The 138734-nt window shown below is 47.0% G+C and overlaps 15 protein-coding genes, 2 long non-coding RNA genes and 1 pseudogene across 22 annotated transcripts; 12 read left to right on the plus strand and 6 right to left on the minus strand.

Moving 5' to 3' along the window:
- Window positions 1–3611: 3611 nt before the first annotated feature.
- On the minus strand, window positions 3612–5932 carry LOC117848659 (uncharacterized). The gene is made up of 3 exons (XM_034730148.2): window positions 5482–5932; window positions 5325–5382; window positions 3612–3966 (listed from the first exon to the last, which is right to left on the minus strand). Exons 1-3 carry the CDS (start codon window positions 5766–5768, stop codon window positions 3916–3918), a joined length of 396 nt encoding a protein of 131 aa, XP_034586039.1. The 5' UTR covers window positions 5769–5932; the 3' UTR covers window positions 3612–3915.
- A 41-nt stretch (window positions 5933–5973) lies between these two features.
- LOC117848658 (phragmoplastin interacting protein 1) lies at window positions 5974–10285 on the plus strand. 2 transcript variants are annotated; one of them, XM_072292557.1, is made up of 6 exons: window positions 5974–6490; window positions 7122–7196; window positions 7273–7401; window positions 8215–8377; window positions 8761–8807; window positions 8886–10285. In XM_072292557.1, the coding sequence occupies exons 1-6, from the start codon at window positions 6078–6080 to the stop codon at window positions 10003–10005; spliced, it is 1947 nt and encodes a 648-aa protein (XP_072148658.1). In that variant the 5' UTR covers window positions 5974–6077; the 3' UTR covers window positions 10006–10285. The 2 variants fall into 2 exon arrangements, with proteins under 2 accessions (XP_072148658.1, XP_034586038.1); XM_034730147.2 differs by having other exon boundaries at window positions 5978–6490; window positions 7330–7401.
- A 4894-nt stretch (window positions 10286–15179) lies between these two features.
- On the plus strand, window positions 15180–16311 carry LOC117847949 (uncharacterized). Its single transcript, XM_034729255.2, has one exon. It carries the CDS (start codon window positions 15387–15389, stop codon window positions 15951–15953), a length of 567 nt encoding a protein of 188 aa, XP_034585146.1. The 5' UTR covers window positions 15180–15386; the 3' UTR covers window positions 15954–16311.
- A 10956-nt stretch (window positions 16312–27267) lies between these two features.
- On the plus strand, window positions 27268–33284 carry LOC117847798 (type I inositol polyphosphate 5-phosphatase 8). 2 transcript variants are annotated; one of them, XM_034729084.2, is made up of 10 exons: window positions 27268–27571; window positions 28210–28265; window positions 28418–28499; window positions 28638–28727; window positions 29034–29133; window positions 29680–29793; window positions 30434–30908; window positions 31034–31215; window positions 31308–31571; window positions 32390–33284. In XM_034729084.2, exons 2-10 carry the CDS (start codon window positions 28236–28238, stop codon window positions 32760–32762), a joined length of 1710 nt encoding a protein of 569 aa, XP_034584975.1. In that variant the 5' UTR covers window positions 27268–27571; window positions 28210–28235; the 3' UTR covers window positions 32763–33284. The 2 variants fall into 2 exon arrangements, with proteins under 2 accessions (XP_034584975.1, XP_034584974.1); XM_034729083.2 differs by having other exon boundaries at window positions 27270–27571; window positions 28205–28265.
- A 2819-nt stretch (window positions 33285–36103) lies between these two features.
- Window positions 36104–40088, plus strand: LOC117849751 (soluble inorganic pyrophosphatase 4). 2 transcript variants are annotated; one of them, XM_034731418.2, is made up of 8 exons: window positions 36104–36333; window positions 38168–38306; window positions 38384–38412; window positions 38632–38697; window positions 38787–38894; window positions 39074–39260; window positions 39553–39634; window positions 39737–40088. In XM_034731418.2, exons 2-8 carry the CDS (start codon window positions 38177–38179, stop codon window positions 39777–39779), a joined length of 645 nt encoding a protein of 214 aa, XP_034587309.1. In that variant the 5' UTR covers window positions 36104–36333; window positions 38168–38176; the 3' UTR covers window positions 39780–40088. The 2 variants fall into 2 exon arrangements, with proteins under 2 accessions (XP_034587309.1, XP_034587308.1); XM_034731417.2 differs by having other exon boundaries at window positions 36106–36323.
- A 1604-nt stretch (window positions 40089–41692) lies between these two features.
- LOC117847099 (probable histone H2A.5) lies at window positions 41693–42476 on the minus strand. The gene has a single exon (XM_034728257.2). It carries the CDS (start codon window positions 42385–42387, stop codon window positions 41923–41925), a length of 465 nt encoding a protein of 154 aa, XP_034584148.1. The 5' UTR covers window positions 42388–42476; the 3' UTR covers window positions 41693–41922.
- A 12661-nt stretch (window positions 42477–55137) lies between these two features.
- Window positions 55138–58139, plus strand: LOC117848096 (uncharacterized). The gene is made up of 4 exons (XM_034729409.2): window positions 55138–55728; window positions 55966–56377; window positions 57381–57655; window positions 57741–58139. Exons 2-4 carry the CDS (start codon window positions 56036–56038, stop codon window positions 57898–57900), a joined length of 777 nt encoding a protein of 258 aa, XP_034585300.1. The 5' UTR covers window positions 55138–55728; window positions 55966–56035; the 3' UTR covers window positions 57901–58139.
- A 468-nt stretch (window positions 58140–58607) lies between these two features.
- LOC117848097 (actin-depolymerizing factor 7) lies at window positions 58608–60639 on the minus strand. The gene is made up of 3 exons (XM_034729410.2): window positions 60479–60639; window positions 59104–59369; window positions 58608–59006 (listed from the first exon to the last, which is right to left on the minus strand). Exons 1-3 carry the CDS (start codon window positions 60479–60481, stop codon window positions 58856–58858), a joined length of 420 nt encoding a protein of 139 aa, XP_034585301.1. The 5' UTR covers window positions 60482–60639; the 3' UTR covers window positions 58608–58855.
- Window positions 60640–61373: 734 nt separating this feature from the next.
- Window positions 61374–67209, minus strand: LOC117846872 (cation/H(+) antiporter 20). The gene is made up of 3 exons (XM_034727982.2): window positions 65779–67209; window positions 62096–63067; window positions 61374–61988 (listed from the first exon to the last, which is right to left on the minus strand). The coding sequence occupies exons 1-3, from the start codon at window positions 66994–66996 to the stop codon at window positions 61614–61616; spliced, it is 2565 nt and encodes an 854-aa protein (XP_034583873.1). The 5' UTR covers window positions 66997–67209; the 3' UTR covers window positions 61374–61613.
- A 6696-nt stretch (window positions 67210–73905) lies between these two features.
- LOC117849718 (ACT domain-containing protein ACR9) lies at window positions 73906–77171 on the minus strand. The gene is made up of 6 exons (XM_034731365.2): window positions 76758–77171; window positions 75971–76186; window positions 75781–75886; window positions 75332–75671; window positions 74945–75244; window positions 73906–74863 (listed from the first exon to the last, which is right to left on the minus strand). The coding sequence occupies exons 1-6, from the start codon at window positions 76984–76986 to the stop codon at window positions 74708–74710; spliced, it is 1347 nt and encodes a 448-aa protein (XP_034587256.1). The 5' UTR covers window positions 76987–77171; the 3' UTR covers window positions 73906–74707.
- A 4743-nt stretch (window positions 77172–81914) lies between these two features.
- Window positions 81915–85871, plus strand: LOC117848841 (uncharacterized). The gene is made up of 5 exons (XR_004638940.2): window positions 81915–82471; window positions 82569–82678; window positions 82773–82828; window positions 83858–83931; window positions 85594–85871. It is a non-coding gene; the product is annotated as an uncharacterized lncRNA (long non-coding RNA).
- Window positions 85872–89091: 3220 nt separating this feature from the next.
- LOC140222329 (ATP synthase small subunit 6-A, mitochondrial-like) lies at window positions 89092–91525 on the plus strand. Of its 2 annotated transcripts, none has more exons than XM_072292560.1 (2): window positions 89092–89381; window positions 91305–91525. In XM_072292560.1, the coding sequence occupies exon 1, from the start codon at window positions 89202–89204 to the stop codon at window positions 89370–89372; it is 171 nt and encodes a 56-aa protein (XP_072148661.1). In that variant the 5' UTR covers window positions 89092–89201; the 3' UTR covers window positions 89373–89381; window positions 91305–91525. The 2 variants fall into 2 exon arrangements, with proteins under 2 accessions (XP_072148661.1, XP_072148660.1); XM_072292559.1 differs by having other exon boundaries at window positions 89094–89381; window positions 91314–91525.
- A 4243-nt stretch (window positions 91526–95768) lies between these two features.
- LOC117850807 (phospholipase A1-II 7-like) lies at window positions 95769–97753 on the plus strand (annotated as a pseudogene).
- A 7080-nt stretch (window positions 97754–104833) lies between these two features.
- On the minus strand, window positions 104834–107066 carry LOC117850539 (phospholipase A1-II 7). Its single transcript, XM_034732389.2, has 2 exons — window positions 106107–107066; window positions 104834–105566 (listed from the first exon to the last, which is right to left on the minus strand). The coding sequence occupies exons 1-2, from the start codon at window positions 106773–106775 to the stop codon at window positions 104973–104975; spliced, it is 1263 nt and encodes a 420-aa protein (XP_034588280.1). The 5' UTR covers window positions 106776–107066; the 3' UTR covers window positions 104834–104972.
- A 5101-nt stretch (window positions 107067–112167) lies between these two features.
- On the plus strand, window positions 112168–113384 carry LOC117847439 (cysteine-rich repeat secretory protein 55). The gene has a single exon (XM_034728656.2). It carries the CDS (start codon window positions 112405–112407, stop codon window positions 113269–113271), a length of 867 nt encoding a protein of 288 aa, XP_034584547.1. The 5' UTR covers window positions 112168–112404; the 3' UTR covers window positions 113272–113384.
- Window positions 113385–116915: 3531 nt separating this feature from the next.
- Window positions 116916–119013, plus strand: LOC117850564 (uncharacterized). Its single transcript, XR_004639312.2, has 2 exons — window positions 116916–118271; window positions 118413–119013. It is a non-coding gene; the product is annotated as an uncharacterized lncRNA (long non-coding RNA).
- Window positions 119014–124960: 5947 nt separating this feature from the next.
- LOC117850243 (uncharacterized) lies at window positions 124961–126987 on the plus strand. Of its 2 annotated transcripts, none has more exons than XM_034732053.2 (2): window positions 124961–125270; window positions 125621–126987. In XM_034732053.2, the coding sequence occupies exons 1-2, from the start codon at window positions 125220–125222 to the stop codon at window positions 126599–126601; spliced, it is 1032 nt and encodes a 343-aa protein (XP_034587944.1). In that variant the 5' UTR covers window positions 124961–125219; the 3' UTR covers window positions 126602–126987. The 2 variants fall into 2 exon arrangements, with proteins under 2 accessions (XP_034587944.1, XP_034587943.1); XM_034732052.2 differs by having other exon boundaries at window positions 124965–125270; window positions 125618–126987.
- A 5692-nt stretch (window positions 126988–132679) lies between these two features.
- Window positions 132680–134827, plus strand: LOC117850242 (probable clathrin assembly protein At4g32285). Its single transcript, XM_034732051.2, has one exon. The coding sequence runs from the start codon at window positions 132836–132838 to the stop codon at window positions 134678–134680; it is 1845 nt and encodes a 614-aa protein (XP_034587942.1). The 5' UTR covers window positions 132680–132835; the 3' UTR covers window positions 134681–134827.
- Window positions 134828–138734: the final 3907 nt, after the last annotated feature.

Consider the following 138734-nt stretch of genomic DNA (forward strand, 5'->3'; position numbering starts at 1 on the left):
CCCTCCTGATTCCTACTACCATACCCAAAACCTCCATGAACCGCCTCGTGTCTAAATCTTTCCAGAAAAACCTCTTATCACTCTCATCATGGCCTACTCGGGGGGCATATCACCAACGACAAGCCTAACTAGGATAATCCTATCCCCTTGCCTTCTCACGTCCACCACTCCATCCTTGAGACTCTTGTCAATCAAAACTCCCACTTCATTTCTATTTGCAGCTGTCCGTGTGTACCAAAGCTTGAAACCGGTATTGTCCACCTCCTTTGTCTTCTGGCCCTTCCATTTAGTCTCTTGAATGCATAAGATATTTACACGCCTCCTAGTCGCTACATCAACTAACTCTCTTAACTTACATGTAAGAGACCCTACATTCCAACTACCTACACGAATCCTAGTTGGTTCGACTAGCCTCCTTGCCCTTCGCACCCGCGAGAGAGATGTGAAGACCTTTGCTCTTTTTTCACTACACCCGGGCACCGATGTAGCTCACCACTAAGGAAATGACGACCCGATCCTTGCTCACTTGACACCATGCCCAGATTGCCACATGGCGTGTCACCAAGGGGGAGACGACCCGGCCCTTGCCCATTTAACACCATACCCGGGTTCCGATATGGCGCGTCGCTAAGAGGGTTACGCCCCAACGGATTTCTCTTGAGTTTCATCTCTATTAGAATGGCTAGGTTTAACGTTAGCTCGCCAAGCCTATCACAACCCTCCTCCTTTACCGGGCTTGGGACCTACTATGTTGAGACAACGTAGGCGGAGTTACACATCAAATTCCTACATGGAACAAAATTGATTTATAATCATGCATGTATCATCGGTGATAAAGACCTCTGAATGGTTCACCAAAGTAACCTCTCCATACATCATATATGGTGTTGGATTGTCTCTACACTACATGCAGGAATATTACATGCTGTTTGATGACATGATCAGGCAATTGGCAACCTGACTCACTTAGCTATTGAAGAAATTTTAGCTCAACCGCAAAATAATCTTTTGCTGTTAGTTAGCGATGAGCTTCTTCACTAAATTAAAAGGCGTCATCATTGTCCGATCTGATTCTCTTCAAGCCTTTCTAGACGATCGATGCAGTTTTTTTCTAGACTTATATTAAGCGCCATGTTGCAGTTCTTAAGCATATCCTTTGCCTTTTCTTCTAGCGAAAACAATGAGAGAATTTGTTCTCAAATGACAAGCATAAGTGATCAGTGCAATTATGCAAGCACCTAGCAGCATGCATGCTCGCATCATATTCAAGATGCCCGGATTTGACTAGATTAACAAATAATGAAACGAATTATTCAATCTACCACAGTACTCCTCGTGTCCTTTTTCTTCCGGTCATCTCTATATAGGCTGTGTAGTAAAACATGACTTTGCTGAAGATGCAATTCCTGCTATCTCACAAAATTTGTCACCTATATCGTTCATGTAGTGATCAATTACTGGACAGACTGAGTCTTGCAAGATGTGATCAATTACCGAGAGATCGACTCTTTCAAGATGTACCGCTAGAACTAATCGATGCATTAAGGTTGATACCTACACGACTCTTCTGAAAATCTTGTAAAATCAGATAAAAGGGATTTCAGGTTGAGCAGGAGTCAGATTTTTTTTTATGACAGATGTGCAGAATGAGGTCATGCATGCTATTTGCGGAAGTGGCCCACTATTAAACATTGCTACTAGTGGTATCCACCCGATTATCCACAAAAAGGTATACCCACTATCAAGTCTACAAATTCAGTACTCCAGGCCTTTCTCACACATACAAGAAATTATTTTTGTCCTTTTGTTGCTAGAACAAGCTGTATAGAAATGTTCCATTTCTGTATGGATTCAGATTTCCATTGATGTTTCTCTGTTTTTTTTTTTTGAAGAAAGATGTTTCTCTGTTACAAAGAGTTAACATGACTGACAAGAAAAGGAGCAGGATTTTAAGAGAACACTGATGTGGTGATCCTCATCTATGTTCATCTCTGCTCTCTGGGTATTGTAGTAATTCTGAAAACTGCACAACTCTTTAAAGAAGATAAGGTTGCTGTGCTAAACAACTGCTAGAATTCCACGTCAATTTCTTCTTTGTTAGAAAAAAAGCCTCAGCTCTTGGGGGTCGCTGTTAGTGTTGTGGCTTTCCCATCATTCCCAGGAAAGAAAGGTAAGCTGATAAGTGATAAGATAGGTGATGCGGCAGTGCACCAAACGTCGTGCATCCTACGCCTCAGATTGCACAACAGTGCACATCACGATGACACATATATATTTATAAAAAGAAAGAGTTAGCAAGAATTCAACTTGTCCATCTTACCCAGCAGTTGGTGACCATTAACTTTTACAATTCCATTAGTAAGCTTGCCGTCACTGAACATTGCTGCTTTATCTTTGCATCAGATTGATCTCCAAAGGATGAAACCAAGAAATCTGATGAAGAATGACCAGTTCGGCAGCTGAGAGTCGGAGCTCAGCGCAACAATCTTGTTAATATGAAAAATGATCTGAAGAAACTAGGCAGGTGGATTTTACTTAGAGAGGAAGCTAAACCAGCAAGCATCTGAAGATAGAATTTCTGCTGACATGAAAAAGAGGAAAAGGTGACACGGACAGCACCATGTTGGATTGGAGGATAACCCCACTTGGAGTATAGTCATCTACCTCCAGCCGCTTTATCCTCCTGCCTGCTCATCACCAGGCTCTCTTTTTATCAAAATCCATATCTTCTTCTCCTCCTTATCCCGTACAAAGTCCTTCAAATCCGCGTTATTCACCATTCCTGGTGCTTGAGCCTCGGATTGGTCTTCGCCCGAGTGCGAATCCCTTACCGCTTTTCTTGCTAAGATTTGCAACGCTTGGTAAATGGTGGACAGGCACGCGTAATCCCAGACAGAAAAAGGAGTTGGTAAATGGTGGACAAGCAGCCGTCGTCCCACAAAGTTGTCTTCAACGACACACTGATCATAGGGGACGGAACAAATTTTACATGGAACAGAACAGCTGGTCAATTTTTTCACCGTGAATTTCAGCACGATTCGCCACGAATTCTGCAGGGAACAGAAGACCTTTTGTAAAATGGAAGTTCTAGAGAGGTCACGAGCACCAAGCGTGAGCTCTTGGGGAGTGGACGAGCTGCTGAGATAGTGAGATGGCCGTCCTTCTGGTCCCTGGAAAGCCAGGCCGGCCCTGTTTGGTAGCCGAGAGCAAACCCTGCCAAAAACGTGTTGTGCTTACAAGTAGCACAAGCATTAGCATAGCATATCAACTGGAAAGATAGGGCAAGTTGGCAATAAACAGTGAGCTCCAGTGGGCCAAATTTTGTGCAGGAAAGAACACGGCAACAACTAGGGGCGGTACTAACCATTCTCTACATACTTTCCCTTATATCTTGAAAAAAGGAGCTTATTACACTTTTCCGTCGGTGATCGCTTAATAAACAAAAGCACGACCATGAGTGATGATCTTACACGACGAACAAACTTAAGTGACAACCATTCTTCTGTCAGCACATAAGCTGACCCAAAGAAGACTAGCAGCAAAGATCTTACATATGAACAAAATTTCTTCCGTCAGTAACCGTTCTTTGTAATAAGTAAATAAAACACGACTAGCAGCAATCGCCTTACATGGTGAACAAATTTATTTGACAAAAAGGTAATATTTATAACTGATTTGTCTCAACAAAATACTAGTTCTGCAGAAGTTGGGGCTGGCTAAAATCATGATCCAGTGGCACAAGTGTTGGAAAGTATTACACTCAGAGGATCCCAAAGTTGCATCAGAATACAGGAGAGCAGGAATCCATCAAGCGAAAAGAAACTGACGCATCCAAATCTAGCCATCCTATAAATCTCCTGAACAAAGTTTCAACCTTATTTAGGAAGAGCAGCAACATGCAGGAGCAGGTTGATATCAGCTCTTTCCGCCCTCCTCCTCTTTCATCTTTTTCTCCCACCTACGTTTCTGGATGGGAACGAAAGAGGATTGAAGCACAAACAGACAAAGATGAGCCAGTTAGATCTTTTTTGAAGGATGCCTTCGTTCAATCACTATCACAGTCATCATTACATCTGGTCTAAAGCACAAACAAGGCATCTTTGTACACCAAGGTCAATGCAGGCTAAAAAAAGCTGGATCACCGACAGCAGATATTTGAGTGGCAGCTAGACAAAAACTAGCAGCACAGTTTTAGGAGGTAATTCCCAATTTAGGTTGTAATTAGCCTAACAAGATATGAGCAACCATCTGGAAATTCTGTTGCCAGTACAGAACTGAAGATCCTTATAACACTACCCCATCACATTTCATAGATCAGCTTGGTGTAGTTTATGTTTACTTTATCAGAGGGTTTATTCGCCTTATGGAAGTCTTAGACCATGTTTCATGTAAACATCATTAGCTATTCTCAAATTAAGAGATCACTGAACCAGCCCACAAGCACAAACTTCTTTCTTTAAAAAAGGTTAGGTTTAAATCTAGGCCCCCAAAACTAAAATATGCTTAGCATACAATGCTGGGATTTATGTCTTATGCTGGTGGTAAGCCAAAGACAAGGGCTTCTGTTGCCTGGTTACACATTACCTGCAGTTTATCACTGGATAGGTTGCATCTCACCTAACAGGTAGCACCCACATGAAATTTTCTGGGGATATGCATAGACAAGCTCCTGGCTTGCTACTATGAAGTTAAAACAGACAATACCAAGGTCTCATGTCTTCTCTATGCTAGTGGTCTGGTTCCAAACATGGTTATGTTGTACCAATGGTCAAGCGCAAGAACAACTAGTTTACATTTACACAGAAGATCAACCACTTAGGTTAAACAAAATCTCAACATAAGTTGGTTATTGAACAAGAATACGACCAAAAATACCCACCCTTGCTCTGATAGACTGTGATATAAGACAAAAGGAGGACCTAACAAGCTCTCAAATACAGTGTTATATATCAGAAGAAATGGCTAATCTCTACCTTTTTTTGGTCAACTAATAATATCTACCATGATAGAAGGAAACCAAAGGGATTGGATTACATAATTTGAAGTTTGAACAAATGTTACAAAGAGTATAATGTGCTATACTATGTAGTCTTAAGCACACCAAAAAATCATGTTAAGTAGACGAATTTCACTACATGCTGATTGCTGAGCAGTTGAAAGCTACCAGTTAAAACAATACATCTGAACTACCGGTATGGGCTTGAAATTGGCATGACTCTACACAAGGATTGCTAACATCAGTGCAGTATCTATGCGCACACTGGATTGCAATTTAAACGAACAAACCGGTAGTAGAAGGTAGCTAAGATAAGGTAGACGCAAACCTTGTAATCGAGCAGCATCTGGGGCATCTTCTTCATCAGCTCAACGGTATTCGCGCGCCTGAGAAACGGAATGAAACATCAATCACGCAAACAACTGACTGAAAAAGCCAATCGAACACATAAATGAAGGGAAGAGGGGCAGGAAATGCGCGCTTACTTCTCGGCGGAGATGCGGTCGCACTTGTGGCCCTTGCGCTTGGTGCGCATCTCGCCGCGGGGCGGGTCGTAGGTCCAGTCCTCGCCGGCGAGGAGCACCTCCTTGCGGAGGCGGGCGCGCTTGCGGGCGCTGATGCCCAGCGGCTTCCACGCGCCGAGCTCCCAGTACCCCCACATCCCCTTCCCGAGCTCCCCCTTGTACTTGGCAAGCTTCTCCCTCCACGGGTACCCCTCCGCCCACCTCGCCGCCGTCGCGGCCGCCGACGCCGCAGCCGCCTTACCGGCCATCGTCTCCACTTGCGATCGCTCTGGCTCAGTTAGGGTTCCTTCTGTTTTTCCTCGCCCGGCTTGGCTAGTGAGTGGTGGCTGGCCTCCTATTGGGCCTAGATCACCGTGTGCTCATGTTGTGGGCTTCAGTGGCCCAAGTTGGTGGGTAGGATCGGGCCTGTTGTGGCCCATATAAGCCCAACGGGCCCATTAAAACCCTTCACTTCGGCCGCCTCCCCCTCGTCCCTCCTCTTCTGTCCCCTCCCACGAAAACCTCGCCGCCGCAGCCGCCGCCGCAGCCAGCCAGCCACCGAACTCGAAGCTGCAGCCATGGTGCTCGCGCGCAAGAAGCTGAAGCAGAAGCTGCACACGCTTCTCCCGGCCGGTGAAGCCGAGGTGGAGGCTCATGGCGAGGAGGCGCAGGCCGTGAAGGAGCGGCTTGCCTCCTCCAAGCGGCCGCGCCCCAAGAGGCCGCCCAGGAAGAAATCGCTCCCCGAAGTGGTGTGTCAGACGGAGGAGGAGGGGAAGGAGGAAGTGGAGAGGAGGAGGGAGGAGAGGAGGAAGGAGAAGAAGGAGAAAAGGAGGATCAGGAGGTTGATGGAGGCTGAGGCCGCGGCGTCCGCGGCGGAGACGCAGCAGGTGGGAGGGGAGACGGGGGCGGAAGCGGAGGGGGAGGAAGAGACTTCGGAAGAGGCCGATCCTGCTGTCGGGTCTCACCAGCCAGTCGTGGCAGAGGATAGTAGGTGAGTTAGGGCTTGAAAATTTGGTTCTTTTGAAAAAGCAAGTGAAATCTGAATAGAAATAACATGTTGTTATAGTGTGAACTCAGAACAATATAGCGGTAACAGTAAGAGAAATAAGCAAATACGTGGGTTTATAACTCGGCCTTTTGGTATCTTAGATTAGATTTGCCATTGATTAAAGCAGTATTACTTATAATGCAGGAAAAGCTTGTGCCATCTTACTGTATTGTACTCTATTTGTATGTGATTATTATATGAAAGGTCACCGTTTTTGTCAGCCATACTGTAACTGTAATTTGTATTAGGATTAGGATGCTTTGTGTTAGTATCTCCATTGAAGTTTTGAGTGTGCTGAAACTATTTTCAGTAGTTGTATAATTGTTTTTGGTCTTTTACATCTTTTGGAGAGCAAAATATGTAGAAGTGACCAAACCTGCAGTTGGGGCCAACAATCCCGTTGTTGCAGGTAATAGGTAACTTAGGTACAATATATTAGTGCTTGTAAAGAGTGTTGTTAGTGGAGCAATCGCAAAAATAAAGGAGTGTTGGAAATGAAACTATTTTGCAGTTGTAGCTTGTGGTTGTGGTCTTTTAGTTATTAGTTGTGTAATGTTGTGCATTCTTGTTTCAGTGAGCAAAATATGAACAAGATGGAAGTGACCAAACTTGGAGTTGGGTCCAACAGTCCTGTTGTTGCAGAGAACAGGTGAGTTAGGGCATGATAGATTGGCTCTTTTGCATTTGTCAAAAGTGTAGGTGATGGAGCAATTTTTAAGTTGCAGGTTGCAGGCCATGGTCTTTGTTGGCTCTACTTGTGTAATGTTCTACATTTGTTTCAGGCAGCAAGATCACAAAGTGGAATTGGCTGAAACTGGTGTTGGGTCCAACAATCCTGTCGTCGCAGAGCATAGGTGAGTTAAATCCTGATAGATTGGTGCTTTTGTACTCACCCAGAACTTGTTTGGATGTCGTAGATGTCAACCTTTGTTACATCCAAACACCTCTTAGTTTCTCAAAACCAAAGTATTTGTAAAGCTGTAGTGTTTTTCCTAAACTCCAAAAGAACTTTGTAACCAAACAGGTCCATTGTCAGGAGTCAGGACATGGAAATAGTACAAAAATTAGGGTCCACGCACGTTGTGGCCCCGCCATCGTCCTTTCGTCTATTTTGTAATCCTTATAGCCCGGTCTTTAGCTTGAGGCTCGTTCTTTACCTTTTTGCCTTAAGACCCCCTCCTTGGACCGGCTCTGCTATGTATAAGGTTGGCCTTAAGCTGCTTAAGACCGCCTATTTTTCAACACTCTGGATGCCCTAAGATGATGTCGTTTTGAAAATATGAGACACAGATGTAGGACATGTTAGTGCAATGAGTTTGTTGAGACAACGCAGGTCATGGACCAATCCATGGGTTAAACATGTACTGGGTTTGTGTTGTTTTGCTTTTATATTAATTGAGGTTGTGCGATAATATGATAAAAAGAGGAGGCCCAGTTCTGACTGATAAATACAAAATAAATTAAGTCACCAACTTATTTGGCTGTAAACTCGTGATCAAATTGGAAAGCCTGTCGGAAAGCACGTGTTCTGTTTGGCATGGTGGAATATAACTAAGTTCTGGTGATGTATTCGGAATTGATAAGGAAAGTGACTTGGTTATTTCCCTCCTAGCAGGATGCTGGCCTTTCTTGGATATTTTACCTAACATTTTGCATCTTTATTTCAGGGAGCAAAGTATAAAGAAGGTGTATGTTGGTGGCATCCCATATTATTCATCAGAGGATGACATAAGAAGTTTCTTTGAAGGATGTGGCAGTATCACTGCAATTGACTGCATGACCTTTCCTGAGAGCGGAAAATTCAGGGGTATTGCAATTCTCACATTTAAGGTCAGATTATAAGTCAATTTTGCTTCTTTTAGTTTAGCATTCCTGTTCTCTAGGGGAAATCAACATATTCCATAGACAAAGTTTGTTACTGTATTACATGTGCCTATCAATTGTAGCCATATGTCAAATCCTAGACTTATTAACAGAACTGGAGTATACAGGTTCAGCAGACTCTGAATCCTCATTCAGTCTATATGTATGGTCTTCCGTATGATCTTAGATTCTGCATCCTTGTATTTGTATGGTCTTGGCTTCCATTTAATTTCACATAATCATAGAAATCAACTGAAATAATAGAATATGGATGGCCCTGCTCATTTGTTTTCACAATTGTTTTGTTTGGAAATGGGAATCTGAGTATCTGACTGACTGTTCTTGTTCAGACTGATGCTGCTGCACAGAGGGCATTAGCTATGGATGGTGCAGATATGTAAGTGTACATCCTTCTCTGTGTTATCCCTCTCATTGGCTTATTCATGGGTAATGACATGCCTGATAACCATTTCAGGGGAGGATTTTATCTGAAAATCCAGCCTTACAAACATAACCGTGAGAAGGAAGATTTTGCACCAAAGTTGATAGAGGGATATAATAGGACATATGTTGGGAACCTACCATGGGATATAACAGAAGATGATCTAAAGAAGTTCTTTTCAGACTGCAAAATCTCGTCCATCCGATTCGGAACAGACAAGGAGACGGGTGATTTCAAAGGCTATGCACACATTGACTTTGCTGATGGTACCTCTCTTGCTGTTGCATTGAAGCTTGACCAGAAGGTGATTAAGGGACGGCCAGTCAGAATCAGATGCGCAGTTCCCAAAAAGGAGAACCAAAAAATCAGTGATAATGGGAACTCAGATCCTTCAAAGAGTAAGATTCGGACATGCTATCAATGTGGCACCCCTGGGCACCTCTCTTCTGCTTGCCCAAATAAGAAGGATTCTGATGTAAGGAAATGCTATGAATGTGGCACCCCTGGGCACCTCTCTTCTGCTTGCCCAAATAAGAAGAACTCTGAAGTAATTTCTGGTGAAAACAAGGGTACAGTTGACTCAGCTATAGCATCGTCAAACAAGAGGCGAACATGTTATGAATGTGGCATCCCAGGACACCTCTCTTCTTCTTGCCCAAATAAGAAGGGTGTCGAATTTATTTCTGATGAAAAGAATGCTAATGTTGACTCAGCCACGGCGTCATCAAAGAAGAGACGAACATGCTATGAATGTGGGACTCCTGGCCATCTCTCATCAGCTTGCCCAAACAGAAGGACTGAAGACTCTGTTCAGAATAACAGGGAGCCTGTTGATGATGCAAAGTCTGCACCTACCATCGTGCCTGAGGAAACGAAACCAGGTGATGAATCAAATTCAGTACCTTCGAAGAAGAGGCGGAAGTGCTATGAGTGTGGAATTTCTGGCCATCTCTCATCAGCTTGCCCCAACAAAAAGGTCGCTGAGGTTGTTGATAATGCAGTGGAACGTGATACTGGCTCAACCATTGCCGAGGAGAAAGCCAATGGTGACACAAAATCTGCACCTGCAAAGAAAAAGAAAAGGCGGACATGTTATGAGTGCGGCATCGCTGGCCATCTCTCATCAGAGTGCCCGAACAAGGCAGCTGCATAAGTCAAGTGATTGTTGGCATCATCGGCAATCTCTCCTCAGAGTGCCTTGAACAACTGAACAAGGCAGCTGCTGGTGTCAAATGATTGTAGCATTGTTTTTTTATTCTTCAGGATTTAGTCACTGTACTGTATGTTCTGTTCCTTGTTTTAAGCGGCAAAGTTATCTCTGAGGGAGAATGAAGTTTTGTAGCAGGTAGGCGGCACAATAGACAAGTGATATTATTTTTCCATATCAAATTTTTATTGCATGATGAGAAAGTATGCATGGGATTATCTCTCAATTGTTGGAAAAGAGTTTGCTGGAATCACGGCAATGTTTGTCAACTCCTTTCGTCGGAAAAGGTATCATGAACCGGTGAAATGGACTGTGGGCCGCTTAGGCATGGGCCAGCATTCTCCACGTAAACTGTTTCCAGAGTACATGCCAAATGTTTCCATCGTTCCCATTACCTCGAGGGAATCTAGAGTGTTTTTATTGTAATGTTTCGTCACTATTCCTAATTAAATGTTTTGAAATAAAGAATTGGCAGGGTATGGATGGTCATTTGACATTGTGTTCTCTTTGAACTCGAAATGTTAATACACTTCATAGGCATATATTGAAGGGAAGATAGTTCTTGGTAGAATGATATGCAGTTCAGCGTGTTCGAGAGTAACGGAGATAGCACAAGACAGTTAGTTTCTTGTTTGAAAGCTTCCCCACGGAGAGGTGTAAAGGCGTGGGGGACGAAAGCTTTTGGAGATCTGAATGGAAATTTGGATCCAAGTGTCCCTCCACCAAATATAGGCTCCCATATTGTGACCCACATCATAATCTATTATGATTAGCATTGTCCAAACTATAGTAGCAACAACCAAATGCCTTCTCTCTGAAGCCCTGCCCTGCCCTGTCCCGTCACTATCTGATTCAGTCAGCAAAGTTGGTTTTGTGTGATGATGTCACTGCACATTTACACAGGCAGGGACTGCACTTGATCAGACACTGCAAAAGATTCATCAAGAAAAAAAAAACACAGAGCAGTCTGCATCATCACAGTGGAGATCTACGTGGAGACGCCGACTAAAACCATTGAAAAACTGGGACGTGCACATAGACGCAAGCAAAATCAAGCAGTAGCGTAGCATCCCAACTGAAGCTTGGTTACGAATGATCTCCAGCGTCAACCGCAGAAACTCGTTCGTGTTACTTCTCTCAGCTGATAGCGACTCAACTCCTTGTGAAAAAGCAAAAACCAGCTTTTCTTAGGTCACCTGCCTTGTGATACAGGTAAACAAAATTGGCAATTCGTCACACCACAATTTTTCCTTCTTTTTTTTTTGAGAGAGAGGATCATACCACAGTTTGTTCATCATTTTTGCATGCCTTATTACGACGGTATTGTTAGGTTGTGCATCATCATAGTGTAAGTTGTTATTCCTCTTCATTGTTTGGTATTTGCCCAGTCTGTGCTGAAAATCTTTGGTCAGTTCATCACTTGATCTTCATTACACTTCTCACTGAACAGATAGTCCTCAATGGATAAAGATATTACGCTGATGGGTAGCAGCATCACAGCACTACCACCTCCTAGCATAAATTTATACAAGTCAGCAGCTAAATTTAAAATCCACGCTTCTTTTGAATTTGGATCCTCCTGGGACCGCACCAGCGCCACAAGAAGAGAGAAGTGGATAGAACATGGCAAACAAACTGAATTGGAACCGGCATCTTCGGGGCCTAAACGAAGCACTGCAGCCGCATGGTCATTGTTTTCTCATCCTTTTTTAGTACTTTTAACTGCTGAGAATCAAAGGTCAGTACTGAAAACTTCAGAGTGGCTGCCCTGATTCTTCCTCATTTTCCCAGAAAAATTCAACATGCTGGCTCTTAAGCAGCATGTATGGGGCGCTTAAGTAGTGACGCTTGCTAATCTGGCCCCTGAATCCCCAAGGAATATTCTGGCCTTTCGCCGCGCGAAATCGCACTTTCTCAACACCGTGACGAAACGCGCATAATATCATATATATTACGCAATGAACCTTTTGAATCAGCAGTAGCAAGTAGTGCTGCTTATTGAAAGATTCTTCTGCACCCAGTGGTCGGCACACTGCATCTGATAAAAAAATATTCAGAGAAGGAAGATGCAGAAAACAGAAACAGCTCAAGCTTCTGTTACTATCTTTTCTCCTCCGTTTCTGTCAGAAACGACACTGGTTGACATAATGGATGCAGTATGCGTTGATATTTCTATTGACCATTATTTATAGGTGTTATGTTCAGCAGTTTCCACGAACTGATTAAAACAATTGCACAAGAAAGTAAGGAACCATATTTGTTCTTTGATACTGCAGCACCAAGAACTCGGGCTCAATCAACTATAGCAAGTAAGTCAACACAAGCAAAATTTGATCATTGGGCCCCGAAGTCCGAGCAGGTGTAAATAATTTCTGCATGACTTTGACAGATACATGGATATTGGGTATCTGATGCAGCGGTTGCGGAATCATGAAGCAAATCAGGAAGCAAACTTCTACTTTTGATCTCTTATGCGGAGAACGGCAGACGCAATTCAAGATGCAAGCTCAGACTGAGAGGGACAGAAAAGTTACTTATATGCAGTGTCCACGGCCTGTCTCCTGTTGCGAGTTCATTGTGATTAGGGCTAGACCAATAAGGTGGAGTTGCAGGGGCAACTAGAACTCCAATCACCAATCATCGGCAACTGCTAAAAGAATACGTCTGCAGCAAACTGCAAATTGACCATTTGTGTCTCTCGTCTGATGAACATCATGCTGCGCTCAATGTGTGCACATCGTGGTCTTCTGAATCTATTACAGCAACTTGTGGGAAGAGAACATTATTCCTTTTTATATTGAATTGGGCCAAAAAATCGTCGTGAACCGGTGAGGGATTATGTTGCTTCAGGCTGCAGAAGGGACCATCTTGCCAACTGTCCTTTGCAATTTTTTTTGATCCTTGGATGTGTTGCTACCTGTGGAGAACTGTGAGATGCGGCAAATAGGTGTGCATGCTCATCCAGTCATCCTCTCTACTAACTGACTTATCTGATAGAATCTTGATCCGATGATAACATTTTCTGGTTCCTCAAAAAAAAAAACATTTTCTGTATTGAACTATTGATACAATCTTCAGTAGTCTCTGTATGAAGGAGCGTAATAGAAGAATTTTTCAAAACCTTTCAAAAGAAGTGGTGGAGGTGGCTTCGATGATAAAGAGGAGGTGCAACACTACCAAGCGGCCACAACGGTTGACAGGACGCCTACTACGACTACACCAAACGCCCCGACCTAATTGCGTCTGCTGTTGTTTTCCAGTTGATTCCGTGGATTGTCCCTCACCCAAGTTTTTTTGAGTAGCTTTTGAGTAGCTTTTGTGCGGCTTTAGTGGTGTTGAGTTGTGACGGGTGAGAGCGAGGCCGAGTCGTGTGTTTTCTTTTTGCCTTTTTTTTTAGCTTTGTGTTTTGTTTCCTTCTTCTAATAAAAATTACGGTCGTTCCGTTCAAAAAAAAGTAGTCCCTGTATTGGTTTGACCCAGAGTTTGATTCAAATGATAAACGTTGTTCCAATATCTTCTTTCTGAAATGTGAATAGGAGCATGATTCCATTTGATCCCCATCAAACACTGCCACTGCGTGGCGCAGCAGTCGGAGACGCCATAAACTCTTAGATCCTGATCCATTCAACATGACTAACGCCTATGCTTTAGCACCATTCGATACCTTTTTATGTGTTTCGCGTTTGCAAGTTGCAACAAGCAGAAGTGAACTATATATATATAAACTAAGCCAAGTTCCTTTCTGCTTACATCAACCAGCAATTATTGATCAGCTCAGTCCAATCAAGCAATGCAACGTCGGCACACAAGCGATGCAAGAACCAATCATCGGCGGGAACCAGTTTCGCTTGATTCTAGCCTCAGATAGTCAGATGCCACTACTTAGATGATTGTTTATACTGGCTGTTCGGTTGGATGAAGTATCAAGTAGGCACAAATCGGAAGAGGCATTTCTTTCTGATACTTGTAACGCAGTAGTAGTAGTAGCATTATGAGTCAATGCAAAAGGGATCAAGGGAGTAGGTGCAAGTCACTATTTGTTAATGCGCCATTTGGAGCAGCGATGAGACGTTTATGATCTTATCACATATCAAGCTGCATATATAGTTGTCTTCGTAAGCACGACGATTTAATAGTTGTTTCGTATGGCCATATTGGTCCAGTTGTCTTAAGAAAACCGAATTGACAGAAGGATGTCTACAGGATTATTTCAAGTAATAATTCAGTGGGACGAAGTATATTCCACAGCAGAATAATGCTTCCTAGTTGCCTTAAAGATTCATGCCATTTTTCTATGATTCGAACTGAGATCAAGCAAGGGCTTTAAGTTCAGTGCTCTAGGCTTCTAGAAGCCTTGAATATCTCAACTCTCCACAGAGGCGTAAGAACACGACCTTCAGAAATCAGAAGAAAAGAACCATCTCTTCATTGTTTCTATTCTCTGAAATCTGAACTGAAGTTTTCTTGTTGATAACAAAGATCATAACGCAGTCTATCAGAATTCAAATGGGTGATAAGGCTCGCTATTTGTCATTTGCCTTGTATAGTACAAACCGACTTTTCTGAGTACTAGCTTGTTATATTTTTGGTTGCTGTTTTATGGGATGTTGATTCAGATTAGAAATGCAACTTATTTAAGAAATAGAGATCCTTGAACTGAAAAAAAGTCAAGAGGACCTTGCCCAAAAGATTTAAAAGGAAAAAATATTTAAGTTTCTAGAGAACAAAGACAGGTTTCCAGAGAAGGAACCGTTGACCGGAATCTGCAAAGCCCTCTTGAACTGCAAAAGTCAGCACGCTGATGAGTGAGTGAATCAGTCCAGTTCTGAATTCTGATTCCACGGCCGAAACTTCCGTCCCTTCAACTCAGCCCAAGGACGTACACATCACACATGCATTGTCTTTACACTACGCATCAATCATGCCGCTGCATCCAAACTGCTGCCAAGGAACGGCGTCGACTCGGCGAAACTCGACGCCGTTTGCACTTGCCCCTGTGCCCAATCATCGCCACTGCTGCAGCTCATCTGCTGTCAGAACTGCGAATCAGCAAAAAAATAAAAAAAAAAGAACTCTGTCAGTAGTAAGCAAAAGCCAAATGTTTCTTCGTCTACTCTGAAGGCCAACTTGAGATTTATTTTAGCCCTTGAGCCTTATAGAACTAACTGCTACCCATTGTTCAATTTGTTTATGGATCGCATTTCTAACCCAGCCTATAAATACACCTGCTCCTTGATGACCTTCTTCTTCATTCAGATACCTTAGTTTCCGATCGAGATCGAGCAGCTAATCCATCGGCAAGAACTAGCTGACAAGTGTAACCGTTGATGAAGAGGTTTGCAGTCCAGGAGAGCGAGATGGCTCGCGTGCTGATGCTCATGTCGCACGGCCAGGAGCCGGCGCTGCCGCTGCTGCCGGTCGCCGCCGGCCGCGGCGACCGCGCGCCGGAGCGGGTGTTCGTCTGCAAGACGTGCAACCGCGCGTTCCCCTCGTTCCAGGCGCTGGGCGGCCACCGCGCCAGCCACAAGAAGCCGCGGCTGGACGGCGACGGCGACCCCTCGCTCGCCAAGCCGAAGCTGCACGGCTGCTCCATCTGCGGCCTCGAGTTCGCCATCGGCCAGGCCCTCGGCGGCCACATGAGGCGCCACCGCGCCATGACGGGCGGCATGCCGCCGGCGGCGACGACGACGATCGTCGTCGACAAGAAGCCCGACGTCGCCATCATCCACGACGACGACGGCGTCAAGCGCGGGCTGTGGCTCGACCTCAACCACCCGCCCTGCGACGACGGCTGCGACGCGGAGGCGGAGTGCGGCCACAATGCCGCCGCCGGGATCACGTTCCATCAGTTCCTGGACACTGGCACCATGGCCGTGGACTGCCTTGGCTACTAGCTAGATGCCCCAAAGCTCCATGATTCTTCTGCCACTTCTGGTGCAGCTTTTTTTCTTTTTCTTTTTTTTGGGAATCTTCCTTTGTTTCTTTTTCTTTTCTGTGGAGAGATCCACATTTTGTAGCAGTAGTACAGGTGCCTAATGCATGCAAGGATCATGCATGGAAGGTTTTGGGGTGTCTTTAAGATGCTATGCAGCTTTTGGTGGTTAATTTGGAGGCCTAATTGCTACCAAAGCTAGCTGATTTACCTTGGGTTTCATGTTATTATGGATAAAAAACCCTCTGGTCAAATGGCTTTGATGTAATTATTTAATCTGAGTAAGATATATAGAGCTTGTGGCTTTCTTCAGTTGGTAATCCTGACTCCATGTCAAGTTGCCCCTTTTAGTATCTTTGGTGACATAACACATGAGTTGAATCTGTGATACTTGACGTCGAAATCAAATGTCTTCTATTTACTTTTGTGTGGCTAGTATTTTCTCTGCGTATATATACTGCGATTATAAGAAAGTTGACCTATGTTTCTCTAGAAAGAAACTAACCTGTGTAAGCGCATATGAGGGATACACTAACCTGCCCCACTTCCCCAGTAACTCAAAATTCTGCATACATGGTTCCTTTTATCTATAGCTAAAATATTCGAGTGCATTTATTTCCACCTGAATGCTTGTCAGTTGTCACCGTAGCAAACTTCAGGGTGAACTCTTGAAGAAATTGAGATGCTCTCCATGCGCTACATTTGAGCAACCGGCCGGACTAAGAAAATACATAAGACACAGCTAAAACTTCTGATGCAAGTCAATATCCTGAAAGCTCAAGCATTCTCTTTCTGTCTTTCACTGATGCAACCAAATAAAAATCAAGATATGGATGCATAATAAGAACCATCATCACCACCTGCACATATTTTGGCAAAAGCACTGCAAGCAATATAAGATTGAATGAAGGTTGTGCTTGTGGTGACAATGTACTCAACCGACTGCGATGCGGGCAATTTTTCTAATAACCATTTGGCTCCTCAGGTGATCTCACTATTACCTACACTTAGGTCACTTTGCGGCGGTATACTGTGACGGATCTGTAGCTTCTCTACATTGATTTACGTCATTGATGATCGTGGTGTCAATAATAGAACACCTGATGTAGTGATTAGGACAGTAACAAAAAAAAATTCATGGTACCCAACTTGTCTTTGATCCTTGATGCGTTGAGATTCATGGTTCACCCATGCATCTGCCGACGCTATTCTCAGCTATCCAATGTCGACATTGCGCTATTGGCATTTCTAAAGTAAAGCGTGCTCTCCCCTTTTTTTTCTTTTTGAAACATGAGTGTGCTCTTCTTTTCAGATTTTAAATATATTGTTTTTTCTACTGGAAGGGCAAATTAAAAAATGCTATATATATCAGCATGAAGTATGTACTGATGAAATTATACATGCTATGCTATTCAATCATAGTGCACTTGTACATGATGAAATAATAATCCTATTCTCCACTTAGATAATCATATATACACGATGCATGAAGTATGTACTGATGAACAAGGGAAAGTTGACAGTGCTATTGCTTGCAAAAAAAAACTGTAGCATTAGTTGAACATTTGATTTGTCATAATGCCATTTTTATATTAACTATGAAATGGTTGAAATATCAATATATGTTATGCCTGGTGAGGTAAGATGAGCACATCTGTTTACAAATGCTAAGCACCCGGCCCTAATTTTCTAATGCAAGAACACAGTACTCTGAGCTCAGAGCTCAGCTTTTGTCAAACAAAATTACACTAGTTGAAAAAGAGATTCCTCATGTAGCTCTCTGTGTCATCTCCTATTAGGAGAGCTACCACAGTACCACGTACCGTGAATTTTTAGGCCTGGAATATAATTTAGATGGTGGTCATCATGTGTGCAATCACCTCCTGCTAATTAAAAAACAAGTGGTTATAGGAAGCAAAATTCCAGTGCAACTCTTGCAAGTTTGTAGAATATGCATGCACAGTAGTGTATGTATGTGGAGAACTGCAGCTGTTTTCTTTGCTTTCCAAGTCAGCAAGCAGTGACAACAAACGTATCTAATCCATGTGTGTGATGCGTTCTTGGTTGTGGTTGCTGAAGCAATGATACTACACGTACAGAAACAGCGAGTTGCAGTTTATGAAAACTTGTTTGCTCACCTCAGGGATCAATTATGCAATTACAAAAACTACATAGCACTTCAGAGTAGAGATGCAATCATCGGCGGAAACCGGTGTGTTCTTCGCACGTAGATAGGTTTGAGATGAACTACTTGTCTACGAATTAAGTAGCTAGCTTTAATTCCAATTTACATTGGTCGTGTGAGCCTTGTCTTTTTGGTTCCTTGACACAACTGAACAGCGTATATAAATTGTTTGGACTTTGTGAGAAGTTGAATGCTGCCGAGAAATCTCAAGAATCTGAAAGTCTCTCCAATGCAATCATAAGGCAAAGCAGAAGAAGCAGACGACATGCATGCATATATGGTGGTTTCCGGCGCCGTTCTTTGCTGACGTGATTGCGGATTAATTGATTATGAAATGGAGCATATATAATCTGGAGAAAGAAACACCATCCATCATGTGTGTGCGGGATGACCCAACCTTCCATCAGACTGACCCTAACCCTAATGTCAAGTTGCCATTATGTGTATTAGCATCTGCCTAAGGGTAGTATAGTGTTTCAGGAGTTAATCACCGTGAAGCAGTTCGACCTCTGGTCCTGTCAGTTTGTGACCCATCAGCACCTGCGGCTCGATCTGTCCATGACCCCTTCCAGGATTATTCTACCCGTTCACGGATCCAAGAACCTTTTAATTACTCATTAGCTAGCACTACTGCACACATATATGTGCAGCAAAGTATAATCTACTATAGTATATATGTGTTATCTTAATAGACAGAGATTTATTGTTGGGTAGAGTAATTGTTTTCGTTCACTGAGTCAGGGTTAGACTGCGAGGAAGACGTAAGTTAAACTACATGTATATTAAATTATAGCTCGTACTAAGTTAAACTTGTCTATTATTGATCTGTAATTTAAAACTCGAATCTATCATAAAATATCTCTTGGTACTAGTATATTTATTTTGTTCTGTAGATATTATTTACATATTTTTGTTACATATTAGACAAATTCGACGTATAGGATAAAAAAATAAATGAATGAACTATAATTTAAAACGGGCTAATGTGTACGTATATAGATGCTATCGTGCTGTCTTTGCTCTTGTCAAAACCGTGTGCCAAAATTGAAGCGTGAAATTAGTTTCTTCGAGAAATCACGCTATTACTTGGATCATTCGAAGGAGCGAGTGCGGACTTTCAAGCAATAGTTTTTCTTTTCATCCATTACAATTTATAAATATAGGTGTGAGTGTGTGTGGGCTCTTCTTCATCTGTACTGTTTTCTCATAACTAGATCGGGCCGTAAAGTGGCCCAGAGCCCAACGGAAACGGAGGATAGGAGGGCCCAGCATGGACGAATGCGAGGCCCAAGGAAGAAGAGAAGCTCAATCGGCCCACTATTGCTTGTTGTGGGCTGAGCCTGTGTTTGTTCGGGCCTGTTAGCCGGTTACTCCATGAGGCCCATCTGCTGTCCTCCGTTTTCGTTGCAACACCATTTCTTTTCTTTTTTTTGAAGGCGTTGCAACACCATTTCTAGCATTTGAATTTGTTGTTCTAAAAGTAAATCTGATAGGGTTCACGATTATACCATTTCCGTCTGACAGTCTTTAGCTACCCATATAATACAGTGTATATATGGAGATATCAAATCCGGCTTGTTTAGTGGAGAGCCAGCATTTGCAGGGCAAAAGCTGAGCAATGGCAGCTTTACCCATGCTCACTTCCCCCGACACACACCTGTGCGAAATGCCTGAGACCACGCACACACGTAAGGCTGCTCTCATTCTTCTTGCGATGGCGCTGGCATCGACACGACGGCATCAACTGTTGCAGGTGGATGGACGCAGGGAGATGTTGGAGATGGGCACAGCAAGGGGATCGGGCTCCCCTAACCAACCCCGATCTCCTCCCCGTTCTTTTCCGATCCTCCAGAAAAGAGCCTGGGACCATGCATTCTGTAATCCGTATAGCCTGTGCTGTACGTGGTGGCTCTGAATCGAGAATTAAAATCAGAACTGAACCTGCAGCAAGCAAGAAACAAGAGACGAGACGAGGGGCTCGACGACGGCGACGGCGAATTGTTTAGCGCCGCCCGCGTGCGCCATGCCAAAATCAAACGACCTGGCGACTATGCGATCCATTTTAGCGAGCTAACTACTAGTAATAATCACCCAGCGTCATGCACGCCCGTACGTCTTCCGCAGAGACCAAGTCGCCATCGCAAAAGTTGATCAGCATGTGATGAGAGAGGCTGAGCCCACCAGTGATTAGCGTATCACAATCATTGGGTGGCTGCTGCCTTATAGCTAGGCTTATGTATGGCTTAGCTCACCAGATTGTTACTATTATAGTTAATTTGATTAGCGAACCACTCTGCTTGCTTTGATTTTGTTTAGTTCCGCTGCTGGTTTCTTGGAAGCCAACCACTCGTCACCTCCCAAAAGATCGGACCGCCGGACTGCTCTATTTTGTGTGCTCCCATTCTATTATATATATGCACGCACTTGTTACGTAGGAGTATTTGTCAAAGAGCCTCTACTGGTCTCCATTTCGCTCTATTTTTCAAACTTGTCCTAATGCTCTACCCATTATCTAAATAGAACAAAGTATTCGAGAAAACCACATTATTTCATGTATTTCTTCTTAATACAATGATGCGCAGCTCTCATGCGTATTTCAGGATAAATAAATTAAGTAAAGTAGGGTATAAATTACCATATTAATTGGGAAAATAAAACAATCGACAACAATGCTTGCTCTGATCATCTATCTATCTTGGTTAAACCATAGTGTCCATGCCAAATATGATTGATAAAATAGCTAATTTTAAAATTATAAATTATGAAAAATAATAGAGCGTGCCTTTTCATATGATGGGATCGTAGCGAGGTCAGAGGTAAATTTCTTTTTGTCGCACACAAAGCAGAGATGGTGGAGGCCCAACGTACATCAATGACAAAGAATAGTTATCAGGCCATAGATTAGCATATGTTATATCAAGTTTGCTGGGATAAAATTAACCTCGTCAATCCAAAGTTATATCAACTCTAAACCCCCCCCCCTAATTGCATGATTCACTATGTTAGTTACCAAAACTTTAGGGAATATTCAAAAGAATATTTTTGCAACACATCTCCATTAGTATTAGTGGAGCCTTTAGTTTTGAGTGGTGGCAGCTAAATGTTTTCCACTTAATTTGCACTCCATGCACTGATGCACATATGAGTGCTCTGATAAGGGCGATGAACAGAGCAGTTCTAATTATGCTCCACAGATTCATGTTTCACTTAACTACTCTGGGACCTTTCTGTGAGCTTTTCTCTGAAAAGTTGCCGCCACTTAAGCTACCTGTCATTTCAATGATGATTAGGGGAAGCCATCAACACCACTCGGAAAGGCTTGATGTATGCACAACATGGTGGACTTTGATCGATGATACTGCCTTTAGTTGCCCCGTTGTGCCATCAGTTGACAACTAATCGCCCATCTGAAAGCAGTTGTTGTGCCCTAGCACTAGCAGATTAAGGCTGTCCTGGCCTCACAAAACATCCCTTTCTCTTATCTTTTTGCATTCTTGTGGGGGCAAATGAACTTGCATGCTGCATTTCAGACAGGTGGTGCCTGCTTCCCCACCACATTGATCCCCTTGATGCTACATGTCATTAGCTGCTAGGACACATGAGTTAGTGATGCTAGACAAGTCAAAACAGGAGATTAATAAAGCAGCAAACTAACATGGAGCTACACTAGCTAGTAGTACTGATTTGAAATGCACGCAGTATGGATGCTTATACTCCAGTGACCCTTCACCGGCAAATAGCAAGTGATTTGGTGCATGATAGCTAGGGTTCATTAGGGCGGTATGCTTGTTAATTGTCCACCTAATCTGCTCGTTAAGCACGGTGCTGGCGCGTGTCCCAGCCGAATCATTTTCTTAATCCCTAGAGGATCCCCGGCGGCATGGTGGGATCAGGAGATCAGGGCAAAGGGGATTAAAATTATGTCTCTGACGATGCCTCCAGCTGCAGTTAACATCATGCAGCTTTTAATTTGCTTCTTTGTGTTGTTCTTTCATGTGCGATTTGATCGCTTAATTTAGTTTATGTTGGCGATGATGCGAGTTGCGTACGTTTGATCAACAAAGCTAAGTAAAGGCGGTGGACCGATGCGTGGTCGGCCCACTGACAGCAACACGCCAAGGAGCAACGACCATGGCGCACACGGACCGGAGGTTACTGTAGTGTTGATCTGCACGTTGCTCACATTTTTCTTGGGCTGAATCGTGGCAAGCTTCCGTGTTTTGTGCTTGCATCTATTCACTTCAATTCCACTCCAAGATAGCCCGATAGGTAGTGCTCACTTGACACACTGATTTTTTTTTCTTTTATTTTTTTATATTTTAACTTGCAAAGCATTTAATCACTGATGAATGACATTTGAAATATCAGTAGAGTACAACTGTCTCTCAATAACTTTGTATATGCTACTCTTTTAGTCTTTTTGTTGGCAAATGTATGGCATCTGAGAAAGCTTACGGTCAAAAACTCTTGAACTAAGCATTGATTCAGTGAAAAACTTTCTGTATTGGTCATGTATAGCATCATTGGAGTTGTTTATTATGCATCATTCGTATAAAAAATCATGATAAATTGCCCATCCTCTGGTAATTTCTGTTATGCGTAGAAAAGTATAATGCACCATGAAATTATTGTGACAAAAATCTACTCATAGGATGGGTAGCCGATCAACTCATCTCTGCTCTGATGTGTGCATACGTGGCATGCCAGTCAAGAATGCATGTAAGGTTCTTGGCATGCTACGGAGTCGAGCATCCATACCAATTCAAATGTAAGATCAACCCAGAATTCACAATAGCACAGCGAAAATGAGTGATTGTTGATCTTGTGTCCATGAATAAAAGCTTTATGCTTTTGTTTATTTGTGCATTCCCGTTGACCATTAAACCTTTTTTTTTTATGGTACACTGAACACAAGGAAGAATGTTCAATTTCCGTCATATAGGATCAGGGGCGGAATTGAACCCAAATGAAAAGATCTTTTCATTTGGGGACGATTCGTAAGTTTCAGAGTTGCAAGGCATATAGCATATTTGAGGCTGAGGCAAAAGTTAAAGGATCAAATGGACTATCCTGTCTACCGGCCCCTTCATAGTTCATATGCTCAACTAACCTCAGTATGTAAAGATGTATTGATGACCCTAAAGGGATTAGATATCAGTGCTTGCCGTCGTCTTTTATTTGTCCAAGTATATGAATCTATTGCTCATTTTCTTTCTTTTGTTTCCTCATTAGCTAGCTTAAGTTTTTTATAAATGATTAATTAGTTGGCGCTTGCAACGAACTCATTACTAGCTAGATGATCTGTCTGTGCAGAGAGGCACCTACTGACCTACATGTGCGCAGCGCATGCCTTACATGTGAAGAAGGAAGACAGACAGACGACGACGAGGACTATAAGAAGAATAATATAAGCAGGCGCGCTTCTCTGCACGAACGTAACTGATGATCACGATTCAGGAACGAAGTGCGCACTAAAACACGAAAAGATGAGAATATATTCCACGATGATCCTAATAGATTGGTCTCGATGAACACGCTATCTTGCATCGACATTTCTACGTATGACCCTCCGTTCCAAAATGTAGGTCGTTTTAGTTTTTATTGATGCATAGATTTTGCTACGTACCTAAATATAAGGTTATGTCTAGATACATAGTAAAATATGTAGTAAAATATGTGTTAAAAAAATTAAAACGACCTACATTTTTACGGAGGGAGGGAGTATTACACTATTCCTATACCTGTTATCAGTAACCGCCGAGCATATATGTTATCTTGGGTGTTAACTAATGTAGTAAAAGGCTAACAGCGCCGCAAAGTGACAGGAAAGCGACCTGTTATCAGTAACCGCCGAGCATATATGTTATCTTTGGTGTTAACTACTGTAGTAAAAGGCTAACAGCGCCGCAAAGTGACAGGAAAGAGTTAGTTGACGAGAGCAAAAGACATACTCTTGATGACACTATCGTTGACACTTCTACATGCTTGGTATACTACTCCAATGTCAACTAACGCAGCGGTAGATAAGCTAGAAAGAAGATTGATGAGAGGTGGGAGAGAAGGGTGGATCACTCTTAGTTAAAATTATTACGAGTTACCACCGAGCATGCCATCTTGGGCGTTAACTAATGCCAGAGGCTAACAGCGCATCAAAATGACTCTAAAAGGGTCACTGGGCGGGCAAAAGATATCGATTATTAGTATGGTTGCTTACCTGCTTAATTGGGGGTAAATATCTACAGATGTTATCGAATATTCGAATGTGATCCATGCTGATGGCTGCGCCGTTTTTTGTACCGAAAGAAATTAGAGCCAATTAAATCTCGATCGACCGATCGGGCCACGTCATCGCCCGTGTATTATACGTCGGGGGCGGTCGTCGTGATGCTTAGTAAAATACGAGGATCAGTTTCATTATTGCGTGGAGCCGAGATCTTCTCCCTTAAGAAAGCATTGCGGTGATAATTTTTTTGTGCTCTCTTGCTAACGACCACTACTACCGCACTAATGTTAGCCGTCGTACGATATCAAGGAATTATTTCGTTATCACCCAGTGGCGGAAAAGCTATCCGTTGCCCGAGTCTTTCAGGCGGAGCCATCACTCGATTTTCGCACCGTCCGTTTAGTTGATTTGGCCATTATCGTCCGTCTGATCTGCTCTCTCCTCCACCCGGTTTGTTTGTTTTTTTTCTTGCTGACTTTATGGTCCCACAAGTCAGCAGCTCCTATTTCATTTTGGGAACCGCGCCATTTTTGTTTTCTCCCGTTATTTGCATGCATGAATTCATTCCATTCCGCTGCTCTTCCTGTCTCGTCTATCCTGCTGGTGCGCTCACCTGGAGGTCTCGAGGGGAGGCGATTCGGCCCTTCCCCCTTCGATTCATCTATTTGTTGTGTGATTTTTTGGATGAACTGCTGGTTTGCTTCTGATTTGCTGGATTTCATTTTTCCTCCAAAGTTTTCCGCTCTCCAGGTGAGGTCCCGATGTGAGTCGATTCGTCCCTCCCCCCTTCGATTCATCGATCCCTATACGTCTTTGTTGTGTGATTTTTAGATGAGCTGCTATTTTTTCACCTTTGTTTTGCTGGATTTCGTTTGTCATCTCTGTTTTCCACTCTCCATGCAAGGTCCCGATGTGAGTCAATTTGCCCCCTTTCCCTTCGATTCATCTATGCGCTTCAATGTTTTTTTCTCCATTGGTGCTTGGTTGACGTGTGAATTTTTATGAACTTCTAATTTTAGCCCTTTGCTGGATTTTTGATTTCCTGCGCTATTTTTCCTCTACATTTTATCCTCTTTTGAGGTTAAGTATGTGAAATTTCCACTCCTTTGTTTATATCAAGTTTGATTTGTTGATGTGTCTCGCTCTTATTCGAAATCCGTGCTAGAAATTCATTATAGGGTTTCTTTGTAGGGATATATTCACATAGGATTGAAGTCTGGTTGCAGTTGATTAGTTGTTCCCCTTTATAATCTGATACATAGAGTCAACCCATATGCATGCCATCATGCATTGGCACTTAAGCTCTCTTATTATTCTATGTTAGCCCTTGATTTTGTTTTTGACCCTCGTTCTTTTTCTTTCTGCCTGTGACACTTTTCTAGCAAACTTTTCTTTTCTTCGTGTTCTTTCTCCCCCTCTTCCTCCTCCAATTACATATACACACATATATACGTGCAACGCTGCCGGCCACGAATATTATATTTATGTGCAACATATATATCACCACTCGCGCGCCTATTATTATTTCAGCACACTCCTTCAGTTAAACTGCCACAGCTGTCACGACCGATCCAACGGACGCATGCATGCGTCAATGCGTCCAGCTGACCAGTCAACGTGAGCTGCATGCTTACGTGTACATGTGGCCGCCACTGCTCCACCATGACCATGTACATGCAGCAGCTGGCTGGCAAGGCAAAGGCAAGGTATTTTTATTTTTTTTTGATGGGGGGAAGGCAAGGTACTGGAGAGGAGAGCAAGTGAAGTGAGCAACTGCTGCAGCAAGCTGTATGTGTGAGGTGACACACGCTTGCATTTCTGCGGACGAGACGACGGTCAAATGGGCAAATGGGCCAGAAAGGCAGTCGCCCTGCCTGCAGCCTGCGCGTACTGCTAACGGTTAACGTTGTGTGGTGAATATGATGACGACGGTTGTCAACAGTTAAATTCTTCTCCTTGTCTCTTCATCCTTCACTTCAGTGCGTGAGATCTCATTGTATGAAAGGAAATGGAGAGAATGGTTCTTCTAGAGCCCCAATGCGTGAAAGGAAGATGAAGCATGAGAAGGTAACCATAAGTGTTCTGCCTTGCTTATGTCGTGGGCCCGCCTCATGCGGGAGTAGCAAGTGCTCAGGGCTAGACATGATTTCCATGGTCGAGCAAAGGATGTGAGATCAATGGAACTATTATATCGTCCATTTGCAGGCGTATGATAAAAGTGCGCGTAGCGTTATGGGCGTGCCCGGCTCCTAAGCAAGGTTTGCTCTGCCTTGCCTTTGCTAGAGCGGGCAAGCGGAACTCGCTCTTCCTGAAAATTAAGGGAAAACCTTGCCCGCGCAGACTCTCAGGTAAGCTAGCCCCGAACCCAAACTCTCGCTCCACCTTGATTTCTGGTCAAGCAAGGCGTACCAAACGCACCTATGGTGTAGGTTCGATGTCAAATGGACACGATGTTACAACTCTTACCTACAAGTGATTGATTATCGGGTAGAATCGGATTTGCAAAAACATGAGGTAAACTTCGAAAGCCCGAGTCCATCAAAAAGAACCCTAAGAACCCTACATATTGGGTCAATACTGTAGGTTCGAGTCTGCCTATCATGCTATTAAAGCACATTTTGTATCACACGTCATGTATATTTTAAAAATTTTAGGAGTGTATTTTTTTTCAAATTTTAGATCAAATACTATCTATGTCTCACCCGATGATCGGTTGTAGATCAAAATCCAATCTGCGCACATCGGTCAAGTTGGCTCAGGATGAGTTTATTCAAGTGGGTTGGATCAGGGTAGGCGCAGGGCGGGTTGGTTTTGTCGGCCCGCCGGACTACCCATGTTTTCACAAGATACAAAAGGCCGCGCTGGGGCCCACGTGCAGGGACAGAGTAGACCGGGAACGTGGCAAGCAGGCAGGGCTGGGCAGGGCACACCTATAAAGGCAGGATCCAGCCCTCCAGTCCACGCTTGGCTTCTCTCTTCTCCTCCCACGCATCTCCCCTTTTTTGTCTTCAGTTATTACACTTTACAAGCTCATTGGCAACCGCTCCGCGCTTCCCTCCCGTCTTCTCCCCCTCTTCACCGCGGAAAAGGCTCCGCTCCCCATTTCACCTGCACACAGAGGACTCCCGAGAGCTTCTCCTCCCTTCCAGTTTGCTGCGTGCAGATCGTCAAGGTGAGTGATCCTTTCGTGCTGCGTTCGTCTTTCTCCATTCTGTTTCTTCCTTGCCAAACCCAGGCTGTAGCATCAACTGCAGATGCAAATGGTTTCCTTCTTTCTTGGATGCGCAGTGGCTTCCCCAAATCCTCGCTGGGTTGCCCCGGCTACCATTCGTATGTCATGGTTGATTTCTGTCCTTCTCCGTCTTGGCTAGTCGACCAGTTCCTTTCGTTCCATTTCGACTTCGTTCAGATCCATGGTTGATTTCCGAGAAAGCTTCCCTTTTGACTCCCGATTATTCTTAATTCCTCAATGCTAGCAGATTTGAATGTTTGTCAAAACAGATGAGACTAGATTGTTGGCGCTTGTGCACCGCCCACCCTGCTTTGTTTTTTCTCCCTCTCTATCCCGCTGTTGAGCCTAGTTTACTCTTCCAGTTCGGCAGCTCCAGCTGCGCAGCGCACTAGCTCGCAGCTTCCTTGCATTCATTAGTTTAGACTCCTTGAGATTTAGTTGCACTTTACGACATGCTTTACACCTAAACACCGAAGGAGCAGGAGATCCGCTAGCTTGGCCGTGTTGAGCTTCCTTTATGCACGCTACTATATTCCTCTGCCGGGTCTCTGATCACATGACCTTTTTTGACAGAGAAGAGAACAATTCCTTCAGGAGGTGAACCATGAGGACAAGGAATCCGACAATGTCAAAGGTTGGTCGGGGCATTTGAACATTGATCTAGCACCATTCCTCCAGCTTCTTCTTTCTTAGTAAACGTTTTCAAAAGAAAGTTTCTTCTTTGTAGAGAAGGTTGGCTGGATGTGCTGTATTTACCGAAACTTTCCTCTCTTCTTTTTCTTACAGTCGTCGTCTTGGCCCAAGACGAAGACGGTGATGAAGAAATGGCTCAACCTCAAGAATTCAGAGTTCCACTCGGACTGCATCAGTAAGTCCAGACGTCCAGCTATTTTTTTTTCATCTCCGACATTTCAAATCAATCCTTTACTTTCCCTCTCAAATTTTCTGATTTTCTTCAATTTTGACATCCCCTCATCACAAGGCTTACTTTGATGCGTTTGATCAGACGAAAGTTTTGGAGGGCAGCAGCAGGAGATGAGGAGGAAGAGCTGCTCCGACAGAGATGGCAGCCTTCTCACAAGGACAGACCTGTCAGGTATTACATTGCAACTTTTCACCAAGCAGCTACTGCAACTATTTCTTCCCTTTTATCTTCAAAAAGCCCGGTTACTGTTCTTGCAAGTACAATGACCTTTACAGAGTACACGCAGAGTAGCTGGCTAGCTGCTACGCATTTACAGTATCTAGTTTCAGTCTTTTAGGGTAGAAACAGACAGAAGAAGGAAAAAACTAGACATATATACGTTTGCTAGTATGTTTTAAATTACAGAATTTGGTTTGAATCTTTCCTCATGGTTTTGTTTTGTCTGGTGCCCATGCACCATGGACGTCGGCTCACCAGGTGGCTGGCTGGTGGAGAGCTCTGAGAACCTGCGGCCGCCTCCTACCCGGTATGGCTCCCCGGCGCCGAGCTCCTCGTGGCGACCTCCCCAGGAACTCAGGTGAGTGAGCTGGATCCGTCTCAGCACTCAGAGCTTACGTCTGGTGATGGAAACGAACGTATTTTAATCTGCATCAGAATTCAGACCAGCCGTATTTCAGAGTATGGGGCAGACAGAAACAGGAGACTCTGTTTGTTTCTGTGGATGTTTTTTGTTTCCTTGATTTTTTGCTGTCATGTCAACTTGCTGCCGTGAGTCAATGAATCCAGCTCATGTTCTGAGGTCAAATTGCGTTGAGTTCATACGATTTCGTCTGAGTAGGTGGTCGTGTTGTGGCTACTGGATAGGAACAGTGGCTGGGAATACTTTGGGACTGCCGACCTCTAGCTGTTCTTCTTTTTTCCTTTGAAATTTATCTAGCATATAGGGACAGTGGTTGCGGTTGCAACAGTACGTAGTAGGCGATTGTATAATCTCGCTTAGCTGTGGCTAATGATGCTACTTCGTAGATATTTTTTCTAAAAAAACTATTCCCTATCTTATCCTGTATATGTTCTTATACGAGGATTATATTATTCAGTAACTGTTCATGTTCATGTTCTTCAGAATGTTCGTTGGGACATGGAACGTTGGAGGGCGAGCGCCACACCGAGGGTTGGATCTCTCCGACTGGCTCATCGACGGCCCTGCTTCCTCCTCTCCTCACATCTACGTTCTTGGGTACGTTCTACAGTAGTTATTGTACACTCATGTATAGCAGGGTAAATTAACCTAGCTAGTACTAGTACAGAGTAAAATCATACCGCTAAAGCACTGTACTCATTTCTGAAGACGAGCCTGCATTACTAATTTGCTAGCTGCTACACAGATTCCTGAATATTGACAGAGGCAGCCAGAAATGGTTGAGCCAGTTGAGAGCAACATGATTCCTGCTTGCCAGGAAGCTCCACTCATGGTAATCATGATTCATGAAGACGGTGTCATAGGAATTGGCAGTTCTGTGTGGATTTCAGTGCAAACTGCAAACCCATGGTGGCTGCAATTATGGCATCATCTGCTTAATTTCAGTGTACACATGGGTTCCCAGATTACTGTAGGAGTAGGTCATGGCCATGGGTTTCAGTGTTTGCGTTAATTTCTGGAGCTAATCATGGTCGTCACCCTTTCATACGCCATGAGTGCTCCAGTGCATAGGAAATCGACTTCTGTCTGGTCTGGAATAACATAAGCAAACAGTCAAAATTATTACAGTTACTATGTGTTCCCCTTGACCAACTTTTTACTCTGAACTGTAGTAATTATGTCTGCATATCTGTGAACGAATTTTTCAGTTAACTGAATTTGCACATCCATCACACAGCTTCCAGGAGATCGTGCCGCTGAACGCCGGGAACGTGCTCGGCGCCGAGGACAAGGGCCCTGCCTGCCAGTGGCTGGACCTAATCCGGCGAGCCCTGAACCCCTCGTCCTCCTCCCCGGAGATCAGCAGGGGCAGCCACGGCCTGTTCCCCTCGGAGTCGCTCCAGAAGGGCCGGGTGAGCTTCTCGGACCTGCTGGCGGCGGAGGACAACAGCAGGCTGAGCACGGCGTCGGAGCCGGACGACGACGCCAGCGAGCCGTCCACGTCGAACCCGGAGTCGAGCAGCGAGGAGGAGGCCGGCGACTTCGGCGGCGCGGCGCGGCGGCTGCGCGGTCGCGGCTACCGGCTGGCCGCCAGCAAGCAGATGGTCGGCATCTTCCTCTGCGTCTGGGTCCGCGCCGACCTCCTGCCCTGCGTCACTGGCCTAAGGGTCTCGTGCGTCGGCAGAGGCATCATGGGATACATGGGGAACAAGGTATCTATATGACTGTATCATCGTGTCACCTGCAAGAAGCCTTAAATTTAGTTAAGCTTTTGAAAGATTTGCAGCGAGTTCGGAATTCAGATGGTGATTAGTGTTTTGGATGGATCGATTCACAGGGTTCAATCTCGGTGAGCCTGACCCTGGAAGGCGGCGCGGCGCTGTGCTTCGTGTGCACGCACCTGGCGTCCGGCGAGAAGGACGGCGACGAGGTGCGCCGGAACAGCGACGTCTCCGAGATCCTCAAGCGGACGAGGTTCACAAGGACGGCGGCGTCGCCGGAGACCATATTGGAGCACGAGTAAGGATCTGCTTGTTTCCATCAGCAGTGCGCCAATCAATTCGAAACCTGAACCGTGGCTGATCGAATGCGTGCATGATCGGTGTTGGCAGCAAGGTGATATGGCTCGGGGACCTCAACTACCGCCTGACGAGCGGCGGCGGCAAGACGCGGGAGCTGCTGGAGCGGAAGGACTGGCAGGCGCTGCTGGAGCGGGACCAGCTGCGGACAGAGCAGCGGGCGGGGCGCGTATTCGCCGGGTGGGAGGAAGGCCGCATCCGCTTCCCGCCCACGTACAAGTACCTGGCCGAGTCCGACGCCTACGCCATGAGCCTCGGCTCCTCCGGCTCCCGGGAGAAGAAGCGCACGCCGGCATGGTACGTAACTACCACTGACCACACGCTAATCGTTGCTACCGTGCTGGCACGAGAATAATCAGAGTTGCGGCTAGGGATAATTAGAGCCGATTTACGTTGGGACTGATTGAATTAGGGGGTCACATGGACATTCGTCGTGCATCGTGATGTCGCTACAATGACAAGGACGTGCACCGCCGATCAGATCAGTAGGCGCGCATCATCCCTGCACGTAGATATGATCGTAGGCACATCACATGCGTTGTGGCTGCACTAGATCATGTGAGCTCTAGAAACTAAAAGCCTTCCTGGTTTTGACTTAGCCCATGTCTCTGCCACCATCTCCAATTCCCCATCGATCACAAGCCAACCATCTAGCCATGAAACATTTCTAGCCGGTACGAGTACTGGCCTAGACGCGCCACGTCCGTTGATGAGGACGACCACCCATGGAATCTCAATTTGTTTAGCGTTTGGTCAGGACCAGATGCTCTGAATTCAGCTCTCCATCAGTACTGATCGTCTATCGAAATTAACAAGTTTAGGAAGAGTAGGGTAGGCTCGACACGGTGACCAGTCCTTGTCGAGCCCCGGCAGGTTGTTGCATTGCCTCCTGCTGCAGGCTTGCAGCATGATACTGCTGGTCGCTGTGCATGCATAGGGAGAAGCTACCTGCTTTACGCATGCACGCACGTAGCTACTCCTAGTTACTAAAAGAATCAACTGTGACAGCGCCTCATCTTTTTTACTAATCAGCACTACCACACTCGCTAATCACCTTGTCACCGCCTGCCGGCAGCTTGGCTGATCACGCGCGTTCGATTTGTTTTGCTGTGCAGGTGCGACCGCATCCTGTGGCGCGGCGAGGGGATGGACCAGCACTGGTACGCGCGCGGCGAGTCGCGCTTCTCCGACCACCGCCCCGTCAGCTCCCTCTTCTCCGCGCGCCTCCAGTCCGGCAAGCCGGCGGTGGCACGGGGGAACGCCGCCGCCCAGGCGCCAGCGCGCAGTTTCCGGCGGCGCGGCAGCATGCCGCCGCGGCAGCCTCTGTGGGGGCCGAGGAGATGCTCCTCGTGCCGCGGGCCAGCCCGCACTCCTCGAGGTTCTGACGCGCGCGCGAATACGAATGCAGGGACATGCAACGGAGTATGGATTGGTAGCTCTGTCAGCGCGAAAGGATCGCGCGTGCCGTCGGCCGGCCGTCGCCGCTGAGACAGACGGAGGCGAGCGGCGTGCCCGAGGCCCGGAAAGGGAAAAGCAAAGCAGCCGTGCGTCCTCATGATTGGCTGCCATTTTGCTCATTGGGCATGGGCGGCGACAGCTTCACTGCTTCAGGGCGTGTGCGCAGTGGCGACCGGTCAGGGGAAACATTCTCCTCGGGAACGCGCAGGCCTTTCAGGGTGTCTCTTCTTGGGAAAAATGCTCTTTCTTGTTATACGCAGCTACGACACTGTGCCTGTAGGATGTAGAGGTATAGGAGAGCTCCTTTTCGTGCTCCTCTGGTCGGTTCTTGTTTTTTCTCCCACATTGGCAACAGATTCGAGAAACTTGAGAGCATGGAGCCATGGAGGGCTGCTGTATTCAAAGGAGGTAATGGAGTTTCCTTTAGGTAGTCAATCGAAGATTACTATATACCGATAAAGCTCTCCTGATTTCAGCAGATTAACAGTCAATGGAATATATAGTTCACCAGAAAGGAAGGTTTGTAAAAAATGTGGAGTATATTCTAAATCAGATTGGAGCCCTTCAAGTCAAAAAATTGAGACGGAAAATGGAAGGAATAGGAAGGAGACCGTACACAAGTTGGGCCTCATTACGTACACAAAGGCCGTGCGTGTTAGGCCCAGCAGATTTCATAGGCTAGCATAGCACATCTAGGCGGGCCGATCCTTCTTCGAGGTAGGCCCATTGGATCAGCAGCGGATTTAAGAGCCCATTGGGCGGGAGGCACAAGATCTTCGTCTTGCTTAAAAGGTCGTCGTCCCCGTCAACCCCCCCCCCCCCCCTCCCAAAAAAAAAAAAAAACTTAAAAGGTCGTCGTCCTCAGCGGCGCCGGCGACCATCCGTGCATAAAGAAGTGTGCACGTATCGCGGACAATGGAATACACGTACTACAAGCGTACGCTTCTGTAAGGCACACTATGGCCTGGCATAACGGTGGCTTGTTTTGTTTGTATGAGATGGGATTGAATATATCGACTAGGACGCTTCTGAGCGAGCAGTAGCGCTAGTTGCAAGCGTCAAGGGGGCAAGAGTGCGAGACTTTTCTTATGGCGTGCCGTAATTTGGTGATAAGAAGATGCGGTGGGGACTTTTCTTAGGATCCTATTACTCCCAGGAAAGCAGGTTGCTGGCAGCTCTGAAGAAAGAAGAAAATAAGTGCTGGTGCTGTACTGTGTGGGCTAGTAGCTTGCACCCTCGAAGTGACGATTCTAATATAAACTGTAATCCAACTAGGGATGCAGGCGAGAGGTCAGAGTCAGCGGCGATGGAGACGCGTGCCACCCACGAATCAATCCACATGTAGTAGCCGTAGTAGTGTTGGGTTCCAGTTGCACTCCACTGTTAATTACCTGTAACCAACTAGAGGCATAGGAAAACCTTTGGTGTGGCGTAAAGCTGGGGGCGGGCCTTGTTCAATCTTGTTGCACGTCTTGGCGGGCCGACCCTCTAACAGACCGGTGGCCCAATAGCTTTGCGGTTTGTTTAATCTTGTGTCAAATTTTGGAGCAAAATCATACTACTGCTACCACGCACGACGGACTGGGAAAGGTCCATACCACGCGACATGATCGAGAATGGCTGAATGGATTGGGGGTGCTCGTGCAGCGTGCGTTCCTGCTATTCTCTAGTAGAGCGTGGTGGTGTGTTTGGATGCAGGCCTGCTGCCTCTCTGCCTGGCAAATTGTTTTTTTAATCTCGCCTCTGCCTGGCATTGACCGGCAACCCAAGAGGAAGATTCGGTTGGATATTACTGGTATATGCTATAGCGCGAACTACTGATGATGGTAGTGCTCCTATCCTAGCTAGTTTATTAGACTTTAGAGAAGAATCTTATACTACTACTACTACTACTGTACTAGGTTACTTGCTGACAGCTCCGAACACGAAACAAACAAGGGGAAAAAAAAGTGGAAGTCGTAGCTGCTCGAGCTTGGAGGAGTAGTAGCCTGCACCCCCGAAGAAATTAATCTTACTGAATCAATAAAAAAGTAGCATATCTATATATATTATAATAATAAAGGTAAGCTGGGTTGTCCCACGTCCAAGAAGGTGGGGGTGATAGTGTGCGTAGCGTAGGCCAGAGGTCAGAGTCCGTGGGGACGCGTACGTGCCAACCACGGAGGATCCCATTGATCCGTTCCGTTCCACCACCCACTAGCCCATGGCTGGATTACTAGTTCTCGTACTGACACGCTGGCTTGGTCAATCGATTGGAAGCAAACACCTTTTGTTTAATTTCCTTGTTGGACAGATTTAATTTGACAACGCGGTCACAAGGCGGTCATTTGATGCAGCGCTAGTTAATTTTGCCTCCGGACGCTGGCGACGTAGAACAGAGACCAGACCGCTTCCTCGCTCCATGACTGGCTCCCATCAGCTTGCTGCCGTGTGGAAGGGTCGGACCGGAGGACAACGACGGAGCCGACCGACCGCGTTCCCCACTTGGCTGCCCTGCCCTGCCCTGCCCTGCCGGTGATCCGTCAGGTAGCGCCTCCACCGGGCGGCGCCTGCCTGCAGCGCCACCCGCCGCTGAAGAAGGCCACCGACGTGCGACCGACACCCTGACCCTGATCAGCCGAGGCTGATGAGTGAGCTCCCCTCCCGCGGCAAACGCGCGCGCACGCGAGAGGCGACGGGGACGCTGGTTTGGCACGCCAACCACGCCACGCCATTCCATCCATCCTCATCGCTGCGTCTTTATTTTTTCATTTCCTTTTCTTTTCTTTTTTTCCCCCCGACTATATATAGTAAAAATAATCAAATGGTTGGGGTTGAGCTGGTGGTGTTTTTTTTTTTTTGAGATATTGAGCTGGTGGTGTTGCGGCATCTGGTGCGGTGCGGTGCAGCCGACGACGCGTCGCTTCCACGCCAGCCAAGCACACCGTATCGGATTCCATCCCATCCCATTTCCTCCTGCGCGGAGGCAGCAGCGCCGGCACGTCCCCACCGACACGCGCCCGCCCTCCGATAGCCCTCCTCGACGGCCGCGATCGACCGGGAACCCACCACCGGCCGCTGGGCCCCTCCCCCTCCGGACCCGAGTCCGAGTGGGTGCGCCACGTGGAAGGGGATCGAGAAATGTGCGCATTTCCGCCGGCACCGATGCCCTCCGCTACAAATCTCAGCAGAACCCCGCAGCTTTCTGGAACATCAGACAGGTCCTAGCCGGTAGGCACAGCCAGGGGCACGGAGGGAATTACGCGAAACTGTGGGGCTTCTTCCTCGCGGAGCAACTATACGAGTAAAATAAAATAAAATAAAATAAGCAAACAGACGAGCAAGCAGCCAACGGGGCGTGGCTTTAAGCGCGCAAAAGTGCAGGACCGAAGAAGCGGGAAGTACATCTCTCCCTCTCTCTCTGTCGGTCTCGTCCGCCTCCGCTCTGCACCGGCCGCCTCCGCTCCTCCTCCCTCCTCCTCTTTAAAAGCACGGCAGAGCTGCTGCCCGCTCCCATCCCCGTCCCGTGGCGTGCCTTCTAGGGTTTCCTTCCTCCGCCTCCACGAGCCCGTCGCCGCTCCAGCCCGCCAGATTTGGATCTGCGACCCCAAGGTGAGTACCGGTACGTCCTCTTCCTCCCCCTCCCCCCTTTGCGCCTCGAACAGCAGCCTGTTCCTGCTCTTAGCTCTAGTAGATCCCCATTTCATTCCGCGTCTGTTCAGATTCCTACGGCTCGGATCCCTCAGTTCATACGCAGCCCCGCCTCCATCACCGATTAGGCGATTACTTCGCCCTGCGCCCGCCGTTGCTTGCGATTTACTTAATACGCGTATCCTCTTTTTTGTTGCTGTTGTTGTTTAACCCCTCTCGAGTTGGCTAGACAGATTCTTGCATCAACTGCGCGTGTAGCGTTCTAGTTCCTCGATTTTGTCATGGCCATTTGGGCCAAATTGCTGGTGAATTTGGAGGGGTGTGAAAATTTAGCTCCGGCTGATACGAGATTGTCCTTGCATGAAGGGGAGAAAACAAATTGCACATGCCTGCAAAACTCATTCAGATCGCGTGTGCATCATTGGTTACTACTAATTAGTACTCTCCCTGTCCTAACTCCATGTCAGCAATATACCGCGACTGCAATTCAAAGCCTATTAATAGCCTCCACCGATTTTCCTCTGTACATAGGCTTTGGTGCCACAATGTCCACACCACGCGGAGCAAGCTCTGTTATATTAGTATACACAAGATTCTGGCACCATATGCACAATCACGAGCTATCCTGCTAGTTTTAGGGTGCCTGCAACTGCCAAGTTGTTTCTTATATACAGCTATCACAGTGTGCATGGCTCCTCTAGCTGGCCTTCTCCATTCTGGAAATCTTGTCCACTGATTCAGATACACAAGTCATTCAGATCGCGTGTGCATCATTGGTTACTACTAATTAGCACTCTCCCTGTCCTAACTTCCAAGTCAACAATATACTCCCACGGCAATTCAAAGCCTACTAATAGCCGCCATCGACTCTTTTTCCTCTGTACATAGGTGTATTGTCTTGCTTTGGTGCCACAGTGTCCACACCGCTCCGAGCAAACTCCGTATATATACAAGAGTCTGACACCATATGCGCAATCACGCTCTATCCTGCTAGTTTTAGGGTGCCTGCAACTACCAGGTTGTTTCTTATATACAGCTATCACAGTGCGCACGGCTCCTGTAGCTAGCCATCTCCAATCTGGACATCTTGTCCACTGACCATTTATTCCCTGCATATATAGATACACTACAGCAGCCGGTGCAATTGTGGATGCAATGGTGCTAGTTCGCAAGCCAAATTTCCAGCATTTGCATGTCATGAGTAGTGCTCTTGTTGCATTCCTGGTATCACACCTGTTGTAGGTTCTCTTGGTATTTGGCTGTGCTTTTCGATCTGTTAGCAGTTCGTTTGCCCATTTCATTTGTGATGGGCACACAGTTTGCATGGATGCATGCATGGGAGTTACATGCCAAAAGTGCCTCACATCACATATTCACTCGTGATATTACACGTTCTGCTTTTTCAGCACGACACCAAAAAAGGTTAAACATGATGAATCATCTGTTTGTATCTTTTACTGTAATTAAACTAGACGGGATGGTGACGTCCATCTGCTTCTTTCCTCAAAAAGATTTCTTTATTGCATTTGATTTTATCTTTCCTGACTCTTTTAGGCTGTGAATTCTTGCTTTTAGATGACTTAGTGCTGTTTTTTGGTTAAAATGTTTATGATAATGAAACACACAATGTGGGCAATGCTTCCTGTAGTAGTCAGTGTTGAACCATGTCTTATTGTTCTTCAGCGTGGACCATGTTACCTTGTGCAGTCAATGTCAGGCTATGTCTTCAGTGTACATTGTTCCTTCTGCAGGAAGACCAATTCAAATCAGTTTACCTGGATTTCTTTCCCTGTTATCCTTGCCAGGTTGTTTTGATGGCTCCCGCTGTTGAAGTCATCAAGGAGGCAGGATCATTCCAAAAGGTTCCTGCCCTGAATGAAAGGATATTGTCATCCATGTCCAGGAGAGCTGTTGCTGCGCATCCTTGGCATGATCTGGAGATTGGTATTCTACTCATCTTGACAAGCTGTCAATTTTCTACTATTTGCTATCAGAAACTTATGTTTCTTGACTTCATGCAGGTCCTGGTGCACCGACCATATTCAACTGCGTAAGGCCATCCTATGATGAGATTTACGCATGTTTTTTGTGATATGTTCATTTTGATAGCGCAATAGTTTGTCTTTTCTTGGGAAAAAGAACAGAAAAAAAAACTCCCTGGCATTTAGACCGAGTTTGCTTCTGAACTTCATGCATCATCTGTCTCTTTCTGGTGCATCCTCAAATGTTTTAGAAAAACTCGTTGACGTGGGTCCTATTTCTTTTCCAGGTCATTGAGATACCCAGGGGCAGCAAGGTGAAGTACGAACTTGACAAGAAAACTGGACTGATAAAGGTAAAGTAATGTGGTTTGCCGCACGCATTATTGTGAACCTCTATTTCTTCTCAGTTTTAATATATCCTGTTTCTCATTTGAATGTGCAGGTGGACCGTGTGCTGTATTCATCAGTTGTGTACCCTCACAACTATGGATTCATTCCTCGCACACTTTGTGAAGACAGTGATCCTCTGGATGTGCTGGTTATAATGCAGGTATGTCTTAATTTTTTGTTCTATGAATGGCAAGTGTTGTTCCGAGCAATTATAAGCACCAGTTGAACTAATTATATCAGTCTCCTAGAGCCCTCTTGCATTTACAGATCTTGTCATTTCTCATTAATGTGTATGTTCAGAGAAGATGTTTATCGAAAGACATTTTTGTTTGTGTGCAGGAGCCGGTTATTCCAGGCTGTTTCCTACGTGCCAAGGCCATCGGCCTTATGCCTATGATTGATCAGGGAGAGGCAGATGACAAGATCATTGCTGTGTGCGCCGATGATCCTGAATACAAGCATTACAATGACATCAAGGAGCTCCCACCTCACCGATTGGCTGAAATCAGGCGCTTCTTTGAGGACTGTATCCTTTTCTTATTCATTCGTTCGGTATTTTGTTCCGCTAGCTAAGATTCTACTTATTTAAAAATTAATGTTTTCATCATGCTTGCGAAATTCTCCTAAATTCTCCTAACTTATGTGCAACATGCTACTTTGCAAAATAATACTGACTTGACTGAACATTATGGCCTCTAGTGATTAACTGTTGAACCCTTGTCATGTGTTAACTGTCTTATCCCAATTCTCAAGACCATGCAAATCTTAGAATAGTGCTTCCTCTTAGATCGAATGCTTTCTTTAACTGGGACCTACAGACAAGAAGAATGAGAACAAGGAGGTTGCCGTGAATGACTTTCTGCCTGCAAGCGCTGCTTATGAAGCCATTCAACACTCTATGTAAGTTGAATCTCTTTAACTCTTGAAAAAATTGTGGCCGTGCTTGTAACGGCGGTTCTATTCTTCTCAAGCTGACGCCTGGCAATGTGATCGTTGACACAGGGATCTGTATGCGACCTACATCGTTGAGGGCCTGAGGAGGTAGGCTGCTGCTGCTTGGTGCACCGGTGGCTTGCTTGAAGGATGTCTTTCACCGGTGGGAGCTGGAGGATGTTGACGAAAAACTAAGATACTGCTACCTTATGAAACACAAATATTGTTATTTTGTTGATGACCTGTATACCGCTAGTAATGGACCCTCAATCAAATCCCCTGGGGAATCAGTAGTAGTTGAAGCTGGTAACACAAGAGTGGCAAAGTATTCTTTCCTGGCCTCAGTGCCTATATACGTTGTACTTCATTGGTATCGTGATATTCATTCCTGTTGTGATATAATTCATTGGCTGAGATTGAATCTTCTCTGTTCTGTGATCGGAAATATGATTGCAATGTGCCCTTTATGTTGCAAATGCCTGAACGTTGTTCCTTCTTTTTGAACAACAAGGCCTGAACAATGTTAGATCTAAGCAAAGTTTAAACAGTCTTGGAAATCAGTGGAGTAGAGAACAGGGGTGTTTCGGACCGGACTTGACCATGGAAGTTATGGAGGCATTTTCATACACAACCGGAGTGTTCGGTCCGAATGTTTATATACTAATTTCCAGGGAATAAAGTTAAGTCCCTATGCCTCTCATATCGAATGTTTGGATACTAATTAGGTCACCAGCAACGTATAGGTGCACCCCTGGTTCTAAGGTGGGATCCAGCAATGATTTGATGTCACATGTTGTATTAACTTCAATATATAGAATCAGGTTGAATCTATGAATATGGGACCTGCAGCCCTCCATCTCTCTCTTCTCTCTCCCATTTTCCCTATATTATATTGCACGGGATCTGGTTCTATGTATGGAACCTGGTTCCATATAGAATCAGCTTCACAATGTATAGGACCTGGTTCCATAAAAGAGAGAAAAACATAGGACCAGCTAAGAACCACACATTGAAGAGGCCCTTAGGATATCGAATGTTTAGATACTAATTAGGAGTAGACTAAGGGGGTGTAGTTTAGTCCTTGTGGAACAGGGACTCTAATGTTTCCACATGGACTCTAATGTTTAGATACTAATTAGGAGTAGACTGAGTCATATCAAATGTTTAGATACTAATTAGGAGTAAACTATAGGAGTAGACTAAGGGGGTGTAGTTTAGTCCCTGTGGAACAGGGATTAGAGTTTAATCTCTGTCACATCAGATATTTAGATACTAATTAAGAGTGTCAAATATAGGTTAATTATAAAATTAATTGCATAAATGAAGGTTAATTCGCGAGACGGATCTATTAAGCCTGATTTGACCATGTGATGTTACGGTAAATATGTGTTAATTATGGATTAATTAGGCTTAATAAATTCATCTCGTGAATTAGCCACGACTTATGCAATTAATTTTTATAATTAGTTCACGTTTAGTCCTTCTAATTGGTATTCAAACATCCAATGTGACTCAAGCTAAAAATTAGTCCATAGATCCAAACAACCCTAACAATGCACTTTACCAAAGAGATTGAAACCGAGGGGGTGTCTAGTTGGTTGGGCTAGGAGCTAACAGACTTGCATATTGCAGCATGTTCATGTTTACAGTGTGACGAGCAAAGCCAATCTTTCCTTTCCAGATTACCTTAGAATTTGACTTGTGCAGCACCGGACCTGCATCTCTCCAGTAAGCCTGGGATGCAACTTTCATCACCTGCAAATTGGTTACTTATAACACAGGATTTCACAGCAACAATTGGAAAGTGGAGACGCAGCAAACTGAATTTATCTGTCCATCTGCTAACATGTTCAAGCTTTGTCAGAATCAACCTGAATCATCCGAACTCTGAAATTCATGTCATTTTGCAATATGCACATTCCCCACAACCCAAATCAAAAATCAATCTAAGAAGCAGACAAGTATCAACACCGTGTCGAACTAATTCTCGAATCAGAGGGTCACAAGCCCAGAAATCCAGATCCAGAAATCATAAAGGATTGCAAATTCCTTCCTCTTCTTCTCGTTAAATATGGATAACATAGAAATCCCTGCACCAACCACTACAGCTAGAACTAGCCCTAAACTTTCGATCCGCAGATCGATGGACACGATACATAGATTGAGATGCACCATTACATACACACAAAAGCAACAGACACAGGGAAACAATTGTCTCAGATCAGACGAGATCGGAGCGCGCTGGCACGCGCAGCCTACTTCTTGGGGGACTTGGTGGCGGCCTTCTTGGGCGACTTGGCCGCCTTCTCGGCCTTCTCAGCCCTCTCGGCGGCCTTCTTGGGGAGGAGCACCGGGTTGATGTTGGGGAGGACGCCTCCGTGCGCGATGGTCACGCCCGCCAGCAGCCTTCCGAGCTCCTCGTCGTTGCGGATGGCGAGGAGAACGTGCCGCGGGATGATGCGGTTCTTCTTGTTGTCGCGCGCCGCGTTGCCGGCGAGCTCGAGAACCTCGGCGGCGAGATACTCGAGGACGGCGGCGAGGTAGACGGGGGCGCCACTGCCCACGCGCTGCGCATACCGGCCCTTCTTGAGGTAGCGCCCGATGCGGCCGACGGGGAACTGAAGCCCGGCCTTGACGGAGCGCGAGACCGGCTTCTTCTTCGGGCCGCCGAGCTTGCGGCCGACCGCCGCCTTCTTCACCTTCGCGGCCCCGCCGTCCATCTCCGAGGGGTTTGGGGGTGGGGTGGATTTGGAGGGAATTCGGTTTTGGGTTTGGGAGGAAGCGAGGGAGATGGGATTCGACTTTTGGGGTGGTTTCGCTGTTTCGAAGGCTGCGCTGCTTTTATAGCTGCGAGCGGGGTCAGTGGGGAAGAGGGGCAGGGGGGGGGGGGGAGCGATCCGCGTGATGTGGGGTGAGCGCCGTTGGATCTAGAGGAAGGGGACGGCGGGGATTCGTCTTGGGGGCGCGATCCGTGGGAGGAGGCAGCGGGCCAATCAGGAGCGAGGGAGCGGACAGCTGGAGGACTGCTGAGGTGTGTGGGTCGGTGTCTGGCGTGAGGCCTGTGCGAGTTGTATGGTGCGGTGACGCCACGGGACCACTCTCCCAACTGATTGTTCGGTGGCTGACACGTGGGCCCGAACTGCTCTCTCTGTCACAGGAGAAATGCAATTTTGGTTATGTATCTAGAATATTTGTCTAGGTGCATAATCAAATTGAATTTTTCTTAGGAGTCAAGAGAGGTAAGCAAAGGAACTCTTTCTAACGTTATCATAGCTAGAGTCAGATCTAAAATGCGGTGAGATCTTCGTATGCAGTAAAGCGCTTTGATCTTTCTTAATCCTCCTCCCAAGCTCCAAGCTAGATACCGAGTAGGAAAAGTTGCTTACAAAGTTCAGGTCATGTTTATTAAAAAATCAAGCAAGATATATCCATGTCTTCACTGGTGATTTATGGTTTTTCACTCAATTCATGGATGGTAATAGAGGCGCAAATCATGATAGTGAGATAATCCCTTATTCATAGTGAGATACAAATGGTTTGGCTCTCATAGTAAGAAATCATCACATTCGAACTACTTCATATTCATCAACACACGGTCGAATACAAATCCTAAAATTCAATACAAATAATCCTAAATCCTATATTCATCGCACGCAATATACCTAAAAGTGGTGGACCTAGCCCAAAAGTATTTGTTATGTATGCACTGAGTGATGGTAGTGGAGATGAACAAATCTTCCTTAGTGTTTCGGAGATGAACAAAATAATAGTCTAGTTGCACTCATGCAAGAGATAACCACTACATCAAAATATGACCATAGCATTGCATAGGAAAACGCCCATACCTGTCGTGTTGAAGAGGAAGTAAATCTGACCTCTGCCAACCAAATGCCTACCTCCGCCCCCAGGATGCATCAAAATTGGAACGACATCTTAAGAATCAAAATATGGGAGAAGGAAGTCGCGCTACTAATAAAAAAAATTCTTACAGGTGAGTAAAAATAAATTTCCAGCTTGTGGATCCAATTAAAAAATGAAAGAATGCACCTACCACATTCACAGCACAACCCACCTTGTCAGCATCTCCGTCACCACCTCATTGACCCGCACCACCTCGATGCACCTGAATGTGGCCATAGGACTCGACTCCGCACAACCTCCACCCTATATGATGCCATCTTCTTGGCACCAGAGGTGACTAACTCATATCCGTGAAGCAAGGCGCCTAGTATACGTGAAGGAACTTACCTACCAATCTTTGTTCCCCATGGAGCCCACGTACCGCCGTCGCTTAGATAACATCCCTTACCGCTCGGACGAGAGCTCGTACACTGCCCTATGGAGCTCCCTCGCGCGTCGTGCATGGAGTTATCTACTCCCCCCATCCTCCTTGAGCTCGGCGACGCCACCACACCTCCTCCGCTGCTATTGGTAGCCACCTCCGCAAAGATTTGGGCTCCTTGCGCTACTTCTTGCCACATCTTTCCCCAACACATGTGCATCATCCTCCATCACATCTTCTCCACCCATGCATCATCAACCTTCCTTGCATGAGGCGGAGGGGATTTTGGATGGAGTGTGAAGGATGGTGGAGGCGGCGGCGTTGGATGGGAATGAGGGAGAGAAGACACGGGGGAGAGGTAGAGTGAGGGCGACGCATTCGGAAACCCTAACACACTGTTGCCTTATAAGTTAACTGAGACACTTGGGCCGAGGTAGATCGGATTGGGCTGTGACTACCCATGTGGTACTGGGCCACATTTTTGAGGCATATATGATCTCATGTCGGAATTGAGATTTTTTTATAGATGGATGCTTATCAGACAACCTTTAAAAATAGTCCGATTATTGGAGGCAGTTTATAGACATTGTCCCTTGATTTCTAAATGGCGGTTGGCTTTGTTGCCTGCCTATATAGTGACAAAATGGATGTAGCAAAAAATGGTTTTTTGGCTAAATGTGGTAGCCAATGAAGGTGAGGGTCCATCCTTTCCTTCTATGCAAATGCAATGATATCTCAAGGAAGGTGAGATGTCTTAATTAAGTGTAACTTGTTTTCCATTCACATTCTTGCCTAACAGTATATCTCATGTGGGCACAAATTTGGTTTGGGAAGTGACGAAAAATCATGTAAAGGAGAGAGGAATCTAAGCTATATAAAATAACTGACCATCTTTTTTTACAATTTCCACAATTACCCACCATTGCAGTTTGGTAACCAAGAGGGGTATCAAAGAAAAGTTGCCTACCCTAGGCAACAATCATAGACATCGAATTTCGATTCCAAATGGTTGGATGGTGTTGAATGGCAGGCAGCAACCAAACAGACCAAATGCCTAATTAAGATATCGGACCAGGGCAACCATATAAACAGCTTTTGAAGGGTTTGATTTTGGTTTGAAGCTTCCAAGTTCCAACCCAGCCTACTCGTATACAACTAGAAAACACTGGCATGGAGTTGTAGTGTCATCTTTGAGCTATGCAGCTAGGGAACAACCTAGATGTAGTTATTAAATATTTAACATGCCAATATTACTATCTCATTGATATACCTGAATATATAAAGTTAGTTAGTAGTTGTGATGAAATGATAAGTAAGATCATTAAAAAAAGAATATCACAAAATAGTTTGTACGAGCATTGCAGGAGTAATAAATGTCACTTTTAAAGTTTATATATTAGTTTACTTCTCATTTTTCGAAGTGGATGATGATAATATGTACGTTGCATTAGTAGTATCAGAAAACAAAACTAATGTAAAAACATTTAACTTTCATTCAGATTAAACACATGCAAGAACGAAATGACAACCAACCATATCATGCATGTGTTTAATACTTGTGATGTGGTTTGGGGGATTAAATGTTCCAACCCATTTGAAGTTTTTTTAATGAGGAAAGCAATTAATAATTAAATATTCATGGACATCTTCAAATTCTACAAGATCAGAAATGATATTACATAATTTCTTGAAGAATGTCTATCATATTAGCAAACTATCCTATCTCTTGAATGAAATAGAATATGTTGAATTATCATAAAAAAAGATAAAATCCAGACTCTAGATCAAGAGGGGGTTAGTAATTAGATGCTTTGCTCTATCAGCAATTGTTAATGGCCTAAACATGCATTGGATATGCCGCATATACACTAGACCCTTCAAACGAACAAAAAGAAAAAAAAAGATATGAAACATCGAGTGGTGCAACGTGTGGAACACGTGGCAAGTAGCGGACAAATCTGGTTGAGAAAATTATAGATCCATGTCACCCACAACATTACAAACTCTGTTCTAGAAAGCAGAAACTAATTTGATGTGGCATACTTAAAGTTAAAGTAAGCATACCTCCACCGTTCCTTCATCAAGAAAAGACAATAAAAAAGGCATGACGGCCAGGTATTATCTTGCCAATACGTACTAAATATACTTCCATTAATAGGAATTATCAAATGTTGTAATCGATTCAATAACATGTCATCTATGCTTATCTAGACTCCCAACACTTTGTTTACAAAATGCCAAAACCTTGCTTGAAGTACTTGATTTCCACATTCTATAAAATAGCCCCTAAATCATATATTGGTTCATTACCCATAGCAAGAGCAAATCTAGACACTGAAAAGCATTAGAAAACTCCTTGCTCTCCTTGCTCTCTCGGCAAGCGCCGCTTCCGCGTATATTTCACCAGTGACTCTGCAGCAGCAGCAATTGTTGCTGAACCTCACTGCTACCCTGCTACCAAATGTGTTCAATCAACTGGCTCTGGTAAACCCTATCACGACTGCCTTCTAGCAGTAGCAATAATGGCTACCAAACATGTTCAACCAACTAGCTCTGACGAGTCCTGTCGCCCGGTGGCAGCAGCAACAGCTGGTGTCTAGTGTGTTGAACCATGTGGCTTTAGTGAACCCCATCACTGCTGCTTACTGGCAGCAGCAGCAACAATTGCTACCAAACGTGTTCAACTAACTAGCTCTGGCGAGTCCTATCACCCACTGGCAGCAACAACAACTGGTGTCTAGCGTGTTCAACCAAATGGCTTTGGCGAACCCCTACTTGCAGCAGCCCGGTGGTGCCATCTTCTAAATGGTGTATTAGGTGCTACTACAATAATAAAGTTTGATATGCGTAATGAATTATCATAAATAATAAACAAAGTTGATTTATTAGCATCCTATTATATTATATGTACTTTGAATCATAATTCAATAGAAGATTCAATCTGCACCAACCACCATGGTTTGTGCTAGGCTGCACAGAGAGAACTCTAAATCGATGTTATCACGGACGATACGCCCAACCACTTAGAGGAGGTACAATAAGCCATGTCATCAGCAAATGCAGACGTGGAAGAAAGAGAAAATAGGAGAGAGAGTGCGTTTGGCACTTGCAGGGGCGACTAGCTGAACACGCGACCCAAGGTACGGAAGGGGCCAGCGCATGCAAGCGCGGTGTGCAGAATGGAGGTGAGCACCCGGTGAGTGAATAGAAAATAGCTATGGAAGTTGGAGGTAGTGGAATGTGGGGTCCGTTTGGAGACAAGCTTGTATGGGATGTCGCCTGTATGGTTTGAAAAAGCTTGTAGACAAGCTTAAGGTCTGGTTTGGTTCCGGTTGCTTATTTTTAGCACCCATCACATTGAAGGTTTAGATACTAATTAGGAGTATTAAACGTAGACTATTTACAAAACCTATTACATAAGTGGAGGCTAAGAATCTATTAAGTCTAATTAGTCCATGATTTGACAATGTGTTGCTACAGTAAACATTTGCTAATGATGGATTAATTAGGCTTAATAGATTCATCTCACCGTTTAGCCTCCACTTATGTAATGGGTTTTGTAAATAGTCTACGTTTAATACTCCTAATTAGTATCTAAACATTCAATGTGACATATGCTAAAAATAAGCAAAGAACCAAATGCTCCCTTAAGCGACAAGTTACTAGCCTTGCTCTATAACAACGCACTACCTCCCAGCCACGTGGTGTCGCTGGGAAGACGAAGGCCATAGCACCAGGACGCCATCGGCCCCATCGTGGGGGGTAGAACTCTCTCAAAGAGGAAAAGGGACGCGCTTGAGGTGCTAGGCACGTGCCTCGACTCGTCAGGCAAGCGTCGAGCCGGCGCAGATAATGGACAAGAGAAGAACGGGCTCTCGTCAAGGCCTAATGGCACCGACTGGTCCGAGAGGTAGAGAATCCTAGTTGACAAGTACTCCCTCCGTGCCAATATAAAGGACGTTTGAGGGTTGAAAGTTTTTTTCAAAATAAAAGATGTTTTAGCCCTGGCAACCTGTACGTAGTAGGGGAGTCAGCACCTGTCAATGTCGTCCACTACATGAATAAAGAGAAAGCAAGCTGCATAAAAAAAAAGACAAACCAAGCGATGGGAACATAAAAAAATCTCGGAACCTTATCTCCTCTCACGGCGGGCACGCACAGCATCCGTCTCCGCCTCCGCGAGCTGCGTGAGGCCGCGCTCACGCCGAACTCCCTCCTCCGCGAATCCTCCTCCCTCCTTCTCCGGTGTGGAAGGCAGCGGCGGCCTCCGCCGATTTTCGCGGTGCCATCGTCTGTTGGCGTCGCGGTGCCCTGGCGTACCGTCGGCGAGCCGACGACTGCGCCCCGACGCCCCTCCCTGTCCATCTCCTCTCCTCGTCCCCATCTCCTCCGCCTCCCCATCTCCTTTCATCTCCACCGCCACCACATCTACCAGTCTTCGATTTCCCCCCGCCATCCCGTCAACTACAGCGCATCAGGCATGGCTGGCGCTGCGCGGCGCCGTCGCCGTTTCCCTAACCGCCTAGCCTGGATCCCGTCAACTACGATGCGGCCTCCAAGGTCGCGCTGAAGGTGGGGGGCGGCGGCGATGCGGCCTCCAAGGTCGCCCTGAAGGTTGGGGGCGGTGGTGATGCGGCGTCCAAGGTCAGCCTGAAGGTTGGCCGCGACGGTGATGCGGCCTCCAAGCTCGCCCTAAAGGTGGGGGATGGCAGCGATGTGGCCCCCAAAGTCGCCCTGAAGGTAGGAGATGGAGGCGACGGCGGCAGCTACGGTCCCAACACGGGTACCTGTGGCTGGGATGGGAGCCAAAAGCACATCGTGGAGGTGGGAGGGGGCGGCGACGACGATGTCAGCTACTCTCCCATTTTGGGGTACTGCAGCTGCAATCTGATCCGAAAGCACCTTGTGGTGGAGGAGGGCGGCTGTGGAGGCACCTGCCCTCGCCACTTGGGGAGCTACGACTGCTGTGGGAGCCCGAAGCACGTCGCACATGGTCGTCGGCGTAGAGGGACAATTGTATGTTCTCGACTCAGAAGCTGAAGATAGTGAGCTGGAGGAGAGCTACCGTCCAGTGCTCCGCCGAGGTCAAGGGGCCTTTGGCCGTCGACTTGCTGCAACCGGTGAGGTGGCCTTGGAGGCAGGCACAACCAAAGCTACCGCTGATGCCGGCGGCGAAATGACCGAAGAGATGGTGCAGTACATGGAACAATGCCTTACCGGCATCGAAGAGGCCAACAGGGAAGTCTTTATCCCCTGGATCAAGGTTCTCCTCACTTCTATCTACACCCATAACTAGTTCTGATGCCTGCATATTATCTGTACAAATATGTGCTGCTTTTGTGTGTTTTCGCTTTTGGGTATGAAGGTACCTGCAATTTAGAACTATATTTCTGCTATTTGATTTCCGCTATCTGAACATTAAGAACTGTATTTTGTTAGCTTTTGGGACAGTTATGATTTCCCCTATCTGAACATTAAGAACTATATTTCGTTAGTTCAATGTCACCAGAACAACGCAGCATACTGTTGTTTTTGCAGTGAAGTAAATATATGCACGAACAGATGGTGTTTTTAGCGGCAGAAAATGCATGAACACGATTAATAAGTAAGTAGGAATTCAGAGAAACCAAACTAGTTTTTATACATGCAACAAAAGGCTTTCCTTCGCCTCCACTAGGATTACAAGATACTAAACATATTTACAAGTACACACATCACAATAGCAGTACATTAAGCAAAAGCTAGACATACATATTGCATTGGTGCTGCACACTTCAAAAGCTAGATATCCATATCCCATTGTTGTTGCACACCTCAAAAGCTTAACAAACAATTCGATTAGTTGTTCAACGACTCAATTGCCTTCTGAATTGTCTCCCTGTCGCAACTAAGATATTTGGGAAGCATGCCTGCTGCCTCCAGCCTCGGCTTATTCATGTGGGGGATCTTGTACCTATTCCCTCCATTATCTTTCATAACTTCAATCATGCATCCTTGTAGCGTCAGGAATACCCTATTTAGAATAACAGGGTTGTAGTGTTCATATTCACTGATCACATTTGCGATGATGTCATCCATATTTCTAGATGTCGTTCTATCCGTCATCGACTGAAGAGATGCAAAGAAACCAAGATCTAGGCAATTCATATCAGGAGAATTAGCAGGTTGATTCATTATGCGTATATCCAGGCCGGTATGGGCAACTGCTGTTTTAAAATCAGGATCATCGGCGTGGATATGTGAGGGAGCATTGTCCTGCTGTATCCAAATTATCTCGTTAGCATCTTCTTGAGGCCAGCGAATGCGTATAGCTTCAAGAAGTTTTGTGATCATATAAGATCTCATTGTTTGTCTACCAACCTTCATTGTCTTCGTGATAGGTGTGCCCCTAGGCCTATTGTCACTTCTTCTTTGTGCTGGTTCCTGAAAGTAAAACGATTCTTATGAGAATATAGTTGTATTGATTCTTATGTATCGAAACAAGAATAAAACATGGCCGAGAATGCTACCTCATGGACAAAAGGCCAACAGCCTAACTTGCCATCAAAATAACATCTACCTTCAGCATCAAACCTAGGCTGTGTAATTCCAGAATAAAACATGACTTTATCAATGTTATTCTTGTTTTGCACTATCCTGTGGGGGTCTTCTTCGTCTGGAGCCATGTACATCTTCTTATTCTTTCTTGTCCCATTGAACCACTTCTCATCTGTGTGGATTATATTTTTCATGTGTCTGAACATGGGATTAGTTGGCAGCGTACTTGGTTCTAGCATAGAGAGACACCACTGCAGCCTAGCCTTTTTATTTCCTTCCTTCAAATATGGCTTCAGTGAGTTGGAGTGTCGTCGTAGCAATCCTTGCCGAATGCCCTATGCAGATTGCTTTTATGGACACCTAGAGCATTTGCAAGTGACCTTATAGTACCCCTTCTGCTTAGGGGAATATCTGGAACTCTAGAGACATCCACTTGAACTTTTTTACGGCCGCAGTTCTTAGGTTTCAAACTCTGAACATCAACTGGTATGCCCTGTGCCCATCAATTTTTTGCTCTCTTCCATACACGTTGTATGGTACGTACACGGACATTGTACTTTTCAGCAATAATAGTTGTAGTGTTTCTTTTTAATTTTCCATTGTTACTGCTCCGAAGCAAATCTTGAAATATGTCTTGTCTTTGTCTTTCTGTCAAATTCCTCAATCTATGTGGGGCCTGATCATGATTTGCTTGGTCATCATCTACACCATCATGTGCTTGCTCATCCTCTTCAGCATCATGTGCTTGGGCATTGTCTTCGTCGTCATGTGTTTGCTGATTCTCTTCACCATCTGAGTCCGACAACTCCTCTTCATCAAAGGCGATGTCTACAGTTTCAGCGTACACGCCAAACACCTCTATGAGGTCATCCAAGGCATCTTGTTGACCTGGATAAAAATAGAACTGATCAATACAAATCGTTTTGGACTTGGAGCTAATAAATGTGTTGTAGGACCTTTTTATTTGGATCACATGCTGCACAGCTGCAGATATGCACACAATTAATAATTTTGCCTAGGATGTGCACAAATGCATTAAATATGATTCTTTTTAGCAAACATATGTGTATGCTCAAGTCACTAATTGGAAATAATCGCCTGTAAGCAGGTTGTCTTGTTCACTGCCCTGTTGAGGAAGATTCAAGTCAAAGGGATGGAAAACATTATGAACCGGTGCATCATCAAAGAGGCCAGGTAAGGCATCTGCTCCACCACTAAAGGCATTCTCACATGCTACAAAAAATAATTTCAGGTGACAAACATAAACACACCACTTTATTTGTGCTACTGAAATGAGCATTCTAAGATAGCCCTTTAATTGTAGAGAATTGATGTTCGTTAAATATCTTGAACTCCTGGAAATATTCACCTGCATGTACGCTTCCTTCTTGTTCATTTAAAGAAAATGGGCGGGCAGCTGTCAATTGTACTTGTGAGTTATCCACCCCTATGAAATGTACTCCCTGTCAGCACTGTTTATTTTGGACAAGATGCTAAAAAAGCATTTGGTATACCAACTTTTTTGTAGAAGCAACAAAACATATGGTGAGGTTAGATGCAACTCTTAGTAGATTAAAATTTTTTGCACTTCTATTGAATCCAGGAAATAACCTTAGGCTACACCAAATTGAAATCCAATAGGAGTAAGGCATCAAATTACCTTCACAAAATCAGTTTAGGAGATAGAGAAAAGACAAACAGAATCCAAGCAAACTCATTTTAGGAGACAGGGAAGAGAGAGAAAAAGAACAAGAGTCATCATACTAAATTGCATGTTGAAGGAGGAGGGCAAGTAAAGAATCACCTCGTTTTATTTCGCTTGCACCAACTGTTTCCAAGGGATCATGGATACTCCTATCTTGTTCATTTGCAGGTGGCTCGTTGAGATCAGGCCCCTCGTCTCCTTCCTCATCTAGAGTTGCATTCAAGTCAAGGGCCATGGCGAGTGAATGGTTTGGAGGAGTTGTGGGCAGTGAGGCAGTAGCTTTAGTAGCCCAGAAGTTAAATATGGCGCCTGAATGGCTATTTAAATTTGTTTGTGTTGCTTCTCTTAATTTTTGGCGCTAAGTTTGGTTCCCGCCAACTGTTAAATTATATTTTGGTGAAATGTTTATTTGTTTAATGAAAATTGTACAAGCAAAAGTAAGTGAATGCACTGTGATGTCTGCACATGTAATGATTGCAATTGTAGAGGTATGCATGTCATTTGGTGGTGGCCTTGGTACTCCCCCAAGAGACTAAAACGTCCTTTATATTGGGATGCATAGCGAGCGGCGCCTTTGTGCACAACGTGCCACCGACTCACCGAGGTCCCAACTCCCAAGCACTGCCAGGACATCACCAAACCCAAAACCTCATTCTCGTGTTTGGTTCGTAATTCCTGATTCTACTTGAAATCAACACGGGATTCTTTTTTCACTCAATGTGAAATGGATGCCTTGTTCTAGAATTACTGCATAGGCGCGGTAGTTCATCGAAATGGAAACTTTTTGTTATGTAGAACCTGGCAGCATCGTTCTTAAACTTTCTTTGAAGACTGGATTATCGTTTGATGAATTAACACAAAAATAATAGCAGTGTTTTTGATGAATGCTTCAAGTGTTCATCGGTGATGCAGCAGGTATGATGTTCACTTGTTCAGTCCAGAACCTATTTATAGAAATAGGCGTCGCCGACGATTTCATTTGCGATGGAACATGCTCTAAAGCAGCACGCATGTCTCTTCCGTATCTCCTCTCCATTGTGGTATGAATGTGAATGGCCCATTGACCAAGAAATGTCCTTGTAAGAAATTTCGACGATTTCGGGATGAAGCCAAAATTAAATGATGAACACAAGGATCAGGGATGCTGAGTGTGGCCTACTCGAGCTTATGCAAGCACATCAAGGCTGCAAGCAGGTTGAAGCCGAGGAGGTGGTGGAGCAGAGGACGGCGGTCATGGTGACGAGGGAAGCATGCAGCGATGCAGGTCGGCTCACCTCCATGTCCTTTTCTGCCCTTCATTCCTTATCCGAATCCTTTCGAACAGGCTCAGGGTGCCGTCGCGGTAACCCCGGCGACCGTCGCCTGTTGGTCCAGACGAGAAGGCGGTGGCCTGCATGGATCGAATAATGGTGTGGTTGATAGGGTGCAGGATGGTGGCGCAGGACGTAGCGACGTAGGGATAGGCGGCCAGCATGACCTCGGCGGCCGCCCGTGGCCACCGTGAACACGGACGCCGCCTTGTCCGGTTTATTGATCACCATCCAATATTCTTTCCCCTAATTTGGATCGATATTATTGATTGCGATCCAATAATTTATAAGGACAGCCCAACTCGGATAGCTATTTTACAGAAAGATCCCTGTCAGGCAGCTCGTTCTCCGATGCTCTCACGCGATGCCGGCGACCCCCCGCACCATCCGCAGCAGCGCAGAGGCCAGACACCATCCTCCCGCCCCCAGCTTACCTCTCGCTGTTCCGATTCAGATCAGAGTCGCCGGGCCCCTGCAGCGACAAGCACCGGAAGCGTGCGATTCGCAGGTTCCCTCCGATCTCAATCCGCTGGCCTCCTTTGGTGGACGGGGGACAAGGACCTGTTTAGGCTCCGTCAAAATTCCAACTTTGGCACTATGCAAAAAGAAGATTCCCCGTTACATCAAACTTGCGGTACATGCATGGAGTACTAAATGCAGACGAAATGCTACAGTTGCGCATTTATGGCAAAATGCAAATTTTGTCACTCCCAATTTGTAAACTAAACAAGGCTAAGATGGACGGACAGTGGACGGGGCCTCCGATTGCGTCGTGCCGGCGTCTTGTACAGCAGCAATGGTGTGGCCTTCCTTCTTCAGAGCAGCATGTACTGTTAATAGGATGTCCGTTCAAAGACTCTGAAGAAGAGAGAGAATGCATGCACAGCACAGTAGTGTTAAAAATCGGCAGTGCAGAGAAAGTTAATATTCCAAGATGTTCAGGTTCAGCAATCTCCGAACCTACAATTGCAGTGCATGCTCACTTCATCTTGCAGTGACCTTGCTATCACGCTGAAGGCTGCTGAACCAGTCGCATCTCGCATCACATTTCAGAGTGTGAGCTAGCAGTTCAGGACTCAGGTACCGGAGAGCGGTCGGTGACTGCAACGAGCCAACCATGGCATCCAGCTCGTCTTGCCTAAGATTTTAGCCACTCATGCGGTACAGGTTCATACCACCATGGCACAATGTTCATGGCATGTAGGGGGTCTATAAAAAACTTGGTCAATGTTTGCATTAGAACAACAAGATCTGAATTTGAATTTATTAGCTGCATACACTAGTATCTCCTAGACTAGATGTGGTGAAGGATCACTAGCAATCTAGCAGTACAATGGAGTCTTTTGGAGGAAGAGTGTGCCATGGCGCGGAGGAATAAACCAGTCGGTACAATACTAATGGGCCCATTGTCCAGAAGCTTCCTTCCACCATGATGGTCCAACCAAGGCCCAAACGATTCGGAGATAGATCGGTCCCAGCCCAACAATGAACCAAAGCCCAATGAGCGTTAAACGAAGACAATCGGTGAAGCGTCATTCCGGGGCGCAGTTCCAACGCCAAAAACAGCCCAGGCCAATTACACGTGTCACCTTATCCACTCGCCCACCTATAAATACGCCCGCGAACGCACCCACCCGCGAACGCGTCAAGAAAAAACCACAAGAGGAATCGAGGAGGAGTGGGAGGAGAAAAAAGTAGCCAAGAAAAAAAAAAATCCTCTTCCGCGAGGGCGAGCGATTCGTCGTCCTCACCTCAGTCGTCGCCCCCGCCCGTGCCATCGCCACAGCAGCGCCGCCTCCTGCTCAGATCTGCGGAGCCCAAAGCCCGACCTCGCCGGCGGCCGCGGCGGCCGAGGCGCGGATCCAGGATGCCTTCGCCCGTGCGGGGTCGCTGCTCGCCCCTGCGCCGCTTCCCCCGCGACGACGCGCTCTCCTGCCCCTCCGCCTGCTCCCATCGTCTCAAGCCTTGGTCTTGGCGTGCCCAACCCCTCTCCTCGTCCTAACGCTTACCTCCGCTCCTTGATCTGCCTATATCTATCTATCCGTCCATCCTTCCTTCCTTCCTTTCTTCCTTCTAGATTTCTAGTTCTACCTGCTGCCGCTCGCGCCTGCCATTTTCCTCCAGCTCACGGACTCGTCTGCTGGGTTCGGAGCTGCCTTGTGCTAGATCGGATTGGTTTGGGTCGGTTGCTCGCTTTCTGGATCAGATCTGCGCTGCTGGGAGTTAGGTAATATACAGGATGATCTGCCTCTTATGATTATTGTTTAACCAAATCGAGACCTAGAAACTATTAATCGACCTAGCTTTAATTGTTACACTTAGGATCAGCTTGTGCTATGCTTAAATTTAATGTACGGCGTATAGTGATGCTTGTCTGTCAATTAGCATTAATACCTAACTCTTAAGAGAAAGTATGTGTATGAGGAGGAATAATAGCTACAGCTGCTCTTCTCCTGTTTTGTAGCGTCAGTGCAGCGTGGTTGTACGCTTGCAGTTTTGGTGTATCACCCTGCAAGTAGCAAGCCAGTGCCTTGATGGACGGTCGTTCCTGCTGTCTCGAGAGCGTGCCAGTAGTGACATCTGGCGATGACTCTCCTACCAGCGCTGCCCACACTGGTCTACCGCTTCCAATAGAGAAGCGCTGCGCTTCGGTTGATAAGACCTGTGAAGCCACAGAGTTTGGGAATGGTTTGCTGGAGACCAAGATATGTACGTGTTTCTCCAAGTCAATCAGTTTGGAGGTGAATAAAGGCCTCCAGAAATGTGCGACTTTCCCTCCCTCTTCTGGCAAGGCTCAGCAGGAGGATCATTCATGCTGCCATGAAGATGATGGGCACACGGTTGCCCCTGCTTATGAGCGCTCGGTGTCTTTACCTGTGAGTACCTCAAGTTAAATTGTCTTGCCATTTGTCCAAAATGGTTGTCATTGTATCTATGTTGTCTTGCATGTTTGTACATGTTCTATGAGTACTTGATTTGATTTTTTTGGTTTTTATCATTATGTACAAAGTTTCAGAATCCAACTAACAGCCTGGATTCCAACTAGGGTCCTTAGTGTTCTCTAGCTGCTTTATATAATCATATTTGACTTACGTTTGCTTTCCAGTTTGTAGGCATGATGCACTCTTCTCATACAAAATTAGCATCAACCTTTTGAGATACAATAATACTTTGAACTAGACAACTAGTTTAAAGATATCCAGATTGTGTTCTGTGTTAGCTGAGTGTTTTGGGGCTAAAGCTCAAAAATAGGGCCAGCTGGTCATATTAGCAAGTGGCAGCCATGCCACATTTCTTTCTGTATTGCTTGTTTGAATTCTTTTTCGTGTAAATTTGGTCCTAATTGCTTCAAATTATTCATACCATGTAACCTCATTCCTCATGCAAATATAATATTTGCTGCTTATTGCCGTGGCTATAATTAGGAAGGCTGCATGAGAATTGAAGAGTCAGGCTGTTTTTCGTTTGCACCGGTCTTTTAATTGGTAATTGAGGAAAGATATAACAAGCTTGGGGTTGTTATAAATACAGTTGGGAACTGAATCGATTGATCTGCTTTACTCCTTAAAGTGTGTGCCTGTCTGGCTATGCTTCTGTATTGATTGGCTAGCCATGCATGCCGGACAATGTTTAGCAATCTGTCAGCTCAAACAACTAGTAGTGCTTTTTTTACGTTCATGTGAAGCAACCAGTTATTGCCCTTGATGTGTTGGCCAATCACTATGTGCTCTCTGGAGCCTTGTTTGAGAACTGACAAACTAATAGCGCTCATCTCTGGCGCCTTGTTTGACAACTGAGAAACTAATAACGCTCACTATTCCATTTATGTTACCTAATGATGACTTATTTACTACCCTTTTCACTTTGTTGTGTCAATAGCCGACTTTGAAGCTCATCTCTGCTTTGAAAGGAGGCCGCGAAAAGAATGGAATGACATCACCAACTGAAAATCGCCACGTCAAATGGGCCCCTGACGTGTATGACCCCCCTGTGACGTCGGTATGCCATTCAGTGAATAGCAGTTATCAGCGACGGTCTAAATCCCGCAAGGAGAAGAACAAGCAGAAGAAGAAACAGAAGCAGAAGGGGAAGTCCAAGAAAAATCACCAGAATTCTATACAGAGTTCGTCTGCAATGGAGGTTTCTGATCATGGGTATGAATCTTTAACTGCCCTTCCCATTTTTGCAATTCACGGGCGTCCAATATTTTTCTGATTTATGCACCTTGAATTTTGTTAGGTCGAAAGGTGTTAGCACCACTGGTGGTAAGTCTTCAGTAGATGATCACGAGGATATAATAATGGATTACAGCATGGGCAATCAGGAAGCCAAATGTGGAAGCAGCTTCCTGCGTGAATCTGTTGCTAAAATGCATTTCTCGACTGCTGAAGCTTCCTGAGAGGCGCTAAGGTTCTGCAGATGCACCCTCAATTCTGTAAATATGATGGATGTATATAAATAAATCCAGCATGCCGTTGTTGTTGCTGTTGTCGTGTCTGTTGTGTTGCGTTTGCGTCTGAGGTGTTTGGAGTTATGGCCTGGTGTGATACTGGAGAAATAATTTTTGGACAGACTTTGTTCTGTATGTTTTGGTGGACATATCTATCTCTAATCCATGGCTTTGCAGTTGTTGCCTTACCCGTGATTTGATGATTTTAGTGTTGTAGCTGGTTATGTATGTTGCAATAGTCGGTTATATACGACTTGGCAGGTAAGTGTCTGAATCTGTGCTCCCCAGAACGCGCACACTACGGTACTGGGTGTATTCTCCCAGCTTCTTCTCTATCAGTTTTAATTACGTGCACACTCTTCTGAAAATCTGATGGATCTCCAGAACTCCTGATCGTGGGTATGAGCATTTTACTGCTCTTCTTGCCTCTGCAATTCATGGCATTAGGCATCCCATATTTTGCTGATCTATGCATGCTAGCACTTCTGATCTATGCGTGTTAGCACTTCTGGTGATCGGTCTTTTGGAGACTATCTCGGTAAACATGAGGCTGTGATCATGGATTACAGCACGGGCAATCTGGAAGCCAAATGTTTTAGCAATTTCAGTTTTATATCTTCCAACCAGGTTTTGATAAACCACAAGATTACAGTATGTAGTAGCTCATTGTGAATAGAATTTCTATCATCAAAATGTTGTTGGTCATGGCAAGCACAACCAATACCGAGAACATGATGAACAAGCAAGCGGAAAGGGATAGATTTATCGCTGCAATGCAATGGATGTAGTTTACATAGTCCCGTGAGTAGCACAGGACAAGCACTCATAACCTTCGTTTCACGGGAGCACTGCAGTCCTCATCTGATGCTCATACTCAGGCAGAAGAAGTTGATTATTGGCATGCTCAGTTTGCACGGCCTTGGATCACGTCAAGACCAACCTCAGCGGAATCGGTAGCCTGAAGCTCCACCTGGATGCCATCCAGCTCCCGCTTGAACCTCTCCTTGGAGCTCGCATAGATCATCTTGCTCCTCACGCGCGCGGTATCAGGAGACCTTCACCATTGCAGCCCATCATTTTCAAGCACATTAGCAGCCAGCCACACCCAGAACAGAAGGCAACAGTCAAAATGCCAAGTGAGAAAGTACATACCATGCGATGAAGAAAATCTTGCTCTTCTGGCAGTTCTCCTCGGTCACGAAATCGTAGTCGAAGATGGCGTATCTGCACTCATTCGCAGGGAGGGTTGCAGCGAAGTCGTCGTAGTTCAGCACGGGTTCGCCGACCTTCTCCACCACGACCATCTTCTTCTTCTCGTCTATCTTGTAGATGATGAAGCGGTGGGTCCTCTTGGCCTTTAACTCCAGGAATCGGAGCTTGCACTCGTCATCCACGGCCATCCCGGATGCTGCGTTCGCCTACGAGTTAAGAAAATTCAGAGTCATCGAGAGATTTGCTTGCACTGCAGAACATTTTGGAATAAAGAAAACTTGCTAGTTGCTTCAATAGTAAAAGCATTCGCTGCCATTTGATATAGAAGATGTAATGTGACCATGCGAGATAAACTCATTAGGACCAGGGGATGGTACATTGGTACAGCAACAGAACGTCTGTAGTTAGCTTTGCCAGTTTCAGAGGAAGATTGGCTGCAGTTGGGTTGCCTGTACCTCTCATCTGAGCTAAACACAATCAATGCAAATGACTGGCAGGAAAATGGCTGCCGAACAAACTGAATTCGGTGATGTGCTGTACTTTGTGGATCTGAACCTCAGCTGGCAGAATGTCCACATACCACAACATAATAATGATCAGTGTGAGTTGATACAGGTCCACATGAAACAATGATAATGACTGTGAAGCGCAAAGCCGACCGGAAAACATTTTTTTTTCAGTACATGCTCTTGCTTATGATATGCCAGACTGCCTAAGGTCTGTTGCATTCGCAATCTCAGAGAATGCAGCTGGTAAAGAAAAAGCTATGGTACAACTGACCACTAGGCTTCTGAAGAAATGTACCAATAAGCTTTCTGCTCAAGTGATAGCAGAGGCTATCTTATGAAGCAATGGAAATCAGCAGTGACTAAGCTACTCACCATCTATGAAATTAGCTATTCCCCAACTCGGCCACTCCCGAACTGAACTACTGAAGTTTACGCATAATTCTTGCTCACGTTTTCTTTCTTATTATTACAATGGAAATCTGAGGCTGGATTGATCACAAGTTGGCAACGTGATAATACTACTGGCTCATCTATCCATGTGATCCAAATTGACGATAAATTAAACGCGCGCAGAAGATATCCTGCCGACAAACGGGCACTGTGCCGTAACTCAAGCTTCGGAATAGTGGTGGCAGGATGTCAGATCGATCGATTTCGCAGAATCTTCTCTCGCATCTACTCAACGAAGATCTAGATCGCGTAGCTGATGAACAGAACATAGAGGCACTGTGCGCACGCAACAGGGACGGCCAGCAGAGCTGGGCGGGAACAAGAGGAGAGGGAGAGGAGAAGACGGCTACACTTACCATCTGCGCAGCGCAGGGCGGAGACGATCGCGGCGACGAAGCAACGGGATCGGCGGCAGGGAAGGATCAGCGGCGCCTGCTTCTCGGCTTCTCTGCCTGGCCTTAGAGTTGCTTGGTGGTGGTGGTGGTGGGAGGGAGGTGGCGAAGCGGTGGTGGTATTTGTGCGGGGGAGTCGCGTGGAATGGACGCGGCTCCCGTCCGCGGCATCTTTTCGGTCGGAGGCGGCCACCGACCCCGGCCCCACCGGTCAGTGACTTCCTTCTGGTCCTCCTGCACCAGCCACACGAGAGCCCTACTTGCCTCTAGCCACCCGTGTGCCGGGGCCCGTGCGGCGGTGGGCCCGTCTGGGGACCACACCGCGTCGTGTCATGTCATCGCGGATCGGGTCGAACAGCCCAAGTATGGCCCATTAGTAGTCTGTTTGGTAAAGGGTGCAGTTGATGGGCTATGCCCAAGCCACCACATCATCAGTGTGTGGCTTCCTCTCAAAAAAAATTAAAATAAAAAAAAATCAGTGGGTGGCTATTTCTACTCGCTCGTGTCGCTCATTTTGAATTTCAGCCAATCCCCCCATCCTCCGCCCCCCCCCCCCCCCCGCGGGGATTCCAAGATAAATATTCGTACTTCTGTTTAAAATTTGCACAGCAAAGAGTCTTCAGATCGTGATTCAGACTTTCGAACATTTGGTTGAAACTGCGCAGAGTTAAAACGATTTCAATTGTTTCGTTGGAAGTTGCTGCAACCGCATATTGCCAAATTGGAAGAAACAAGCTAAATGTGGGATAATTGCATACTGCTTAGTGAAGTAGCGAGCAAATATTAAGTAGGTGCACTCGAACAAACCACTCTAATCATAGGTGAAAAAATGGCGAACAGATATTGTGAAAGAGGTCTATTACTTCTAAGAACAGATATATTGACCTTCATAACAAGCAAGTAAAAATACTGTCTGGGTGATTGCTTTATCAAAAGGAAGGGAGAGAGACACTTAACCATAATTACATGCCTAGCAACTCCCAAGCTTATTATTAGCACAAAATCCTCAATAAAAAAAACAATTAGCAATACTTTTAGTCGTCATCGTCCTACTGGATCAAACCGACGCTTGATCACTCGATTCAGGACTTGCAAGCACTTACGGCTCGGCCATGTCCTTGGCGAACTCGCCGTCGTGAGCGTGGCCATCGACGACGACGGAGACCGGCACCTCGTCGGCGTTGCTCATGTCGTGCTGCTGCACCACGAGCACCGACGACATTACTCCGTGGCAGGACGACGCGAGCGCGTCGCCGATGGGCCCGAGCTCCGGGTGCTCCGCCGGGCGGACGGCGAGCTGCGCCACCATCGGCGACGGCAGCCGGCCCTTGCCGACGACCACCAGGCCGTACTCCCTGCTCTTCCCGATCGACACCACCTCCTCGATCATGTTGCCCACCACCACCCGCTCCTCGAATCGCACAAGGGACCCCATCCTCTGCCGGAACTCCGCCACCGCCGCCTCGTCCAGCTCCTGCATGCGCCATTGATGATCATGCAATATGCACAAAATTAAATGTCATCTTGTGAACTCGATGTTTTGATCCTAAGTTTATTGGGATGTTGATTACGTTAAGGTACCTTCTCCTTGCGGGTGTCGACGATGGCCGTCGAGAACGTGTAGCTCCGGTCGGCGTTCTTGGTGTTGGAGGGGCGCAGCGTCACCTCGGACTGCTCCTCGCTGCCGGCCTTGCCGTCGACGAACCGCACGACGGTGACGTGCACGCCGGGGTGCTCGGCCATCCTCCCGGCGAGCTCCAGCGCCTCCCTGTCGTCGGGCCCGCCGAAGAACACGACGCAGACGCCGTGCGCGACCTGCTCCGAGCTGACCTGCTCGCCGCCGCCGAAGCCGCGGTCGACGAGGACGGCGACCGAGCATGGCGCCTCCCGCAGGATCCTCCGGTTCACAGCGCGCCACTCCGGCCCGAGGTTCTCTTCGTCGTCTCCGTGCCCCGTATGGCGCTTGTGGAACGGCAGCACTACGAGCGAGACGCGCTTGTCCTCGGCGACGGCGGCGACGTCGTCGTGGATGGTGTGGAGCGCGGAGACGGCGGCCATGGCGCGGACACTGACGTGTCCGAGCTGCGCGTAGGTGTCGAAGGCGACGTCGACCTGGTCGTGGGGCTCCCCGGCGCGGCGCGGGCGGAAGAACGGGAGCCCGTTCCGGCGCGCCGCGCGCACCATGAGGATGGAGGAGGTGCGCTCCGTGAGCTCGATCATGCGGAGGATGTAGAGCTTGACGAGGCGGCGCGGCTGCGTGTGGCCCCGGATGGTCTCGATGAGGTTGATCAGCGCCGGCACGTCCTGCCCGCCGTGGATGCAGGCCAGCACGCGCAGCTCCTTGGCGCCGGCGCCGGCGCCGCCGGCGGAGGCCGACGGGGAGGAGGGCGCCGACGCCGTGGAGGGGACGGCGCCCTGGAGCTTGCGGTGGTGGAGGCGGCGGCGGCCCGCGGCGCGCGCGGGCTTGTAGATGGCCATGACGGTGGGCGTGGTGATGAAGGTGGTGACCAGCGCCATGAGCACCAGGATCGCGAACGTCTCCTCGTTCAGAACCTGCAAAGTGGCAGTAGATGCTGGCATGTTGGGCGGAAATTTTGATTCCCTGCAAATTTCATATCAATTCATTTTCTTGGTCTTGGCCCTGGCCGCCAACATTTTCGGAATTCAACTTGTCCAGTGTACACTGAGTGATTTTGACATGCTGGATTCAGGCAATATATCGTTTGACACGTAGCTCGATGCTGGGACGGCACGCGGAGACAAAAACTTGTGCATGACTGACAGGTTGACATCCGAGTTCCCATGTCTTGGATACAACCGGACCCACTTGTCAGTAACTGCACGTTGCTGATGTATGCCTGCTGGTGCTGACGTGCCCAGGATGGACGATTTTTCTTTTTCTTTTTTCCGATTTGATCAGGAGGATGGACAGCTTCAGTCATTGGATTTGCTTGTGCATGGAAACATTTGTTTGACTTTTCTCCTTGCTCTCCTGCGGCTATCCTAGCCCGTCGCCGACCGCCGACGCCGCCGCTGGCAGCACTAGCACTGCAACGTGTAAGTTCAGGTACTAAGACTGTTTGGTTCCGTGGTAGTTCCTTCCTTTGATCTCTTTTATCCTAAACTTACAAACAATCATCTAATCCCAATGGATGATTAAAGGAGACACCCTACCCCCTCATTATTGCCTATTCCTACCCATCTCGAACCCTTCCAAACGCATTGCCCTCGCTCGCTGCCCTCCCCCCGCCGCCACCCCCTCTCATCCCCACGCCGCCACCATCTCCCCCACTCCTCCCCACGCCACTGCACCCGCTCCTCCCCCACCGCCCTCGCTTCTCCCCACGCTGCCGCCGCCGCACCCGCTTCTCCTCACGCCACATCCACCATGGATGGCCACGGGAACAGCTACTGCGACTACTTCTCTCAGGCAAGTTCTTCATCGGCGGCTCGCAGCTTCTCTACTTCCTCGGACACCCCCGACGAAGACGACTTCAGCCTCTTCTCCCGATCGGCGTCGTATCGTCTGGCGGCCCTCAACCTCTCTGCTCCCCGGATGCGCATGGAGCATCTGGATCTCAACTCCCAGGCCGACGGCTTCCCCCACCTTGGCTCGTACCAGATGTACCTGCAGGCGGAAGTTGTTCCCGGCGACCAAGGGCTACCTCCCCTTGGCCGTAGCGGCAGATCCGGTCGTGGAGGAGGCGAGGCTGCGCGCCTAGTAGGTCGCGCTCGAGGTCGCTAACCACTGGAGTGGGATGTGGGGCAGGCCGTGGCTAACCGCGGAGGCTTTGGTAACAGCTCCATTCCTCCAGAGCATGTTGGCACACTCGAGGAGAAAGATGACAACAGCTTTGAAGGTCATTCCCAGGCGATAAGATCCAGATCCATGCTCTGATTTCCTCTAGATGTTCCATTACTAGCTTTGCTATTTTGTCATGAGTTGATTTGCTATGATGTGATGCTCCATTAGGTAGTACTACTGTTGATTTGGTCCATTGTCCATCAGGTAGATTTAGATAATTATGTTTTCTGTAATAGAATCATTTTAACAAGGCCAGTTAGATCGAAGAAAACACAGATATAATATGTGATCTTGCTGTTGAATAAATAAGGGTAGGGAATTGCCTGAATGGGACAATATCAACTAGAGGTTATAATGAGATACGACAACAATTTTTCACAAAGACTGGCTTCACACATTCAACCAAACAAATGAGGAATAGATGGACTCAATGCAAGACCCTTCATACTTTCTGGTTGTTTCTTAATCAACATACTGCATTAGGCTGAGCACCTGATGGAACAATCATAGCACCGACTGCCTTCTGGAAAAACACACAGAAGTAATTTATCTTTGAACCGTGTCATCATATCTTTATGACTGTGATTATATCTTCATGTATGTGATCTAATTTTTCTTTGCTTTGTGTGTTTTGTGTGTTCATTTGTACATTTCAGAAAAAATCAAGTTCCAGTATGGTGTACCTCCGTACATGGAGCAACTAGCTGAGATGTTTCATAGGGTGACAGCAGATAAATCCACCTCATGCATCCCTGGATAAGCACCTCTAAGTCTGAAGGTGCATATGGTGATGAGAAAGGTGAAGACTTTCTAAACCGTCCGATGAGTAGTGGCAGCCGCGAGAGGACCAGTACAGGCAGTTCAAGGAAAGCACCGGCAGCCACAAGTCCACCGTCCAATGTCGAAGATGTTTCAAGGAAAGGTCATGATCACATCACAACGAGAGGTAGTTCTTGCTCGATCTAGAAGGCGCCCCTCCACTTTCCAACGCACCGCACAGGCAGGCGGCAGGCCTGACATGACATCCATGCTAGGTGTTCGTGTTCCCAAAGCCAAGGAGAAGAAGAAGGCTCATGCAGGCTTCCACCAGTGGCCGACTACGAGCTTAGCCTAGCCACCTCTCCTGTGACGTCGCCGATGGCCTAAAAGAAACGTAGCTATAGTCACGAGCATCTATGGCGTGCGGCAGTACTAGAAAGCCACGATGACACGGCCATGGTCCAGCACCAACGGGAACCAACATTTTCTTTTCTTTTTATAAAAAAACTCAGTGTTAAGAAACATTTTATTTTCTTTCTATCTCAGTGTTAAGAACAAGTCCCAACATTTTCTTTTCTTTTTATAAAAAAACTGAGCAAAAAAACGATCTTTGCAACGCGAGAATTAATTAATGAACGAGGCAGATACGGATGATGCATGCAGGGTGGAATCAAAAAAGCATGCCACGTAATTAGCGTACCTTGCGCTCCCTGCCGATGTTGAGGACGATGAGCTCGACGAGTCCCTTGGTGTTCATCAGCACCCCGAGCACCACCGCCTCCCTCGCCGACATCCCGCACGCCATGGCCACCCCGAACGTCCCCGCGATCTTGCCCGCGCAGGCGGTGCCGATCACCAGCGCCAGCATCCCCCACGCCGCGCCGCCCCGGATCGTGGCCACGTCCGTCTTCAACCCGCTGGAGGCGAAGTAGAGCGGCAGCAGGAGCTCCGACACGAGGTCCTCGATGCGCGCCGTCACGCGCCCCGCGAACGCGCCCTCCTTGGGCACCGTGAGCCCGAAGACGAAGGCGCCGAAGATGGCGTGGATCCCGATCAGGTCCGTCGCGAACCCGGACGCCAGCACTCCCGCCAGCGTCACCGCCACCCACGCCTCCCCGCCGCCGCCCTCCCCGGCCGCGTCCGCGCGCCGGGCCACCCACGCCATCGCCGGCTTCACCGCCGCCATCCACGCCGCCACGAACGCCGCGCTGCACAGCAGCACCCACAGCGACGTGATGGGGCCGCGTCCGGAGACGCCGGAGATGGCGACGGCCAGCGCGAGCAGCACCCAGGCGGCGACGTCATTGAACGCCGCTGCCGCCAGCGCGGTCTCCCCGATGGGCGTGGTGAGGAGCTTGAGCTCGGCGAGGATGCGCGCGAGCACCGGGAACGCGGTGATGGAGAGCGCGACGCCCATGAAGACGAGGAACGGCGCGTACCCGGCCTGGTCGGCGCCCGGGATGGCGCGGCGGAGCACGAAGGCCACGCCGACCCCGCACGCGAAGGGGAGCGAGATCCCCGCGGCGGCGATGGCGAAGGCGCGCCGGCCGCTGCGGCGGACGGAGCGGAGGTCGAGCTCGAGCCCAACGAGGAAGAGGAAGAAGAGGAGGCCGAGGCTGGCGACGGACTCCAGCACGGGCGCGCTCCAGGGCGGGAAGAGCGCGCGGAGGTAGGCGCCGTTGCGGCCCAGGGCTGAGGGGCCGAGCAGGATGCCCGCCACCATCTCCGCGATCACCTTGGGCTGGTGCAGGGGACGGAGGAGGAAGGCGAGCGCGCGGCTGAGGACCAGGATGAGGAGCGCCTGCAGGATCAGCAGCGGGAAGGCGAAGCGGAGCGGGTCGTCGCCCTGCCACACCCCGTTCGAGGACGTCTTCACCGCCGCCAGGTCCGCCGCGGAAACCGACGCCGCCGACGACATGGTGGTGGCGAGAGGTGGCGCGCGGGCGCGCGGAGGAGGCGGGGGATGGAAGTGATTGAAACGCACGGGAGGTTCGCCGGTTGGATGGCTCCTTTCCGCACTTGTACTGATTTGTTGGAACTAGTCGCTGTCTGCGGGAGCGCGAGGGTCTCGTGAGTGACTCTTCCCTGGCGACTGACTGTCTGGTTGAGACTTGAGACAGACGAGGGGAACTTTGCATGTGAAGTGAGCGCTACAGGTCACGTTGCATTTTGGTTCAGACTTTTTAGATGCATCGGACGGACACGTCATCTCCACCACTTCACTTCGTCTCAACGCAAGCTTCGTGATGCGCCACTTGCCCTCTTTTTCGAAGCTCCGGCTCACCGGACTCGCCCCCGGTTTTAAGGTTTCAAATCGGGAAACCTGCTTGCACGGTGGTTTTGAGGCCCAAACCACCCAAACCGTCCATCCCAGCTTGGTCGTCACGCGACCTCCTTGATGTTGACGCGTGTCCAACCTTCGCCAAACCTTTGACGCCTCCGTCCCGCTTGACTCGACCGACTCCGTCTCTATCCCGTCATGTTCTCTTGCTCTTCCGTGCACCATGTGGATCGCCCATGACTCCGCCCGAACTCATAGGGTCCTTCGGTCCAAGCCAACTCATGTCACCCTTCACCACCCTTGGTCCATCGGCATAAACCTTTCACTTGACCTTCACCGCACGCCGTTGGCCACCATATCGCATCCTACACCTGCACATCACAAGCCAAGAGCAATATCATTCCACACAATGTTGTTAATCACTCATCATCCAAGGGTGATCACCATTGATCCTCGCAACGGCACAATCTGAAGTTTTTTTTGAGGAACGCACAATCTAAAGTTACAACCAAATTGACTCAATTAACCTATTTAACCTAGGGTGAGGATATTCTTCGCCCACTTTATTCCAGCAAATTCAGAGATGAGAGCTCAAATTTTGGCTCTTCCATGTCGGTCGCTAGCTACACGATACAAAATGAATTCTCTTCCCGTTTGGTCCTGGCACACCTTAGCACGTACGTGCAAATTACATACAAATTTTCCTTTCCTATGGTTTCCTATAGCTTGTCCACACCTTGTGTCGGGTAGGTCCCCAATATTCGCAAGGAAGGAAGAAAACGGACTTCTACTATGATTCTCTTGTAATCCTACTAGGACTCATACCCTGTAATCCTACTTTGTAACCGACTAGTAATCCTACGCCTCTGGAGTATATAAAGGATGGCAGATGTCCCTAGATCGGTAGAATAAGACCTTATAGAACCATAACAGAGAACCAAATCCTCAACACCAAACAACACGCAAGCGCAGGGCGCCATATACAACACCCCAAACAGGATGTAGAGTATTACGCTACTTTGACGGTCTAAATTTGTGTCTTGTGTTCTCGATTTTACCATCAAGTTCCAGGTCCGGCGATCCCTCATCGATCAATCTTCTACCTCGGGATACCCCTAGGTAGGTTGCCGGGTATAAAATACCGACATCTGACGTGCTAGGTAGGGGTGATCGTAGAGATCATCGGGCGAGCTTGAAGGACCTCATAATCAAAATCAATCTACTTGACAACAAGCAAGTCGCCGAGTTGGAGTTCCGAGAAGACAAATCTACACCGAGACAGAATCGATGCGCTCCGCATTCCAGTAAAAGACCGAGTCGGTTTACGCCGCAGGCTGCTTCATGCGGCTTGTCGACTAAGGCAGAGGCAAATCCGATTCGAGTTGGGAGATCATGCAAACCGAGGGACCCACGCCATACTTTCTAAGATGACAAAGATATGTTACAGTCGCGTGGGGATTGAGACAAATATTTAGCTCCGATTACTCTCCGTGAAAAGCAATTTTGAAGGATTTGTGCTACACGCACATGGAAGGCTACCACAAGACCTCAAAATCATAGCGTAATGTACGTAGAAGATGTACGCGAGCACTGCTACCCCTGATGTCCGGCCGCATCAAGTCACCGACGACTACTTCGACTACTCGTCTCGACTAGAAAACTGGTCATGGACAGTCTACTTCGACTACTCGTCTCAACTAGAAAACTAGTCGAGGGTGGGTTCCATGTGATCAACAACTAGTCGGAATCGACTCCAACTAGTTGGCTTCATCAACAATCGATACGGCTTTGTCGACAATCGTCCACGAATCAAGATAAGTTACTTTTTTAATTATTTTATATAATTTTTCTAGCTTATTTTCCGCATGTAGGGCAACACACCGAGTACTTTTTGGTGTACGCCTCTCGACGGAAACTATCCTCCAGAGAGCTACACTTTGCCAATTATTCCTGGTCATGTTAACTGACAACCATGAGCTTGGTACACCGAATTAGGGAGGCTATAGCCACGGGTTTTGTGCACTAAGTTCCGAAAGCTCCGTCAACAGGCTTGGTACATCGAATTTTGGAGGCTACGGCTATAGGTTTAGTGCACTGAGTGCTGGAGACGCAGAACGGCTACACCTTAAGAAGGCACAAATCATGTGCGCAGCAACACGCGCTCTCCTTACTGAGGGGCAGAAAACTCTCTACGCGCAATCGCGCAGTCTTTTTGTCGTAATGTCTACTTATTTTCAATATCTACTCTTAATGGTTGCTAATGTCCTCGAGTAGAACACGCCTTAATCCGTGAAAGCCTCAGATCTTCTGTCATGGCTAAATGCTAGGACGCGTACACGAGACAAAGATCTCAGACGCGTAGAAGCAGTGTCAGTACGCGTACATGAGGTAAAGATCTTACACGCAGTGGCAATGGCTAAATAGGAACTGAGAGCCTAGATGTAACATGCTAATTACTCAATAGAAATATGGCCCAAATATGACCCAAACAAGAGTACGGCACAAAACATTTACATTCATCACTGAAATATTCAGTATTTTCAATATTCTACAAATATGCTACATGATGTATGCATCTCTTTTTCCAGGATCCTCAACGTACCTCTCCAACGGCTCAGCTAGCTTCCAAACTCGAGGGCTAAGCGACAATTACTACTCGGAATACCTCCAATGGCTCCGCTAGCTCCCATGCTCGGGGGCTGGATGCCAATAACTACTCAATATAGCTCCTACAGCTCACCTGACCCAAAGTCTCGAGGGCTGGACGCCGCAAAACTACTCAGATGATGACTTGCGTGACACCGCAAAACTACTCTCTAGACCCTTGAATTGATTATTTAATCATTCCAAGGTTCAGGGGCTGATAAGCTATACTGAACAGTTGATTTTTTCAAGATGAAAGAAGATTCAAGATTTTATTAATTCTCAGTTTGATTCTTCGATTCAACCTAAGGCTCGGGAGCTACTTCATATGGAGTGCGACTTCCGCCGCCCTCCATACTAGCAAAGATGAAGATTACAAAATCAATACGATCAAGGGCTTGAGCACACCATAGCCTCATGGCAACTTTGAAGAACTTTGAAGATTCAGCCAGACAAAGTACTCGAGAAGCACTAAACTACTCGGTGAGGATCTGAAAAGTGCTCGAAAACTGCTGCATTCGACTATGAACCACTCGAGAGCTTGTCAGGGATAGATCCCCAGTACCCGTAAGGAAGGAAGAAGACGGACTCATACTAGAATTCCCCTGTAATCCTATTAGGACTCATACCCTATAATCCTACTAGGACTCCTACCTTGTAACCGACTACGACTCCCACCCCTTGGAGTATATAAAAGAAGGGCAGGGGTTTCTAGATCGGTAGGCGAAGACCTTATCGAACTGTAATAGAGGATAAAATTCTCAACACCAAACAACACGCAAGCGCAGGGCGCAATATACAACACCCCAAACAGGACGTAGGGTATTACGCTACTCTGACAGCCTAAATCTGTGTCTTGTGTCCTCGCTTTTATCATCAAGTTCCAAGTCCGGCGATCCCTCTACTGACCAATCTACTACCTTAGGATACCCCTCGGTACGTTGCTGGGTATAAAACACCGACACCTTGCTGATGATGTATCGCTCTACTACCATGTTCTTCTTCCGAGCAAAGTCAACCGCGTATGGGTCGGTATATCAGTATATGTGAGCACGCACGACACGTGGCACGTCACTGGTAGCTCCGCGCATGCATGCGGTATCCGCCGGCCTTTATTTGCCCTCCCAACTCCTGGCGCCACGTCGCGCGCGCCACATGATTGCTGATGTTGTAGTTGTCACCATCGGCCGTGCATGATTCTTTTCGATCGTTTAATTTGAAGAGCTTGGACTAGCTAGCACATGATGTTGTACGTCTGATGGAGCATCCTATATATATAAAAGGCGCATGCTAATTGGAGTGATCCATGAGTTGGTCAATCTAACTGTGTCCGTTGGAACATCCTAGGTAGCCTCTCATGATGCGCACAAGTCGCCCGTAAATTTGCTATTCCCACTTTGTTGCACTCCTATAATCTAGTATATGGTAGACGAAGCAAGTTCCGACCGTCCATTCCAAAGTACTCCTAGCTAGCTAGCTTGGCGCATCGTGCAAAGTGAAGATGCCTTGATCCATGATGACGCCAACTTAAGTCAACCCTGCAATATAATTGTGTCCTGGTATTATGTTAGTCTCTCTAATCACGCACACACGCCAAGTCTCCAACTTTCTCGCGCGGCAGTGGGATGGTAGAAGCGAGTGCCGACCGTCCATTGTAAAGTAAATAAAGGGGGAACCAAAAAAAAAGGTACTACGGCGGGATAATATAGTAAAGTTTTCATCAAATATTATTCAGTAAAAAATATACTTTCAAAGTTAAGCTTTCATCGACGTACTGTGGCACACGAGAGATCGAAGTTGTTTCTGAAACGAAAGAGATCGAAGTTGTTGGCACCTGCATGCAATGGAAAGTCCATTCGTCGTCGTACTTTATCACATGATGTTCGAGCAGTAATCTGGCTAGCTTTCATTTTACCAGGAAGCTAGTAGCAAGACATGCATGTGATCCAGCGAGCGTGTCACGGGGTAGGAAGAACAAGACGATCGATGATTTCTTCGCAATAAAGCACAGCGTCCTCCGTGTTCATCGATCTCACATAGGAGTGCATCAACAGATGGGCTCCAATCCATCGCGTCCAAGTAACATCGATCGACCACTCACATGTATCACGTACTACGGTGTCAACTTGAATGGATAGTAACTGGCAGTCCTCGCAGGCACGTGAACGGTATGATTCATGAGCAAGTAAAGATTGGTCCAGCGGTGCCGCAATATTATCGACGGAGGAAGAAAATTCCATGGGGAGTTTGAGAGAGCCCGTGCGTTAACATTTTTAGTTGGGCCTCAATCGTGCTGGGCCAGGCTGCATTCCTCTATTTCGGCTACGCTGTGCGTTAGTATCTTACGGACTGTTGCCACCATTTTCGCTGCCGAGCGGGTATCACAGGTCGTTGCTTTTTGATTCAGGAGCCCACCTGAACTTTTGTGTATTCCAACATCAGGCGTTACATTTTTTGAGCCAGAGCGGCGCCATACCATGTTCGTATACCTTTATAGGAGTGAGTATGCATGGATGTATATGAGTGTCTCTGTGTGTATGTGACTAAATTGTGTTTCAGGAGGGGAAAAAAAACACTTTTCATTCGTTTTCGACGGTTGTGATATATTGCTTGTAGATTTGTGTTGTATTCTTTGGCGCAGTGCATCTCTTATGCTACTCGCTCCACCAGCGTGAAGTTTCTGGTGCCGGAGCCGATCCAATCGAGCGTCGCACGGAATTCATATTTGTTAAAAATCTGCGCGCAAAGCGCACACATATGCTCACACACATGCACATTGTAAGTAGACAAAAAAAATTACTCCCGATATTTAAAAACAGAGAGATTATATCTTACAAGACAATAAAATGCTTCGGATGAGCATGCACGCATAAACTAGTTGATCAACTCGAGTGCTAGGTGGGTCAAGCAGCTATTTGTTGCACTTGCACAACTTCACAAACTAAAGACGACGCTTTATTTTTACGCTCATAATTCATGCTGACGACAGACACTATGATCATGCTCCTAATTCTTTTCTTTACATGAATCACGCTCCTAATTCCCCTTAAACAAGAGCCGTGTCGAGATGATAACATGACCGCAGCAACATGCCGCTCGCATTTAGTAGTGCCGCCCTAGCTAGCGACCTCCCGGCGGAAAGGTACCCGGCGCCGATCGACGGCTCCACGGCCGCGGCGCCGCTGGCAAAGGCAATCGATGTCTCTGCAAGTTGGGCAAGTGGTGGTCTTGGGTCTTTCGATGCAGGGAAAGCGACAACGATGGCTGCTTCATCCGCGGCTCTGCTCAAGAGAGTCGCGGCCACCCTGATTCCTGAAAAACCGTCACCGGCCGCACAAGTCGCTGTCCCGAATTAGATGGATGGGCATCCTCTCCTCCTTGCAGCTTTGTATCTCTCATTCTCTCTCTTTCTGAAAATACCTGAACAATGCTGCCTCCCCTGGCTTGTTCAACTTCAGCTTGCAATCATATATACAAATCCACATCCTGTCGAAACTGACGAACTTGCCCCTTGATGAAAGCTGAAGATACTGTAGCAGGTTAGGCACAAGCACTGGTGTCCTGTATCATTGATGGGAAGAAACCAGGGGCTCTACTGTTGGGGATATGTTTAATCACTGGCAGAATGGCCACATGTGCGATGCAAGCAAGCTAGCGTCATATACTTTGCAGCAAAAAGAATAAAAAGGACAATGGGACGTGGAGAATGGAAATCCGCAGGGACAGGGTGTTTGTACATGCTCTCCCACTGATGATGATTAAATGCCAATAATGCGGGTGCTTCTCCCAGCATTATCATCTGCTTTCATTTCCTGAAACAAGTGGCTCTCAGAATACCTCACTAGCGTAGTCAGGTACAACAGCATCCATCATCTGCTTGCTTTCCAACTTGAATACATATGCTTTGCAAAAACAATTGCACTTTTGCACAATGTATCATATATGTATATGCATCCTTACAAACAAGTACAAATTGCGCTTACATGAGGAGGCAGGGCTTTACATTACTCCTCTCTTTCTATTCTGAAAGTACAAGCAGCAATCATACAAGGAAGGTAGGAAGGAGGCAGGAAAACAAGGCAAAGGTGGTGAAGCAGACGCAGGAGGACAGCAACATCTCCACTAAAATAATTTACAACAGACCGGCTCATGCATGTATCTGTGTCAGCATCCAGTAATCCCCTGAACCAAACAAAAGCTCAATCATTGCTCCTGTGATTTGCACCTCCCACCAAACATGCTCCTTTTTCCGATCTTCTCATATCTTTCTTTCTCAGCATGTGCACAACACAACAGAGGCAGGGAGATTGTGGCGCGCAATCTCTACTTTCTTTGTTGCCAGCGACCATATGCTCAATGTTGATCAGAAGATGCAACTCCAGCAAACATCACTTGCCAAAAGTCTTGCATTGCTTCAATATAAATATACTGCCAGCTCTGAAATTCACAACATAGTGGAGGGCTGGAGGCCTAGATGAGCTTCGGCATTCCCATCACCATTTACCTTGACAGAGCAGTCAACTGTGGGCAGTGACAATGGAGCTCGAGATACCAATTTGGTCAGCGAATGCATCACTTGGAATGCACACTACATTCTGGATTCTGGAGTGCGCATAATTTCAAGTACATAATTTATGGGATACATTGGAGCTGACTGTATCAGTCGCCTGCAAGCTTTGGATTCTTTGGAGACATAACCCGAGCCTTAGTTGTAACAGCCCATCAGCGTTTTTCTTACCCTATCGACAACACGGTTCCTATTAGTTGGACTGTTTGCCAGAGGGAATTCTTTGCTGTCATCCAGGAGGAATCTGTAGACCTCCCATTGACGCTCTGATGCTGACTGTCTCCCAATTTCAGCCTGAAATGAACAAGAATAAATACTAACTCACAATGAACTGACCTGCTACCTTCTAAAATTATTTAGTTCTAGAATTCTTACAGAGAAAATGCAGATTCCAAGTGCTTTCAGAGCAAGAGTAGCATCATAGAATACGCGCGGTCGTCCCTTCCCGGATAGCTCAACGGGGTTAGCAACAAGGAGTTCTGTGTCAGGTCCACGGCTGACGATCATCACTCTAAGAGGATGGAGCATCTCAGACCTCAGGCGTGACCTCAGAACCTCCTGTTTCTCAGGATCAATAACCTTCTTGCCATCTACTTGTTTGACAAAAAGATCAACCTCTCGACAACCTTTATTACCTGACCCTTTCTTGTCTGATCTGAATCGCCCATAAAATATCTGAGACAGTACCAAATCATGATATAAGATAATACACAAGTCAATTGAACTCTATAAAAGTATGATCATGAAGAGAGCTCCAGTTACCTGAATGTTGCAGTCCTTCATTGTTCTCAAGATGTCATAAGTGAGCCCCTTCTGATCAGGGCAAATAATTTGGACCAGTGTGTGGGCAGGGCTCAGGGCATTGTCGAAGTTAATTGTGGCCGTCTGAACCCTTTTCAACTCTGCACTAAGCGAACTTGAGCAGATCTCGCTGTCAGCTAGTTCCACCCTGAATAGTTCCTCAGCAATTTTTGGTGGAAGAGAAGAGAACCCTTGCTGGAACCCTTCTGCGGATAGAACCTCACAGCTTATGGAAGGACCCAAGGTAGCAATCAGCGTCGAGCAAGTCTCGTCTTGCCTTTCCTTTGTGTGCAACAGTTCCCTTCAGACAGAAATGTGAACAGTCATGTTTTTGAATTGTTGTGCAATGCAACTAACCCACACCACTTGGAATAATCAGTGTTAAAACAGAGGTTAATATGTTGGCTTACATTCCGTCTGTGATAAAGAAGAGATCCACAACTCTTCCATCAGGCGTGGTTGACACCTTCACTCTGTGGATTAAAAGCTCCAGCTCCGATAGTATATGCGTCACATCTGCAAAGCACACAGCAGAGTCAGTCATGCAACAATTTCACAGCCATTTTTTAACATATAGGGAGTGGAGAGATGGTCATATACCATGTAACAACCCTTTGCGGTCAGGTGACAAGAGCTTGAGGAGGTAGAACTTGGAGGGGCCTGGCTGGCTGATGTTGGGGTAGAACGGGATGGAATATGAGGAAGGGCACATGGACATGAGGCGGTTCTTGAGGCTCGCCCACCGGATTTTGATGGTCGATGAGCGGGGCATGACCCAGAAGACCACGAAACACCAGTGGCCGTCAGTGGATACATCTGCGTGAACGGCAAAAGGCTCGAATTATAGACAACAATAAAGGGCAGCACATATGCCGAATTGTAACTTACAAATAGTGTGGTTATGCAAAATTAGGAACGAGGAGATGAACTCATGAACCGGAGTGTTCAACAGCTAAAAACAGGCACATATTTATCACGAGTAAGCGGTCGCAGTTTCAGCAGCTTGCCAGTATGTACGGCACGGTCAACAGCTCAACATAGATAGCACTAATGATTAACGACGCGACATGAACTGTAGCTAGATTGGTGGCAACTTGGTAGTAATAAGAAAAGAAAAGGAAGCCTTTCCACGAAGGAAAGGAAGAGCACGCAAATAAGGATGAAATTGAAAGAGATAGATATCGCCGTGAGCTGTACACCGAAATCAAACGAGAAATCTAGAAAGGAGAAGAATTTTTAATTTTTTATTTTTTTAAAATCAAATCTTTGACGCAACTCCACAAATTCTGAATCGCAGGCAAGGCAACCGAGCGCGAGGGAAAGCAAAATTCCATCCAGAGCGCGAAATCGAGGAGACGAGAGAGCAGGTCGGGTGATATGTGCGTACCGCCGCGGGTGATGCGGAGGCCGAACTCGAGGATGGTGCGGCAGAGGTCGCAGCCGAGGCCGGCCTGGTCGGGGCAGTTGACGGTGACGACGGTCTCCTCCCCCTCCGCGGCGGCGAGCTGCATGACGACGGCGTCATCCCCTCCCACCGCCGCCGCGGCCGCGCCGCCGCCCAGCACCATCCCACCCACTCCCCCTCCTGGCCGCGCCGCCACCTCCCCTACCGGCATCACCGGCGAGATTCCGGATCCTTCCTCCCCGCTCCGGCTCCCTCTCCCTCCCCCCCTCTCTGTCCGGGGGTGGTGCTCCTCTCCTCTCGGGCGAAAAATAAACTCGAAGTGCTGCGCTACCTTTCGCGGCGCTTAAATAAAATAGCGGATTTTTGTGGGGGTGATTGGAAAATAGAAACGCGAGACGGCAAGAGCACGATGGGTGGTGGTGGTGGTGGCGTCGCCGCAGCGGCTCGGCGGCGGGTTCATATCTTGCGGTGGGCTGAGTCAGCGCTGGGTCGGCCAACCGCGCGCACGAGCCGGTGGGGCCCACCTGCCATTGACCGCACGCGCCGTACAGGTGTTTGTGTCGCTGCCGCCGCGGGGACGAGGACAAAACTAACTCGGTTAACGCTACGCGTACTACCTCTGCCGCCACGACAAACGTAGGTAGCTTGTGCACGGTTCGTCCGTGGCTAGTACGCCGGACAAAGAAGTGATCTAAAACTTTTCTTTCTCTCTATAATTCGTGTTTCTCTCTATAATTCGTGTCGTATGTCAAACCAAACGTGTTGACATATATAATCGTAGGGAATATATTAATACAATTATTATATATAGTGCTATGTATCTATTCTTAAATATCTTAAATATACGGAATGTATCCGAATATCGTGCACTAGACGTCATGAAAAAGATATACACATGTACATTATATTTCAGGCAAGTTGAAGAAGAGATATTTAGCCTTAATAAGTTGAATTTGGTAACCACATTGCCTAAATTTATTGTTCTTTCCATATTAATAAATATTTTGTTCTGACTATATATTTTTTGTTGTGAGACTATATAAAACTCTGTATTTTAGATGGAGGAAGCTGCTATCAGATAGTTGTTGGCCATGCCCCCGGCATCCGTAAGGGGGCGTTTTGATCCTTGAGCTAAAGTCTAGTCAATGTTACATCGAATATTCGGAGACTAATTAGGAGGACTAAACATGAGCTAATTATTAAACTAATTACACAGATGGAGGCTAATTCGCGAGACGAATCTATTAAGCCTAATTAATCCATCATTAGCACATGTTTACTATAGCATCACATTGTCAAATCATGGACTAATTAGGCTTAATAGATTCGTCTCGCAAATTAGTCTCCATCTGTGCAATTGATTTTGAAATTAGTCTATATTTAATACTTCTAATTAGTATCTAAACATAATATGATAGGAATTTTAGGAGGGACTAAAGGGGCCTAATGGGGTGTTTGGGAGGCATGGGCTAAATTTTAGCCCCTGTCACATCGGATGTTTGGACACTAATTAGGAGTATTAAACATAGCCTAATTACAAAACTAATTGCACAACCCCTAGGCTAAATCGCGAGACGAATCTATTAAGCCTAATTAGTCCATGATTTGACAATGTGGTGCTACAGTAACCATTCACTAATGATGGATTAATTAGGCTTAGTAGATTCATCTCACGATTTAGCCTAGGGGTTCTGCTATTAGTTTTGTAATTAGCTTATGTTTAGTCCTTGTAATTAGTATCTGAACATTCGATATCACAGGACTAAACTTTAGTACTGCTATCCAAACACCCCCTAAGTCCTTTTAAACCTCTAGCTAAAGCAACATGAACAATTGTTTGGTACGGGTAAGGAATATATCTAAATGATGATTAACGATTTAGGATCTTCATTTTCTGATACATGCATAATGCACGGTACGTATGAAATATCGACCTAGAACGTGCGCCCTCATCTCCAACGACATGTAGGTCTTCTAACGAGAGGAGTACTAGCTAGAACCCTTATTTGAGTCCGATCACGAACGCAACAACCAAATAAACGTGCGTTGGGGCCGGTCGACAAGAAGAGGTGGGCGGATGTCGCCTTTCAGCCTTTGGGTCTGCCGTCCGGGCTTCGCTTCGCTGTCAATCACCAGCTACTACCAACAGTGGAGAGCAAGGCAGGTGCCATGGGGGGCTACGTGGTGTGCTGGCTACAAACGATACGTGGTCCGGCCGGATCGGATCGATCATCGATCACCTGGAGTTGCTGCGGCCTGCCGGGCACTGCCAACCAACCAATGCCTTTATTTCCATCTGTTTTGTTTTGTCCCTGACACTAGCTGTTCCATCAGTCCAGAAACTTTCCTTCGTTCACCGTCTACTATATGCCTCCTCCGGCCCTTTCAGAAAACCGTCGCACTTTCTTGCAAAATCCAACCACAACTCACAACCTATCAACTAACCGATGATATGATGTCCCGTTCATTCACGGGCATGCATGCAAAACGTACTCATCCTAGCTCCCACGTTCTTGTGCGCATTCCTGACGTGATAGCTGGAGCCTGAAAGATAATTAAGGTTCATAAAGCACGGGCCCTTTTCTATTGCCCAGCGCCCTAAGTATGTAGGGCATCCGTTTCAAATTGTAAGTTGTTTTAACTTTATTATTCATAAAATTTATTATGCATTTAGATATAATATATGTTTAGGTACATAATAATCTATTAAATTAGAAAAGTTAAAATGAGCTACAATTTAAAACGGAGGGAGTAGTTTTTTAAATAAACTAACTATAATTGATTATAGCCTTAATAAGTGCGTGCGATGCATAATAATGCAGGTTTTTTATTTGTTTGCAGCTCACTGCACGCACTCTAGTTTCTAATTCTATCGTCGTTGTTATTCGGCCGTCGAATACCATGCATGCCACGTGCTATAGGCTAGCTAGCTGCGCATATACTACGAGAGAGGCGCAGATCGAGATCGATTAAACTGACCGAGAGCATCCATGGATCCTAAGCTAGCTACTCGGTGGCCGTCAGGCGGCGCCGCGGTGTGTGCGCTAGCTAGAGAGATACGGACGACAACGATGATGCTCTCGCATGCATCGATCGGGACAGGCAGGCATACGCATGTACGCACAAGATTGCAGTCAACCTCATGGTCATGGATTGATTTCATTAAGCATGTGTTGGATCAATGAAATAGGTTGGATCCATCCCACTTTTTTAGATAGATTCTACCCATCTCTTGTTTGGTTTGGAGGGATGGGTCCGTTTCAGGTTTGTGTTTAACACCGTTGCTAAATTGGGAAGCCCGGATGTGGCTCACTTGTCATTCTCTCGTATTATTTTTTCTTCTTCTACCTTATCTTCTTCCTCATTCTCCACCCAAGCCTCCACTCGCCTCTGCTCCATCCTTCCCCGCCGACCCTGCCTCATCCTTCCCCACTGGCAGCGCCGTCCACCCCCGCTGGAATCCCCGCGCTGCCACCCCTGCCGTCCCAACAGCGGAGCTCCCTGGGTGGAGCCCGCGATGCCCCGGCTGGCCGCGGCGTCACGCCATCCTCCTCCTCTCCCCCGCGCCACTGATGGAGGAAACGACGAGCCAACGGAGAAGAACTGGGTCGGCGTGGACCGACCAATTTGGAGGAATGCAATTGACCCGTATATAGGAGGAATATTCCCTCCTGGGTCCAACTCAACCCAGATGCATTTTCAACCAAACGCGAGTTGATGTAGATCGAACCCGTTCCAACCCAGTTCGACCCCCAAACCAAACACACCCTAAGCGTCCTCATTATAGTCCTGCCTATTGCGTGCTTAGTACACAATGGGAATAAATATATGGATGTTTTCGTCTTGTCTCTCATCACTGCTGCTGCAATATACTACATCCGTACGTAAATATATGATGTTTAGAATAAGTTAGTTCAACAATACTTAATTATCTTATCTTAAATATTATATATTGATGGACGGAGGAGCAGTATACATCAAAGTCAAATACTAAAGCAGTTGATAAATCGATCGGATCTACCTGGTATATTTCATATTTGCAGGGCGCGGAGGCTAAGTTGCAAAAGATCCAGCACCAAAATTAGATCCTAGTGTTTGAATTTTTAGTCTGGACTAAAATTTATGTCACATTGAATATTTAGAAGCTAATTAGGAGGACTAAACATGAGCTAATTATAAAACTAATTACACCGATGGAGGCTAATTCATGAGACGAATCTATTAAGTCTAATTAATCCATCATTAGCCCATGTTTACCGTAGCATCATATTGTCAAATTATGGACTAATTAGGCTTAATAGATTCGTCTCGCAAATCAGTCTCCATCTGTGCAATTTTAATACTCCTAATTAGTATGTAAAATAGAACAATTTTAATACTCCTAATTAGTACGTAAAATAGAAATTTTAGGAGGGAATAAGGAAACAAACACGCCCTTGCTCGGTACCTGGACAACGTGGTTTCAGGCTTGCAGGTTCCCATTTCGGGACAGTAAAGTTCTTTTTTGTTTTCTTTCCCTGCTGATGGCATCATGGGGCCGCCTGTGATTTTTCAATGGAAATTGGCACGTCTCATTTCGGTTCGTTCAAAGGCAAAAATAAAAAATAAAAAATGAGGATGTGGTGTGGTATGGAAGCAGGGGGGCGGCACGGGTCATATAGATATTACATAGTTTCCCATCCCACTCCCTCAGCTACAGTGTAACAGTACATGTTTTGCTGCGTCCGTCTGATCTCCTAAGGGCAAGTACATTGCTACACGTCAACGGTCTCATAGGTCGTCTCATGCAGTGCCATGTAGGATTTTTGATAACGTGGAGGAGAGAGAGTGAGGAGAGAGAAAGAGGTCGTTGCTTCGCGAAACAACCACCTCATGAGCTAAATTGTAAGACTACGAGACAACTTAACAACCATTGTACGAGTTATTGTTGCCATGCAACTTATAATATTTTATTTTTCTTATGCACAAATTAAGGAATTATATACCACTACCAGACAACTTATAGGGCAACCCATTGTACAGGTTACCTGTTAAATCATCTCAAGATTACGTGTCAATGCATAAGATCGCCTATTAGACGACACTAATGTACTTGCCCCTAGCCGCCTCTCCCCTGTGGCCTTCTGGTAAGGCAGCCGCCGCCCACCGACCTGCTCTACAGCCGCAGCAACCGCCTCGTCCCTGTGGCCCTCGGTTCCCTCCCCTCTCCCTCATCTCCATCCCGTCCACCGCTGCTGCTCCTTGGGGTGATCCTCGTGGCCTCCTGACATCTTCCCGCAGGCTCCCCTCGGCCGCCCCTTCCGATCTCATCAATTTATGGCCTCCGCATGAGGTGAGTCCAAGACTCCAGGTTGATTCGGAATTCTCTGCATAAAAAAAAAAAGATTCGGACGTCCTGCATACTGGCTGCTAATCGGGGATCGTCCAATTTCGCTCCGAGGCTCCACGGTGGGAGGTGAGTATCCAGGCCCGCGCGTCATGCCTGCTGCCTTCGGTCCCACAATCAGAGGAAGGGGAGGGGTTCACCGAGAAGCATTTCATTTTATTTCTGCTGCTGCTCTCTCTCTCTCTCGGGTTATAGCTCTCTCTCTCTTCTCTCCTCTTTTGTTGCAAGTTCTCTCCCATGTGACCATGCCTCCCAGATCCGTCGATTTGTGTAGGGAGAAGTGCAAATCGAAGGCAGAGAGGTGAAGCAGGTGAGCTATCATTTCGGTGTTATGAGGATTTTCCCATTCTGTGCCTTGGATTGGTGCGAATCGACTGATTTGAGTCAATTGTTTTGGGATTTTTGAGGATTTGGTGGGATATTTCCAACTGCATGAGAGGAACCTTGCCGATTCGCAACGCTAGGTAGATTTCCCCCCACGGTGATGGTTTAAAATTCCCCAGCTGTGCGCTGGAAGGTGCTGAGTGGTTCTATCTCACCCTCCATTTTTGAATCCCCTGCGAATTAATCTAGAATTCGTTCTAGAGGTTGATCTACTTTTTTTTCTGCAGATATGGAGATGGTGTCGTGAGGAGGTTGGTTCTGGATTTGAGGGGGGTATCACCAGGTTTGTACGAATCTGTCTCCTATTGTTTTTCCTCCTTAATCATTTCGTGCTGCTTGATTGATTTCACGCATATTGTCAGCTGTAGGATATTAAGCAGAGGGAGGATGCAATGAACATAGGTAGATATAGAATATTTGCTTTAAGTTTCAACATATTCAACATTGTTAGGTTACTGAAGATGCTTTTATTTGCATAGCTGGTGTCACTGTAGAAGTGAGAAATTCTTTGCAGTTATATCCCATATTCCCATCATACATCATGATGTAGCGAATGAAATATCTTGAACCTAGCTGGCTAGGTACTTGGCCTAAATTGCAATACATACATTGCAGCAGCTAGTCAGCTAGGTACTTGACATGGAGCCATGTATCTTTCCTAACTTATTGAGATTATAAATGATAATTTTTCACCTTGAATAACCAAAATTTCCATAAGCTTTCATCATTTATATTTAACTGATTGCCTGTCTCGTTTGAACTTGTTTGTTAATTCATAAGTGACTCAAATATTTGAGGGGATTCTTGGTTAAATAAATAAGACTTAAATGAACTTTGAGTCGCTCAATATCAAAGAAAGTTAGAATAGATTTGATCTGAGCTCCTCTTTGTTCATGGATGCCTCATGCTATATCTTTTATACTACAAAAATACTTTTGGTGATTTGAAAAAAAAATCTTACCTGTAACATGTTACATCTGGATACTAGAAAAAAAATGCATACCTGTTAATTTCATACTAGTAGTGTTGAGCTCCCTGTCTTTTATATATGCCTGAAAATGAGGGTTCTGAATTAGCCAAAATATGTGCAAATAATGTGCATGTTGTGTGTTTTTATTAGTAAATTCAGGCTTAGGCAAAGTACTATTCTTGGATAGGCAAAGTATGGTTCTTTTATTTTAGTAGGCAAAGTATTGTCTCCAAATATAATAGTTGCTTCCCTGTATTGTTTAGGTGAACATAACCTACTTTTTTTGTCGTATGAGTTCTATCCAATGGCCAATCGATCCGCCTCATATTTGCTTGTGTGTAGTTACTGTTCAAAGGGACTATCATGTGGCTGCTTCTGGAGGATTTACTTGTATTAGAACTTCACTTTAGCTAAGGGTAAGGACCCCACCTACTTGCTGTGTGCTTTTTTTTCCCTATCGATTGCCATGTTCAGAAGTTTGTGTGACAGTGCGTTTAATATGTGCAAGTGAAGTTTTTTTTCTGAGTTGAAATACACAAATATTTTTTTTTTGTGAGAGAGGTAGGCAGTTCAGGCGTATAATTGTGTTAATTATGCCTTTTTCAGTCTGATATAGGCAATTTATGTCCGTATGAAACTATGACGTCAAAATATAGATGGATGTCACAGGCTTTGTATTTTCTATATTGCTGTTATCGATGCAAATCTAATCGGTGATCTGTGTCTTGAAGTCATTATGTACTACTATTTGGTGGCCGTCATTGTTTGTAATGTCTTGATGCTTTGAGCCATGCATGTACATAACATACTTTACAAAAGTTTTTTTCCCTTGTCCAGGAGTTTTATGCAAATACTGCATTTATTTGTGTTTAGGAATATTGGGAGTTAATAGTCAGTTTCGTCAGATTTAAAGATTAGAGGTTTATGAATAGCAATTGCATGTCCTTTGTTTTTTATCAGTTCATCGCTGCCATCTTCAGTTTTTACTGTTTAAGTTGTGTTATAGGTAAGGTTTGTTTAGTTCTTGCCGTCGCAGCATCGCATGCCACCACGCCCCAACAGCAGGATGCTGCACTCTGTTTGCTTCATGCTGTAGCTTAGTCACGACAAAGAAAACAAGCAGCAGCTCAATGGCACGCCAAAAGCTTGGCTGACGATTCGTTCCTGCGGCTTAGGTGCGACCGGAGCTGCAGCTAGGCATATTCTGGCGGCAACCAAACAGGGCTGTAGAATCTCAATCCTGACCACTTTTTGGTTTTTTCATTCATCAAAACAGTATGTATTTATATACCCCCCTATTGCCGCCGCTTTGCTACCCTGCAGGTTGACCTTCGCTACAAGCACATGCTATAGGACATTCTCCCCTGCCCCCACAAAACAATGTGCCTGATTTGCAGTGGCCTTGTTAGTTTCTTCTTCGCTTTCTTTGTATCATCCTAACTAGTGATCTTGTTAGATTTTCGTTGTTGAAGTACCAGGTATAGACGCATCTTGTAGATCATGACGAGATGATGTAGCTGTAACCTGTAGGCACATCTGCATTAGGACCAAATGAGGTTGCTACAGGTCCAGGAGTAAGATTCTGCAGTTGGCAAATCTGCAACAGTTGCAAGCATAGAATGCATTTGTGATATGGCACCAATCACTTTATTGTAGGTCCAATTCGAACCCATTAGGCAATATTATGCTACTGAATTAGGCAAAACAATTTGCTCACAAAGCAATAATATGATTCTAAATTAGCAATGATATGGCTCTGAATTAGGCAATAATATATACAAGAATTAGAAAAATATATTTCTATATTGTGCAAAGCAATATACTTCATTAAGCAATTTTGAGCATTTCATAATTCCTTTTTTGATTGCTTGCATCCACTAGTAGATCACATATAACTGCCAGCACTGCTACTAGATATAGAAGTCAGTTTTTCAGCCTGATCAGACTTGTTATTTTAGTCTACTATATGTCATCTAATTGTTGCTTCTTTGTAATTCTGAAATGAAAACTGTAGCAAAGAAATACTGATTGTTCAATTGATCAATCCTAAGTTACCTAATGTGATGTTCTTTGTGCAGACTTGGTGATGCCCACCCGGCGTACTGAATGACGCATGCTGTGCTATTTTGATTCAAATTTTGCACGAGGGAAATTTTTTTCCCCTTTTGCTAGGGGCATTGATTGTTACGGTTTGAGATATTTGTGCAAATGCATATCATGTACCATGACAAATTGCAGATCGGATTGATTTTTGTACAATGGATATAATGCACTGCTTGCTAGATCAGAGATAAGTTTTTGTATAGATGCACGGTGATTCCAAACTGAATGAATACATGTGTTTTTATTAGTCAAACGGATACCGGTGTATAGAGTTAGGAAAATGATCTCTCGTCCCGAGACTTAGTACCGGTCACTTTTTGATCCGGTAACCCGGTACTAATGTTAGCATTAGTACTGGATCTAAAGGATAGTCACCGAGGAGCCCCGTGACCCCCTTTAGTACTGGGTGGAGCCTCCACTCGGTACTACCTTTAGTACCGGGTGGGAGCTTCACTCGGTATTAAGGATCCAAAGGCACAATAGTATCGGGTGGAAGATCCACCCGGTACTAAAATCTCCGTCCGCCATCTTTTTTCCTCCCCCGCCGCTGTCTTTTTAATTCTTATCCTTTCTCTCTCATAGCTATCTCCTACCTCCTCCCGTCTCCCAGCTGTCTCTCTCATAGCTATCTCTTTCTCCTTTCTCTATCACAGCTTCCTCTCTCACGACGGCGGGAGCGGCATCGGGTGGGAGGGGACCGGCGAAGAGGGGTGGAGGGAGGCGGAGCGGCTAGGGGGAGGGGCGGGGCCGGCAAGGGGATTTTGTTTTAATACCCTTGAGTACCGGTTATTTCAGCCGGTGCTGAAGAGCCTTCCTCTAGTACCGAAATGCCAGTACCGGTTGCACAACCAGTATTAAAGGGGTTCCCAACCGATAGTAAAGACGTTTTCTCTCCTAATGTTACTTAATTTGGCAGTTTACCAGAAATGGCATGCTTCAAATCAAGTAACTTTCCCTAATCAGGCCGGTCGTACGGGAGGTCTAAACCTTTTCCCTCGTCGTCCTGTCCTCACGGACGCTCGCTTCCCGCTGCCACCACCATCATGCTCAGCCACGGGCCTCGGCATCATCATTCAACAGCCAAGTGCTCAAAATCGTTTAATTTGTGGTATATTTTTCTCCTTGCACGGCTTCGTTCATAGTAACACGATAGCTTCTGGACAGATGGATGGAGTGTGCTTCACATTCTCTAACTGCTCCCGTTTGTAGGATTTCTGAATCGAACTTTCGGCTAATACAGTAATTTATTACATTGATGCCCACTTCAGCTGCTAGATGGTCTGTAAAAAACAGCACATGCTTATCGTTTCGACAACAAAATTGTGAAACCCATGGTCTTTATTCACAAAATCATGGAATATAGGCCAAATTTTCACTTCTTGATTCTTTTACTATAAAATACGTTGTGATTACACTATGTGTTTGGCTTTATTACAGATGAACTGCATATATCTTTGTTCCATTCGTTTATTGACCTACTTTTTCAAGGTCTGATATGTACATGTCTACCTTGGTGATCCTTGAGTTGTGAAAAAAAAAATTGTAGCGTACTTACAATATGGTTATGCACTGTCAAATAATTAATGTACAATTATCTAATTTCCTCACATACTCGTGTATTAGATTATTGTTATTTTTTTTAGAAGAATGGCATTCATTATAGAAGAATAATAGAGTTCAAAATAATAGGCTTCGAAGCATGCTATTTTTTTTCAAGCTTCGGAATCGACGTGACGATGCCCGCGGCAACGCGCGGGGGTTTTCGGCTAGTCTTTCATATTTCTAAGTTTGTAGTGACATATTCCAAAACCAGCATAAATTTAGCGACATGGATCCATGATACCGTGTTGCCAAGTCCACAAACCACATATGTATTTGCCTACAATTCACATGTTTTTATTTGACAGGCACTCTGGACCGCCGGACGACGATTCAACGGTCTAGGTGCTGCCACCTACTCCCTTCTTCATCCGTGCTAGACTCTCCACATACCTACTACTGTCTTCGTCGGATCAACATCTGTCACTTTGCATTTGGTACCCCACCACTTTGGGGTTGCAAATTGTTGGTGTCCTGGTCGCCTGACCTCATATCACCCAACTGTATATCATGTGGTTCCTATCGTAAGAAATTGGGAGGACTCCTTTTAAAACGTCTCCAACCTCTGAGAAATCTTAGCGCACTGTCCGGAAAAATCATCCCCGAAAATGATGGATTATATTGGAAGCATAAATAAAAAAAAAGGCTTCACGGGCCCGCGAAAAACCTAAGAAGATGGTAACCCTCGCAAACGCCCCTATATATGGAGAGTGCATCATCGTCCGAAGCCCTTAATTAATCTTGTAGGTGGTGTTGCTGCGTACGTTACAAATTCGAGATTTCAATCGCTTGACGATCTCAGCAAACGTGTAGCATCACCTAGGAAATGGATATGCGAATAATAATTGCAAAAGCAAGTACATTTGATTTTGGTTTGAACTATAGCATGTTCATTTGATTTTGGTTTGAACTATAGCTCTTGGTCGACGATCCGGCAGGAGCCCACGGTACAGATAACAAGACTCCGCGAGCAGCCGTATGTAATTATGCATGCGTGACAACGGCAACCCGCAAGTGACCAGCCTCCGCAGCTCCGCCAGTCCACAGTTCACCTCATCACATAATAATAGGGCCATCACTGTCTGATTTATTTTGATCTGAGCTCGATCCGTCGTCTGGTCCAATGGGTCCTTTTCCTCCTGCTCGTGTGTAATACGATTCCTCGAGTCACAACACATTGTCATTTTCAGAAGCTTGGAGTCGGATCTCTTAAGAGCTTGTATAGTTGTATCTTCATCATCGTTTCAACCGATTTCAACCAATATTCTAAATAGCGGGCTATGATATTTAGCAGAGAGCTTTTTTAGCCACTATAGCTTCGCTATAATGCGCTATAGTGTTAATATGGCCCGCTATTTAGTACAATAATTTTATAGCGGCAGTTGCCAAAATCTACTATAACCCGCTATTTTGAGCACTGATCTCAACACATAAGAAGTATATAAGAGTAGAAAATCGAGTCTAAATTTTATCCAGTTGATTAAGCGGACAACATAGATCGCTGAGCTTGAGCCCAAGAAGAAAAGGCCCAGGTTTTTTTCTTAAAAAAATAAAAAAATGGTTAAAAGCTAAATAAAAGAAAATTTAAAATAAAAGTAAGAAATAGAAAAGAAAAGGAAAAACAACACCTGGGCCGTGCTCCCTCCCTCTACGCCCACGCACGTCTTTACGGTCATCTCCAGCGCAGGCCTAGAGTTTATCGCGCCAAACTCACACTCACTATTGGCCCGTCAGAGATTTCTCGGCTTCAGAGCGACAATAATCGCTGAGCTTGAGCCCAAGAAGAAAAGGCCCAGGTTTTTCTCCAGCCCACGCGATTCCCGTTCAAGCCCGCAGCAGAGGCAGGAGGCCATAAATAACCCTAGCAGCAGCTCGTGCAGACGCCAGATCGATTCCTTGTTCGCCCCCAATCCATTCCCCACCAAAAGCCGTCAAGCCGGAGGCGGAGGAGGAAGGAGATCGAGCGGAGGCGACGCAGCCGGAGATGAAGACTTTCGACCCGTGGCCGGTGTTCTTCCGCCGGGAGTGGCGCCGCAACTGGCCCTTCCTCACCGGCTTCGCCATCACCGGTTTCCTCATCACCAAGATGACGGCCAACTTCACCGAGGAGGACCTCAAGAACTCCAAGTTCGTCCAGGAGCACAAGAAGCACTGATGGGACCAGGTGAGACGCCCCCGCCTCCCTCGTCGGCGAGATCCGTGCATCTATGTATCGCGTTGGAGGAGGCTAGATCTGTTTGTTCCCTGTTATTCACTTATTCCTCGTGCCGCCGCATGTGCTGCCTAGATTCCGCTCGTGGTTGACCCTGGTGTTTGATGTTGCTGCTGCTTGTTGATGCGATGCGTCATGCGTGTAATCTTTACCTGATCTGTTCTAATAGCGCTTGAATCGATAGGTTATTCGACCGTGAGTTGGATTTTGGGGGTAATTCGGTGTAGGGAGGAAAAAGGCGCATATGCATTTTTCTTATTGCTTTAGGGAAATGGATGGTTTAGTTGTCAAATCATCTAACTAGTTTATCTCTGTCATAGATAGTTCGGATTGACCAAACGAGATTAATGCCATTTCTGCTTTCTTTGGTCTGTGGGATATGAGTCTGAGTCTAAGGCCACCACTTGTTTGGCAATATGTTCTATCACAGCAAACCTCACACCTGCTGTTGTACTTCTGACATTTCCCTTTTTTAACAATGGATCATGGCTCTTAACTGGTGTAACATTGCTCAATTCAACCAGTCTGAAAGTTCTGCACCTTTACTACTGCAAATTGTCTAATTTGTAACCCTGGTGCTTGATACTGTCAAGATGCCTAAGCCTGAGTGCTTTCTGATATGCTCCTTGAGGACTCTCTTCTGTTCCTCATTAACTCAGCCAACTTGCCCACCTTTTTCTCTAGAATTAACACATATCAACTCTCAGCTGACCTACTACTTTTGAGTAATTGTGGAAATGCAAAAAAGGATAGGATCTAATTCCTGCGTCTTGTAGCCTCTTGGTGACCACCTGTGTTGTTTGTTGCCATTTAATTACTTAAGACTTGAGATGATAAGCTTCTTGTTTGAGAATTTTGAAGACCTCCCTCCCCACTACGACAGTAGTAAGAGTTCTTAACTCTCCCCTTTTGATGGTTCAATGGAATTTATCACTTTATAGTGTTGTTGCCTCAGTATATTTTGCATGCTGACGCCCCATGATCATTTCTTAGGACCTAGTTTGATAGGTGCAGAAACTGTTCGCTGACTTATTTTCTTTTATGGTTACATGCTGGACTTTGACAATTGAGCAATTTTCGAAATATGTGTGGCTAATGTGCGGATAGCTCGTGATAGTAGAATTAAATGCTGTCATGAGCATTGGCATTAGATGTGTGGGTAATTGATTGTGAGGTCCTACGTGGAGGATCATAGCTGTGGGTAGTCGCGCTTTCTCGCAGTATTAGCGTGATAAGGTATTGATCTTTGCTCGTAAAGTAGGCTGTAAAGATGTTTATGTACTTGTAGGAAAGTCTAGCCGTCTCTGTACAAGACCTTTTCTTAGTATACCCTTTTGGTGGTTACAAACTTACAATGAATCCATCCCTTGATAATGTTATCGCTTGAGTATATTTTGCATACTGGTGCCCCTGATCAATTCCTAGGGCATAGTTTCTTTGGTGTGGTTGTCATTTTTCTCTGAATAACCTTCTGTTATCTTGACATGTTAGAAAAGAAATTGACTATCAACCTTCTGGTGGTGAAAAGGAAGATCTTGGCCTTGAAATAAAACATCCGTATCTGACAATAAATCATTAGTTTGTTGGGTTTCAGCTTGTAGCTTGTGGGTATTATTCATACAATTTTTATGCTATCATATTATGAATGCATTTGATGAAAGAATAATTGATTGTTTAGTCCATTGAGGGCAAATGAACAAAGCTGTTTTGGATGGAATATGTTTGTCATGTAGTTTCATAGTAATCCAAATCTCCATGGATCTTGGTCTTTCTCTTTTAAACTGTTAAACCTGCAAGGATCTCCAATGTGTCGTTTTGCAGTTGATGTTATATTCTGGTTTAATATTTTGAAATCAAAGTGCTTAACGCTTTCAGTTCCTGCAGGTGGAGTTGTCCATGTTGCCTAGGTGGCCAGCCAATTCTGTTGTTCTGTTTGAATGAAATTAGTCCACCTTCCTTTTCTCTCCTTTTTCATCCAAATGCGTGCACTCTATGCTCCGTTTGTAATGTAATAAGAGGCAAATGAATTGTTGAACCAGAAAAAAAATCAGCTTCTGATTGTAATACTCCCAAGTTTGATGAGGTTTCCTGACTTATATCTGGGACATGTGCGCATGCACTCACTCTATATCCTTTTGACTACTTAATTAGAAAACTATTGAAGATCTTGTCAATTGATTTTAGCCTGTTTGAGTTTGAAAGGGACCGAGGTCTTGCACGAAGTCTAGTAATAATTCACCAATGGCGCTAGACTTGCAAGGGCATGGTCAAGAACGCCCAATGGAAGTGGGGGCTCAAGGACTTCGACCAAATCTGACCTCATCAAATTTGGGGACGCAAAGTTGAGGTAGGATTCTTGAATCCTAAATGTACGCATGAATCCAGCCACTGCCACACGCAGTTTTTTTTCTCCCTTTTGCCGTCCAGCTCAGGATAGGCAAAAATCTCCTTTTAACTATATTAACGCTTTCCTCTAATCACACAATAAAAGTCCATCTAGTAGGATCATCAATTTTAGCTCTGGCCATCAATATCGAAAATTCACTTAGATTGACCTACAAGGTGGGTGCTAATGCTACTAGCTATTATCATGAAAAAAACTTTCATAATATTAAGGGGGTGTTTGGATACTAGGTGCTAAACTTTAGCAGTATCATGTCGGATGTTCGGATGCTAATTAGGAGGACTAAACATAAGCTAATTATAAAACTAATTGCAGAACCCCTGGACTAATTCGCGAGATGAATCTATTAAGCTTAATTAATCCATCATTAGTAAATGGTTACTGTAGCACCACATGGTCAAATCATGGACTAATTAGGCTTAATAGATTCGTTTCGCGAATTAGACTTCATTTGTGCAATTAGTTTTGTAATTAGTCTATGTTTAATACTCCTAATTAGTATCAAACATCCGATGCGACAGGTGCTAAATTTTAGTGGGTGGTATCCAAACACCCCCTGGATCTTCCTATTTTAAGATAATAACTTTCAAAGATATCGATGTCATGATAGACTTATATTTCTTATATTATAGAAAATACCAAGGTAATCTCTTTTTTCTATCTCTGTCTCTCTTTCGAACTATCGTGTGGTCATGATCTTTAATTTGGATCGCAGCTTGCAAAATTTCTTTGCCTGATATGTGACTAGCCTAGAAACCAATAATCACCCCAACCTATAGTCTCGATCGGCACTTTCTTTCCCTGTTCGTTTTTTCAATCCTTGCCTACGGCATATCTTTTCATGGCAAATTTGAAATTGCTCTTGACAATAATAGATGAACTAAAGCTTAACACGAAAATGTGAGATGCTCAAGTGACAGATGCCCAACATTTTAGACTGACAATGACATACTAACAAAAAATTAACTTGAAGGCGGACAGATGTTAATCAATAGATTTTAGCCTAAAGATTTGTAAATTATACAACAACAATTTTATGCTGTTGTTTACTCTATATGATGTAAATTGTAATGTAGTATAATAGAGGAGATAGTGGTAAAATTATAATCGTGTAGACTATTATACTCCATCCGTCCCAAATTACTATTCATTTTAGCTTTTCTAAATATATAATTTTTGATATGGATCTAGATGTATGTATGTATGTTTAGATACGTAGCAAAAACAACGTATTTAGAAAAGTCAAAATGAATAGTAATTTGGGATGGAGGGAACGTCAAACCGTGCCTTACATTTAAAATGAGACATTACTAAGAATGTTAGAAAAGCCACATCAAATTTGAAGCAACGAGCTGCATATCTGCACCTAGCTAGTGCTATAAAATGTCGCACCAAGCTGAAGCCATTTGAGAAACCTGAGCCGAGCAATAGCTAGCCAAAGTGAAGGCATCCTCGCCATCATCGCCGACGATGCTTTGAGGCACAGCCAACAGGTGGCGAGAGCTCCATGGCAAGGACTTGTGGAAGGGCCTCCTGGACCCGCTCGACATCGCCCTCCGCAAGTCCATCATCTCCTACGGCGAGCTCGCGCAGGCCACCGGCGTGCATGCACGGCCGCTTCGACCTCCTGTGCAGCTCCGGCGCGTCGGCTGCCGCCGACTACGCCGTCACCAAGTTCGTCGGCGCTGCCCGTGCCCAACGCGTTCCTCCTCCGGTCAGCACCGGGGCTCAACCAGGACGCGTGGTGCAGGGAGTCCAACTGGATCGGGTACGTCGCCGTGGCCACCGACGAGGACGCGGCCAGGCTGGGGCGGCGCGACGTCGTGGTGGCGTGGCGCGGGACGCTGAGGAACCTGGAGTGGGTCAACGACTTCGACTTCACGCCGGTGCTGGGCGCCGCGGCGGCCGCGCACCCGCTCGCCATGGCGCATAGGGGCTTCCTGTCGGCGTACAGGTCCAGCAACGCGAACTCCAAGTTCAACAGTCCAGCGCCAGAGACCAGGCAAGTCGACACCTTGTTAGTTCTTATTGTACTTACAAGGAGAGTATTCATGAGTACGGTTCCGTGCGAGATAGTGCATGTTTCATTGATATAGCAAAAAATACCAGATTATACCTGGAGGCTACGACCAGGAAAAGTAAAAGAAACTATGAAAAAAACAACTACAATCTCAGCCGGAGGCCAACGATGAGGCGACCAAGGAGGAAGCCAAGCACCGAACCAGCTACGCTAAGCATGACCGAACGCTGCTAAGCCGACAAAGAACCTTAAAGTGCACTACCCATCTCCACCAGCACCTGATAGCACGCCAATCGGCAATGTGACCTCCAGATGACTCCACGAAGTGAGATATAGAGGGAGTGGGCGAGAGAGAAGAAGATCCGCACTTCCCTGCACTAACCCGCGAGACACCTAGGAACCTAACCACCACCGGAGCGAAGCCACCGAGGAGGCGGAAAAGGCAGAACGGGAATTACAAGGACGACGCCTCCAACAAGGAGGCGACGCAAAGCGCCGTCGTCGCCCGCCCAAGAGATCTCAGGCAAGGTTTTCACCAGTAGTTCTTGCTAGGAAGCACGGGGAGGAGGCCTCAACAACGTCCCCAGGAGGAGCGCGATGCCCAGAACGCCGCCGTTGTCAGCCTGACACCAGGCTAGGCTTTCGCCCGGCTATTGCCGGCCTTCCTGCTGCCACAGCCCATCGCCCTCCAAGGTCTCCACCATCGAGCGGCCACCAGCCAAGCCCGCTGCACCACCAGCCTGTGTTGCGCCATGGAGCTTCCCGCGCCGCCAAGAGGGGCTAGCCACCAAGATCACACCTGCGCTGAATTCCCCAGCTAGCTGCCGCTGCCGCACCGACCTAGTACTGCTATGCAGTACTAGTTCGCCGCCGCGCCGGTCTCATGACTGCTGGCAGCAAACCTTTATCGACCATCGCAGAGCGTCCTAGCTTGTAGTCGCACCGTCAGGCGTAGGTCGTTGTTGTGTCGCGCAATGCATGGCCGCCACACCACATCCATTCCTCCATGAGCCTGCAGCGTCTCTCCCACCAAAGCGCCGCTGCGGTCATAGCGTCACCGCCTCGCAACCATGCACGGCTGCAGCCCCAACTGGTGTCTTGTCGCCCATCTCCGACCCAACACGGCAGCGGTAGCTGCCAGCACGAACCTTCCTCCACCTCTTCACCCCAGTCAACGGCCGCCACAGGCATCAACCTTGCCTCTGCACACGCGCAAGTGCCGCTGGTGTGCCTCCTCACACTGCTTCTCAGCCTCCACCCGCGGCCCTGCTCCACGCCGCCGCCTCAGATCTGCGCCGCTGCCCGCGGGCTGCTACCATGTGTGCGGCCGCCACCGGCCACCACGCCCGTGCGCAACCGCATTGCCCCACTACCCCGCACCATGCCGCCGCTGCCGCTGCCGTACCACCAGCTCCACCACTGCACCCTCCGCAGCAGCCACACTGCCCACCGCTGCCACTAGGCCAGTCCCTAGGGCGCCGCCACCCGCGCACGGCCGCATCCACCTCTACGAGGCCATCCACCTCTACGAGGCCATCCACCGAGTCGCCGCCACCCGCGCCAGGGCACGGCAGGGCCGCCACTGTGCGCCGCCGCCGTGGTCGCCGTGCAGCGCCTCCCGCCCAGATCTGGTGCATGTGGCCATGAAACTTGGCAACAAGACCTCGCTGCCGCCCTCTTTGGGAGCCACGCGGGCTTCCGGCAGGTCCCTCCAGCAACGACGAGGTGGAGAGGAGGGGGACAAGGGGGTGGCGGCGGCTAGGGTTGGGGTTGCCACTCGAGTCACCCGAGTGGAGGGCGACGCGGGGGTCGGGGCAACGACCTGCCTGAGTAAGTTTATGTTAAGTAAGGTTGTAGAGACTAGAGAGTGTAGAGAACTACTAGAGACGATCATGGTAAATGCCTTTATGTTCTGGACAGTCATCAACGCATGCAGCTACCGATCGAAATTGCACGGTTGGAAAACTCACCTTTAGTCCAAGTTGGATAGGCTTATAGATCCTGAAAATCTAACCGGGACTATCTATTCGGGACAAAAGGAGCTCTCTTTATTCCCGGATCATTCACCCGGGACTAAAGACCCCCTTTAGTCCCGATTAGTTTTACCATGATGAGAAATATATCATGACGTGAATTTGGATGATAAGCAATGTCCTTTTCCTTGATCATTGTGTGAAGATGAAAATATGAAATAGGTCTATCAAAGAAAATGGAGGGAGTAACTGCAAGTGGGTGTAAATTCTAACCGGAAAGTGAAAAGGCACCTAGGTCACTTTACAACATCACTGATTTGTCTGAAAATCCTATAATTACACTCTTCGCAAGACAATGGAGTATTCAGGATTGCACAAGCCAGCCAACACAGAGCACCAAGGTAATTTTACAACATCACTGATCTATCTGAAAAATCCTATAATTACACTCTTCATAAGGCAGGGGAGTATTCAAGATTGCCCACATACTGTTATAAATACGCACCAAGCTAAAAGCAGCCAGCCAGCACACAGAGCACCAGCTACCTAGCAAGCGAAAACAAAGGCACAGCTCAGCTAACTAGCCACAAGCAAGTGTGCAGGTAGCCGACCATGGCGTCGTCTGGAAATGGAAGCATTGCCAACAGGTGGCGTGAGCTCCATGGCAAGGACTCGTGGAAGGGCCTCCTGGACCCGCTCGATATCGACCTCCGCAAGTCCATCATCTCCTACGGCGAGCTCGCTGAGGCCACCTACGACGGCTTCAACACGGAGAGGCGCTCGCCGCACGCGGGCGCGTGCATTTACGGCCATGGCGACCTTCTGACCAGCTCCGGAGTTGCCGCCGCCGGCCACTACAAGGTCACCAAGTTCATCTACGCCACGTCGGGGCTGCCCCTCCTGGACGCGTTCTTCCTCTCCTGCCGCTGCCGGCGCTAGAGGACGTGTGGTCCAGGGAGTCCAACTTCATGGGGTACGTCGCGGTGGCCACTGACAAGGGCGCCGCCTCGCTGGGGCGGCGCGACATCGTCGTGGCGTGGCGCGGGACGGTGCGGACGCCGGAGTGGGTGAACGACCTGGCCTTCACGCCGGTCACGGCGGCGCGCGTCCTGGGACCCGCGGCGCACGCCAACCCGCTGGCCGTCGTGCACGGTGGCTTCCTGTCCCTGTACACGTCCAGCGACGAGACATCCAGGTTCAACCAGGCCAGCGCACGAGACCAGGTAATCTCGAGGAGGTGAGGCGGCTAATGGAGCTGCACAGGGATTAGGAGACCAGCGTCACTGTCACCGGCCACAGCCTCGGTGCGGCGCTCTCCGTCCTGAACGCCGTCGACATCGTCGCCAGCGGCGTGAACGCGCCCGCCGGCGCCGGCGGCTACTCCTCCAAGCCTCCGTGCCCGGTGACGGCCGTCGTGTTCGCCTTCCCGCGAGTCGGCGACCGCTTCTTCAGGGGCGCCTTCAACTCGTTTCAGGACCTCAGGGCCCTCCACGTGAAGAACTCCGGCGACATCGTGCCCGCGTACCCGCCGCTGGGGTACGTGGACGTGGCGGTGGCGCTGCCCATTAACACGAGCCGGTCGCCGTACCTGAGGTGGCCGGGGACGGTGCTGACGCTCCACAACCTCGAGTGCTACCTGCACGGCGTGGCCGGGGAGCAGGGCGGCGCCGGCGGGTTCAAGCTGGAGGTGGAGCGCGACGTGGAGCTGGTGAACAAGGGCGCCGACGCGCTCAAGGACGAGCACCCGGTGCCGAATTGGTGGGTGCCGAAGAACAAGGGGATGGTGAAGAGCGCCCAAGGGAAGTGGGAGCTCAAGGACTTCGAGCACGTCTGACCTGAGCAAAGCCAACTTTGCCTCTCATGCATGCGATCGTCGTATGCTATGCATGTTAATTTCCTTTTAATCGTTCCGGATTCCAACTGCTCCAGTATAAGCAGTATATGTTGCTTTTTCTTGGACTATGTACGTCATAAGGAGAGCAATATGCACATGATGGTGAGCACAGCAGCACAGGGTCACTGTATAAGTATCTATAGGATGGCAACGGGGCGGGTCGGGGCCGGGTGAAGCTTCCGCGGACCCACCCCCGAAACAGTAAACCTGTCCCGAACCCAAAACCTTATTCGGGTGGAAATCCTTCCCCGACCCCGAAACCCGCGGGTGCCCAAAACCCGTTCGGTCCCCCGACACCCGAGCTGTCGGCCCGCGGGGGTCGTGCCGCCGCCGCCGTGTTACGGGGGCCGCGCCACCCACCGGACTCCCTGTTGCTGGCGTTGCCCCCAGGCGCTGCCGCCTGTGGCTGTGGGTCCGTGCCACCGTCGTTGCCGCCAAGGGGCGCGGGCGGCACTTCGAGAGAGAGATGCATCCATGGCTTTCGCCGTGGCCTCCAAGGGGGCTTCGCTGGCCGGCCTCCTCAAGAAGCTCCTCCTCGCTGCGCCGTCCTCCTCCGGGGCCGCGCCCGCCGCCGCCCTCGCGCTCCGCCCGGCGTCCGTCGCTGCCGCCCGCCGCCTCTTCAACACTGGGGGTGCACCGTTCCACCGTGGCGACGGCGACTACGAGGAGAAGTCCAGTGGCGACGAGGACGTCTTCTACGACCGTCGCCGCCGCGTGCACGACTTCTTCACCCCCATGTTCTTCTCCGCAGGTACGCCACGAGCTAGCGAGGGTGCGGCGTGCGGGGTAGGGGGCGGCGGGGGGCACGGGCGAGGACGAGGGCAGCGTGGGCGTGGGCGAGGGTGAGGCGAGGGGCGTGGGGCGCGGGCGACCCGGTGGCGCGGCGGTCGGCGGTCGCTGCTGCCGCTGGGTGGGTCTGTGCCTCTGTGGGGATGGGATGGATGGTGGCCGGTAGGGTGGGGTCTGTGGGGATGGGGTGGATTCGTCTGCATGGTGGGCGGGTGGAGGCCTGCTGGGCTAAGGCATGGGAGAGCGGCCGGTGCGGGGGAGGTGTGCTTTGTGGGCTAAATTTAGGGCTCCGTGGGCTCCGCGGGGGAAATTTTTAACCCGGACCCACACCCGCAATGTGTCGGGTCCCAAACCCGAGACCCGCGGGGGGAATTCCAGACCCACCCCACCCTCATCGGGTCTGAAACCTGCAGATCTCGGGTCCAGACCCACTGATTGCCATCCCTAAATATGTAACAGCCCAAACTCCAGATTTCAAATAAAGGTATGTTAAATATCTGGTTTGTGACCTACTGACATTTTCAGCCTTGCAAGAAAAGAAGGGTTTATTTGGTAGAGCTTCACTTACTCCTGATTCTTGATGGGAGCAGATTCTTGGAGAGGTGATTCTATGTCTGAAAATGATTCTCTATGATTCTTTATAATTAAATTTATGGAGAAAGATTTTCTACGTGAAAAGTGAATAGGGAGAAACTACTTTTTTCAGCTCCCAGCCCTTAGTTCATTTTAGAGAATCACTTCGCAGAATCAGTAGAGAATCACTTGGATTCAGCCTAAAAGCTGTTCTAGGAGCTTTGCCAAACATACCCTAAGACTTATATTAATAGGGTTGCTGAGACACTTAATTACTTGTGACAATATTTTTTTCTTTTAAGAAAAACTTAGTATAGAGAGGGGTGGAGCTAGGATTTGATGGGGGGGAGGGTTCAAGATGCCAAGTGAGAAATAATCACATAAGAAAAAAAAGATTAATACGGTATGACTAACAACAACGATGTTCTAACTAAGGATAGGTCCAACGAACCATACATCCACTTGTACACACATAAGCAGTGGCAGACCTAGCAACTTCGAAGAGCTTGGGCATCTCTACTCTACAGCTCTACAAACTGTGGTACCACCAGCTAGACACTAAATAAGCTAATGGAACATGGTGAGCCCAGGTGAGCGCCTAGGGTCACCGGGCCATGGGTCCGCCCCTGCACAAGGGATCCTGCTGTGCTCGTTATTGCTATTTTTTTACGCTATTTAAGTGGTGTTTTTATTAATTCTTATACTAACCGCCACTTAGCCTGTGAGGTAACCCCATATTTGTATATGTGTTGTATTTTGGACTATATTATAAAATAGTAGGAAATACGACATAAATAGATGACTTTTGTACAAGCTCGATTTGGACCTAGACTTTGGATAACACAAGGAGCCTACACGAGAAAGACGAGCACCAGCGGAGCCTAAAAGGGGGTGGACCGATCGACCCAAGGCCCACATGCCGATTGGCCTGGCCCAATTCAGCCTACAAATGCATCCACATTCGATGAACCATTATTTCAGATGACTTAGAGGTGAAGTATGTGGTGATTTGGTAAGTTAATCTCATGGAGTCTCAAGATTGGAAAGTCAAAAGGCTCGCGAAAGTAAGAGATCTTGCACATACCATATCTCCCTCATCCTGACTCCAATTGGGCTGAATTTGGTACCTAAACTACATAGTTCGAAAAGATCTACAACTTTCGTATAGAAGATTCAAGCATTTGAAGTTGGCAAGGTTGAGAAAATGCCAGGCCGATCGGCCTGATCCGCTTAGGCCAATCAGCCTGGTACTTTCCTAACCCCGATTGACATGCCCTTTGCCCCACGGTATATCCAGCTATAAATATCTCCATTCTCCATTGGCATGCGTATCCATCCACCAGAACTCGACGGAACCTAGGGTATTCACCAGAGGGAGCTGAGGGCCACTGCAATTCTTCGCAATTGTCTAGGAGATGGCATAGGCCAAACCCCAGTCGCCATGACCTCCCTGCGTGGTTGTGCCATGACGGAGTTCAGGAGCACCAGTAGATCATCAATGGTATGTACTCGGAGATGATGATATAATACATATTGTGTGAGCAATGTTCTTCGTGTCATCCGATTTGTTAGCGACTCAATGCCTCGTTTTATGCTTTCTATCTATCATGAATTTGTTCCGTAGTCTAATGCAAGGTTAGACTACGTAGCATGCTTTATGTAATCATGGTGATTAGATCTAATATGTTGATCCTTCATGATAGATAGACACGTTCACTTGTGTTCATGCCTGCGCCGATAGGGGGGATCGTGACAGGGTCTGCTTTCGTGTAAAGTGGGAGTTTTTGGAAAGTTGACTGGATGTAGTAGTTTAAAGATTGCTTTGGATGAGATGTATGATGTGTTTGCTTATTGGCTAGAACTACAACTAGAAGGCGATAGGCTCTTGTTACCCTTGATGGTGTTATCTCATATATATATGGATGTGATCTACCATTATTCAAGTCATTAATCTTTACAGCATGTTGGCCTTTGTATGCAATCAACGCTTCATGTTAGGATTGATATTAGATGGAAAACCCTAATCAGTTCGTCACCGATCCACGAATTGATAAACATTGTACGCAATACTTTAAGGAAAAAACTATAATGATACGTGCGCTTGCAGTTCACAAACTGGTGCGCTAATTGCCGCCAACAGATCCACCTACATGTTGCCATATGAATATATTAATGGAGCATTGGTAAATAAAAAAAAGAAAGCTACATGTCAATTATATATTTATTTTACAAACTATCTAACAAATAGACTTAAATCAAAATTTTCCATTTTTCTTCATGGTGTCCAAACAACTAGCAGCAACAAGGTAAGGAGAAATGAGTCATTCGATGGGCTACAACAATTGGGCCTAAGCTTCTGTAATCAAAACCCTGTACCTAACTCAGGTTGTGTGAATGGATAGACTCGTGTAAACTAGAAACACCCGTGAGCAGTAGAGAGGGGCAGGTGTTACAAACTACTAGTACACTGAGAGATCCCTTGGGACGCCCTCCCTTTTGACTCTGCCGCAGATATCCCAGCCCCCAAAATAAAATGACTCACTATACTTACTTCAAATGAATATATGGTAAGAAGTTTAGCAAGCAGAAAAACAAGACATGCAAATGTAAGGATTGCACATGCACAATCGTTGAGCCTTATAACACACTGATAATTTGAAGTGCGAAAGAAAGTTTCACCACATTACTCTTCTCACTAGTCCACACTGATGGGTGTGAAAATGATCGAAGAAAAAAGAAGAAGGCAGAGGACTGAAGGAGAGACTACCATGCGAGATTATTAGTTAAATGCAAGATCCCCGCAACATGAGACGCACAAAAGGAGATCCGGCTTGTCCGTTGGGTTGTGACTAGAACCCACACTTTATCCTGTGGTGCTTGATGCTTCGCGATCCGCATGGGTCAACTGGTCTTCAGTTCCGTCCCACCTCCTCCACTGTTGTGCATATAATATATTTTGGGATTGTATCAACATAGAAAATATGCAAAAAAATTGGGCCCATAATTAAACAACTCAAAATGCCTACTGTACATCATAGGTAATGTATATTCAACTTGATGTGAAGAAAACATAAACTTTTGAAACATTATACACATATGTTAAACTAGTTCAATTGTTTAATTTAATATTAATTATCATAGTTACCGTATATTAACCACATATGTTTTATCTTCGGCCGGTTTAGGCCAAGTTTCTTGGTACTAGAGTAGAACAGTGGCGTATAATGTCTCTATTATATTATATTAATTTAATTATCATATTTTTATTATTTTTCATCATACTTTTGTATATATTTAGAGACAAAAACACATATATTTAAATATTACATTCATATTTAGCAATTGAGTTCATATGCATCTTTCTAAATTTTGTGGAGTTCATATGCATCTTTGTAAATTTTGTGACTATGCCCTTCTACATATTAACAACATTTTAGACTTTTTCAAATTAAAGGTACTTCTTACTTATAGAAATAATCAATTTGGTGAAGACTTAGTGGAAGTAAGCATATTTTGGGGCTACATGTTTCTCGTTTGCATGGTAATAGATATCTTTTTTCTGGTTTGCATGCAATCTTGGTGTTACAATTTATCTATAAATATAATAATTCCTGATATTTTCTTTCCACATCATGTGTATCTCGAGAACTTTCTATGTCAGCTCGTACCAGTGGCGGATCCCATGAATTGGTCAAGCCTAGGGCCAAATTTAGTGGCAAATAGAAACTACCCCATACATATCACATATAGAAAAATAGCAAAAGTATAAGCAATGGTTCAAAAATGAGAAGATTCTTGAGATTACATGTTAAGAGTGAGATACAATATCTAAGAATAGCATAGAACAAAAAGAATGTCTAGTGAAGATTTGGTGCATTCACATCTTCCATTTCATTTTGCAGTGCCAATTGTAAGTCTAGGTCTGAAAGGTCAGTACAAAATAAGTCAAAAATAATACTCCAATTAATTGAATAATTAGGAAGGGTGAGATATTAGGGAGTAGTTGAACACCTTAGAATAGGGCAGCCGGTGGTGCCTGCTGCCTTCCGGCCACGGCGTGCTCCGTAAAGGAAGAACCGAGGAGGAACGAATCAACGAGCCAAGATGAGCTACCGAGGGACGAGATCGCAAGCAACTACAAAGGTTCCAGCACCCAGCAGACACGACATACTATACCAAGCGGCGGCGGCACCAGGTAGGGCATCGCAGGCGGTCGTGAGATGCGCCGCCGTGAGTTCTCGACACACAGTTTTTAGGCTAAAACTGAGGATGCGGCTGGACTCTAGAACGGTGGAATTGGAACCTGTTACGCTTTTTGCCCTAGTTGCTGGATTGGGGCAGATGTTTTTAGGCTAAAACTGAATGGCGGCACTTAAGGTTACTGGCCACGACTAGGGCCATGGCAAACTGAGATACGTATACACACGCACATCTATGAACAAGCGGTACAACAATATTGATCAAGTCATCACGAGCAGCTGGTCGATCACATTTTTGCAAGCATCAGCTTGTCTCGTTGCATCAGGGGCGTTGCGACGCTTCCTTGTCGACGTTCTAGAACAGAACAGTGAGCAACTGAGCATGCCATTCGTCGCGCTGAGCTCCAGCTGGCCGTGGCACCGGCGAGCAGGACATGGACGAAGGGGCTGGCCGGATACACTGGCAACGGCAAGGCAGTAATCTCCTCCGACAGCTAGCAGAGCTCCATGGGCAGCAGCTTGGGCAAAGGAGCACGACGGATTGCATGAGTGAGGCTCTCCAAACTCTGCAGCTACAGGACGGAACGGCTGACACGACCTCCTCCGTCGGCCGTGAATGGGCACGCTCAGAACATCCCACACGCACGGCGCCGCCGTTGGGCTCGACGCCCACTGCCCTCTTGCGGAGCAGGGAGCACTGACACGGCGCCGCGGTCCATGGCATCACGCCATTACGGTGTCGTAGCCTTTTGTTTTCTCCGATCGAGAACGGCCGAACAGGCCCCGGCCCCTACGACACACCGCGCGCGGCTAGATCGCCGCATGCGTCGCGATCCCTCCGGCCGGTCAGGAATGGGCACGGCCGGCCGCCATAACGATGCCGCCGCTCGCCGGGCGTCACGTGGGACCTGCAGGAGTCCTCCAGCAGGGCGAACGAGGCGGTTCCACGCGCGGAGCGGCCGGAACGCGGCGGCGCTCCGGTGGGACGGCGACCCCGGGGGTGGACGGTAAATGAAATACCGTCCACCCCTGGGTGATTCTCAGCCGTCAGATCATACTTGTACGGACGATATGAGAGTCCAGAATAGTTACATCCCAAGGGAGCACGGAGCACCTCTTCGCACCGTGTGGGCGTTCCGCGCCGACTCCCGAGCAAGCGGAAGCTTCTAGAACCTTCAAGGCGAGATGGTGGTGCAGCACGTGAAGTCGGCGGCGTCCGCCGCCTCCTCCTCGTCGCCAGACGCGTACGAGGGGACGGAGTCCCTGTACGAGTGCGCCGCCTCCGTGGCCGTCGCCGACGACGCCGCTGCTGCTGCCGTCGGCGCGCTCGCCGGCCTCCAGGGCCCAGGCCCGCCTTCTCTCCCTCTGCCGCCACCTCCGAGGTGAGGGACTCACGAAGGACACATCCTCCTAAGCACGCGGATCGAATGGTACTGAGGCGGGGTGGCTGCTTCTGCGATCTGCAGCGAGGTGTGCGGATGCTGGAGCGGCTGCGGGGGGCGAGCACGAGAGGGCGCTAGACGAGGCCGAGTCCCTTGCAGTTTTCCCCAAGTTTAGTTCGATACGGGTCACTTGAATTACATGCAAATTGCGCTTCGTTTTTCAACATGTTTATGAAAACTGGATGAAATTACTCCAACTTGTGGATTTGGGAGCTCCAGGTATGGTGCATGAGAAGCAAGCAAGGTTAACTAGATTTCCTTGAAATCCTCGAGTTTCCAGTGGCCGTCAGCGCCCCTGACCATCCACTTGTTCTTCGGCACCCACCAATTCGCCGGCACCGGGTACTCGTCCTCGAGCGCGTCGACGCCCTTGTTCACCAGCGCCACGTCGCGGTCCACCTCCAGTTTGAACCCTCCGGCGCGGCCCTGCTCGCCGGCGACGCCGTGCAGGTAGCACTCGAGGTTGTGGAGCGTCTGCACCGTGCCCGGCTTCTTCAGGTACGGCGACCGGCCCGTGTCGATGGCCAGCAGCACGCCCACGTCCACGTACACGACCGGCGGGACAATCGGCACGACGTCGCCGGCGTTCTTCACGTGGAGCGCCCTCAGGTGCTCGAACGAGTCGAAGGCCGCCTTGAAGGAACGGTCGCCGACGTGCGGGCACGCGAACACGACGGCCGTCACCGGGCACGGCGGCTGGGAGGAGGCGGCGTTCAGGCCGTTGGCGGCGATGTCGACGGCGTTGAGGACGGCGAGCGCCGCGCCGAGGCTGTGGCCGGTGATGGTGATGCTGGTCTCCTCGTCCTTGTACAACTCCATCAGCCTCCTCACCTCCTCAAACACCTGCGCGCACACGTAGGTGTGTGTGAAACTTATTTTTCCGTTCCCGGTTGAAGACGGCTCAAGGACTGTTGGACCTCAACTAGTCAACTGTGAGGTGAGGATCGTCGACTGAAAAAGAAAATACAGGTTTCTGAGGTATATCATTTCTTTTTTTTTGAGTAATGAGGTATATGATTTGGTTGAGCCATCAGTGTGTACGTTCAGGCCTGCTTAAGAATTCGTGGTCGTATAGAGTGTGGATTATGCATAGCTTGGTGGCGATGGATCGTATGTGACTGTATAAAGTCAGCAGTACAAGAACTGACCATGAACACACAAAACTCACGTACAGGCGTACGACATTGTCTGCACGTTCCTAATTTCAGAAGCGATGCATACAATATTGTACGCGTGTACATGCGTGGTGTTCATCAGTTCATGAGTACATGCTGATCTGATTTGCATACGATCAATAATGGTCCGACGGGTATTCTCACCTTGATCGGACAAATCTTCTGGTAATACACTAGTATGCTAGAGAGATGGAGAATAGTAACTTGCCTGATCTCTGGCGCTGGCCTTGTTATACTTGGAGTTGGCGTTGCTGGACGTGTACACGGAGAGGAACCCCTGATGCACCATCGCCAACGGGTTCGCAGCGGCGGAGGAGCCCAGCACCGGCGCGGCGGACACTGGCGTGAAGGAGAAGTCGTTGGCCCACTCCAGGTCCGTCACGGTCCCGCGCCACGCCACGACGATGTCGCGCCGCCCTAGCTCGGCCACGCCCTCGTCGGTGGCCACGGCGACGTACCCGATCCAGTTGGACTCCCTGCACCACGCGGCGTCCCCGAGCTCCGGCAGCGGCAGGAGAAGCACCGACTCCGGCACGGGCACCGCCGACGTGGCGTAGAAGAACTTGGTGACGGCGTAGCTGCCCGCGGCGGCGACGCCCACGCCGGCGAGCAGATCGGAGCGCCCGTACAGGCACGCGCCGGCGTGGGGGGAGCGCCGCTCGTGGTTGAAGCCGTCCTGCGCGGCCTGCGCGAGCTCACCGTAGGCGATGACGGACTTGCGGAGGTCGATGTCGAGCGGGTCCAGGAGGCCGTTCCACGAGTTGTTGCCATGGAGCTCGCGCCACCGGACGGCCGTCGTCGGCGACGACGAGGGCGCGGCTGCAGTCAGCGATGGAACCAGCAGACACATAAAGAGGGAGGCAACTAGCATTACCATCTTTGCACCTCGATCACGTACGCTGCTTGATCTAGCTAGACAGTTTTGTCTGGTTCATGTGATTTCTTTGGTTCAGGTGGTGTGTGTGATCCATGCTGTTGTATTTGTAATTCTAGTCAATCTAGGTACAGCCTAGTGTGATCTGTATGCTACCTTTTCAATTTGTTGGTCTAAGTGGCTTTCAGGAATTAGTGTAGCTCCTGACACCTGGCTATGGCTACAGGGCTACAGCTGGCTAACAGCACTGGAACAGGACATGAGAACCTTTCAAAATAAGGAATTATTAACAGAGATACTCCCTCCGTTCTTAAATATACAACGTCATTGACTTTTTACTTCAACTTTAACCACCAATATCTATTGAATAAGTTAGTTAACTAAAGTAAAATATGCATCATTATGTCTATTATCAAATGTACTTTAGATTTAATTTGTAGGTTTATCTATTTGCAAAAAATATTTGTAGAAAAGACGAATAGTGAAACAAATCAAAAAGTTAACGGCATCATATATTTAAGAACGGAGGGAGTATATCCCAAGCGTGTATGATGAGCCTCAAGAAAAATAAGAATTATCCGGCAGAGATATAATAGTAAACTGAACCGTGAGTCCTGCACGATGATTTTTTTTGACGAAATCATTGTGGCTCACTTAGCTGTAAGGTATACGGTGTTGTTAATTGCAAAGTCTTCTCCATGAGAGGAGCATGGATAATTGGATATAGAGACACCGGCCGAGGAGCTGAGGGCACGTTCTTTCTTTCGAGGTCATAGTTCCAACCGCAGCTGCTAGCATGGACGACTGGCGTTGCACTACTGCTCCTTAACAACAATTTTAATTAAGATATACTTCCTCCGTTCCAAATTATTATTTGTTTTGATTTTTCTAGATACCTAACTTTTACTACGTATCTAGATCATATCAAAAGTTTTGAATTAAAAAAGTAAAAACGAATAGTAATTTGGGATGGAGGGAATAGTTAACCGCATGAACATTACCAGCTTAGCTACTATACACTCAATAAATTTTATTCATACCCGTGCATTTACAATGCAGTTGCTTTTATAGTATTTTTTTTCTTTTGAAATGGATGCTTCATTAGCATGGTTCTAAACACCGGACTGAGGGGTTTGGATTCTTAAAAACAGCTAATAGCAGGTTAAATGAGGCTATAGTGGGGATATATACCTATAGGGGGCTATGGCAGCAGCTATAGCGGGAGATAAAACCTTGTTCATTATTAGATGATGCGATTGCATTTACCAGTGAGATGGAATTTGGTTTGAGGGTTTAAGGTTCAGTATAGTCCATCAGGGAGTTGGTTAAGTCACATAAGACCACTGACAGACTGCCTGAAAGCAAATAAGGATCTGGGCCTGGGATGGGCTATGGAAATGTCCCAGATCTTAAAAAAAAAATGCTCGCATGCCTGCAGTCCATCATCATCTTCATTGCTGGGCTCATCGTCGGCGTACGTAGACCATTTTAGGCTGTTTTCAACATTCTTCTTTCATTGTCTTTTAGTCTCCGAGTTCTCTAGTTGTGTTTTGGTAGATGAACAACGTAAGAAATTTTTTATTTCTATATAAGATGAAATTTCGCTCGAATTCTGCAAACCACGAGATGGTAATAATGCACGTCTACAAGAAAAATTTAAAGATTGAAGCAAGATGTGTGATGCCAAAGAGCAGAGAACGCCGGCACCTGCTGTGCTCCTCCATCTGAGCCTATTGAGAGCGCCGCTGGTGGTGCGTGGAGTCCGACTCGAATAGGTGTGAACCCCTACCCTAATAACATAACCACGGACCGATCTCTTGTGAGAAGAGGAGAGGAGAAGTTAAAACCGGCCGCCGGAATCCATAGCTACCTTGGAGATGGATGGTGACCAAGACCAAGACGAGAGGGGGTTCAGCACGGCGGTTCCGGCGTCCTGCGGCGAGGAGGGACCTGCCAAGACGGAGGAGGGGAAGGTAGCGGCGGCCGAGAAGAAGACGACGACGACGACGAAGAAGGTGATCAAGACGATACCTCCAGATCACGTCGAGTTCGTCCTGGCCATGAAGCCCAGGCCGGTGTCCAGGTTGCCGCCGGGGTTGAAGATCTCCGAGGAGTGCCGCCGCCAGTCTGCCAGGGTGAACTTAACGAACTCATCAGGTCCAGCAACGAGCTCGTGCGCAGCACCCAGGACAGGTACCGCCATGACCTCGCCACCAAGGGATGCATCCAGGTCGAGGTTGAGGTCACCGACGACGAAGCGTGAACATTGTGGATTGGATGAGAACTGATCGACCTGAATGCTCAATTATTTTTCGTATTTGGGGTTTGTATAGTTTGCACGTTTGGCTTAATTAGATCGAATACAAGTGTTTGACGTGTCCTTACCAACCCAGGCGAGCAAGATTCGCTCTCACACATCAGCGAGGTGATAACCTTGCCAGCGTGCTCCAAGTCTCCAAGTCAAGCTTAAATTCCTGTCCTCCTCCATGCCCTTGCTTGGCAATGCTAAGGCCTCATTTGCAACGTAAGATTCTCAAAACATGTAGATAAGAAAAAAAATGCATGAATCAAGTTAGTCGTCGTCAATTGCAATCCCGCGGGAATTCAAGATGCAGGAAACTTTCTAATACAGCACATGCATTTGAGGAGGGGAAGTGCTAGCGCCCGGACGTCCGATACTCCGTCGCAACATTGAAAAATAACTATCGAAACATCAAAAATCAACACTTGCAACACCGAGGATTGCAACAACTTTACGTGCATGAAACATCCCGAATTACTTCGTGCAACCTTCAAAACAGACACATTGCAACAACAAAAAAAACATCTCTTACAACATTGCAACAACGAAAGAAGAAGATTCGAAACAAAGAAAACAACTATATGCAACATCATGAACAAGTTGGTGCAACACCCGATTGCTGGCAAGTCAGACTGTTGCAAAACAGATGAAACATCAAAAGCCACCGTTGCAACATCCAAAAATAACTATTGCAACACCATGAGGTACCTATTGCAACACTCAGATCCACGACAACCAGCTTGTCGTCAAAGGTCGTCCACCATGACCGCCGCCCGATCCTTCCCCGCTCGGATCTCGCCGGGGTCGGGGAGAGGGCCACCGGATCCGGTGCAAAACAGATGAAACATCAAAAGCCACCGTTGCAATATCCAAAAATAACTATTGCAACACCATGAGGTACCTATTGCAACACTCAGATCCACGACAACCAGCCTGCCGCCGAAGGTCGTCCACCATGGCCGCCGCCTGATCCTTCCCCGCTCGGATCTCGCCGGGGTCGGAGAAAGGGCCACCGGATCCGGGGCGTTGGGTGCTCCCGGTTTGTTGAGGACGTCGGAGTGGGGGGAGGGGCGCCGCCAAGGTGGGGGACGAGGTTCCCGGAGTGGAGGAGCACGCCGCCGCCGGGGTGGACGAGGAGGACGCTGTGGTGGGGGAGCGCGCCGCCGTTGGGGTGGGGACGAGGCCACCGGGGTGCGGGACGAGCCTGTCGGAGTTGGGGAGCGTGCCGCCGCCGGGATGGATGAGGAATACGTCAGGATGGAAGGTTGAAGAAGAAAGGGGATGGGGAAGAAAAAAGCAGTAGAAACAGATAAGAACATAGCGGTGGGAGCGTCCGTCCGTCCGGACGGTAGTGTTTCCATTTGAGGAGAGATAGACACAAACAAAAACTTCGAAGAGGTTGGACCTCATGTCAGATTTTCTTCAAAATTTTATGGATTGAGGTATTCTACAGGAATTTCATAACCCAATCCTTTGTTCCAAATAGATACATAGGAAAATTCGAACCAAATCTTATGAATTTCCTCCATCAATCCTTTGTTCCGAAGGATCCTGAATAGTACTCCCTCGGTCCAAAAATTATAGGCGTATTTGAACCAGGGAAAAGTTTTTCAAAGTAGATTTTGACTTTTCATTTTTCTTATATCTTTTAATATAATTGCTAAAGACTCAATAGCATCTCAAAATGGCTTTGAGTATAAATATATTGATTCAAATTTTATACATTAAATATGATTATAATTATCTAATTATTAGTCAAAGTTTGTAAAGATCGAGGATCAAAATACTCATATCATTTCACTTGAAAGCTTGCACAGACAATCCAAGAAACAGAAAAAAAAAAGATCAATGTTGTTTTGCTTCTCGAAGAGGAGGCATGGCATGCATGTAAAAATCATGGTGCGCTGCTTGTTTTTCTACGCTACGGACGGAGGCGACAGGGAGTGGAAGAGTGCCCGATTAGTCACGCAGCAATATACACATTGCTAGCCCGAAATTATTGATGCCTCCTCGTCCACATCTCCAGACGATGGATGGATCCCGTCGCTTTCGCATGCAGCTAGTCTCTCATCTGTCCGATCCACGTCGGCACGTCGTCCGTCCAGAAAGAAAGCGTTGACCGGTGACTCCGCATCCACTGCCTGAGCGATCGAGCCCCTGAGTGCCCTGTGGACCTAACCTAATAAGCTAGCCAACTTGTATTGGTCAGAGCTGGGATTTGTGATGCCCCGCTCGTCTATGGCCTTCAGTGTCAAGTGTCAACCTCGAATCAGGCTGCTGCCTAGTGTAGTCCTGGTCCGGTCAACAAAAGCTGCACCGACTCACAAATTGACAAAGCCCATTTGGGTCACCATCCTTATTTGTTGCTCACCATGGAGTACTTGTTACTTTGCTAGAATTAATGTTAGATGTAGAGAGATCTACGGTTTACGTATGGGCACAATTCAACATGGTGATGCACAAGGTTGGACATGCATGCATGTGTTGTTAATTCTAGTCTGGTGATTGCTTAAGATAAGCAAGCTAAGCCTAGCTTTTTGACACGTATGAATTTGTGTTCATGTTAGCTCTTGTAGCTAGATCGTACGACCAGTAGCGCACACCACCACCTGCCGGCTGCCGCCGTATGTTCAGTAGAAAGATCAAAAGATTGTACACTAAGGCATTAAGCTTGCCGGTGACTAATTCTGGGTTATGCATGGAGCTTTGAGCGTGCCAAGTGCCATGGCACATAGGAAGCAGAACAGGTCATCGACCTCCATTCAAGTGGTCAAATTAATTTTATGGAGATCTTTTTTTTTTGACGAACGGCACGAGAATGTGCATATTTCATCGATAATTTTATTGAGATAACAAATGACCTGCCATATGCTGTTGGTTGTGAAGAGTTCAAAAGCAAAATCTCGGTTGGGATCTGTCAAAGAATCGAACAACACGTATGCAGATAGACGACGATGCTGCAGGACATATTGGAATAGGAGTCGTCGCTGCATATGCATGGGCGCCGCCAATGCTCTGCGTTGGCGTCTCTTCCGTGGCCAGAAAGCTTCCATCTACCCATGCTGCAGGGCAAGCGACTCGTCTTCCTGCTCTAGAAGCTAGTATAGTTGACATTATCAAGTGCTCCGATCTGCACTGCATCATGTCATGTGCCGCGGTCTGCACAAAGCCAAGCTCCGTCGTCTTCACTGCACTACTGGACCCATCGCCCATTCGCCCATCCAAGACCATTCTGCGCGCCAGCAATATATCCGGTCAACCATGGCTGGCTGCGTATGTCTTGGCGCCAATCGCTCGTCTGCATAATTTATCAACGCACGGCCCCTATATATGATACTGCATGCAAGCAAAACAAGCCGGCTGACAGCAGGAAGAAGACGACATCCACAAACAAGCCAATCAATGGCGTCCTCCCCGGTGCTTGTGTTGCTGGTGCTCATCGCCGCCACCGCGGCTGCTCCGCAACTGAGCTCGGCCGTGGATCCGGTGGGCACGTACTGCGCCAAGAACTTCACGGGCGCGCAGACGCAGGCGAGCATCAGCCAGGTGCTCGCGGCGCTCGTCCCGCGCGCCTCCGCCGCCTATTACGCCACGGCCACCGCCGGCAGCGGCAGCTCCGCCATCTGGGGCCTCGCGCAGTGCCGCGGCGACATCCCGGCCTCCGACTGCGCGCTCTGCATCTCCGCGGCGGCGAAGCAGGCGGCCTCCTCGTGCCGGGGCCAGGCGGACGTGCGGCTCTGGTACGACTACTGCTTCCTCCGCTACACCGACGCCGACTTCCTCGGCCTGCCGGACACCGGGTACACGCTCATCCTCATCAACACCATGAACGCCAGCGACCCCGCCGCGTTCGACCGCGCCGAGAGGAAGCTCATGGCGCGGGTGGCGGCGGAGGCAGGGGACGCCGCGAGCGGCGGGCTGGTCAGGGAGACGGCCAGGTTCGGGTCGGCGACGACCATCTACGGCCTCGGGTGGTGCACCAGGGACATCACCGCCGCCGACTGCGGGCTGTGCGTGGCGCAGGCCGTGGCGGAGCTGCCCAACTACTGCCAGTTCCGCCGCGGGTGCCGCGTGCTCTACAGCAGTTGCATGGCGCGCTACGAGACCTACCCCTTCTTCTTCCCGGTCAGCGGCGCCGCGGCTGCTTCATCTCATGCCGGCGAGTACGAGAAAGTCATCTTGAACCACCACAGCTAGTTTTATATAAGTGTACGGCCGTTTTGTCAATCGCAATAATCACCATCAAAGTGTTGTACAATACCCATATTTGGATTCAATAATGCGGATGCTTGCAATGCATTCACCAACTATATAGCATATTCTTATGTGTGGCCTCTACATGTGTGAAGTGGCTACTACTGTTGACAATGAGCGATTGAGCATGGCGCACAGACGCAGCAGGCTATCTCAGTTGTTGCTGGTCCGTTTGGGAATGCATACTTCTTCGTAATACTTTTCTTCTCTCTCTTCCTTCGTCTCTAGCTCCGGTGAGACTTTTACCTGCCTCTTGCGGGCTTAGAGGAAGGACCTGTGTAGCAGCAGGTTCAACGGTGGTGGTGGTGGTGGTGGTGGCGGCGGAAGGACCAGCTCATAGCGGTTGGTGCTGGTGCTGGACAACTAGTCGATGGAAGTGGCCCGCGAGCAAGCACCGACGACGGTTAGTGGGAGAGTGGCCACGCCACGTACGGTGGCGTTGGGGAAGAAAGAAGGAGGGGTGAGGTCGCTTCAGAGATGGCGGAGGGCTTGCCGGTGCCAGCCTGGAGGGCAGCGGCGATCGGGTGGATAAGGCGGCATGTGGGAAGAAGCTAGGGAAGAGAGAACGTTGATCTCAACCATTCCTTTTTCAATCTAAAGGCCTAGATTTTAGGTGTCGGGGAAGAGAGAGAGAGAGAGAGAGAGAGAGAGAGAGAGAGAGAGAGAGAGAGAGAGAGAGAGAGAGAGAGAGAGAGAGAGAGAGAGAGAGAATATCAATGCATAGCCCTGTCCATTTTGTTGCACAACGACGTGCTAGCTGCTGAACTCCAAGAGCTACCTAGCACAGGCACAGCAACTTGTTCTCCATCACGCATCGGCACCTAGATATCCATCTATCCATCCAGTGCATATCTTTTCCGACGAACAACAGGCGTCGCTTTAGAACGCTGACGCGGTCAAACCCTTTCAGAACACTTTGACCACTAATGTGTACACATATTGTATCATTGTCATGGTATACTTTTTTAAAAAAAAATTATCAGAACTTTAGTATGCAACCGTTAGTCCATTACTCTTATCATCCACCACTTGCTATTGCGGATTTCATGTTTATGTTTCCAAAATACTAAATAAGCAAGAGAACATTTAATTTATGGTTAAAATAGTTTCATACAATGCATTGTTTCATTCATTGTTGTTTCCTAAGCTAAATGTAAGACACAAAGTGTGTTGGAAAAAGTGTATACATGATTTCATCATCATGAAACTCATTTCATCTCTTTCTTCATTAACTCTTTGCCACCATCAAAAACCCTGACATGGCAAAACTCCCATTGAGAATGGTTTTATTAGGCCATTCTTAGTGGGAGTTTAATGGTTATGATTATCTAGAGTGACACATCATCTAAAAAAATTTGAAACTATGATGAAACACCTCCCCTCAATGCATAGTTTCATCTCTTGTTATTTCCTAGGTTACATGTAAGACACAAGCTATCTAAGGAATAGTGTACACAGGGTTTCATCCTCATGAACCTATTTCACCTTTCTCTTCATTAATACACTGCCACATCATCAAAAAAGATTCACCTAATTGGTTTAGCTTCCCTATAACCGGCTATACCTATAGCCCACTATAGTTCTTATAGCTTTTAAAAAAGATCACCGCTAAACCCTATAGCCTGCTATTTAAAACCTTGGAAGAGAGGAGATGATGGATCTAACGAGTGGAACCCACATGTTAGTGCCATGCAGGTGGTTTAATGCGGGTATAGGTGATTTAGATCTCACGTGAACCAATTAGCAAGTTTAGCAAGCTGGATGTGTATTTTGGGAGTTTGGGGAGTTAGATGACACTTGCTTCGGCTGGCTGTACGTTTTACTCTTGGAAGTTTTAGCGTGGAGTTAGATGCATATCATGGCAACAAGAAATAGAGATGCTGATCTACGAATAACGATATACAAGAATTACGAAGTTGAAGTAGCTAATTTACCTTCTCTATTTCTAATCAGGTCCACTAATTCTATATAAGGAAAATTCTTATGATCATCTCAAAATACAATTTGTTTTTGGAAACGAAATTCAAATTTGGAAAGGTGACCATCCGCCCGCTCCAGCAGGCGAGTCTGCTGCCTTAAATCGGTCGCACTCCGATCACATACGACACGTCCACATGATCCCACCCAACCGCAAGGGAAACCACGACGGAGATGCCGCCGCCGCGATGACTCCAACGCCGTTCCTCGGTGGCATACAGCTGAAGCTGGCTTTCTCGCAAATGTTCCCGGAGTATCGGCGACGGCACTCATCTCCCGGACGACACGCTCTCCGCCGTCTTCGCCCAGTTCACGGATGTGGCCGACGTCGTCCGATGCGCGGCCACATGCCGGCGTTAAGCCCAAATCGTGGCGACTGATCCCCCGGCCGCCCTCTCTCCAGCTCCCCGCGGCGGCAGCGGCCGACCCTTGCCGTCGGCTTCTTCTACTAGTGTTAAGGAATCAGTGCTTGTAGTTTAAGAGGGGAGGGGTTCAAGAGGGGAGGGACGAATTAGGTAACTTAAAACCTTAGCCTATGACTTTCACTAATTTTGCATCAAAACATAAACTATATCATGCTATCTAAATGTGCATCTATGGTTGATCTAGTATGAAACCCTCATTCCAAAATAAGTTTTGCAACCTAGAGCCAATCCTATCAAGATATTACTCTAGAAAGTAAAGGCAATCAAGTTGCAGGTATAAAATGTGAAACGTAAGAAGTGAGGATGAGGGGAAACAAACTCTTGACACGATGATTTATCATGTGGTATCGATAGGCATTAAGCCACCACTAGTCCATGCTGTTGAAGCACTCAAACAAGAGTATTACTTCCTGATCACCAAATCTCTTCCGGGACACCCCTTGACTTGCCACAAAGGCTTGACCACTAAGGCTCGCACCAAGTTTCCCGGGCACCTTGTTGCCGTCTCCACTAAGGAGCTTCTCCAGGAAGGAAGGGAGTCTCCACGCCCCCCGCACATGGTCGTCGACGCCACTCCACACTAAGCCTGATGTTGGAAGACTTAATGGTGAGCCACCAAGGATCCAAGGTATCGGCACACCTTGTACAATTATGGTTTACTTCTAGAACCGGTCACAAGGTAGGCACACCTTGCACTCCCTCTTTCTGTAGGCCTATCCTAGCACTAATCACTCTCCTAAGTTTGTGCTAAGCCTTTGATAAATCACTTAAGTACTTTTGGTGGCTTGAATGTATTCTTGATGAGTCTTGATCTCCAATAGATTTTTGCACACTCCAGCAACTGCAAATGGATGACTGGAGGGCGTATAAATATCCCAAGGCATCAAAGAGCCATTGCTCTAACGGCTAGTTAAAGCGTACCATTGGATGTTCCAATAGTGTCATTTTGGTAGCATCGGAACATCCGGTGCAACTAGTTGTTGACTTCCCGCGCCCAAATTTCTCACTGACACATCAAAAATTCATCCGACGCTTCATCTGATAGTACCATTGGAACATCCGGTGCTGAAGGACTTCTGGCCAAAATCTCTTTGGAACTTCGCAATGTAAATGTTTCGTCCGACGCCTCCAACTACTGACCATCAGATCATCCGGTGCCTAAGGGTTATCTTCGTCTTCTCTATGAATTGCTCCAATGCATGTAAAATACATGCCATCGGATCATTCGATGCACTTGAACTTTTTTTTTGATTTTTCCATTGTACCAATTGCTCCGATGGTTTGTCCGACGCTAGCTCCGGCCCGATTTCCGATTATACTGAATTTTCTGAGTTGAATACCGCCACTTGCTTACCAATAATAAGCCTTGCTAAAAAATATCATTTTTCCTTTTTTTTCGATGCATGTTTTTTCTCCCTTTCCTTTCTTTACCTTGGTTCTTGCGCCGCTCTTTCATCGTCTCTTTCCTCTGTGTTGCCTGCTGCGCTATTTTCTTTTCTCATCTCTTTCCTTCCCGCAGCTTGCTCTAGCCTCGTTGCGCCGTCCACCCGCGACTCTCTCCGGCCACGCCTCGCTGCGCCGCTCCCACATTTTGGTAGTCCTGCACTGTTCCCCAGCTGCCGCGTTGCATCTCCACCACAGCCTCTTGTGCACCCGCCATCCTTCCTTGTCGTAAGGGGACGTTTGGATTCTGCCGCACGCTAACCCTGCCAAAGCGGCGGCGCGGCCAAAATTCGGCGGCCGATTCGGCCGCCCCGATTTGGCCATCCAAAATGCACAAAAATGAACTACGTGAGGCTAAGCCTGCCAAATCATAGTCAAAGTCCAAACACCGCTGAATCTACAGCCAACCGCCAAATTTTAGCCTGGCTCATATTGGCGCTCATCCAAACGAGTCCACCCTCCCCGCAGGACCCATGCGCCTTGATCTCCCTCTCCACTGCCATCGAGGACTGGATCTGGCCGGAATGGTGAGTGTGTGCCCGGATCGGGCAGCTGCACGCCATGGGCTTCAATGTACAATTTTTAAAGCAGAGGCTGATACGATATGGAACATCTCGTGCCTTGTATCTTTCTCTCTTTTCTATGCTCTCTTTGCAGTTTCTCGTGCATTTTGTGTTGTTTTTTTCGTGTTGTTTCCTCTTGAGTCTTGGTGTTCATGCAATCTGCCTGCTTGGTTGTGGAACGAGTCAGGACCTCAGGGGCAATTACAATTTACATTGCGGACGAGATGTGTTTGATCCTCCCCCCTAGTTGTGGCATTCAGTGTGGACTTCAACATGAATTGCCAATTCGTAGTCATCTTGTACATCAGTTTTCTGTCAGTTTGTTGTGATCTGAATTATCAGTTTTCTGTGATATGATATTTCAGTTGGCATGGTTCTCCTTTGTATCAGCTTGGCCATGAAATCTGAATGCAGAATATGAACTGAACCTGAAGGGCTTATTACCTGTCAGTACTGGTTGATAACATTTTCTTTCTCTTTGAATTTGGCTTCATGTTGAACTCGAACATCCATAGAGTACAAGCTGTTGTAGCAGGTAATTTGCAGTTAGCAGTGTTCTCCTTTATATCATCTTGGCCCTGAAATCTGACCTCAGAATATGAACCGAACATGAGTGGCTTAGTAATCGATGCTGGTTGTTAACGTTACCTTTCTCTATATATTTGTTGTTATGCAGGTAATTTAGCTCGGTGTTGAAGTTGGAACTTGACCAGCCATGACACAAGCTGTTGTACCAGAAAGCAAGCAAGCAAGCAAGCAATCGAGATGAAGTTGAGAGCTGTGTGCCGGAAGCTGTACGACTGCAAGAAGGCGGCCGAGGAAGAGGCGGAGTCGCCGTCCAATGCCAGCGCCCCTGGCTCTGGCCGGCAGCAACAAGAAGGTTGGGTGGGTGGGCCCTCAATCAAGCTGGTTGGTGTCATAGTGTGTATGTGTGAAATCCAGATCTAGCAACACTCTCGCGTGCGCTAATTAGAACTACGCCGGCAGGTGCGGGAGCGAGCGATGATGGACGTCATCATCCGGTTTGGTGTACCGCAGCTTTATTTGCTTCATTTTTGATCGACCATATAGTGTACTGACGAGTGGTAGCCGATAGGGCTATGGGGCCCACCAGGTCAGTGTCCGAGTGAGTAGGGAGAGCAGATGGATGAAGCCAATAATTGGTTTGCCTTCGTTCAAGAGCCCACATGGGCTGATGCCTATGCTGATGGGCCGGGCCTATGGGCGTCGTGCGTCATTTGTTCGGGGTTTTTTTCGAAGCATATATACACATGTGAGGGTTGCTTATCCTTGTAAAGGTGAGCTTCTTTGACAAGGGAATGCTCTAATCGACCATGCCACTAATCTCCAACCACCAAGTCACTAAACACCATGTCTTTTTTTTGTTGAAAGATCATGAATGATTCTCGGTGTTAATTAATAAGAAGAAGGAGAGCAATTACAGGCACAAGAGGTGCCAAATTTTAATGGACAGATTGGGGCATCGGAATAGCCCCGCAACAGAAGGAAAATAAAAAATTGCCTAAACAAGAGGAACTGTACATGTCTGTGCAGCAGCGATTGTGAGATGCAAAGCCAAAGAAAAAATTTGGCATTTCCCCGTGATTTCCACGTGTGTTCCCATGGCTCAAAGTGTACTGATCGACCCTTGCAAATGTGCACCGTAAGCTGACTTGGCGGAGTATTCACCTGAATCAGATGAATGCAAAACCATTGATGGACCCCGGCCATGTGTGTCGTGTCAAATTAAAGTTTTATTTAAAGTATATGCACACGTGATCCATGAACTTGAAAGCACCACCACCACGGATCTTCCTTTTCGACACAGTAGGACTATATATATAGGAGTATATATTATCTACAGCTAATTATCATCCTTTCTATAAACTAAACCAACTAATGGCCACTTGCTAGCCTTATTTATTTTATGAGACTTCTCCTTTGAAAAAACACATAGATGGACCTCGATTGTTTGCAGAAATTTCAGTCTATTAATCAAAATATATACTATTTAGTCCAAATTTCAGCTTTTTCACTAGGGACCAAAAGTTTTCACATAACAAAATCCCAATCCTGGTACGGCCAACAACGAAAAAAAACTCAAACAATAATAAAAGATTGCACAAAAGGGGAAGATAACGCTAGGGGTGGTAAAGGGCCCTCTAATTTAATCTAGCAAATTTAAGGATCGGGCTCAATAAGGATCGGATCATAATACTATATGATTTTGAGCTAAATTAAATAGGACTGAGTTGGATTGTGAAGAGTGCATGAGAGCCATGATCCATTACCACCCCGAGTGTCGAAGAAGAGATGCGGGTGCTTTGCTCCTGCCACAATCCACAATGAAGCCCCATCCTCTGATCTTATGCACTGCGCATTGATTTGCGGACTCGTTGCACTCTGAAATCTTTACATTTTGCATTCATAAGATGGTTAAAGATCGTATTCCTCTCCGATCCACACAAATTGAGTTGGCAAAGTTCATCCACAGTTGATTAACTTAATCACTTTGGGATGAGACCTCCTTTTTGCTACACACTCACACCATATCAATGTTGTAAATAGCGGGCTATGACATTTAGCGGAGAGTTCTTTTTAGCCGCTATAGCTCCGCTACATCCTGCTATAACGCCGCTATAGCCTGCTATATAGTACAACGATATTGTAGCGGCAATTGCCAAAAACTGCTATAGCCCGCTATTTTAAGCAATGCACCGTATGCATATTACAAATGCATGGAGCTCGGATGTGTACCCAGAGGCAGGTGGCCATTGACTATAGATCGATGAGCTACACAGTGTGCATGCAGATATATAATAGAAGCATATGGCAAGGCAAGCGTGCGTGTGTCCCCCTTTTCCGTTCCTCTAGCTAGGGGACCAGAGAAGCAATGCAACCCAACCCAACGCAATGCAATCAGCTGCAGCGGTCCAATCGATCGATCGAGCATGTCTTCTGCTACGACCTCGCGCCAATTCACTGAAGATCGGTCACCGCACCTTTCTCTACCTTTGAAGCAATCATCGCCATCTCGCTTTCCAATGATGCACAATCAACAACAGGTGTGCTAGCTCACCAGTGATTTAAAGATCGATCTAGGCTGCAGCAGCAACACAGACATCGATCATCAGTGGCATGAATGTCTACATGATGGATCGTCCTATCTGTGCCTGCCTGCAGCCTGGGCGACTGTTCCCGTGCATGCGCCCTCTCAAGAGAGCACACCTCAGACATGTTTGGTTCCGGTTATATATGTAGTAAATTGCCAATCTAAGCCATGTTTTGGTAACATATCATTTCAAATATAATGCACTACCCTACATTATGGATCAATCTGATTGCTTAGCTTTCGCTTCGAGAGTCAACATGAAACAGAGAAAAATAATGGAATGCCACACGTTGCATGCACCTGGTGCAGAGGCTAGCAGTAGCAGAGCTTCAAGTGTGCACATGCCCTGTCGAGTGGCATCTTGTCATGAGCATACTATAGTCTGATCAGAACTACAATGAGGCCCAGGACTATATACCATTACATGTATATCAAGCCCAACTACATATTACAAAGCCACACTGCAGTTTTGTAGCTGCATTATTTGCTTACTACTTGTCTCTGTATTTCCTGCATATTTTTATTTGCGAAAAGACTTGATCGGCAATTTTACTACTCATTAAGTGATTGTTGATACAGGGATCAGAAAACTAATGTTTCCAGCTTCTGATCCTTGTATTAACAATCACTCTAATTAAAATGGGGCTATGAATTAGATATGTGGTCAACCCTCACCTATCCAAACTAGTCCATCAACTCATGCATGCTCTTATGCACATGCTAGTATTTTAAGAGACGTAAACATTTCCGATGCAACATAACTATTAGAAGTTATTAGTAAATAAATTTGGGCTCACAACCAATACAAAGTGTTTATATTTGCTCCCTCTTTTGTTTATTTTCTAACATAATACCATTCAGAAATTATGTAAAATTCATCTAGATGTGATAGAGTTTTGTTACCAGTTACTCTATAAGTTTTTTCGTCCCAATTCATAATTTCCATTTTGTACCGAATACGTGTGTTCTTGACATATGCTAAGTTAAACCTTAGCTTGAGCAATGTCAGCTTTTGTTGCAGCCCATATATACTGTGACTTCATAATTCTGTATTTTGGCTTTCCAATTTCGATCATGCCTATTGCAACTTAGTCCCACCAGCTTCATCGGAGTTCGGAGGCCACGGGTGCGGGACGGGGTTCAAACCCCCACCAGCTTAGTCCCACAATTGGGACATTAGTTCATTACCACCGCCCACCGGCCAGAGCCATCAGCTAATTTGAAAAGGTCCCCCCCCCCCCCCCCCACACACACACACACGTTAAATTGAAACCCTAGCATCTTGGTTTTTTTTAGCATATTAGTTACTGCAAATAGGTGTTTCACCCAACATCAAGGTGCTCGAAATTTCAAGTTTCCTTTATCAAGGAACAATGAGCGTAGCCATATATTTTGGCTTAAAATGATGACCTCAAAATTCAACTATCAATAAAGACATAATATAACATTTTCGTCAAAATATAATAAAATTATCTAAGTAAATTCTTAATGTGTTACTATAATTAACATAAATTGCCACTATCATGGTGTGTGGGTCATTAAGGAAATTGACAAGCCCATCGCTCCTTGCTTACATGTATGTGTTTGTCTCCATGTATTTTTATACATTAATAGTGAGATGCATGGGTAATCAGGACATGTAGGGGTAGTTCGAGATTTTTTAATAATGAAATTGGGTAATTTAAGAATAAGCCTAGGGCTTACTTTATGTTATCTTTAATAATGTAAGAGGTTTAAAGTAGATTAGGAGGGTTCCTTATGTTTATTTTCCGTAATAGTAGATGTAGATAATTTAGATGCAAATTTGGAAATTACTTTACATTATTTTATAATGATGGAGATGGATAATTTATACATATTTAAGGGCAGGGCACAGTTTATGTCATTTTTCATAACTGTTGAGGTGAGTAATTTAGACGAAAATTGAATCCATGAGTATTATTGTCGAAAATTATTGAATCTACAAAATTGATTGTTAGGTTATTTGCATTTAAAAAATCTATATTTTACCTATTTTCCTAGCATCATCTAGTGATCGAGTAGTAAGGTGGAGGCTACAAAAGGAACCTTTCATCATTGGTAAATGGTAATAGTAAGGTTGATTGCATGATACATATCTGTCATAAGTTGTAGCATGCTCGTTATGCTTGAAAATATTTAGCATTTTAAAATGCGGGTGGTCAAACTTTTGCCCTATAATTCATCTGTTTGAAGCTATTTGTGTTGGTAAAATGAGAGTACATAAGATTTGTGAAAAATGACCACGAATAAGCTAAGGCGGGATGCATGCCGTCCTAGCTTTGCTCATATATAAAGCTAACCAGGTATGGTGACACCGGAACTCGATATTAGGTAGGGTATAACTGTATATCATCTTAGAGAGGTTCTCTAGAAGACATGTTAGAGAAATATTAAGAAAATATTTCATTATCATATCTCTCACATATTAGCGTACGTATATGGGCGAAAAATAATCAGAAGTTGTTTATTGGAATGTTTTGTAACTAGTCACCACATATTCTTAGACAGAAAAGTAACAAATGTGATCCTGCTTGCTGCATGCATGCATGCATGGCCATATGGTTCCCTTCTTGAAAAGCAGCACTCCCAGTACTTTCATATCAGAGACGCTGCATAGAGTGGCAATTGTGAAATTACGACTGTGTGTGAATGAAGCTTCTTCCTGACGCTAACCATAATAAACCGCTATACTTTTTGCTGACCACTGTACTTTTTGACTGTTGCCCGTTGTGTTGCGTGGGACAGCCCAGTCCAGAGCATCCTCAGGTACAAAGCATCAACAAAGTAACTAACAACCAGTAAATAATACTATTCATCTGCCTTTAATTTTTGCACAAGTTAGAAGAAGGTATGTTACCAAACCTATCCAGAGGTATGACCAGTCTCGTGCAGCTTTGCCCAAGTACTCCCCTCGTTTCAAGATTTACCCTAGAGATGACACCCAATGTTCAACAATAACACTGTCGTCCTCCACTTTAACATCGACGCTCAGTCACCCTTCTCCTCCTCCTTCACCTATGGTGTCATGGGGTGTCATATATAACGGTTTGCAAACTTTATAGGAACATATGCGGAGCCATCACAAGATGAACGCCCCCTCCCCCTACACATGCACACACACGAATGCCGGCTCCTTCCCCACACAGTTCTTGCACTTGTCAATGGTGTGTATACATTGTGCGCTCTAGCATGGCAGGAGGTGTGGTGATGGTATAGTGGCCAGTGGCGTAGCTGTAGAGGCACACTGGCCTGTTGGTTGGGCGGCGTGTGCCATCGCGGGCAATCCAAATGGTGAGGTCCCACCATTTGGTTGGGCGGCACACTGGCCTGTTGGTTGGGCGGCGTATGCCATAGCGGGCAATCCAACGGCGTGAGCACTAGCCTGTTGGTTGGGCGGCGTGACACGCCGTTGGATTGCCCGCGATGGCACACGCCGCCCAACCAACAGGCCAGTGTGCCTCTGCAGCTACGCCACTAGCCACTATACCATCACTGTCGAGCAGCGCAGACGTCTTCATGTCGCTCTCGGGATCAAGTATATCCATACCGTCATAAGGGTCCTTGTTTTATACTTTGTACGTAGATTGAGCCTTATTAGTGCATGTTCTACATTGATAGTTCCCGATAACTGCTCACACTGCTGATTATGAAACCGGTAGGGATGCAAAAGTTTGGAATTTAACCAACAGTGATCTCGCTTTTTGCAATAGTGTTAAGTGTTGTTTCCCCAAGATAGACTAAAATGATTGTTCACAACATTTAGCGCGCATAATGTAACTCTGAGTGCGATCGATCACCAAATCAGCAACAGTTATACGTGAACATAATCAAGATCTCCATCACCGATCACAACTTGTAGGTGTAGCCGTCAGCAACGCCAAGAACGTGCACGGTTTGTATTGTATCCTCCTCCCATCGGGTCGGTCATGAGCACCACGAAAAAGAGGAAAAGCAGCAGCAACACAAAAATAAGGCTACACAGAGACAGAATGGTACAGGCCTACTTTTTCCTGCTTTAGTTTTTTTTTCTCTCTTCTCCTTGCATTGCTCTCTCACCCGGGCCCGCCTGAGTCCCTCACTGATATCATCCCTGTCTCAGTCCCAGCTCCCTTTCTCCTTCCCTCTCTCCCCTCCCAGCTGATTCCCCCGTTCCCATCAGCCTCAGCTCCCCTCCACTATCTCCGAGCAGCGCAGCCACACCGCACCAGAGCCAGAGAGAGAGCTCTGCGAGGGAAAGCCGCAGCACAAGAGGCAAACCCTAGCACAAAGACTCACTTTCTCCGGAGCAAGCCAAGCCAAGCCAAGCCGGATAGATAGAGCATAGCATCCGCATCGCCGCCGTACCCAACCATGATCTTCCCCCCTGCCTTCCTGGATTCCTCGAGCTGGAACGATAACCAGGTAATCGGGATTTCAGTCAATTTTGTTTGCATCTTCTCCTCCCCTTTCTTTTCCCCAGATTTTATTCACTCTCTTTTGAACAAGCACGAATAAAAGGAGAAAGTTGCGGCGATAAATATTGTTTGCAGCTAGCTCAAAAAGAAGAGAATACCACTCCTCTACTAGGGCTTGCTAAATATTCCGATCCGAGCACTATAAGTCTGCTCGGTATATACTAGCTACTCGCCGCGGCTTGATTTTCTTAGCTTGCCCAAATGAAATAATTCAGCTTGACTTGTACATGGTTTTTTTTTCCTCCTCGATCTCTTATTGATGCTGCTTTTCTGATCTTTGATTCGATTTTGTAGCAGCAGCAGCAGCAAGCCCACCACCAGGTTGCGGGAGGAGGAGGCGGCGGCGGCGACGGCAATCATGAGCTTCTCCAGCCATCAATCATGGGGGGAGCGCTTCCCGAGGGCGCTGGCGGCGGCGGCGGCGCCGGGCAGGTGGGTCCGGCGAAGCCGATGTCCATGGCGGAGCGGGCACGGCTGGCAAGGATCCCGCTGCCGGAGCCGGGGCTCAAGTGCCCCCGCTGCGAGTCCACCAACACCAAGTTCTGCTACTTCAACAACTACTCGCTCTCGCAGCCGCGCCACTTCTGCCGCGCCTGCCGCCGCTACTGGACCCGCGGCGGCGCGCTCCGCAACGTCCCCGTGGGCGGGGGCTACCGCCGCCACGCCAAGCGCGCGAAGCCCAAGGCAGCGGCGGCTGCGTCCGCGGCGACCTCCACCGGAACAGCGTCGGCCACCGCCGCCGCCGCCGCCGGGCTAGCTCCTGCCGGGTCCACGTCGTCGGCCTGCGCCACGACCAACGTGCCCGCGCTCCAGGGCCCCGCCATGCTAGGCGGCAACCTCTCGATGCTGCCGCCGCTGCTCCGCCTCGCCGACTTCGACGCCATGAGCCTCGGCTCGAGCTTCTCCGGGATGGCCGGGAAGCCTTCCCTCGACGCCGCCGGAGCCTACTCGGTGGGCGGCGGGAGCGGGCTGGAGCATCAGTGGAGGGTGCAGCAGATGCAAAGCTTCCCGTTCCTGCATGCGATGGACCAGGGCCCGCTGGGCCCACCCCTGGCAATGACAATGGCGCCGGGGATGTTCCAGTTAGGTCTAGACAGTGGTGATGGCCGCGGTGGCGGCGGCGGCAGCGGAGAAGACGGGTCGGGAGAGCTCCATGTGATGCAGGCCAAGAGGGAAGGCGGCTACCAAGCTAGAGGCATGTATGGCGATCACCACTTCGCCGCTGCAGGTTACGCTTCCTATTCCAACAATGCTGCTGCAGGTAACCATCTCTTGTAATGGTCGAGCTTAATTCAGGGCAAGCTACGATCGATCGATCCGATCGTTGTTCCTGCAACTATTAGCTAGAGGCAGAGTGTGTGAGGATGGTATTGTGATATAGAAAAAAGCTAGCATGCACTTGCAATGTTTTCTTCTTCAAGAACTGGAAAGAGAGAGAGAGGGAGAGGAGGGGCTCGACTTGGATAATGGACGAGCCGTATGATGGATCATGCACAAGTATTACCTACAGCTGCTAGTTAGCTTGCATGATCATCACTTGTTCTATGTTTCTTCTTCTTTTTTATCTGATCCTTTTAGGTTTCACTGTCGATCGAGCATTTGGGGTGAAGTAATGTGTACTGCTGTTCATCATTTTGTTCATGGAAACACCTATCATATGTCAATTATTCCCCCCCTTTTAACTACATATAAATAGTTCCCTCTCCATACATGAGCAATATTGTGGCTTGTTGTGATCGATCCCGAAATGGAAATACACACATGAATATTGGTGAATTTGAGAAGTGGTGCAACTACTTGGCTAATGATACGACGACAGTTAACCAAGACGTGTATGTTTTATCATATCCATGATAGGGAAATTAATGGAATGGAGATTACTTTCATGCATGCATGAATGTATAGTTTAAGGAATGCATGCATGCATGCTGACAGTATATAAAAAGTATAAGTGTTTACCAAGCATGCAATACTATTATGTAAATCTAACAATTTGTAGTATTATGTATATGTGTCACCCATATAAAGGAGTCGCTAATATAATTTGGTGGTAGTATTATGCCGTAATTGTAGTGTTACTCGTGCAGAAAAAGGGTGTAGTCAAAGAGCGAGCTGAGGCCCATTCAAAAGGGTGTGTCTTTTGCTTGTTTTTCACCTTTTACTTTACCATCTTTTTACAGTGATAGAACGTACTAAAGCAAGCGTGATGAAATCCAAGGTCTTTTGTGTTCCATGAAGACCATATTGATCAGCTCAACTGACTATGCACAAATCTAGGTGGAGAGAGAGTAGTGTGAGAAAGAGAGAGTAGTGTGAGAGAGTGAGACAGATATCCTCATCTGACTATAGCTAGCAGCTGTGCCTAAATTGTTTCCTTCTTCTTAGTTACTGATCGATCAGTGAAAAAAAACTGAAAGCACATACTCAAAACTAGTTATCAGTATGGGGTTAGGTGGCAGTATTACTCTAATATATCTCCATAATATCATACGCTATCTTAGGTAGGGTATAGATTATGCATAATTTATACATGTAAGGACAAGATAGATGCTCATGATGCATGGCACTGCTGGCATAGAATAAAGGAAAAGGAGGGAGTCCTGAAAAGAAAGAGAATTCCTTCTTCATATGAGTTTGTGATCTAGCTGCTGCCAATGTACACGTAAGCCGGCAGCTAGCTAGCCCGGAGGCTATATGGAAAACAATGGGTGGATCTTTGAATGATTCGAGTGTATATCTATATATGGATCGAAGCGAGAAGGACGAGGAGAGATGAGAGATCAGTGAGGACGGCCGGCCGGCCGGCAGGCAGGGTGGGTCGTAGCTATGAGCTATCCATGAAGTGTGAACTGAGGAGGAAGCCATGCATGGATGCTGCTGCTGCGCAGGATTACCGGCCGGTCAGTTACATAGAAGTTTGAGAAGGAACACTGAGAAGTGAGAGAGAGAGAGAGAGAGAGTGAGTAGTACTGTAGCGTACAGGGGGCTAGGTTGCTTAGAACGGAGCGATGCAGTGCAACGGTGTTCCCAAAAGCACGAGGGCCGGCCGGCAGCATTGCAGGTACAGAAAAGCGAAAGGAAGCAGCGTACGAAGGAGAGAGAGAGAGAGAGAGAGCGGGGGGGATGATGAGAGAGAACAGAATGTAGAGGGAGACTGGGAGAGAGAGAAGATGATCAGGATGATGAGAGAGACTATAGCCGGTAGGTAGTAGGATCGTCATAGCTGGTGTGGTGATTGGTAATGGCGCCAGGGCCGAGCGGGGCGTACGTATTGGAATTGGAATTGGAATCGGAAGCGAATGGTCCAAGATCTCGAATGCGCATGTTACTCGGAGGCGGAGGGAATCAGATTCTCTCTGCTTTGCGCTGCCTGCTTTGGGTTGCCTTTGCTTTCTCGAAGGCCTAGGGAGCCCTACAACCCAACCCTGGCTGCTTGCTCGATCATCTCTCTCCTCCTCCCAGCGCCAGTCCCTGTTCTCCCCTTTGGGAGAATAAAGCCAGCATGCACATGCACTCATGCTCCTCCTCACCTCATGCACCTAGCTATCCCTCAACTCTCTCACAGACAGACATACCCCTCGCATTGCATTGGCATGGCTACTGATGATGAGTCAGGAAAGATCTAGAGACACACACACCTGCATTGCATGGCCATTGCATATAAGGTTCTCTCTTTTGTTCTGTATGTTCACTTCTTCTTTTTTCCCTGGATTCCTCCAGAGGAATTCAATGATTTAACCCATGCATGCATGTAAGACGTAGCATATATATTCTTTAAGGTATCTCACACAGATGGATCGATGGATCGATCGAATCGATCTATCTCGTGTCTGTCCTCCATCATCATGTACCTGTGGATGGCATGCAATATGCTGCCTGGCAATATCATGTCCTTTCGAAAATAAATAGAATGTGCTTATCTCTTTCCTCTCAATTGTTTTCAGTAATTCGATATTGACATTTTGTGATTAGATCAAAAAGATTACTGCCACTCAGATCATTTCCAACTTCCTGCTCAATCAACCTCCTTAGTTTCAAACAATTCCTACTAAACTGGGATCAAGGTGAACCCCCTTTCCCAAAGGGGAACCACCATGAGCTAAACTAGCACAGGAAATTGGTACTGACCATACGGGAGTGAAGAAAAAGCCAAGCAAAAACGTATGCGCGTATAGATCCACAAAAGGTCTGTAAATTTCATATTTCTAGTTTGGTATTAGAATGTTAAGAGAACAAACACATAGAGGGCGGGCACCCCTCCTTGTTCGTTCCTTTACTTGGGAATAAGCGTGTGAATCTAGATAGTATATTAGATCATCAGTTCGTTTGGAATGAGGTGCGTGTCACTGCACGTGCGCTCAGCAGCTAGCTGTTGTGAGGATGGAAAGACATTATTTCAAACAGCGACTAGAGAATACTAGTAGGTGGAACAGATATAAAGGTAGCTGTTTCTAATTACCGAAGGAATACATTTAGCTGATGAGAGCTCGGGACAAATTTATGGACTTGGATGAGAGCTCGAGACAAGTTTTAGAGATTGTTACGTACATTTCAAGAGTACCGGGATCAGGATGAGAGCTCGGGACAAGTTTAAGTACTGCTATGTGTATTTTGAGAGTAATGAGACTGCGATGAGAACTTGGGACAAAGTGTAAGGACCACTGGTGAAATTACTCTTTGCTCCAAGTATCTCATGGAGTTGAGGTTGGTACTTGGTATGGTATTTGTATTTCCTTTGGTCGTACTATAAAGGAAAGGAAGATGTTAATAGTGTCTTACATTCTTACCATTATAGTGAAAGCTAGAAATATCCCTTCACCTACTCACATTCACTTATCTTGAACAATTGGTAGGGCCATAGAGAGTTATATAATAAGAGAAAGAAGAATCACTAGAATCAGGATCCTAGCTTGTTACTCTTAGTGATTGGTATCCCACCTAGACGACTCAGTGTCGTATTCATCTTTGTGAGGCTCATTAGCTTGGAGCCTTGGAGGAGTATTGTGGAAACCACAATATAAAAACTGAACTGGGTATCCATACCCTCTCCACAAATCCACACCCACTTCAAATGGGGAGGGTATGGGTAGAAAATTATATACCCATTGGAAATGAGGAGGGTATAATTAATCAATTGAATATGTATATTTACGTAGCACAAAGTTAATTATCCATTGGATATGGGTGGGATTGGGGAGGGTATGAAGTGGATAATACTTATTTGGATTTAGGTGTGAACAAGAGTGGGTTTGTCCATACCCTCCCCGATGGCAGGCCTAGCTACACCCGCTCCAACAAAGACTAGTGGGGAACTCGAGAACTCATCACAGAAGGTTGATGGAGAAAAATCTTCAGAAAACATTTCAATTGCTATAATTTACATTGTAAAATTTTCAGTTACTTATGGTTAGAACTAGAGTGCAAAACTTTGAGCGTTTGTTATACACACAGACACACTAGAAATTGATAGCACATATTTAAGCATACGGGGGTTTATAATTGATGATCGATATACATCTAGTTAAGTTTCTAGTTGTTGGATAAATCTTTAGAACCCAGTTCATCCCATTCTGAAGTCCTTCGGCGCATATAGATCAGGTCTATGATGGCTCATGCGGTTCCATAGCCTTGTCAGATTATTGGGTATGCCTTGCTGAAGCCTGAAGGTGGAGGATGGGTTTCCTTTTCAAAGCTGTGTGTAGAGAGGTCCAGCGAGTGATGGTACTTGGTAAGTGAGACAACGATGAAGCCAGTTGGTTCGGTGCTTTTTTGAGGAAATTCGATCGAATCCTTAGCTTTTAAATAAGTTTGGGCACAAAAAGCACTCGTGGCGCTGATTTGACACACGCAGATAGACACGGTTTATCCTGTCGTGTCAGCTGTCGAGCTGTCATTCGCTACTCCATGCAAGCTGATATTGGCCGGCGTGTGCATGCAGGCATGCATCAACAGTGGGCGGGGTAATGCTCTTGGTGGGCCTCCGTCTGTTCGGTTTCGAAGATTGAGCCCATGCCTTTGCAGTTTAAACATTTGCCCTTTTCCTTTTTTTCTGCTTAATTAATGAAATGTCTTTACCGCTGCATAAAATAAAAATACACTTTTGAATCGAGGTTATTTGAAAAAGTACCGCTTTTTTTTAAAAAATATGGTCTTGCGATCAAATCTAATACACGACCGCGCACGCATCACAGCACACTCTATCAATCACGCACTAAGAAACACATGGGGATAGGACTTTGAGCATGGGCAACACTATGGTCCCAGCAGGTGCGAGTTAAACATAACTGGCAAATAAACAAGGTAATTCTACAGGAGCACGGCGGTAGCAATCAAATTGGCTTATCGCAGGAGCGCGTGGACTTGGACCTAGCTCAAACGAACTACACTTTTATTATTAATTGGTTCGTCGGAATTGCCTCCCATGATTATTTCCACAGAAATTTCCATGTTGACCAGGCAACAAGTTTGTTCGTTGCCAAGGCAAAAGTATCCTAATGTCAGCATGTCACGCCGCTAGGCAGCCTCCCTGACCTGCCTGCTAGCTAACTGCTGAATAGCACAAGGGCAATATGAGCTGCAGCATCTGGTTGCTTTTTGTTCTGCCTGTTCTTGACAATAACCTCCACTGCACTTTTGTGTGTAGGATAGATTCATCGCGAGTTGCGAACTAAGCGTAGTTGATGCTATGTCGATTGAGTTGCTTATGATGGAACCTATGGAATTTTATTCACTTGGCATCCAGGGGCGGATCCAGCGTGGGCCGCGCAGCCCATCGGGTCGACGGTCTCTTAGAGCTAGCGATGTCCATACATAGCAATAGGACGTGTGGAAAAAAAAAACTGTCAGGAGTAATAAGCCAGGCCAGACGTCGCCTGTATATCCAATTCAGTTTTGCCTTTTGTCCAGCTACAAGAGACGCCTAAACGTGCTTAAAACGTTTGCAACGAGCTTGAAACGTACCCCAGGGTTACGGTGAGGAGACCAAGATGCTTCTTCCCCTCAAAGGCACCTACATCTCTATACATTATCCATGCCACTGGTCACTTTTTGTCATCTTCTTCTCCGGTCCACCCAAAGGAAAAGGAAACGCACATCACATCGCTACCGTTTCCGCCTCGAGAATTCAGACGGCCAGCGGCAGCCAACGCGGTCGGTCGCTGATGATGTACGGGTGAGACTGGGACCCAGTGTCAGCGTCAGCCCGGCGTCTAGAGGCCGGCCAGTTGACTCGGTCAGCCGGTCAGCCGGTCCACCCAGTCCGACGTGTAATCCCGAGCCCATCCTGGCCGTCCATCTCCCCCGTCCCACCATCTCGACCGTCGATTCCGTTGCAGAACCCCCTCGCGCGCGGCGCGTCAGCTACTCGCCCACTCTTCCTCGCGTCACCGCACGGAAACCGCGTCCTCTTCTCCTTCTTCTTCAGTTTCTCCTCCGCCTCTTCGATCCTCCCAACTCCCAAAAGGCGGAGGAGGCGATCGTCAGCGGCGATAGCCAGAGGGACCAAAGGCCGCCATGTCGATCCGCAAGGCGCTGGGCGCGGTGAAGGACCAGGCCACCATCGGCATCGCCCGGGTCTCGGGCGCCGTGAAGCCCGACCTCGACGTCGCCATCGTGCGCGCCACCTCCCACGACGACGCTCCCCCCGACGACCGCCACGCGCGCGAGGTGCTCCGCCTCGCCTCCGGCGGGTCCCAGCGCGCCTGCGTCGCCTCCCTGGCGCGCCGCCTCGCGCGGACCCGCGACTACGTCGTCGCCGCCAAGTGCCTCGCGCTGCTGCACCGCCTCGCCGCCGAGGGGGACCCGCACCTTCGCGGTGAGCTCCTCCGCCCGGCCCCGAGCGGGAGGCGCGCGGGGGAGCCCGTGCTGTCGCTGCTCCTCGACTTCCGCGACGAGGCGCACGCCGCGTCGTGGGAACACTCGGCGTTCGTCCGTGCCTACGCGCTCTACCTCGACGAGCGCCTCCGGTTCCTCGTCTCCCTCCTGCCCCCGCCCCGCGCCGTGCGGTTCGCCGACGACTACAATAACGCCGTCAGCGGCGCGTCCTCCCCGCCCGCGCCGGCGGCGATGGTGCCGGTGGGCGACATGGACCCCGACGGCCTCCTAATCCGCGCGCGCCAGCTGCGGCAGCTGCTCGACCGCTTCCTCGCGTGCCGCCCCGCGGGCGCCGCCCGGACCAGCCGCGTCGTGCTCGCCGCGCTCTACCCGCTGCTCGGGGATAGCTTCCAGCTCTACGATGAATTCTCCGCCGTGCTCGCTGCCCTGCTCGACCGCTTCTTCGACATGGAGTACGCCGAGTGCGTCAAGGCGTTCGAGACCTACGTTGGCGCTGCCAAGCAGATCGAAACCCTCCTCGCCTTCTACGCCTGGTGCGACGACGCCGGCGTCGCGCGGTCCTCCGACTTCCCCGACGTCAAGCGCGTCGACGAGAAGCTCCTCGAGACGCTCGAGCAGTTCCTGCGGGTGCGCGGCCGCGCAGGCCTCGGCTCGCCGCCGCCACTGCCACCGCAATCGGTGCACCAATCCGCCGGCCGTGACCAAGACGAGCCCGCGGAGTACGTCGACATGAACGGCGTCAAGGCGCTCCCGGCGCCGCCGCCGGTGCGTGACAGCGCTGAGACCACCCGATCGGTGCCGGCGAAATCCTCCGCCGATCAGGCGCGTCAGCCTGACTTGGTCGACCTTAGAGAACCAGCCGCCACGGCGGACGAGCAGGAGAACAAGCTCACGCTCGCGCTCTTCTCCGCGCCGCCGCCGGCCACGAAAGGTGCCGACAGCAGCTGGGTCGCGTTCCCATCGGAATCCGACGACGCTCCGGTGGCGATCACGTCGGCGTGGCAGACGCCGGCCGCGGAGCCAGGGAAGGCGGACTGGGAGCTGGCGCTGGTGGAGACAGCGAGCAACCTGTCCCGGCAGACGGCGTCGCTCGGCGGCGGTATGGACCCTCTCCTCCTCGGCGGGATGTACGACCAGGGCGCTGTCCGGCGACAGGTGGCCGCGCAGGCGGTGTCGGGGAGCGCGAGCAGCGTGGCATTGCCCACGCACGGGCACGGCGCGGCGGCGCCCGTGCTCATGCTGCCGGCGCCCGACGGCACGGTGCAGGCGATCGGCGGCGACCCGTTCGCGGCGTCGCTGGCGGTGCCGCCGCCGTCGTACGTGCAGATGGCGGAGATGGAGCGGAAGCAGCAGCTGCTGGTGCAGGAGCAGCAGATGTGGGCGCAGTACCGGCAGGGCGGCATGCAGGGGCAGCCTGTCGGCTTCAACGGGCTCGCCGCCGGCAGCGTGTTCGCAGCGAACACCGCGGTGGCCATGCCCTACGGGATGCCCGTGGCGTACAACCATGTCGGTGGGTACTATTAGCGATATGAGCAATTGAGCATCGTTATTCTGTGAATAATACTCGTGACGACAACAAGTTATAGTTCTTGTCTCTTGATCGATTCTGAATGTGTTTGCAGTTTACACAATAATGATAAATTACTGAGATAAGAATCCGGTTATGTTGGATGTCGATCTTGTTTCTATCTTGGAATTTAAAGTTGAAGTGGAGTTCAGGTTGGAATTCACATTTTTATTTAAAAAAAGATTGGAATTCACATTTCAGCAGCACAGCAGTTCACGTGTTCCTTGATTAGCTTGTCCTAAACGCTATTTCTTAAAGAAATGAAATAAGTATCAATCTTTGGCCAGCTCTTTGGCCAGCACCTGTACCAATATGAAAGCCCCATATTAGTCATGTATATACAGTATTATCATGGGATTGTCTGTTTGGGAAGGTGAAACCTAGCTTGTATGTAAAGCCATAGTTTGGATTGGAGTGGTTAGAGCTAAACTTTAGCCCGTACCTGTTTGGAGACATACAACCTGCTTATTACAGCAGCTGCGGCTACACTGCAGCCGCCGCTACAGCAACCACTATAGTAGAGAGCTGTACACGGCAGCAGCTGTTACTCCAACAACTGCACACAGCCAAACATCAAGTAGTTGTGCTGCTATTCGAGCCTGCAGCCGAATGGCTGGGCTGCACAGCAGCAGCAGGCGCTGCTCCATAAGCTGCAACGAGCAGGTCCTAGCTAATTGATAGAGCTATGTTTGGTAGTGATATATAATGTGTGTAAGTCCCTTACAATATGGTAGGAATTTACACACATGATATATTGCTAAAAAAATCTCGATTTTCTGTTTGGGAATTTTAAAGTTTTGAAAACACACAATGATATATTTATAAAGGGGCAAATGCCCCCTCCCCGACCATCAACATACACCTAGGCTCGGTGCATGCAAACCATTCTCACACACTAAGGGGCGTTTGGTTCCCTTTGCTTATTTTTAGCATGTGTCACATCGAATGTTTAAATACTAATTAGGAGTATTAAACGTAGACTATTTACAAAACCCATTACACAGATGGAGGCTAAATGACGAGACAAATCTATTAAGCTTAATTAATCCATCATTAGCAAATGTTTACTATAGCAACACATTGTCAAATTATGGACTAATTAGGCTTAATAGATTCGTCTCACCGTTTAGCCTCCACTTATGTAATGGGTTTTGTAAATAGTCTACATTTAATACTCCTAATTAGTATCTAAACATTCGATGTGACGGGTGCTAAAAATAAGCCAGAGTAATCAAACCAGGCCTAACTTTTGCAAATCACAACAAAAGCATGTGCAAGAGTCATGCTGGATGTTAATCTTGTTTGTGTTGGAATAGCTCCAGGTGAGATTTTAGCAGCATAGAAAATAATGTGAACTGCGTATAAGTGAAATATTCTATCAATTTTTAAGTATATCATTATTATTATAATAATCATATATTTTAAGGTGCACTTCCTCTGTCCTGAAATGTAAGACATCCCAGGGTTCAAAATTTATCTCAAATAAGTGTCTTAGAAGTTTTTGGCAAGTACTCAATCAATTCAATTAAAAACTTGCCAAATATTTCCCTTGTTAACTGGAAAACTTGTCGGAAAACTTGCCTTGTATTAACATTAGCTAAGGGTATATGAGACATTTGTCCACCTCCTTAATCTGTCATAAAAGTTATAGGATGACTTGTATTTCAGGATGGAGGGAGTATACTACAGTGATCCAGTTTCCTTAGCTCGGTCGTGCTTGATTTTTGTAATTTGCCAAATTTAGGGTGTAATAATCATGATAATTATTTTATTATATGATGGAATCAAATAAATACTTCTTTCGAAATATCGCACCCTTCACTTGCTACAAATTCAACGCCAAATTGTATTTCATCAGCAGAAACACAAGTTCAACGCCAAAACCATGATCACTACCTCAAAGCAAGTTGTTTTAGTATTATCGTAAGTCCCAAGTTTTATGAAAAAATAATACACCAACATCTACAACATTAAATTAACATTGTTAAATCCACCGTGAAGTATATTGTTAGTGCATTATTTTGATACAGTTGGTGCTAATGTAATGTTTGATAAATTTGATCAAAATTGAAAAAAAAACGACTTAGTATAAAAAGGAAACGTCATATATTTTGAAATGGATAGAGACATTAATAAGCACCGATCTTGTCACTGAACCTTCATCCGTGGTTGACGATCAGCTGCAGTTTCGATCGCTCAGATGCATCATGGATATATTCATGGTTTTTGGTCTCTTCACGCCGCTGCATCAAAGCATACAAATATACAATAGTTGATGCGAACAGTGATGGAGAATTGTCCTTCCATGTTGGCATTGTATAAGCTTGTGATGCAGGGATACTGGAAGTTGGAATCTCCATGCATCAGCCTACCAGGCCATGAGAGGTTCAGAAAATGCCCTATCGAGAGTTTGAGACGACGATGATGCCTGGATTCTGAAGCTGTGGAAACGACACGGCCGGAACAGCTGGATCGCGGTGACACTCGTACATGTATATTATACTACAACGGAAGTTACGGATCCTGCAATGCGGTTGATAGATGTCGTTATCTTTTGACACTGCTTCAGTGCTCGCTCATTCTAGCTTTGCATTTAGTGTTTGGGGACAGCATGGTGGTTGCAAGTCGCATCAGTTCCAGTTTTTTGTCAGAAGGAGACCAAGCAGGTGATAAAAATCCAAGTGGGTCGATGTAATTTGAATGCAACATCTCCTGACTGCCCTGGTTGATCCTCAGAATTCAGAATTCTCAGCTGACGACGGATGCAGGCAGCAGCATGGTGATGACATGAATCGGACGTATAATGGGCCTAACGAGCCATCCATACGTTTTGGGCCGGGCCGAGCTTGGATTGGTGCAACCAAAAAAGACGAGAAAAAGGAGCCATGGAGGCCGGACACGCAGATAAATGATGCCCAAGCCCACAAGTTTCTACCTCCCGCATCTATCATTCTATCTATTGTTCTACTATCAAATACTAGAGGGAATTGCATGGCCGACTGTTTGAAAGAACAAAAAAAAGCTACTCCTTCCATTTCAATTCTAAATTGTAGATCGTTATAGAAAAATCAAAAAAATCAAAATGACATATTTCTGTACCAAGTCTTTTTTTAGCTTTGTTTCCCCAAAAGATCAAGTAATAGCGAGCTATTAGTGGAACTAGCAAAGATGCGGTTAGTGGTGGATACAACCCATAAACGTAACAGGGGTTTCCTTCTCCTCTCCTTTTCCCTCCATCCCTCCTCTTCTTCCTAAAAATTATGGAAGGGCTCAAGGAAACTCCACTCTCCGAGATGCGATAGGGGGCTTGTGCCCCACCCAACCCATCGCTAGATCCGCCCCTGAACATGGTTATTCATACAAAAACGGATGCGATGGTTATTCTACTTTGCGTTAATCCAAAGAATAATATAATGATAATCAGCCAGTGAATGACTAGGAATGCGTTCGTGCGTGCGTCCGGTTCGCCGCGATGAACGTGTCGGCTCCTCATCAAGAGACGAGACCTACCGTCATCAGACTAAAAGCAAACGGGAAACTAACAAATACAAGAGAAATTGAATAACAATGCAATTACACTATACACTTATTGTCACACCTGCTTGCTAATACTCCCTCCGTTTCAAACTGTAAGTCATTACAACTTTCTTGAAAAGTCAAAGTATCTCGAGTTTGATCAAATTTATACAATAAAGTACTAACATTTATTATAACAAATAAGTACTAATTAGATTATTCATTAAATATATTTTCATAGTATATCTATTCGGTGCCATAAATTTTTATGATCCTCTCTATAATTTTGGTCAAACATAAAATGATTTGACTCTCCATAAAAATTGAAATGACCTACAATATGGAATGGAGGGAGTATAAGTTTGTTATACCAAATAACACTCCTAGATCGCCACGCAACGAAGTTTGTTGTGTTGTGAACGTTTTTTCTTTCTTTCTTTTTCGAGAGTGAGTGCTGAACGCGGCTGTGCTGCAATTTGTCAGCATTACACACAG

The sequence above is a fragment of the Setaria viridis genome, chromosome 3 (genome assembly GCF_005286985.2).
Source record: "Setaria viridis chromosome 3, Setaria_viridis_v4.0, whole genome shotgun sequence".
NCBI lineage: Eukaryota > Viridiplantae > Streptophyta > Magnoliopsida > Poales > Poaceae > Setaria > Setaria viridis.

Coding starts and splice junctions, on each gene's coding strand:
- LOC117848659 (XM_034730148.2), bottom strand. CDS start 5,768: ATGGCCGGTAAGGCGGCTGCGGCGTCGGCGGCCGCGACGGCGGCGAGG. Junction 5,383..5,481: donor GACCGCATCTCCGCCGAGAA/GTAAGCGCGCAT, acceptor TCCGTTTCTCAG/GCGCGCGAATACCGTTGAGC. Junction 3,967..5,324: donor AGATGCTGCTCGATTACAAG/GTTTGCGTCTAC, acceptor GTTCCCATCCAG/AAACGTAGGTGGGAGAAAAA.
- LOC117848658 (XM_072292557.1), top strand. CDS start 6,078: ATGGTGCTCGCGCGCAAGAAGCTGAAGCAGAAGCTGCACACGCTTCTC. Junction 6,491..7,121: donor GTCGTGGCAGAGGATAGTAG/GTGAGTTAGGGC, acceptor TTCTTGTTTCAG/TGAGCAAAATATGAACAAGA. Junction 7,402..8,214: donor CCTGTCGTCGCAGAGCATAG/GTGAGTTAAATC, acceptor TCTTTATTTCAG/GGAGCAAAGTATAAAGAAGG.
- LOC117847949 (XM_034729255.2), top strand. CDS start 15,387: ATGAAGAGGTTTGCAGTCCAGGAGAGCGAGATGGCTCGCGTGCTGATG.
- LOC117847798 (XM_034729084.2), top strand. CDS start 28,236: ATGAGGACAAGGAATCCGACAATGTCAAAG. Junction 28,266..28,417: donor GGAATCCGACAATGTCAAAG/GTTGGTCGGGGC, acceptor TTTTTCTTACAG/TCGTCGTCTTGGCCCAAGAC. Junction 29,794..30,433: donor CCTCACATCTACGTTCTTGG/GTACGTTCTACA, acceptor TCCATCACACAG/CTTCCAGGAGATCGTGCCGC.
- LOC117849751 (XM_034731418.2), top strand. CDS start 38,177: ATGGCTCCCGCTGTTGAAGTCATCAAGGAGGCAGGATCATTCCAAAAG. Junction 38,413..38,631: donor CACCGACCATATTCAACTGC/GTAAGGCCATCC, acceptor TTTCTTTTCCAG/GTCATTGAGATACCCAGGGG. Junction 38,698..38,786: donor AGAAAACTGGACTGATAAAG/GTAAAGTAATGT, acceptor TTGAATGTGCAG/GTGGACCGTGTGCTGTATTC.
- LOC117847099 (XM_034728257.2), bottom strand. CDS start 42,387: ATGGACGGCGGGGCCGCGAAGGTGAAGAAGGCGGCGGTCGGCCGCAAG.
- LOC117848096 (XM_034729409.2), top strand. CDS start 56,036: ATGGACGGTCGTTCCTGCTGTCTCGAGAGCGTGCCAGTAGTGACATCT. Junction 56,378..57,380: donor AGCGCTCGGTGTCTTTACCT/GTGAGTACCTCA, acceptor TTGTGTCAATAG/CCGACTTTGAAGCTCATCTC. Junction 57,656..57,740: donor ATGGAGGTTTCTGATCATGG/GTATGAATCTTT, acceptor GAATTTTGTTAG/GTCGAAAGGTGTTAGCACCA.
- LOC117848097 (XM_034729410.2), bottom strand. Junction 59,007..59,103: donor AAGATTTTCTTCATCGCATG/GTATGTACTTTC, acceptor GCAATGGTGAAG/GTCTCCTGATACCGCGCGCG.
- LOC117846872 (XM_034727982.2), bottom strand. CDS start 66,996: ATGTCGTCGGCGGCGTCGGTTTCCGCGGCGGACCTGGCGGCGGTGAAG. Junction 63,068..65,778: donor ACATCGGCAGGGAGCGCAAG/GTACGCTAATTA, acceptor GCCACTTTGCAG/GTTCTGAACGAGGAGACGTT. Junction 61,989..62,095: donor TCGACACCCGCAAGGAGAAG/GTACCTTAACGT, acceptor TGGCGCATGCAG/GAGCTGGACGAGGCGGCGGT.
- LOC117849718 (XM_034731365.2), bottom strand. CDS start 76,986: ATGCCGGTAGGGGAGGTGGCGGCGCGGCCAGGAGGGGGAGTGGGTGGG. Junction 75,672..75,780: donor TTCTTTATCACAGACGGAAT/GTAAGCCAACAT, acceptor TTCTGTCTGAAG/GGAACTGTTGCACACAAAGG. Junction 75,245..75,331: donor TGAAGGACTGCAACATTCAG/GTAACTGGAGCT, acceptor GTACTGTCTCAG/ATATTTTATGGGCGATTCAG.
- LOC140222329 (XM_072292560.1), top strand. CDS start 89,202: ATGAAGACTTTCGACCCGTGGCCGGTGTTCTTCCGCCGGGAGTGGCGC.
- LOC117850539 (XM_034732389.2), bottom strand. CDS start 106,775: ATGGTAATGCTAGTTGCCTCCCTCTTTATGTGTCTGCTGGTTCCATCG. Junction 105,567..106,106: donor AGGCCAGCGCCAGAGATCAG/GCAAGTTACTAT, acceptor GTGTGCGCGCAG/GTGTTTGAGGAGGTGAGGAG.
- LOC117847439 (XM_034728656.2), top strand. CDS start 112,405: ATGATACTGCATGCAAGCAAAACAAGCCGGCTGACAGCAGGAAGAAGA.
- LOC117850243 (XM_034732052.2), top strand. CDS start 125,220: ATGATCTTCCCCCCTGCCTTCCTGGATTCCTCGAGCTGGAACGATAAC. Junction 125,271..125,617: donor CGAGCTGGAACGATAACCAG/GTAATCGGGATT, acceptor TCGATTTTGTAG/CAGCAGCAGCAGCAAGCCCA.
- LOC117850242 (XM_034732051.2), top strand. CDS start 132,836: ATGTCGATCCGCAAGGCGCTGGGCGCGGTGAAGGACCAGGCCACCATC.